At 53.2% G+C, this 117,953-nt stretch overlaps 4 protein-coding genes, 3 long non-coding RNA genes and 1 pseudogene across 7 annotated transcripts; 5 read left to right on the plus strand and 3 right to left on the minus strand.

The window, feature by feature from the left end:
* The first annotated feature begins 2,142 nt into the window (after positions 1–2,142).
* Positions 2,143–2,714, plus strand: LOC121062588. The gene is made up of 3 exons (XR_005815631.1): positions 2,143–2,280; positions 2,399–2,443; positions 2,560–2,714. It is a non-coding gene; the product is annotated as an uncharacterized LOC121062588 (long non-coding RNA).
* A 62-nt stretch (positions 2,715–2,776) lies between these two features.
* On the plus strand, positions 2,777–8,644 carry LIG1 (DNA ligase 1). The gene is made up of 20 exons (XM_040542595.1): positions 2,777–2,817; positions 4,019–4,105; positions 4,451–4,507; positions 4,622–4,781; positions 4,922–5,088; positions 5,186–5,262; positions 5,375–5,467; positions 5,599–5,698; positions 6,148–6,233; positions 6,323–6,438; positions 6,540–6,635; positions 6,744–6,854; positions 6,966–7,037; positions 7,129–7,273; positions 7,361–7,443; positions 7,519–7,671; positions 7,749–7,802; positions 7,882–8,025; positions 8,103–8,195; positions 8,303–8,644. Exons 1-20 carry the CDS (start codon positions 2,777–2,779, stop codon positions 8,381–8,383), a joined length of 2,016 nt encoding a protein of 671 aa, XP_040398529.1. The 3' UTR covers positions 8,384–8,644.
* A 4,752-nt stretch (positions 8,645–13,396) lies between these two features.
* On the minus strand, positions 13,397–18,450 carry LOC121062585. Its single transcript, XM_040542630.1, has 3 exons — positions 17,954–18,450; positions 16,475–16,880; positions 13,397–14,414 (listed from the first exon to the last, which is right to left on the minus strand). Exons 1-3 carry the CDS (start codon positions 18,094–18,096, stop codon positions 14,355–14,357), a joined length of 609 nt encoding a protein of 202 aa, XP_040398564.1. The 5' UTR covers positions 18,097–18,450; the 3' UTR covers positions 13,397–14,354.
* A 10,254-nt stretch (positions 18,451–28,704) lies between these two features.
* LOC121062586 lies at positions 28,705–32,371 on the minus strand. Its single transcript, XR_005815628.1, has 2 exons — positions 31,299–32,371; positions 28,705–29,410 (listed from the first exon to the last, which is right to left on the minus strand). It is a non-coding gene; the product is annotated as an uncharacterized LOC121062586 (long non-coding RNA).
* Positions 32,372–48,937: 16,566 nt separating this feature from the next.
* Positions 48,938–56,564, plus strand: LOC121062587. Its single transcript, XR_005815630.1, has 3 exons — positions 48,938–49,069; positions 55,478–55,659; positions 56,496–56,564. It is a non-coding gene; the product is annotated as an uncharacterized LOC121062587 (long non-coding RNA).
* A 70-nt stretch (positions 56,565–56,634) lies between these two features.
* LOC121062554 (deleted in malignant brain tumors 1 protein-like) lies at positions 56,635–81,484 on the plus strand. The gene is given in 17 exon segments (XM_040542596.1): positions 56,635–56,722; positions 56,810–57,130; positions 58,261–58,590; positions 58,994–59,320; positions 60,224–60,529; positions 60,893–61,243; positions 61,465–61,799; positions 62,349–62,652; positions 63,519–63,833; positions 75,387–75,452; positions 75,455–75,715; positions 76,471–76,474; positions 77,094–77,413; positions 78,125–78,454; positions 78,945–79,327; positions 79,372–79,729; positions 80,679–81,484. Coding segments are annotated over 17 exon segments (4,452 nt in total). The 3' UTR covers positions 80,732–81,484.
* A 1,141-nt stretch (positions 81,485–82,625) lies between these two features.
* LOC121062555 lies at positions 82,626–103,347 on the plus strand (annotated as a pseudogene).
* Positions 103,348–106,860: 3,513 nt separating this feature from the next.
* Positions 106,861–110,422, minus strand: LOC121062556 (zinc finger protein 629-like). The gene is made up of 2 exons (XM_040542597.1): positions 110,171–110,422; positions 106,861–109,987 (listed from the first exon to the last, which is right to left on the minus strand). Exons 1-2 carry the CDS (start codon positions 110,420–110,422, stop codon positions 108,668–108,670), a joined length of 1,572 nt encoding a protein of 523 aa, XP_040398531.1. The 3' UTR covers positions 106,861–108,667.
* Positions 110,423–117,953: the final 7,531 nt, after the last annotated feature.

A 117,953-nucleotide genomic window follows, 5' to 3' on the forward strand; every position in this document is an offset into this window, starting at 1 on the left:
GCGGGGGTGGGGGGCTGGCTGTTGGGGGGTAGGCTGGGCATCTGTCAGCAGTTGGTGAGCAATTGCATTGTGCATTACTTGTTTCGTACACATTATTAGTAGTAGTACTATTATCATTATTATTATTATTTTCTTTTCTTTTCTGTCCTAATAAACTGTCTCTATCTCAACCCACAGGCTTCAGTTTCCTGATTCTTTCCCCCATCGTGTGGTGCTTAGCTGCCCGCTGGGTTAAACCACAACACAAGAGTTGTGGGATTAATTAACCCTATAGTTGCCCAATGTTGCCTGGCTAAAACAATTATTTGTATTATTAATTCTACTAATCATCTTAGGAATTCTGCTTTGTCTGTTGCTAAAGTGTTTTATGTTTTGTAGTAGGAATGTCCTAACCAACTATGAATCCTGGAAAAAGCATCAACTTTGCCAGAAGACAGAATCAGGAAAATACTTTAGGAAGTTCTTAGAAAAAGCAAGTATTTTGTAGAAATAAGTAAAAGATTTTACTAATGGTTTAGAAAAAGGGGGGGGATTGAAGTAAGAAATAGGTGCTAAAGGGTTAACTGTAGAACTATAGCAGATCTAGAGAGGTCATGCAATGCTGATTTTGCAAATTTTAGCTAACACAGATGTACGTTGTAAATCAACCACAAGGACAGGACTGAAGTAGGGAGTATCAACAGGACAACCCTGAAAGATAAGGGAAGAAAAATAAACTTAAGCACCAAATAGAGACAGGGAATACTTTAAGAAAATTTTGAATAATTAGACCGTCAAAGGCGAAAGAATTTGCCTTGTATTTAGAAAAGGGGGGATTGACAGGGGGAACTGAAACTGAGGAGGAAACAGCAGCTTGAAATATATTTATAGCCTTGTGCTTACATTTTGTAACTAACCTCAGGACAGAGGATGTAGAATGTACATGAGTGGTTATGAAAGTAGGAACTCGTCTGATAAAACAGGAAGATAGCACAACCCATGCCAAACGAGCCGGTTTAGATGAGTTCTGTGGCCAAGGTGAAAAGTGCATAATGAGGAAGACGTACGGCCTTCATCCTGAAGACCCTGGCCCATAACGAGGAAGACATATGGCCTTCATCCTGAAGACCCCGGCCCATGACCACCAGAAGACGCTATGGGTGTGCAGCCGGGAGGAGTTAAAGGCGGAGACGATGGAAATGATTTCTCAGAACTCATTGTAATAATTTTCGGGGAAATGTTATGAATATGTATAGGCATTTCCTTAATCCTGTAACCCTTTCTGCATAAATACCGGACAAACCACCGCGGTGGGCGTGCACGATTGTGGTGGGGAGACCCCCCGTGCTGCCCAGCACTGAATAAACATACCTACTTTACAATCTTACAGGTTGTGGGGTCTGTTTTCTGCATGTCACGGGGGCCTGGGGTTGTTTGGGGTCCTCTTAGGACCAGGACACAGCCTCCAGCACCAGCCACATCTGGTGGCCGTGCTTGGGACAGTGACCATAGAATCATAGAACCATTAGGCTTGGAAAAGACCTCCAAGATTATCTGGGCCAGCCATCCCCCTACCACCAATATCACCCACTAAACCATGTCCCCGAGTATCACATCCAGCCTTTCCTTAAACACCTCCCCAGGGATGGTGACTCCACCACCTCCCTGGGCAACCCGTCCCAATGCCTGACTGCTCTTGCTGACAAGAAATGTCTCCCGGTTTCCAACCTGAACCTCCCCTGGTGCAACTTGAGGCCATTCCCTCTAGTCCTATCGCTAGTTATCTGCAAGAAGAGGCCGATCCCCAGCTCCCACAACTTCCTTTCAGGTAGTTGTAGAGGGCCATAAGGTCTCCCCTGAGCCTCCTCTTCTCCATATTAAACAACCCCAGTTCCCTCAGCCACTCCTCAGAAGACTTGTGTTCCAGACCCTTTTTGCGGGGACAAGAGAATATGGGGACCTGGCGATGTGGGGACAGGGGGGCCACTGGGACCTCGGAACTGGGGGACATGGGAACAAGGGGACACATGACCACGGGGACACGTGACCACGGCGACACGTGACCACGGCGACACGTGACCACGGCGACACGCCCCCCCCCCCCCCCCCCCCAGCGCTGCCCCTCGGGCGACACCGCCCGCTCCGCACAGCCCCACCCCCCACCGGCTCCCCCACCCCGGACTACATCTCCCAGCACCCCCCGCGCCGCTCGCCCCGCCCCCCGCTCCCGCCGCCGGCAGTGACGCCAGCCGCTTGGATTTTTTCCCCGCGAAAAGCGGCGGCCATGCAGCGGCGGATCACGTGAGCGGCGCGGCGCCGGACCCCCCCCCCCCCCCTTCCCTCGGGGGCTCCCCCCCCCCCATTTCTTCCCCCCCCCGGTGCCGGCCGTGACCGCCCCCCCCCCCCCCCTCCCTTCCAGGTCCTTCTTCGGGCCCCCCCGGGCCGCGGACGGCGGCGCCGCTCCGTGAGTGGGGGTCTGGGGGGGGGGATTTGAGGGGGGGCAAAATGCTGGGGGGGGGGGGTGGGTCGGGGGTGCTGCCCCTCCCCCCCACCCACGAGCTCCTCCCCCCCCCCCCCCAGGGCTCCCGCCCAGCAGCAGGGGCAGGGCCCCCCCCGCGCCCCCTCCCCCTCCTCCTCCTCGGAGCCGTCGGCGGAGCCCCCCCGGGACCCCCCCGAGGAGCCGGCGCCGCTGGAACGAGGGGACCCCGATGGGCGGGGGCCGCCCTCCCCCGGGACCCAGGTCAGAGACCCCGCGGTGACCCCCGGTACCCCCCCGGTGCCCCCCTGGTGACCCCCGATGCCCCCCGGTACCCTCCCGGTAACCCCTCGTACCCCCAGGTGACCCCCCGGTGACCCCCCCGTACCCCCCGGTATCCACCCAGTACCCCCCGGTGACCCCTGCTGCCCCCCCCCCGATGACTCCGGGTAATCCCTGGTGACCCCCGGTGACCCCCGGTGCCCCCTCCCAAATCCCGCCCCCCTCCCCGCTCCCGTCGGTCCCAGTCCCTCCCAGTCCAGCCCCAGTCCTGCTCTGGCACCCCAGTATCTCCCAGTCCTGCCCCAGTAACCCCCCAGTCCCCCCGTTACCACACCAGCCCCATCCCAGTACTCCCTACATCTTACACTGTTATTCCCAGTATCCCCCCAACATCCCACCAGTATCCTTCCAGTATCCTGCCCGGTGCCAGCCAGTGTCCCCCCAGTGTCTCCCTGGTGCCTCCCAGTAACCCCCTAGTGTGTCCCCCAGCATCCCTTCAGTGCCTTCCCAGTGTGCCCCCCAGTATCTTCCCAGCATCCACCCGGTATCCCCCCAGTGCCCCCCCAGTATCCTCCCAGCGTGCCCCCGGGGCCCCCCAGCTCCCCCAGTATCCCCCAGTGCCTCCCAGCATCCCCCAGTATCCCCCCAATACCCCCACCAGCTCCCGTAGCATCCCCCCAGTGCCTCCCAGCATCCCCCAGTGCCTCCCAGTGTCCCCCTCAGCACCTCCCAGTATCCCCCTAGTGTGTCCCCCAGCATCCCTTCAGTGCCCTCCCAGTGTGCCCCCCAGTATCCTCCCGGTATCCCCCCAGTGTCCCCCCAGTATCCTCCCAGCGTGCCCCCGGGGCCTCCCAGCTCCCCCAGTATCCCCCAGTGCCTCCCAGCATCCCCCCAGCTCCCCCAGTATCCCCCCAATACCCCCACCAGCTCCCATAGTATCCCCCCAGTGCCTCCCAGTGCACCCCCAGTGCCCCCCCAGTGCCCCCCCACGCCCCCCACCCCATAACCCCCCCCCCCCTTCCTCACAGGGCCCCGCACCCCCCCAGCCCCCCGGCTCCCCCCAGTGCCCCCCCGCCCCGGGGGTCCCAGGGGACGAGGATGGGGCCCCCCCCCCCAAGCGCTGCCGCCAGGCTCCCGGTGACCAGGACCGGGGACCTCCGGCTGCCAGCAGGTGGGTGACAGCACGGTGGGGGGGGGGGTGGCACCCATGGGTGCTGGGGGTCCCCACCGTGCTACCGCTGCCCCCCCCCCCTTCTCCCCCACCCTGTGGTCTCCCCGCAGCCCCCCGCCGCTGGACCCGTCCCAGTATGACCCTGCCAGGAGCGGGTACCACCCGCTGCGGGACGCCTGCTGGGGGCCCGGGCAAAGGTGGGGGGGGGAGGGAGGAGGGGGGGGGAAGAATTTGGGGGGGGGGGGGGAAGGGGCTGGGATGGGGTTGGGGGGGCTGGGATGGAGGGGGGGGAAGGGGGGTTGGTGGGGATGGGGATGTTGGGGTGATGGGGAGGGGGTAGAGGGGGTGCTGGGGGGGTAATGGGCTGGGAGGGGGGTTGGGGGGGTGATGGGGGTGGGGGGGTTGGGGGGGGTAGGAGGGTGTGGGGGGGGCTGTGGGGGTGGGATGGGGGATTGGAGAGACTTGGGGGGAGTGGGAGGGGGCTGTTTGGGCATTGGGGGGGGCCGGGGGTGTCACAACCCAACCCCCCCCTCCCTTTTCAGCGTCCCCTACCTGGCGGTGGCTCGCACCTTCGAGCGCATCGAGGAAGCCTCAGCCCGGTGAGACGCCGTGGGGCGGGCCTATTTTTTTTTTTTTTGGGGGGGGGGGGGTGGGTACAGGGACACGTAACCCCCTCCCCTTATCACTGACCCCCCCCCCCCCCCCCCCCCAAGGCTGAAGATCATCGAGACCCTCAGCAACTTCCTGCGCTCGGTGCTGGCCCTGTCCCCGGGGGAGCTGCTGCCCTGCCTGCGCCTCTGCCTCAACCGCCCGGGGGCCGCCTCCGAGGGGCTGGAGCTGGGCATCGGCGAGAGCCTCCTGACCCGCGCCCTCGCCCAGGCCACCGGTACGACGCCCCCCCCAAACCCTGGGGGGACACCCCCGTGACCCCCCCACCCCCATCTCCTTAGATGATATGGGGGGGGGGGGGTGTGTGTGTGTGTGTGACGGTGACGTCCCCGCCGCCCCCGCAGGCCGGCAGCTGGCGCAGATCCGCAGCGAGGCGCAGGACAAGGGGGACCTGGGGCTGGTGGCCGAGAGCAGCCGCTGCACCCAGCGCACCGTGGTGGCGCCCGCCCGCCTCAGCGCCGCGGGCGTCCTGGGCAAGCTGCGGGAGATGGCCACCATGTCGGGCAACGCCGTGAGTGTGGGGGTGGGGGGGGGGGGGGGGGGGGGTGTCACCCGTTGCGTGTCCACCCCGCGTCCCGGGGGTGCCAGCGGGGCTTTGGGTTTCGCAGTCGGCCAGCAAGAAGATCGGCATCATCAAGGGGCTCTTCGTCGCCTGCCGGCACTCGGAGGCGCGCTACCTCGTCCGGTGAGGGCCTGGAGAGGGGGGTTTATGGGGGGGGGGGGGGATCACAGCGTGTGGGGCTGCCCCGTAGCGACCCCAGAACCTCCTGGCGTGCCCCCTCTTCCCTGTCCTCCAGGTCGCTCAGCGGGAAGCTGCGCATCGGGCTGGCCGAGCAGTCGGTGCTCACCGCCCTGGCACACGCCGTCGCGCTCACCCCCCCCGGGGCAAGGTGAGGCCGTTGGGGGCACCCCGGGGACACTGGTGGTGGTGGTGGTGGTGGTGGGGCGGGGGGGTGGGGGTGGGGACACCCAGTTGGTGACGCCGTGGCTGTGTGTCCCCCCCGTCCGCCCCAAACCTCAGGGTGGCCGCCGGCCGTGCTGGACGCCGGGCAGGGCATGGCCCCCGAGGCACGCAGGGCATGGCTGGAGGAGCAGAGCCGCATCCTCAAGCAGACCTTCTGGTGAGGTCCCCCAGGGGGGCCCCGCTTTGGTTCCCCCCCACCCCCCCACCACGGGGTCCCCATTTTCTCCCCCAGGGTCCCCGTTTTGTCCCCTGGGGTCCCCTTTGCTCCCCGCTTCTCCCCAGGGTCCCCTTTTGTCCTGGGGCCCCTGTTGGGAGGGGGTCTGGTGGGTAGCAGTGCCAGGACGTTTACCCCCCCCCCCCCCCTCATTTGGCACTGTTAATTCCCCCCCCCACCACCATGGGCTCGCTAGGACCAAGGAGACACGGTGCTCCCAGTCCTGCTCTTCCTCCCTCCCTCCTCTTCCTCCTGTTGGGGCTTGGCCTGAGTCCCCAGGGATGGGGAGCAGCCCAGCGCCCCCGTTTTTGGGAACACGGGGACAGGGAGGGGACACGGGGACAGGTAAGGGACACGGGGACAGGGAGGGGACACCGGGGCTGTCCCCGCAGCGAGCTGCCTGACTACGCCGCCATCGTCCCGGTGCTGCTGGAGCACGGGCTGGAGCAGCTGCCCCAGCACTGCGGCATCACCCCAGGTACTACGGGGTGAGGGGAGGTCCGAGGGTCTTGGGAGGGGGTTTTTGGGGGGGGACCCGGCCTCATCCTGTTCCTCTCCCCTCCCTAGGTGTCCCCCTGAAGCCCATGCTGGCCCAGCCTGCCCGGGGTGTAGGGGAGCTGCTGAAGCGCTTCGAGGAGGCAGCGTTCACCTGCGAGTATAAATACGACGGCGAGCGAGCCCAGGTAAGGCCTTGGGGGGTGTTGGGGGGTCCCTGGGGTCCTGCCCCCCTTCATTCATCACCTCCATGCGTTGCGTTCCCTCCCCCCTTCCGCCCCCCCCCCAGATCCACGTCCTAGAGAACGGGGCCGTCTTCATCTACAGCCGCAACCAGGAGAACACCACCGCCAAGTACCCCGACCTCGTGGACCGCATCCCCAAGGCAGGTGGGGGGGATTTGGGGGGGAGTCCTGGGGGAATTGGGGGGCTCATTTGATGCTGAGCACCAGCCCCCCCCCCCCCCCCCCCCCCCCGTCTTCCCGTCCCCCAGGTGCTGAAGCCCGGTGTGCGCTCCTGCATCCTGGATGCAGAGGCCGTGGCGTGGGATCGGACCACGAGGCAGATCCAGCCCTTCCAGGTGCTGATGACGAGGAAGAGGAAGGTGAGATCAGGGGGCAGGGACATGGGGTGGACAGTGCCCAGCCAGTGCTGTGACACCCCCGTTCCCTTTCCCCACCCCCCCCCCCCCACAACGTGTCCCACCCCACCGCAGGACGTGGACGCCGCTGCCATCAAGGTGCAGGTCTGCCTCTATGCCTTTGACCTCCTCTACCTCAACGGGGAGGTGAGTGTGCGGCCCCGGGGGGGATGACATTGAGTCTCCCGGGGGGGTGACATGGCGCCCCCCTGGGGGGTGACACTGCGTCCCCCTGCAGCCGCTGGTGCGGCAGCCCCTGGCTGCGCGGCGCAAGCTTCTGCGGCAGTCCTTCGAGGAGGTGGAGGGCGAGTTCGTCTTCGCCACCGCCGCGGACACCCGCAGTGCCGAGGAGGTCTCGGACTTCCTCGACAAGGCCATCAAGGGTGAGCGAGGCCACCGGGGGCGCGGGGTTGGTGTCGTGTCCCCCCTTTCCCCCCACCCCTTCCCTGGGTGACGATGGGTGCCCCCAGCCTCCTGCGAGGGCCTCATGGTGAAGACCCTGGAGGTCGACGCCACCTACGAGATCGCCAAGCGGTCGCACAAGTGGTTGAAGGTGAGCGGTGGGACCCCCTCCGGGTTTGTCCCCGTGTCCCCCCCCGTGTCTCTGAGCCCCCCCCCCTCTCTCCAGCTGAAGAAGGACTACCTGGATGGGCTTGGGGACACGCTGGACCTGGTGGTCATCGGCGCCTACCTGGGCAAGGGCAAGCGTGCAGGGATCTACGGGGGCTTCCTGCTGGCCTGCTACGACGAGGAGAGCGAGGAGTACCAGAGCATCTGCAAGGTGACCCCTGGGACCACCTGTGGGCTTGGGGACGTCGCAGGGGACCGTCCCGAACCCTTCCTTGTCCTTCCATGCAGATCGGCACCGGTTTCACGGAGGAGAGCCTGGAGAAGCACTACGGCTTCCTCAAGGTGAAGCGCTGGAGAAGCGGCACCTCGGGGATGAGTGCTGGGCCGGCTCCTGATGCTGTCCCTTCGTGTCACCCTCCAGGAGCATGTGCTGGCCCAGCCACGTCCCTACTACCGCTGGGACAGCGGGGCGGCCCCCGACCGCTGGCTGGCAGCGGTGCAGGTCTGGGAGGTGAAGTGTGGGGACCTCTCCATCTCCCCCGTCTATAGGGCAGCCGTGGGGCTGGTGAGTGGGGCAGGAGGACACGGGGGGGTCCTTGTGTTCGGCCCCGGTGGCATCTCAGCCCTGTGGGTGTCCCCAAGGTGGATGAGGAGAAGGGCATCTCGCTGCGCTTCCCCCGGTTCCTTCGTGTGCGGGAGGACAAGAAGCCGGAGGAGGCCACCAGCAGCACCCAGGTGCTGGGGAGGGGATGGGGAGGGAGCCTGGGTGTCCCCATGCTGGGGGGGGGGGTGGGGGGACACAAGAAAGGGGGGTGTCATCACTTCCTCTCCCTGTCCTGCAGGTGGCTGAGCTGTACAAGAAGCAGCAGCAGATCCAGAACCAGCAGCAGGCAGAGAAAGGGGAGGACGAGGAGTTTTACTGAGATACCACGGCCCCTGTAGGGTCCCCCCAGGGCCCCCCCTACCGTGGGGGGCACGAGGTGGGGACACTGGGGCCTGACCTTGCTCTGTCCCTGAGGGCATGCGTGTGGCTACCCTGGGGACAGGGACACTGGGACTTGGTGTCACTCCAGGCAGGGCCAGGTCCCTGCCCCTTTACTCCTCCCCCCCAAGAACCCCCTGCCTTCCCCTTTTGGGGGCCCCTGCATGCTTCCCATCAGGGACAGGGATGCACAGATGTGGTCATCCTCTATCCCTGGGGTCCCCCTGCACCTCTCTTCCATAACAGGGACCCTAGGATTCCCCCTCCCCCCCCCCCCCCCCCCCCCCAATCTATGGGGTCCCAGGGTTCCCCTCCATCCCTCGGGTACCCCCTCCCTGCCTCTTCCCCAGGGTAGGGACCCCCCCATATGTAGCCCTTCTTCCCCAGGGTCCCCACGTCCCTCCCCTCCAGCCTGGCGTCCCTAGGGCCTGATCCTGCCCAAGCTACCTCTCTGCCCCCTGCCCTTGTGTCCTTGTATACCTCCCTGCTGGGACAGGGATGCTAGAACACGGCCATCCTCCGTCCCTGGTGTCCCCATATCCCTCTCCTCCAGCAAGGGGACCCCAGGACATGACCCTGCCCCATCCCCGTGTGCTTCTTCCCCACTGCGGTGGCCGGGGACTGTTGTCCACCTTCATCCCCAGGGTCCCCAGGTGCTTCCCCTCCAGCACCAGGGTCCCCATGTGGCTCTCATGGACAGCATCCCCTCACCCATCCCCTCTGCTACCGTGTCCCTAAGAAGCTGCCCCTAATAAAGCCAGGGGCTGTTTTTTTCTACTTCCTTTATTTGCTGCTGGTTCCCGGGGCTGGGGGGGCTGGCACGGGGCTGTGCTGCTTCTCGCCACCCTATAACCCGTTCCTCCACACCTCCTAGTTTTGCTGCCCCCTATTTACCCCCTGCCCCATGATTCCTGCCTAAGCTATCTCCCTGGCACTGCCCTATGCCCCCCTCCTGCCCCATATCCCCTTATCCCTTCCCTATGCCCCCCCCACCCGATGTTCCACCTCGTGCACCTGCCAGGCTCCAGAGCCCTCTGGGATCAGTGGGGACTGTCCCAGGGGGCTTCTAGCAGGGACCAGGTCCCTCTTGGGACCCAGGCTCAGTGGGGCCAGCAGGGACATGGCGGGGATGCAACAGGGTCTTGGCTCAGGAATTGAGGGGACTGTACGCTTCCATGGGAAAATGGGTGTTCTGTGGGACTATGCACCTCTATAGGGTGCTCTATAGGACCACAGCCCTCCATGGGGTGTTGGAGGGCACTGTGCACCTCTGTGGGTTGTGTGCTCTGTGGGACCAGGACCTCCCTAGGTTGCTCTATAGGATGATGCACCTGTAAGGGGTGCTGGAGGGCACCCTGTGGCTCCACGGGGTGCTCTGTAGGACCAGGGACCTCCATGGGGTGATGGAGGGCATGTAGGCACCCGATCACTAAGGGGCTTCCTGGTACCATCATCCCCTTGTCCTCCCCTCCCCAATATCGCTTTCCTTCCTCCTGCTTTCATGGAGCGTGGGATGCATGCCTTTGGGGTGCAGAAGATGGGGCACGGGGTCCCTTCTGTATTCCCCAGGACCTGGGAGGGGACAGCCTGTCCCTTTTGTGTCCCTGGGTTATGGCATGGGACATCTGGTCCGTCCTGTGTCGTCGGGATGTGGGGTGGGGATGCGTGGTCCCCCCTGTGCCTGCACCCCAGGGGATGGGGACGCACGCTTCCTCTTGCGTCCCCGTGCCACTAGATGGACACCTGGCTCTGCCCTAAAAGCTGTGCCCATCCCAAGGCCAGCCATGCGATGGTCTCTGTGGTGCCAGGACCTCTGGCCAAGCGCTTTTCTATGGGGTGCTGCTCCTCCTCGTTCCCTCTTTCTGTTTCAATTCCTTTCCTTCGTGTTCCTGATCTCCTCCAGAACCCTAAATAACGCCTGAAATCCTCCCCAGGTGCTCTCACCCCTTTTGTCTCCGCCAGCAGCCTCCCTGCAGGTTTTTTTTAGGGGTGGGGGGGAGAGGGTTTTTTTTTTTTTTTTTTTTTTTTTTTTTTCTGAGGTTTTCCCAGGTGATGGAGCAGGGCCACCACCACTGCCCTATAGTCACCAGCAGTCACCCCACCATAAGGGTTTGGGGTGGAAGGTCCAATTCAATGCGTGGCTCCGAGGCTGGTGCCACCAACACAGTTTTGGGTTTCTTAATCATGGGAAGGTCTGCGTGGCACCGAGCCTGATGGGGAGCACTTTTCTATGAGGGGGGAAAGGGTTTTTGCCCAGTAGTTAGCAGGGCTGATTCATAGGGTTTAAAACTAGATTTGAAGTGGGAGAGGGACAAAACCAGGCCCAGGGCAAAAAGTAGAATTGTGACCCTGGACTTCAGGAGAGCAAACTTTGGCCTCTTAGGGGATCTTTGTGGAAGAATCCCCCTTTGCCTCTTTTGCCCCTCATCTGGGGCCTCCTCCACCCCTTGAACCCCAAGCATCCCTTTACCCACAGCAGCCTGTGAGCACTGCAGGAGACTCTCAGAGTGCTCTGAGGATAATTTCCTGCTCCACGCATGTGGAATAATTGCTGGAGGTGACTTATTGAAAGTAAAGCTTTGTCCACGTATTAAAAGAAGGTTTAGCACCGAGGAAAATCCCAGGGTGAGACCCAGCAGATATGCAAGGAATCTGTTCATGATAGTCCCCTTGGCAACATAACCCAGAACCTTACATATTGGCAACACCAGGGGAGCTGGGTGGGCTGACTCTAAGTAGCACGGAGGGTGGAGCAAAGACACCGTGTCCAGGCTCTGTGCTATCACTGCAGAGATGGGGAACCTGGTGATACTATGGAATTGATAGGCTGATAACCGAATCATGTCCTCTGGGTGAGCTTTGCTTGTTATAATCTCATTATAATGCCGAAACCCACCTCCACTCCAAAGGCTACCCACCTCCAGAGTGTGACCACTGAGCGTGCACTCTGAATTTCTCTAAGCCTATGACTTTAAACATGAAAAAAATTTATACCAGTCATAACAAAGGTACATTTGACTAGAGTCACTCAAGCTCCACCTAAAAGTAGGAAAATAGTATAGAAATGGCTCAAGAGAGAAAAAAATGTTAGGGAAGATACCATCAAGTTGGAAGGACATCAGTGGCTTCTGGGATCAGTCAACAGGTTGAACCTCTCTTCCCACCCCAACAGGGATGCCTACTGAGTGAGATTCAAACCCTTGGGTATAACGAGTGTTTCCCCAGGAAACCTAACATTCTCTGTAGAGTTGCTTCATAAGTTAATTTATATGTAGTTGGTTGCATTGGTCATATTCTTGGTATTTGCATGTGCTTGGCGGTGTTCTTATCACCAGGAATCCAAAAGAATCTGTACTACTGTTGCTTCAATAAATGACAGCAGTCATTAACCTACTAGACTGAAGGTGTGTCATGCTATCTGTGCTCATGATAATTCAATATACTGAATGCGACTGGACTCAGTGCTGAACTGGGTGTCGCTCAGAATCTAAGCCCAGCCGCCCCCAGCCCCTCTGATACCTGAGGACAAGCTGGAACGCAAGGGGGTTTAGGTCCTACCAAACTTCTTTACCATTTAACTTAACAAGTTATTACAGAAACCAACCAGAGAAGCGTTACTGGACCTGGTGCTCACCAATGCAGACAAACTCATTAAAGAGGTTAAGATTGGAGGCCGTCTGGGCTGCAATGACCATGCCCTGGTTGAATTTCTGATCTTGAGGAATATGGGCCTGACAAAGAGCGAAGTCAGGACCCTCAGCTTTAGAAGAGAGAAATTCCAGCTGTTAAAGAACTAGTGGATGAGATCCCCTGGGACAGAGGAAATAATCAGAGCTGGCAACTTTTTAAGGACACTTGTCTTAAAGCACAAGAGCTCTCCATTCCCATCTGGAAGAAATCAAGCAGGGAAGGCAGGAAACAGGCATGGCTGAGCAAGGACCTGCTGGTCAAAGTGAGGTGCAAGAAGGAAATGCACAGGCAGTGGAAGCAGGGACACCTGGTCTGGGAAGAGTCCAGGTGTGCTGTCTGGATGTCCAGGGATGGGATCAGGAAAGGTACAGATAGAACTGAGCTTGGCAAGGGGTGCAAAAAAATCGTAAGAAGGGTTTCTATAGGTACGTTGCTCAGAAAAGAAAGACCAAGGAGAGTGTGCTCTCCCTGATAAATGTGAAGGGTGAACTGGTGGTGTGGTTTAACCTGGCTGGCAGCTCAGCACCACACAGCCATTTGCTCACCCTCCCCCCTCCCTCTCCGGGATGGGGGAGAGAAACAGGAAAATGAAGCTTGTGGGTTGAGATAGAGACAGTTTATAAAGAGAGGAAAATAATAATAATGACTATAATAGTACTACTACTAATAATGTGTATGAAACAAGTGATGCACAATGCAATTGCTCACCACCTGCTGACAGATGCCCAGCCTACCCCCCAACAGCCAGCCCCCCCACCCCCGCCAGCCACCCCTATATATTGTTTAGCATGACGTCAGATGGTATGGAATACCCCTTTGGCCAGTTTGGGTCAGCTGTCCTGGGTCTGTCCCCTCCCAGCTCCTGCTGCACCCCCAGCCTGCCCGCTGGCAGGACAGAGCGAGAAGCTGAAGAGTCCTTGGCTTGGTGTAAGCACTGCTCTGCAACAATTAAAACATCAGCATGTTATCAGCGCTCTTCTCATCCTAATCCAAAACATAGCACCCTGCCAGCTATTAGGAGGAAAATTAACTCTGTCCTAACTGAAACCAGGACAACTGGTAACAACAGACATGGAGAAGGCTGAGGTCCTCAACAACTTCTTGCACGCCTATTCAGGAGCTGCTAGAGTCTCCAGCAGTGACTTACGAATGGTGACCCATTCTGGCCCATCACCATGGCTGGCAGTGATAAGGCTTAATTCAAGGCCGTGTGCCATAGTGTTCTTCAAGGTGAGCTGTGGTTGTGTGGACAAGGGGAGCAGATAGTTTGGCAGGTGGGAAACTGGTTGATAAGGGAGTCAAAACCCAGATCTGGAGTCCCTCAGGGGATTGGTACTGGGACCACGATTGTTTGATGTCTGCTAATGGTCCCGGCTTCTCTCCTGGGCACCTGGGTGCGTATGACCTCAAAACATTTGAAACTGGTGAATTCCCCTCTCCAAAGACAAAAAGGGGCTCCAGAGAGCCCCTGATCCTGCACCCCAAGGTGCTCGGACACAGAAGGTCTCCACTTCTGTGCCTGTGCTGGGAAGGAGTGTGGTGAGGAAGAGGAAGGGAGGTGGGGATGGTTTCCCTAGTTTCCCTGCTGTAGGCGTTGGCTGCTCTGAATACCGATGGTCAAAGCTGGGGTGACCTGGGGGCACAGCTCATGTGGGGAATAGAAATGTGGGGTGCTGGTGACCACAGCGTTGGGGCAGACCCTCACCTGCACCCTCAGCATCCAGAAAACACCAGGAGACAGCCAGGGTCCTCACCAGCCTGGAGAAGAAGCCCTCAAGCAGGACATGGGACAGGACCTGTCCCTTTCCTGGCTGTTGGGGATGGGACACTGCTCTTATCCTGCCTTTGTTTATGCCGTTGGGGTTTGATGATGAAATGTGCTTGTGACATGAGGCACGGGGGCTCCACAGGCTTGGGAACTTGGGGAGTGGTGGACATGGGGGTTGCAGGACAGGGATGATCACAGGCAACCTGTGGGAGGCAGAATAGGGATGGTACCACCAGCCCCACACAGCGAGGATGGAGGTACTCTACTGCAGCACCTCCTGCAGAGATGATGCTCTTCTGGAGAGTCCTGCCACACTTGCAGGCTTCACAGAAATGGAGCCACAGCAGATCCAGAGGCTGTGATGACTTGTAGGGCTGTGCTGCATGTTGCAGGAAGCTCAGGCTGGGCTGGGGCTTTCTGTCCTGCCATCCTGGTGGCATTAGACATCAACAGGCTACCAGAAGCCACATGGTGGCTTTTCACTCTGCTCCTTGCAGGTGGGAACAGGTTTCACCTTGCCAAAGGGAAAAACCTCTCTGAAGCACTGAAAAACTCACGGGTTAAGCTAAGAACGGGGAGATCCCCCACCAGTTACTCGCATGGGCAAAACAGATGCAGCTTAGGTAAGATTGCTCTGATTTATTGCCAACGAATGACAGTAGAGTGCAGTGGGAACTAAAAACAAACAACAAACACATTCCCCCATCATCAATCTCATTTTGCCTCCTCCCCCCAAGCAGTGCACAGGGATGGGGGAATGGGGGCTGCGGTCAGTCCGTAACGCTTCGTCTCTGCCGCTCCTCCACAGTCACTCCCTGCCCCTGCTCCAATGGGGGGGTCCCTCCCCCAGGATGCCGTCCTTCCAACCTGATCCTGAGTGGGCTTCCCACAGGCAGCAGCTCTTCAAGATCTGCTCCATCACAGGTCCCCCACGAGCAGCAGCTCCCTCCAGACTCCCTGCTCCTGCGTGGGCTCCTCTCCACGGGCTGCAGCTCTGGCCCGGGGCCTGCTCCTGCGGAAGCTCTCCATGGGCCGCAGCCTCCTCTAGGCCACATCCACCTGCTCCGCTGGGGACTCCTGCACGGGGGGGCTGCAGCGTGGAGATCTGCTCCATGTGAGACCCATGGGCTGCAGGGGGACAGCCTGCTCCACCAGGGGCCTCTCCACAGGCTGCAGGGGAATTTGCGCTGCGTGCCTGGAGCACCTCCTGCCCTCCTGCTGCACTGCCCTTGGTGCCTGCAGGGTTCTTTCTCTCTCACTTTATCACTTTATCTCATTGCTGCTGCTGTCCCTTTTCTACCTGTCTAGAACTGCCTTGTCCCCAACATGGGGCACCCCCGGTCTCTTCTCACAGAGGCCACCCCCGCAGCCTCCCTGTGCTAAGGAAGCCCAATGCAAGGAGGGCTCCTTTTTTGTTGTTGTTGTTTGTTTGCTTGCTTGCTTTTTCTGAGGAGGAATTTGTGGGGGTTTTGTTGTTCGTTTCATTTCGTGCTTGTGGTTGCTTTCTAATGTCACAGCCAGTGACCATGTGAGATTTAAAGAAGGAAGGGAAAGGGTGAGGGAAGGGAAGCAGAAAACTCCCTTTTGTCCCAGTGGCTGCTGCCTGGGGAAGGGGTGGTGGAGCAGGGTGCTGGGAAAGCAGAGGGGAGGAAACGCTCAGCTGAAGCACAGAAACAATGCCCCCTTCCAGGAAACCATGACGTGCTTTCTGCTTGCCTGAGCTCCACCGCAGCAGGCCCCACCCGGCACTTCATCTTCCAGTGTGTATTTATTTATACGTTGGCCTGGATGCAGCATTTTGCAAAAGCCAGCCCCTCTCACCCTTCTATTTCTCCTGTGGTGCCTGACTTCTGGGAAGGAGGCACTGGAGATAACTGTGCGCCTCCACCCATGGGCAGTGTGGTGGGGAGTGGGAGGAGGAGATGTGCCAGAGGTGATTTTGTGCAGGCATTTCCCTACAGCGCAAGGGGCAAAGTTGAAATGGTGCCGAGGGGCTGCAGGGATGGCACAAATAGATGCCCCCTGCTGACAAGGGTCGCTCCTCCTGGCACGGGCTGAGCCACAGAACCGGAGCTGCTGTCTGTCAGCTTTTAGGCTGTCCCCAGACATCCCAAGCAGAGCCGGGATGGCTGCCTGAGCTAGGAAAAAAGCACGGGGCAGAGCAGAGGGAGGACATGGTGGCAGGGGGGTGTCACTGCATCTTGCTGTGACGCTGTCTGTAGGCATTGTTATCCACACGCTAAGCATCTCTGCAAGGAGGATATATGCAGCGTACAAGGGTAAGAGCATTGTTTATTAGTTATCACCCATAAGCGTGAGTTAGTACTTCACAAGCCGCTGTTAGCTTATTGGCAAAGTCACCGAAGCTGTAGGCCAGTTAGGAGGGACCAGGCTGCTGGTGGTGCTATCTCCCACCAGATTTATCATCAGACACCACCTGTGACCACCAAAGAGGCAGCACAGTGAAATCTCTACCTCCATCCCTGATGAAAATCTCGCGTGGGAGGCTTTTGACAGCAAAGGTGTCTTCACTCACATGCCTTTGGAATAGGGTGGGGGATCTATATCGTCTACCTGGACTTTCAGGATCGCTTTCTCACTGTTTGACATCTTGGCTCTGACACGAATATTCTCTAAGGAGACCTCCAGGGTTTCATGCTCGGACTGTAGCTTGGCTCGCTGGAAGAGTGTGGAGCTGCTGTAAGGCTTGCTTTCCATCATACGGGAGAAGACTGCATTGAGGTTTCCCATGTGGTTCTCTGATTTGAAGAGCTGCAGAGCAAACTCGATGTTGTAAAGCATGTAGTCGAAGGGGTTGGAGAACATGATGGCCAGTGAGAAAGAGCTGGCCTTGCAGACCAGGACACCCACACTCCCACGCAGGCTGTATGGAGTCTTTGCAAAAACGCATCTTCCTACGGAGTGTGGACCGATATCGAAGGGGAGAACGGTCTGGATCTTGCCACTGAAGCAGTAACTCCTGCAGGAAGAGAAGGGCCAGAACAAAAAGGGACGTGGACGTGCTGGAGAGAGTCCTATGGAGGGCCACAAAACCGACAAGGGAGGAGAGGCTGAGGGGGCTAGGACAATTTACCCAGGAGAAGACAAGGCTCGAGGGGATCTTGCCAATGTATGTAAATACCTGCAGGGAGCATGCAATGAAGACAGAGCAGAATCTATTCAGTGGTGCCCAGGAACAGAAGAAGAGGTAATGGGCACAAAATGAAACACAGGAGGTTCCCTCTGAACATCAGGAAACATCTTTACCATGAGGGTGACTGAGGACTCACACAGGCTGCCCAGAGACATGGTGGAGATATCCACTTTTTTATATATTTTGAGTATCATTGGAGATACTCAAAATCCCTCTGGACTTGGTCCTGGGTTAGTGACCAAAGGAATTCCAGAGACCCCTGCCAACCTCAAGCAGTCTGTGGTCCTGTGAACCTCCGGCCTTTGCTCTTCTGCCCCAGACTGTGGCATTATGGATACCTCTCCCTTTTCACTCCAGAATACACCGAACGACACTTGTCCCAGCAGAAATTCCCCTGATGGCACCCCCGTTCTGTTTCTTACCACCTTTACATTGTTAAGGCGTTTGGTCATGCTGTTAATAACTGCCCCTGCCCTCCCTGAAAACTTCAGTAGACCTCAAAGTGCACAAACTGAGCCTTAATGGGAAGGGAATAGGAAAAGAGAGTGGCAAAAGGCAGTGGTAGCACAGCATAAATGCGTACCGCTTTCTGCTGGTTCCCCCATCTGGAAGGCAAGAGAGCTCATCCTGATGGCCTCAGGTCATCTGGGCAAGGTGGATAAGGAAAGAAAGTCCTCCAAAGGTGGATAAGGAAAGGCTTTCTCAAAGCGCATGCATCTGAGTAGTGCAGCTGGTGCATACAGAGGAGGGGTCCAGCAGGAGCTGGAGGAACTTGCAGGAGAGAGCTCTGGCACCAGGCACTGAGCTTGCCCCCATTGTTTTCCCGACACCCAAGGCATTTTAAGGAGATCCCCCAGGGGAGGCTGGCGGAAAGCAGCAGGGGAGCAGAGGATGCACACCTGAAGTCCTCCAGCGTCACTGTTTTGGTGTTGTTGATGATCTCCAAGCCCACACTGCGGCAGACTTCTACGTTTCCCATCAGGTTTTCCAGGTCGGTCTGCAAGTTAGGACAGTTATCACGGGCCTTCTTCTGGGCTGCCATCTTCCCTATGATGATGCTGCAGGAGAGCTGCAGGGCTGTGGAGCAGCGGAGGCTCTGCACTAAGGCAAAAGTGAAGGAACAGGATGGGCAAGGCCACCTCCTCCTATGGGAGCAGAGAGCATAGCTCCTCCCCAGTGTCTGCAAGGCTTCTCAGGGCTGATAAAGGGCAGCTCCTGGGAAAGGGAATTGTGGGTGGTTCCGAGCAGAGGGCTGCGAATCTCCCGCTCCATCCACAGCCCTGGTTCTGGAAGCATCTAGCCCTAGAGACTTGCCAGGAATCCATGGCCAAAGTCCCTCGCCTTGGCCAGCCCTGCTGCTGATGCTCAGAAAACAACATGTGCACCCTCCCACATCCTGCCTGAGAGCAGCAGGAAGCTTGTGCGGGATGAAGTCCGATAGAGCTGCTAAAAACAAGGTCAGGAAATACCTGAGCTTGAAATGGCTGGAGGATGGGAAGCTGCTGGAGGATGGGAAGCTGCATGTGCAAACGCCACACACATCTGTCCTGGTTTTCCTGTTCTCTTCTCGGTGCTCAGAAGTATCCAGAGAGAGAGTTTCACATGTTAATGAGTGTGATTATGTGTGTATAAATAGCGGTGCTTCAAGTCAGAGGGGTGCTTGCTTTGAAAAAATCGCCAAGCACCTGATTCTGCAGAATTATATAATTAATTACTTAATGAAAAGACCTTCACGTGGATTCTGACTCTGTGTGCTTACTGGCCAGGCGCACTGGGCACAAACCTATGGATAACGCCTGCATGTCCAGCTATATGTCATGCACTTCATCTGTCCCTATTGTCTATCCCGATGTTGTTTGTCCTTGTTGTTGTTTGTCAGGCCACTGTCCTGACAAGCAGAAGGACAGCATCAACTAGCTGAACCCAGCTGCAGCAGGGAAATTGTGAACCACATTATTTACATATGCGGCAAAGTCAACTGCCACATGATTTATTGCTAAGCAGCATGGTTTATTTGCAATGCAACGATTTATTTGCACTGTAATGCAACATGAAATGTATTCAGAGTAATACAATGCAATTTATGGCAGGTTAGCTGAGTGCTGCTGATCTCTCTTCGTGGGAACAAGGGCATTCTTCAGTGAGCAGACACATCCTGGACTTTTAATTCAAGATCCTTCCAAACACTGCCCTGTCTCTCACGCAAGCCCTTAGCTTTGACATCCCAACTGCATGAGCGCATGGCCTCTGCTAAGGCTTCCTCCTTCACTGGGAAATGCATCAAACAGTTGCAGAGGAGCTGCGTGCCACAACTGATGAGCAAACACTCACCACAGAGCACATCCCATGGCAGAGGGTGGTCACAGCAGGGCTGGAAATACTGGCCAGGGACCGCCTAGGGTGGCCATGCCACCCTAGAGCAATGCACAGGAACCTGAAGCAGAAGTTTCCTGATGAAACCCTCTCCCATCCTTCATACTGGACTCATGAAAGAGTCAGGCTTCTTCTGTCCTGGTGCCGTGGAGACAAGGTGTTGCTCCGTGTCATCACTTTGCTGATTCTTGTTTTTTCACCAGGGCTTTCATGTTTGCTTTGGCAGTATTGGATGCGGTGGCAGTCACGTGGACTTTACCTGCGGTGACCTCCAGGTTCCCCTGGTGTTTGCTCAGGTTGGCTTTATGGAAAGATGCAGAGTTACGGGAGATGAAAGTGGGACTTGGCAAACAGGCAGATCCCCGTGGAGCCTGTGGGCATACTGGGGTGGGGGTGGAAGGACCCCCCCACCCTCCTCCCCCCACAGCAGGAACTCCTGTAGGAAGACAATGAGAGGGGATGGGGAGTTTGGTTAGAACAGCGGAGGGAATTGGCACGGCTGAGCACTGGGGGATAGTGGGGAACAAAAGTGAATGCCTTTAGGGTGATTTCTTCTATCAGATGATGGCTGGGCTGGAGGGGCAGAGCAATCATGGAGGGGGGAATGATGATGGATGAAGGATGAAGGATGACCCAGGGGGTGCTGGATCACATCTGTGGTGGTGTTGATTATCTTGATGCCTACACACCTCAAGACTTCCAGGGCTGTCACCAGGTGCTCGATGTTTTTCTCTGTGGGCAGAGGGTTGGTGTGGCAGTGGGATCGGGACCAGCCCGTGTGGGCTCACCTTCATTATGAGAACTGAAGGGAGGAGGAAGCACCCAAGGAAGAACAAAGGAACCTCCTCTGCACCATTCACAGCAGCTCAGGGCCACGCTCTTGGCTTTCTCTCCAGGTTGCCCCATATCCTGCATCCCTTGCTGCTGAGCCTGGGTCTGGGCATGTTCCGGGACTGGACACCTGCCAGGGTGTGACTGCAGGCAGCTCGTGGGTGTCCCTCAATAAGGTGTCAGAACATAACCATGAGCTCTCCCCTCAACAAGCTGGAGGCGGTGACTGACAGCTGCCAGTCATCCTCAGAGTGGATGCGAGTGTGGCCAGTATGAGAGGGAATGTGCAGCTCCCACATTTCTGTCAGCCAGGTCAGCTGGAGCCAGGCCAGAGCAAACAGCAGCCCTGTTATAGAAAGAGCTTCAGGCTCCGCTTTCTGGGCGCTGAGCCAACATCGGAGAGCTTCTGAGGGTAGAAATTTTCTCAAGTGCCTTTGGTTTCCATTTGACTCAGGGGAAATGTAAAACAGCCCCGAGTCTGTGCTGTGACAGGAGATCAAACGGCAGTGGGGCCATTTCAAACACAAACAGCCTAGGGCTCATTGCAAGCCCCTCATGTCTTTTACCTGTTAGCTCACCCTGTGGCAGAGCTTTCCTTTCCTTACCCCTTGGTCCAGAAGGAAAGCAAGGGAGAAAGCAAGGGAGGGTGAAGAGAACCTTTGAGTGCCAATGCCGAATTTGCATAGAGCACAAACCAGACCAAATAACTGGATGCGGATGGGCAGAGGCCAATGGCATGAGGTTCAACATGGCTAAGTGGTGGGTCCTGCACTTTGGTCACAACAACCCCATGCAACACTACAGGTTTTGGGGCAGAGTGGCTGGAAAGCTGTGCAGAGGAAAAGGATCTGGGGGTGCTGGTCGATGCTTTCCTGAAAATGAGCCGGCAGTGTGCCCAGGTGGCCAAGAAGGCCAACGGCATCCTGGCTTGCGTCAGCAATAGTGAAGGCAGCAAGACCAGGGAGGTGATGGTCCTCCTGTACTCAGCTCTGGTGAGGCTGCACCTCGAGTACTGTGTTCGGCTTTGGGCCCCTCACTACAAGAAGGACATCGAGGCCCTGAAACGTGTCCAGAGAAGGGCTGCGTAGCTGGTGAAGGGTCTGGAACACAAGTCTTCTGAGGAGTGGCTGAGGGAACTGGGGTTGTTTAATATGGAGAAGAGGAGGCTCAGGGGAGACCTTATGGCCCTCTACAACTACCTGAAAGGAAGTTGTGGGAGCTGGGGATCGGCCTCTTCTTGCAGATAACTAGCGATAGGACTAGAGGGAATGGCCTCAAGTTGCACCAGGGGAGGTTCAGGTTGGAAACCGGGAGACATTTCTTGTCAGCAAGAGCAGTCAGGCATTGGGACGGGTTGCCCAGGGAGGTGGTGGAGTCACCATCCCTGGGGAGGTGTTTAAGGAAAGGCTGGATGTGATACTCGGGGACATGGTTTAGTGGGTGATATTGGTGGTAGGGGGATGGTTGGCCCAGATGATCTTGGAGGTCTTTTCCAAGCCTAATGGTTCTATGATTCTGTGGTCACTGTCCCAAGCACGGCCACCAGATGTGGCTGGTGCTGGAGGCTGTGTCCTGGTCCTAAGAGGACCCCAAACAACCCCAGGCCCCTGGACACGCTGGGGGCACCCAGCTGGGTGCCAGCAGCTTGACTGAGACCCAGCTGGCCACACAGAAGTGTTGCAGAATCACAAAATATTTAACGTTGGGAGGTCTGGAGGACTTCCTCTGGAGATCATCTAGTCCATTCCTCCCCCTGCTCAAAGCAGTCAGCTGAAGCCTGGGGGCTTTTCCATTTCCATTTGAACATCTCTGTAGATAGAAACCCCACAACCTGCTCCAGCGCTTGACCACCCTCACCATAAATATTTGTTCTGATGTTTGAATGGATTTTCCTGTGTTTCACTTGGTGCCTTTTGCCTCTTACCTGTCTACCATATGGAGGTGGTTCCAGTCCTGGGGCCAAAATGCACCGTGGGGACCTGCTGTGCCTCTCTCCCTGAGTGTTTGCCATGACCAGTGCCTTTGCAGAGCCACCTGCACCTCCTGTGAACACCCAGCTCCAGGATGCATTTCTGGTTGAGGAGCGCCCGAGATCTTCAGGGCAGATCTTATCAATGTATGTAAGTACGGAGGAGCCACCTCCTGCTCTGCAAAGCTTCCCCTTCCGAAACTTTTTGCAGTATAGCCTCCCTGGCTCTCCTGCAGGAATTTTGCAGCTGAAAGCTCGTGGGTAGCAGAGGTGGGGATAGGAAACTGTTTTCCCAGGTAGCCTCTGCTGTGAGGCCAGGGGAAATGGGGTGATTGCCTCTTTCCGCATCATGTTATGGTTTAGCTCGTGTAATGACAGCCCACAAAAGGCCTGCACCTGCACTGCCCTGTAGCCGATGGAGACCCAAGCTGTGCCCTACAGCTCTATGTACAGCCGCCAGCACTGCCCTATAGTCCATTGTATGCGTATGTGTGCCCTATAGCCCTCCATACTGTCCCCCCAGCATTCCCTTATAGCTCTCCACATCCTCATCAACATCCTACACCTGCCCATGCCACCCAGCACTGCCCTATAGCTCTGGGAAATAGGGGTGACAGGTGAGGCAGGACACTCACAGCAAATCTCAATGAGCTTGTCCCACCACCTGTGGCCAAGACATCTAGGTAAATGGCATTACTGTGGATAAAAATTCATCTGCAGACAGGCCTGCTTTGGGTGAGAAACAGCCTAGATCAGTGCATTTGGGAGGCCTGCAAGCACTAAGGCCTGGGACTCTGGGGCATGACCCGGCTGGGGAAGAGCTGTGGAGAAGATCCAACTGCAGATATCTGCAATAAATCTAATTTCCTTGGAGGCTCCGGGACCTTCAGTGAAAGCAGAAGTGAAAAACACAGATCGACTGAAAGACGGCACCAGGTTCCAGGGCTCTGAAAGCCAGACAGATGGACAGAAAGGCTTGTTAGCCCTTCCCCTGGTGTTGTGCTCACCCTGCCACCGCTGCTCTTTACCTTTGGGTCTACGCAAATCTTCCATGTTGATGATGTTGATTGTTTCTTCCTTTTCCTCCTTCTTCTTCTACCCCTTCCTGTTTTTAATTTTTCCCACTGTGCTTTCACACCTCCTTCTTCTTGCTCTGGTTGGTGATGGAGGAAAAGAGTGGCAATAAACACATCCTTACCCACTCGGTGGGAGCTGCAGATGCTTCTCTCTTCACCGCACCCACCCTGACCCTGCAGCGTCAGCGCTCAGGGACCCCTTCCCCGCTGCCCAGGACATCTCAGGAGCCCAACACCAGTCACTCTCAGCATGTACACATGGCTGCAGACTGCGCTCATGGGATGCCCTGGAAGTTTGGGAGCAGGACAATAGGTTGTGGCTCGAGGTCAGGATCTGCACCTTTTCTGGGAGGAGGCTGATTTCGTTTTCCATCTGATTGTGAAAGCAACCAGAGCAGTGAAGCTGCCCCTCTCCTGGCTTCTTGGGGAAGTGAAGAAAAGGACAACATCTGAGACCTATAGTTGTGCTCTTGCATGATACGGTGTTATTCCAACCCAGAAATGAGTGTCTGCAGGAGATGGAGATCAGGAGTGGGGCAAGATTTGGTCCCTTTTGTGGTTTATATAACTATAGGGTATGCAGGTCACCTCAAAGTTGGGTGGTCACAACCTATCTGTCCCCATGTGAGCTCCCACAACAGTCAAGGAAAGGGTTCCGTAGCTTAAGCATGGGCATTTGATCACGATTTGGGGCCATCTTGGGGTGTTTTCACTGCCTACACTGAGAACTGCAGGGCAAGGCCTTGTCTGAGGGATGAGCCAGCGTGGAGGAGAAAGGTTTGGGTGGATAAAAGGAGCTAACGCGAGACCTTGGAGGTGAAAGTAGGGTGCAGAAAGCTGAGGCTCTGCAGAAGGGGAAAGGGTGGATGTCTCTGGAAGTGCACATCCAGCTCTGCTCCCTCTCCAAGGACAACTCAAACAAATGTGGAGAACCATTGAGAAATAGAGAAAACCCTCACTCCTTCATCTCACCTAGAAGAGGGGAACAGGGAATGTTTCTTGGTGCTTTCTTTGTCTCCAGTGTGTTAAAGAAGTGTAAAACACAGACTGTCCCCTCTACCAAGGCTGTATACAACACCAGAGGAAGGGTACTCGTCCTGTGAATCTCCAAACCTGGATGTCATCCTGATCTTCTCAGCAGCTCCTGAGGAGGAACACAGAGGAGGAACACATCCCTGTCCTTCAAGCTTCACCTGCTGCCTTTGAGACATTGTGTGGATGCAAACACCTACCCTGCAGGTGATGCTGGTGTGTCTCAGATGCTTGGAGACCTCCTTGCTGAGGTTCACTGTGTTACACACGGTGTTGGCTTCACCGTCTGATTCACGTGGCTAGATGAGGGGCTCTTCCCCTTCTACATTTTCTTTTGTTGCCTCCTGAGAAGGTGGTTCCCCAGCTGATCTTGCTGCTAGCGGTGACACTCTAGGCTCTTGCTGTGTCCTCCCCGTGCAAGCCAGTCTGAAGACGGGTGGGCGAGAAGCTACTGGAGAAAGGGAAGAGTAGGTTTCCGTGATGTCCGTGGCCTCTTTCTTCTGTCAAGATCATCAGGGGAAGTGTTTAATGAAATCATTGTCCACTAAGACCCTGGGGCAACCCAGTACCTCTCCCTTTCCCTTCAGCCCATCCTCTCCCTTTGCCATCATCTCGCATGCTTGCCTGATGCTCTCTCCCCTTCCTCTCTCCATCACCTACACAGCTATTGACCAAATGCCATGCTATTACTGTGCTGGAGAGCTGACAGGTGAAAGACACTGCTGCAGGGAACCAGTTTTTGTGCTGAGACCTGCATCCCATTATGCAGCATCTCACCCCCCCTTAAATTATTCTTGGATCCTTCATGACTCCCAGTGCAGTTTCCCCTGGAGCAGGAGATTTCTCTGTGCATCAGACAAACCCATTTCTTTTCCCTCAGGACATTCTCTGCCTCTGGTGGTGGCTGCTGCTCTTCACCTTCAGGGCAGTATCTGCGATGCTGTATGGATTATCTGCATGAAAAAAGTGAGAGGAGCTACAAGACCACAGCTGGTCTCCAGATAAAGGGCTGGAACCTGGAGAGTTAACAAAACTAGCAGATGAAGCCAAAACACTTTGGAGGACTGGCTTCCCTGACAAAGAGAGGCAAACTGACCTCTCTTATCATCAGGCAATCAGGCGCTCAGACAGGACTGATGCTGGAGAGCATAGGGGAGCTGCTTATATATCTCCTTCTGCAAGGAGAGAATGAACAACCCCTGCCTGTCCCATCTCACCAGGAGGGCAGTCTCATAAGGTCCTCCCCTGAAATACGGAGCACCTTTTCCTTCCCTGCACAGTGAGTGCCCTCTTCAGGAGTGACACCGCGTGGTATTTGCATGCATGGAGCGACACAAGAGCACAGTGAACAGAGGCAGCAGTTTGCACAGCAGGGCACAGGATTTTCCCGTGTTTCCAATCCTAGCAGTGTACACTTCCTCAGGTATGGCCATTAAGTTGCAGGGTGTATTCCCAGCAGCTGCTGGAGTTAACGCATGAGCTGCCAGAGGTCTCAACCCAGACAGACCCTCTGATAGCAGATGGGGCCCGGCAGGTCTCAGGCCGCAAGGAGTGCACGGGCCTGCTCCGGGAGGCCTGGGCCTAGAGTCAGCTCTCCCGCAGGAGCTGTGGTGGTGTTGATGAGTTGTGTCACCAGGTCAGGGACGAAGCCAGAAGGTTGTGAAGCATCCAGGAGGATGAACAAGAGATAGACAGGGTGTTCATGGAGACTGTACATATGCAGGAGTCCCAACCCCGTGTAGTAGGGGAGTTGTCAGAGGGCCACATGAAGTGATCCATCAGAACACTGTGGAAGAGGGCTGGAAGCTGGTCACTTCTCGTCCAAGGAGAAAGGCTCTTCCTTCTCCTGAAGACCTGGCACTGAGTGCCCTCCAGGCTGAGGAAGAGCTGGGCAAGACTTTAGGCGAGGCAGCCAGGCCGACAGGCCCTGCGCCTTGTGGGAACGCCCAGAGGAAGCGGTGGGTGATCGTTGTGGGGGACTCCATGCTTCAGGCTGTGGATATAAGGATATATATGGATATATGGGTATATCATATATGGATATATGATATATCCATGTTTGGATACGAGGTGTTTTGGAAAGACTGAGAAAGGTTGTCCACGAGTCAGACTATTACCCTCTGTTGCTGGAGTGCAGCTCTGCAGAGAGGGACCTGGGAGTCCTGATGGACAGAAGGCTGACCATGAATGTTCCCTTGTGGCCAAGAAGGCCGAGGGGATGCTGGGCTGCATTCAGAAGAGTGTTGCTAGCAGCTCAAGGGAGGTGATCCTGCCCCTCTGCTTGGCCCTGGTGAGGCCTCACCTGGAGTATTGTGCCCAGTTCTGGGCACCCCGGTACCAGAGGGACATAGAACTACCGGAGCGAGTCCAGAAGAGGGCTACAAGATGATCAGAGGACTGGAGCACCTGTCGTACGAGGACAGGCTGAGAGAACTGGGCCTGTTTAGCCTGGAAAAGAGGAGACCTAGGGGAGGCCTCATTAATGTATATAAATATCTGAGGGGAGGTTATGAAGAGGATGGAGTCAGTCCCTTTTGGTTGTGCCCAGCGACAGGATGAGAGGCAATGGGAACAAACTGAAGCACAGGAGGTTCTGGCTCAATATGAGGGGGCGCTTCTTTATTGGGAGGGTGACAGAGCACTGGGACAGGTTGCCCAGAGAGGATGTGCAGTCTCCTCCTCTGGACATACTGAAAACCCGCCTGGATGCCATCCTGTGCAATGTGCTCTAGGTGATCCTGCTCTGGGAGGGTTGGACTAGATGACCTTCAGAGGTCCCTTCCAACCTCAGCCATTCTGTGATTCTGTGATTCTGTGGCAAGTCCACCATGGTCATCATGTTCTCCAACCCTTTCAACTACCTCATATCCCACACTGAGTTTTGCCATTCTGTGATTCTGTGAACACACAAGCTCCAGACGCTGCAGGAAGCTGCATCCAAAAATATGCAGATGCACAATTCTGGGAAATTCTGTGTGAGCTCCAGAGGCTGGCTGTTTTGGTATCATGATAGCAAGAAGCCACTGGGGAGGTGCTCACACTGCTTAGGACACCAAGGAAGGAGTGGGAATGCAAGAGGATGCTGAGCAGATACCAGCTTGAAACCCAAGCAAAGTGGGCACAGCAAGTTATGGCTTAATTTCTCCATATTTTTCAGGTATGAAGAAATAATACTTAGTAACATTTTTTTTTTTTAACAGCTAGGAAACAAATATTTGGCATAAGGAACTTGTTTTGCCTTCCATCCTCCATATGAAGATATTCTCAGCCATTTGCATTCATAGAATCCTAGAATCATGATACAGCTTCTGCTTTGGCACCTGGAGCCCCTCCTGCCCTCCTTCTTCACTGCCCTTGGTGCCTGCAGGGTTCTTTCTCTCTCACTTTATCACTTTATCTCATAGCTGCTGCTGCCCCTTTTCAACCTGTCTGGAACTGGCTTGCCCCTAGCATGGGGCAGCTCCTGGTCTCTTCTCACAGGGGCCACCCCTGCAGCTCCCCTGTGCCAGCAAACCCTTGCTGTGGAAGCCCAGTACGAGGAAGATTGTTTGTTTGAGAAGATTGCTTTTGCTGAGGAGGAAGTTGCAGGACCTGCTGGTCAAAGTGAGGTGCAAGAAGGAAATGCACAGGCAGTGGAAGCAGGGACACCTGGCCTGGGAAGAGTCCAGGGATGCTGTCTGGATATGCAGGGATGGGATCAGGAAAGGTACAGGTGGAGCAGGGTGATGGGAAAGCGGAGGGGAGGAGACGCTCAGCTGAAGCACAGAAACAATGCCCCCTTCCAGGAAACCATGACGTGCTTTCCGCTTGCCTGAGCTGCGTCTCAGCAGGCTCCACCCGACACTTCATCTTCCAGTATGTATTTATTTGTACTTTGACCTGGATGCAGCATTTTGCAAAAGCCAGCAACTTATGCCCTTCTATATCTCCTGTGGTGCCTGACTTCTGAGAAGGAGGCACTGGAGATAACTGTGCGCCTCCACCCATGGGCAGTGTGGTGGGGAGTGGGAGGAGGAGACGTGCCAGAGGTGATTTTGTGCAGGCATTTCCCTACAGCGCAAGGGGCAAAGTTGAAATGGTGCCGAGGGGCTGCAGGGATGGCACAAATAGATGCCCCCTGCTGACAAGGGTCGCTCCTCCTGGCACAGGCTGAGCCACAGAACCGGAGCTGCTGTCTGTCAGCTTTTAGGCTGTCCCCAGACATCCCAAGCAGAGCCGGGATGGCTGCCTGAGCTAGGAAAAAAGCACGGGGCAGAGCAGAGGGAGGACATGGTGGCAGGGGGGTGTCACTGCCTCTTGCTGTGACGCTGTCTGTAGGCATCGTTATCCACACGCTAAGCATCTCTGCAAGGAGGATATATACAGCGTACAAGGGTAAGAGCATTGTTTATTAGTTATCACCCATAAGCGTGAGTTAGTACTTCACAAGCCGCTGTTAGCTTATTGGCAAAGTCACCGAAGCTGTAGGCCAGTTAGGAGGGACCAGGCTGCTGGTGGTGCTATCTCCCACCAGATTTATCATCAGACACCATCTGTGACCACCAAAGAGGCAGCACAGTGAAATCTCTACCTCCATCCCTGATGAAAATCTCGCGTGGGAGGCTTTTGACAGCAAAGGTGTCTTCACTCACATGCCTTTGGAATAGGGTGGGGGATCTATATCGTCTACCTGGACTTTCAGGATCGCTTTCGCACTGTTGGACATCTTGGCTCTGACACGAATATTCCCCAAGGAGACCTCCAGGGTTTCATGCTCGGACTGTAGCTTGGCTCGCTGGAAGAGTGTGGAGCTGCTGTAAGGCTTGCTTTGCATCATACGGGAGAAGACTGCATTGAGGTTTCCCATGTGGTTCTCTGATTTGAAGAGCTCCAGAGCAAACTCGATGTTGTAAAGGATGTAGTCGAAGGGGTTGGAGAACATGATGGCCAGTGAGAAAGAGCTGGCCTTGCAGACCAGGACACCCACACTCCCACGCAGGCTGTATGGAGTCTTTGCAAAAATGCATCTTCCTACGGAGTGTGGACCGATATCGAAGGGGAGAACGGTCTGGATCTTGCCACTGAAGCAGTAACTCCTGCAGGAAGAGAAGGGCCAGGACAAAAAGGGACGTGGACGTGCTGGAGAGAGTCCTATGGAGGGCCACAAAACCGACAAGGGAGGAGAGGCTGAGGGGGCTAGGACAATTTACCCAGGAGAAGACAAGGCTCGAGGGGATCTTGCCAATGTATGTAAATACCTGCAGGGAGCATGCAATGAAGACAGAGCAGAATCTATTCAGTGGTGCCCAGGAACAGAAGAAGAGGTAATGGGCACAAAATGAAACACAGGAGGTTCCCTCTGAACATCAGGAAACATCTTTACCATGAGGGTGACTGAGGACTCACACAGGCTGCCCAGAGACATGGTGGAGATATCCACTTTTTTATATATTTTGAGTATCATTGGAGATACTCAAAATCCCTCTGGACTTGGTCCTGGGTTAGTGACCAAAGGAATTCCAGAGACCCCTGCCAACCTCAGACACAGACACAGACACAGATTTCTAGGTTGGAAGAGACCTCAAGATCATCGAGTCCAACCTCCGACCTAACACTAAGTACTCCACTAAACCATATCGCTAAGCTCTACATCTAAACGTCTTTTAAAGACCTCCAGGGATGGTGACTCCACCACCTCCCTGGGCAGCCCGTTCCAATGCTTAATAACCCTTTCGGTAAAGAAGTACTTCCTAACATCCAACCTAAAACTCCCCTGTCGCAACTTTCGCCCATTCCCCCTCGTCCTGTCACCAGGCACGTGGGAGAACAGACCAACCCCCACCTCTCTATAGCCTCCTTTAAGGTAACTGTAGAGAGCGATAAGTTCACCCCTGAGCCTCCTCTTCTCCAGGCTGAACAAGCCCAGCTCCCTCAGCCGCTCCTCGTAAGACTTGTTCTCCAGACCCCTCACCAGCTTGGTCGCCCTTCTCTGGACTCTCTCGAGCATGTCCATGTCCTTCCTGTAGCGAGGGGCCCAAAACTGAACACAGTACTCAAGGTGCGGCCTCACCAGAGCTGAGTACAGGGGCACAATCACTTCCCTAGACCTGCTGGCCACACTGCTTCTTATACAGGCCAGGATGCTGTTGGCCTTCTTGGCCACCTGAGCACACTGCTGGCTCATATTCAGCCGACTATCAACCAATACTCCCAGGTCCTTCTCGGCCAGGCAGCTTTCCAGCCACTCATCTCCCAAAATATTGCAATGGTTACAGAAGACGAGAAGAACAAAGAAGAAGAAGAAGAAGAACAAAGAAGAAGAAGAACAAAGAAGAAGAACAAAGAAGAAGAACTTCAAGCAGTCTGTGGTCCTGTGAACCTCCGGCCTTTGCTCTTCTGCCCCAGACTGTGGCATTATGGATACCTCTCCCTTTTCACTCCAGAATACACCGAATGACACTTGTCCCAGCAGAAATTCCCCTGATGGCACCCCCGTTCTGTTTCTTACCACCTTTACATTGTTAAGGCGTTTGGTCATGCTGTTAATAACTGCCCCCGCCCTCCCTGAAAACTTCAGTAGACCTCAAAGTGCACAAACTGAGCCTTAATGGGAAGGGAATAGGAAAAGAGAGTGGCAAAAGGCAGTGGTAGCACAGCATAAATGCGTACCGCTTTCTGCTGGTTCCTGCATCTGGAAGGCAAGAGAGCTCATCCTGATGGCCTCAGGTCATCTGGGCAAGGTGGATAAGGAAAGAAAGTCCTCCAAAGGTGGATAAGGAAAGGCTTTCTCAAAGCGCATGCATCTGAGTAGTGCAGCTGGTGCATACAGAGGAGGGGTCCAGCAGGAGCTGGAGGAACTTGCAGGAGAGAGCTCTGGCACCAGGCACTGAGCTTGCCCCCATTGTTTTCCCGACACCCAAGGCATTTTAAGGAGATCCCCAGGGGAGGCTGGCGGAAAGCAGCAGGGGAGCAGAGGATGCGCACCTGAAGTCCTCCAGCGTCACCTTTTGGTGTTATTGATGATCTCCAAGCCCACACTGCGGCAGACTTCTACGTTTCCCATCAGGTTTTCCAGGTCGGTCTGCAAATTAGGACAGTTATCACGGGCCTTCTTCTGGGCTGCCATCTTCCCTATGATGATGCTGCAGGAGAGCTGCAGGGCTGTGGAGCAGCGGAGGCTCTGCACTAAGGTAAAAGTGAAACAAGAGGATGGGCAGGGCCACCTCCTCCTATGGGAGCAGAGAGCATAGCTCCTCCCCAGTGTCTGCAAGGCTTCTCAGGGCTGATAAAGGGCAGCTCCTGGGAAAGGGAATTGTGGGTGGTTCTGAGCAGAGGGCTGCGAATCTCCCGCTCCATCCACAGCCCTGGTTCTGGAAGCATCTAGCCCTAGAGACTTGCCAGGAATCCATGGCCAAAGTCCCTCGCCTTGGCCAGCCCTGCTGCTGATGCTCAGAAAACAACATGTGCACCCTCCCACATCCTGCCTGAGAGCAGCAGGAAGCTTGTGCGGGATGAAGTCCGATAGAGCTGCTAAAAACAAGGTCAGGAAATACCTGAGCTTGAAATGGCTGGAGGATGGGAAGCTGCTGGAGGATGGGAAGCTGCATGTGCAAACGCCACACACATCTGTCCTGGTTTTCCTGTTCTCTTCTCGGTGCTCAGAAGTATCCAGAGAGAGAGTTTCACATGTTAATGAGTGTGATTATGTGTGTATAAATAGCGGTGCTTCAAGTCAGAGGGGTGCTTGCTTTGAAAAAATCGCCAAGCACCTGATTCTGCAGAATTATATAATTAATTACTTAATGAAAAGACCTTCACGTGGATTCTGACTCTGTGTGCTTACTGGCCAGGCGCACTGGGCACAAACCTATGGATAACGCCTGCATGTCCAGCTATATGTCATGCACTTCATCTGTCCCTATTGTCTATCCCGATGTTGTTTGTCCTTGTTGTTGTTTGTCAGGCCACTGTCCTGACAAGCAGAAGGACAGCATCAACTAGCTGAACCCAGCTGCAGCAGGGAAATTGTGAACCACATTATTTACATATGCGGCAAAGTCAACTGCCACGTGATTTATTGCTAAGCAGCATGGTTTATTTGCAATGCAACGATTTATTTGCACTGTAATGCAACATGAAATGTATTCAGAGTAATACAATGCAATTTATGGCAGGTTAGCTGAGTGCTGCTGATCTCTCTTCGTGGGAACAAGGGCATTCTTCAGTGAGCAGACACATCCTGGACTTTTAATTCAAGATCCTTCCAAACACTGCCCTGTCTCTCACGCAAGCCCTTAGCTTTGACATCCCAACTGCATGAGCGCATGGCCTCTGCTAAGGCTTCCTCCTTCACTGGGAAATGCATCAAACAGTTGCAGAGGAGCTGCGTGCCACAACTGATGAGCAAACACTCACCACAGAGCACATCCCATGGCAGAGGGTGGTCACAGCAGGGCTGGAAATACTGGCCAGGGATCGCCTAGGGTGGCCATGCCACCCTAGAGCAATGCACAGGAACCTGAAGCAGAAGTTTCCTGATGAAACCCTCTCCCATCCTTCATACTGGACTCATGAAAGAGTCAGGCTTCTTCTGTCCTGGTGCCGTGGAGACAAGGTGTTGCTCCGTGTCATCACTTTGCTGATTCTTGTTTTTTCACCAGGGCTTTCATGTTTGCTTTGGCAGTATTGGATGCGGTGGCAGTCACGTGGACTTTACCTGCGGTGACCTCCAGGTTCCCCTGGTGTTTGCTCAGGTTGGCTTTATGGAAAGATGCAGAGTTACGGGAGATGAAAGTGGGACTTGGCAAACAGGCAGATCCCCGTGGAGCCTGTGGGCATACTGGGGTGGGGGTGGAAGGACCCCCCCACCCTCCTCCCCCCACAGCAGGAACCCCTGTAGGAAGACAATGAGAGGGGATGGGGAGTTTGGTTAGAACAGCGGAGGGAATTGGCACGGCTGAGCACTGGGGGATAGTGGGGAACAAAAGTGAATGCCTTTAGGGTGATTTCTTCTATCAGATGATGGCTGGGCTGGAGGGGCAGAGCAATCATGGAGGGGGGAATGATGATGGATGAAGGATGAAGGATGACCCAGGGGGTGCTGGATCACATCTGTGGTGGTGTTGATTATCTTGATGCCTACACACCTCAAGACTTCCAGGGCTGTCACCAGGTGCTCGATGTTTTTCTCTGTGGGCAGAGGGTTGGTGTGGCAGTGGGATCGGGACCAGCCCGTGTGGGCTCACCTTCATTATGAGAACTGAAGGGAGGAGGAAGCACCCAAGGAAGAACAAAGGAACCCCCTCTGCACCATTCACAGCAGCTCAGGGCCACGCTCTTGGCTTTCTCTCCAGGTTGCCCCATATCCTGCATCCCTTGCTGCTGAGCCTGGGTCTGGGCATGTTCCGGGACTGGACACCTGCCAGGGTGTGACTGCAGGCAGCTCGTGGGTGTCCCTCAATAAGGTGTCAGAACATAACCATGAGCTCTCCCCTCAACAAGCTGGAGGCGGTGACTGACAGCTGCCAGTCATCCTCAGAGTGGATGCGAGTGTGGCCAGTATGAGAGGGAATGTGCAGCTCCCACATTTCTGTCAGCCAGGTCAGCTGGAGCCAGGCCAGAGCAAACAGCAGCCCTGTTATAGAAAGAGCTTCAGGCTCCGCTTTCTGGGCGCTGAGCCAAACATCGGAGAGCTTCTGAGGGTAGAAATTTTCTCAAGTGCCTTTGGTTTCCATTTGACTCAGGGGAAATGTAAAACAGCCCCGAGTCTGTGCTGTGACAGGAGATCAAACAGCAGTGGGGCCATTTCAAACACAAACAGCCTAGGGCTCATTGCAAGCCCCTCATGTCTTTTACCTGTTAGCTCACCCTGTGGCAGAGCTTTCCTTTCCTTACCCCTTGGTCCAGAAGGAAAGCAAGGGAGAAAGCAAGGGAGGGTGAAGAGAACCTTTGAGTGCCAATGCCGAATTTGCATAGAGCACAAACCAGACCAAATAACTGGATGCGGATGGGCAGAGGCCAATGGCATGAGGTTCAACATGGCTAAGTGGTGGGTCCTGCACTTTGGTCACAACAACCCCATGCAACACTACAGGTTTTGGGGCAGAATGGCTGGAAAGCTGTGCAGAGGAAAAGGATATGGGGGTGCTGGTCGATGCTTTCCTGAAAATGAGCCGGCAGTGTGCCCAGGTGGCCAAGAAGGCCAACGGCATCCTGGCTTGCGTCAGCAATAGTGAAGGCAGCAAGACCAGGGAGGTGATGGTCCTCCTGTACTCAGCTCTGGTGAGGCTGCACCTCGAGTACTGTGTTCGGCTTTGGGCCCCTCACTACAAGAAGGACATCGAGGCCCTGAAACGTGTCCAGAGAAGGGCTGCGTAGCTGGTGAAGGGTCTGGAACACAAGTCTTCTGAGGAGTGGCTGAGGGAACTGGGGTTGTTTAATATGGAGAAGAGGAGGCTCAGGGGAGACCTTATGGCCCTCTACAACTACCTGAAAGGAAGTTGTGGGAGCTGGGGATCGGCCTCTTCTTGCAGATAACTAGCGATAGGACTAGAGGGAATGGCCTCAAGTTGCACCAGGGGAGGTTCAGGTTGGAAACCGGGAGACATTTCTTGTCAGCAAGAGCAGTCAGGCATTGGGACGGGTTGCCCAGGGAGGTGGTGGAGTCACCATCCCTGGGGAGGTGTTTAAGGAAAGGCTGGATGTGATACTCGGGGACATGGTTTAGTGGGTGATATTGGTGGTAGGGGGATGGTTGGCCCAGATGATCTTGGAGGTCTTTTCCAAGCCTAATGGTTCTATGATTCTGTGGTCACTGTCCCAAGCACGGCCACCAGATGTGGCTGGTGCTGGAGGCTGTGTCCTGGTCCTAAGAGGACCCCAAACAACCCCAGGCCCCTGGACACGCTGGGGGCACCCAGCTGGGTGCCAGCAGCTTGACTGAGACCCAGCTGGCCACACAGAAGTGTTGCAGAATCACAAAATATTTAACGTTGGGAGGTCTGGAGGACTTCCTCTGGAGATCATCTAGTCCATTCCTCCCCCTGCTCAAAGCAGTCAGCTGAAGCCTGGGGGCTTTTCCATTTCCATTTGAACATCTCTGTAGATAGAAACCCCACAACCTGCTCCAGCGCTTGACCACCCTCACCATAAATATTTGTTCTGATGTTTGAATGGATTTTCCTGTGTTTCACTTGGTGCCTTTTGCCTCTTACCTGTCTACCATATGGAGGTGGTTCCAGTCCTGGGGCCAAAATGCACCGTGGGGACCTGCTGTGCCTCTCTCCCTGAGTGTTTGCCATGACCAGTGCCTTTGCAGAGCCACCTGCACCTCCTGTGAACACCCAGCTCCAGGATGCATTTCTGGTTGAGGAGCGCCCGAGATCTTCAGGGCAGATCTTATCAATGTATGTAAGTACGGAGGAGCCACCTCCTGCTCTGCAAAGCTTCCCCTTCCGAAACTTTTTGCAGTATAGCCTCCCTGGCTCTCCTGCAGGAATTTTGCAGCTGAAAGCTCGTGGGTAGCAGAGGTGGGGATAGGAAACTGTTTTCCCAGGTAGCCTCTGCTGTGAGGCCAGGGGAAATGGGGTGATTGCCTCTTTCCGCATCATGTTATGGTTTAGCTCGTGTAATGACAGCCCACAAAAGGCCTGCACCTGCACTGCCCTGTAGCCGATGGAGACCCAAGCTGTGCCCTACAGCTCTATGTACAGCCGCCAGCACTGCCCTATAGTCCATTGTATGCGTATGTGTGCCCTATAGCCCTCCATACTGTCCCCCCAGCATTCCCTTATAGCTCTCCACATCCTCATCAACATCCTACACCTGCCCATGCCACCCAGCACTGCCCTATAGCTCTGGGAAATAGGGGTGACAGGTGAGGCAGGACACTCACAGCAAATCTCAATGAGCTTGTCCCACCACCTGTGGCCAAGACATCTAGGTAAATGGCATTACTGTGGATAAAAATTCATCTGCAGACAGGCCTGCTTTGGGTGAGAAACAGCCTAGATCAGTGCATTTGGGAGGCCTGCAAGCACTAAGGCCTGGGACTCTGGGGCATGACCCGGCTGGGGAAGAGCTGTGGAGAAGATCCAACTGCAGATATCTGCAATAAATCTAATTTCCTTGGAGGCTCCGGGACCTTCAGTGAAAGCAGAAGTGAAAAACACAGATCGACTGAAAGACGGCACCAGGTTCCAGGGCTCTGAAAGCCAGACAGATGGACAGAAAGGCTTGTTAGCCCTTCCCCTGGTGTTGTGCTCACCCTGCCACCGCTGCTCTTTACCTTTGGGTCTACGCAAATCTTCCATGTTGATGATGTTGATTGTTTCTTCCTTTTCCTCCTTCTTCTTCTACCCCTTCCTGTTTTTAATTTTTCCCACTGTGCTTTCACACCTCCTTCTTCTTGCTCTGGTTGGTGATGGAGGAAAAGAGTGGCAATAAACACATCCTTACCCACTCGGTGGGAGCTGCAGATGCTTCTCTCTTCACCGCACCCACCCTGACCCTGCAGCGTCAGCGCTCAGGGACCCCTTCCCCGCTGCCCAGGACATCTCAGGAGCCCAACACCAGTCACTCTCAGCATGTACACATGGCTGCAGACTGCGCTCATGGGATGCCCTGGAAGTTGGGAGCAGGACAATAGGTTGTGGCTCGAGGTCAGGATCTGCACCTTTTCTGGGAGGAGGCTGATTTCGTTTTCCATCTGATTGTGAAAGCAACCAGAGCAGTGAAGCTGCCCCTCTCCTGGCGTCTTGGGGAAGTGAAGAAAAGGACAACATCTGAGACCTATAGTTGTGCTCTTGCATGATACGGTGTTATTCCAACCCAGAAATGAGTGTCTGCAGGAGATGGAGATCAGGAGTGGGGCAAGATTTGGTCCCTTTTGTGGTTTATATAACTATAGGGTATGCAGGTCACCTCAAAGTTGGGTGGTCACAACCTATCTGTCCCCATGTGAGCTCCCACAACAGTCAAGGAAAGGGTTCCGTAGCTTAAGCATGGGCATTTGATCACGATTTGGGGCCATCTTGGGGTGTTTTCACTGCCTACACTGAGAACTGCAGGGCAAGGCCTTGTCTGAGGGATGAGCCAGCGTGGAGGAGAAAGGTTTGGGTGGATAAAAGGAGCTAACGCGAGACCTTGGAGGTGAAAGTAGGGTGCAGAAAGCTGAGGCTCTGCAGAAGGGGAAAGGGTGGATGTCTCTGGAAGTGCACATCCAGCTCTGCTCCCTCTCCAAGGACAACTCAAACAAATGTGGAGAACCATTGAGAAATAGAGAAAACCCTCACTCCTTCATCTCACCTAGAAGAGGGGAACAGGGAATGTTTCTTGGTGCTTTCTTTGTCTCCAGTGTGTTAAAGAAGTGTAAAACACAGACTGTCCCCTCTACCAAGGCTGTATACAACACCAGAGGAAGGGTACTCGTCCTGTGAATCTCCAAACCTGGATGTCATCCTGATCTTCTCAGCAGCTCCTGAGGAGGAACACAGAGGAGGAACACATCCCTGTCCTTCAAGCTTCACCTGCTGCCTTTGAGACATTGTGTGGATGCAAAACACCTACCCTGCAGGTGATGCTGGTGTGTCTCAGATGCTTGGAGACCTCCTTGCTGAGGTTCACTGTGTTACACACGGTGTTGGCTTCACCGTCTGATTCACGTGGCTAGATGAGGGGCTCTTCCCCTTCTACATTTTCTTTTGTTGCCTCCTGAGAAGGTGGTTCCCCAGCTGATCTTGCTGCTAGCGGTGACACTCTAGGCTCTTGCTGTGTCCTCCCCGTGCAAGCCAGTCTGAAGACGGGTGGGCGAGAAGCTACTGGAGAAAGGGAAGAGTAGGTTTCCGTGATGTCCGTGGCCTCTTTCTTCTGTCAAGATCATCAGGGGAAGTGTTTAATGAAATCATTGTCCACTAAGACCCTGGGGCAACCCAGTACCTCTCCCTTTCCCTTCAGCCCATCCTCTCCCTTTGCCATCATCTCGCATGCTTGCCTGATGCTCTCTCCCCTTCCTCTCTCCATCACCTACACAGCTATTGACCAAATGCCATGCTATTACTGTGCTGGAGAGCTGACAGGTGAAAGACACTGCTGCAGGGAACCAGTTTTTGTGCTGAGACCTGCATCCCATTATGCAGCATCTCACCCCCCCTTAAATTATTCTTGGATCCTTCATGACTCCCAGTGCAGTTTCCCCTGGAGCAGGAGATTTCTCTGTGCATCAGACAAACCCATTTCTTTTCCCTCAGGACATTCTCTGCCTCTGGTGGTGGCTGCTGCTCTTCACCTTCAGGGCAGTATCTGCGATGCTGTATGGATTATCTGCATGAAAAAGTGAGAGGAGCTACAAGACCACAGCTGGTCTCCAGATAAAGGGCTGGAACCTGGAGAGTTAACAAAACTAGCAGATGAAGCCAAAACACTTTGGAGGACTGGCTTCCCTGACAAAGAGAGGCAAACTGACCTCTCTTATCATCAGGCAATCAGGCGCTCAGACAGGACTGATGCTGGAGAGCATAGGGGAGCTGCTTATATATCTCCTTCTGCAAGGAGAGAATGAACAACCCCTGCCTGTCCCATCTCACCAGGAGGGCAGTCTCATAAGGTCCTCCCCTGAAATACGGAGCACCTTTTCCTTCCCTGCACAGTGAGTGCCCTCTTCAGGAGTGACACCGCGTGGTATTTGCATGCATGGAGCGACACAAGAGCACAGTGAACAGAGGCAGCAGTTTGCACAGCAGGGCACAGGATTTTCCCGTGTTTCCAATCCTAGCAGTGTACACTTCCTCAGGTATGGCCATTAAGTTGCAGGGTGTATTCCCAGCAGCTGCTGGAGTTAACGCATGAGCTGCCAGAGGTCTCAACCCAGACAGACCCTCTGATAGCAGATGGGGCCCGGCAGGTCTCAGGCCGCAAGGAGTGCACGGGCCTGCTCCGGGAGGCCTGGGCCTAGAGTCAGCTCTCCCGCAGGAGCTGTGGTGGTGTTGATGAGTTGTGTCACCAGGTCAGGGACGAAGCCAGAAGGTTGTGAAGCATCCAGGAGGATGAACAAGAGATAGACAGGGTGTTCATGGAGACTGTACATATGCAGGAGTCCCAACCCCGTGTAGTAGGGGAGTTGTCAGAGGGCCACATGAAGTGATCCATCAGAACACTGTGGAAGAGGGCTGGAAGCTGGTCACTTCTCGTCCAAGGAGAAAGGCTCTTCCTTCTCCTGAAGACCTGGCACTGAGTGCCCTCCAGGCTGAGGAAGAGCTGGGCAAGACTTTAGGCGAGGCAGCCAGGCCGACAGGCCCTGCGCCTTGTGGGAACGCCCAGAAGAAGCGGTGGGTGATCGTTGTGGGGGACTCCATGCTTCAGGCTGTGGATATAAGGATATATATGGATATATGGGTATATCATATATGGATATATGATATATCCATGTTTGGATACGAGGTGTTTTGGAAAGACTGAGAAAGGTTGTCCACGAGTCAGACTATTACCCTCTGTTGCTGGAGTGCAGCTCTGCAGAGAGGGACCTGGGAGTCCTGATGGACAGAAGGCTGACCATGAATGTTCCCTTGTGGCCAAGAAGGCCGAGGGGATGCTGGGCTGCATTCAGGAGAGTGTTGCTAGCAGCTCAAGGGAGGTGATCCTGCCCCTCTGCTTGGCCCTGGTGAGGCCTCACCTGGAGTATTGTGCCCAGTTCTGGGCACCCCGGTACCAGAGGGACATAGAACTACCGGAGCGAGTCCAGAAGAGGGCTACAAGATGATCAGAGGACTGGAGCACCTGTCGTACGAGGACAGGCTGAGAGAACTGGGCCTGTTTAGCCTGGAAAAGAGGAGACCTAGGGGAGGCCTCATTAATGTATATAAATATCTGAGGGGAGGTTATGAAGAGGATGGAGTCAGTCCCTTTTGGTTGTGCCCAGCGACAGGATGAGAGGCAATGGGAACAAACTGAAGCACAGGAGGTTCTGGCTCAATATGAGGGGGCGCTTCTTTATTGGGAGGGTGACAGAGCACTGGGACAGGTTGCCCAGAGAGGATGTGCAGTCTCCTCCTCTGGACATACTGAAAACCCGCCTGGATGCCATCCTGTGCAATGTGCTCTAGGTGATCCTGCTCTGGGAGGGTTGGACTAGATGACCTTCAGAGGTCCCTTCCAACCTCAGCCATTCTGTGATTCTGTGATTCTGTGGCAAGTCCACCATGGTCATCATGTTCTCCAACCCTTTCAACTACCTCATATCCCACACTGAGTTTTGCCATTCTGTGATTCTGTGAACACACAAGCTCCAGACGCTGCAGGAAGCTGCATCCAAAAATATGCAGATGCACAATTCTGGGAAATTCTGTGTGAGCTCCAGAGGCTGGCTGTTTTGGTATCATGATAGCAAGAAGCCACTGGGGAGGTGCTCACACTGCTTAGGACACCAAGGAAGGAGTGGGAATGCAAGAGGATGCTGAGCAGATACCAGCTTGAAACCCAAGCAAAGTGGGCACAGCAAGTTATGGCTTAATTTCTCCATATTTTTCAGGTATGAAGAAATAATACTTAGTAACATTTTTTTTTTTTTTAACAGCTAGGAAACAAATATTTGGCATAAGGAACTTGTTTTGCCTTCCATCCTCCATATGAAGATATTCTCAGCCATTTGCATTCATAGAATCCTAGAATCATGATACAGCTTCTGCTTTGGCACCTGGAGCCCCTCCTGCCCTCCTTCTTCACTGCCCTTGGTGCCTGCAGGGTTCTTTCTCTCTCACTTTATCACTTTATCTCATAGCTGCTGCTGCCCCTTTTCAACCTGTCTGGAACTGGCTTGCCCCTAGCATGGGGCAGCTCCTGGTCTCTTCTCACAGGGGCCACCCCTGCAGCTCCCCTGTGCCAGCAAACCCTTGCTGTGGAAGCCCAGTACGAGGAAGATTGTTTGTTTGAGAAGATTGCTTTTGCTGAGGAGGAAGTTGCAGGACCTGCTGGTCAAAGTGAGGTGCAAGAAGGAAATGCACAGGCAGTGGAAGCAGGGACACCTGGCCTGGGAAGAGTCCAGGGATGCTGTCTGGATATGCAGGGATGGGATCAGGAAAGGTACAGGTGGAGCAGGGTGATGGGAAAGCGGAGGGGAGGAGACGCTCAGCTGAAGCACAGAAACAATGCCCCCCTTCCAGGAAACCATGACGTGCTTTCCGCTTGCCTGAGCTGCGTCTCAGCAGGCTCCACCCGACACTTCATCTTCCAGTATGTATTTATTTGTACTTTGACCTGGATGCAGCATTTTGCAAAAGCCAGCAACTTATGCCCTTCTATATCTCCTGTGGTGCCTGACTTCTGAGAAGGAGGCACTGGAGATAACTGTGCGCCTCCACCCATGGGCAGTGTGGTGGGGAGTGGGAGGAGGAGACGTGCCAGAGGTGATTTTGTGCAGGCATTTCCCTACAGCGCAAGGGGCAAAGTTGAAATGGTGCCGAGGGGCTGCAGGGATGGCACAAATAGATGCCCCCTGCTGACAAGGGTCGCTCCTCCTGGCACAGGCTGAGCCACAGAACCGGAGCTGCTGTCTGTCAGCTTTTAGGCTGTCCCCAGACATCCCAAGCAGAGCCGGGATGGCTGCCTGAGCTAGGAAAAAAGCACGGGGCAGAGCAGAGGGAGGACATGGTGGCAGGGGGGTGTCACTGCATCTTGCTGTGACGCTGTCTGTAGGCATCGTTATCCACACGCTAAGCATCTCTGCAAGGAGGATATATACAGCGTACAAGGGTAAGAGCATTGTTTATTAGTTATCACCCATAAGCGTGAGTTAGTACTTCACAAGCCGCTGTTAGCTTATTGGCAAAGTCACCGAAGCTGTAGGCCAGTTAGGAGGGACCAGGCTGCTGGTGGTGCTATCTCCCACCAGATTTATCATCAGACACCATCTGTGACCACCAAAGAGGCAGCACAGTGAAATCTCTACCTCCATCCCTGATGAAAATCTCGCGTGGGAGGCTTTTGACAGCAAAGGTGTCTTCACTCACATGCCTTTGGAATAGGGTGGGGGATCTATATCGTCTACCTGGACTTTCAGGATCGCTTTCGCACTGTTGGACATCTTGGCTCTGACACGAATATTCCCCAAGGAGACCTCCAGGGTTTCATGCTCGGACTGTAGCTTGGCTCGCTGGAAGAGTGTGGAGCTGCTGTAAGGCTTGCTTTGCATCATACGGGAGAAGACTGCATTGAGGTTTCCCATGTGGTTCTCTGATTTGAAGAGCTCCAGAGCAAACTCGATGTTGTAAAGGATGTAGTCGAAGGGGTTGGAGAACATGATGGCCAGTGAGAAAGAGCTGGCCTTGCAGACCAGGACACCCACACTCCCACGCAGGCTGTATGGAGTCTTTGCAAAAATGCATCTTCCTACGGAGTGTGGACCGATATCGAAGGGGAGAACGGTCTGGATCTTGCCACTGAAGCAGTAACTCCTGCAGGAAGAGAAGGGCCAGGACAAAAAGGGACGTGGACGTGCTGGAGAGAGTCCTATGGAGGGCCACAAAACCGACAAGGGAGGAGAGGCTGAGGGGGCTAGGACAATTACCCAGGAGAAGACAAGGCTCGAGGGGATCTTGCCAATGTATGTAAACACCTGCAGGGAGCATGCAATGAAGACAGAGCAGAATCTATTCAGTGGTGCCCAGGAACAGAAGAAGAGGTAATGGGCACAAAATGAAACACAGGAGGTTCCCTCTGAACATCAGGAAACATCTTTACCATGAGGGTGACTGAGGACTCACACAGGCTGCCCAGAGACATGGTGGAGATATCCACTTTTTTATATATTTTGAGTATCATTGGAGATACTCAAAATCCCTCTGGACTTGGTCCTGGGTTAGTGACCAAAGGAATTCCAGAGACCCCTGCCAACCTCAGACACAGACACAGACACAGATTTCTAGGTTGGAAGAGACCTCAAGATCATCGAGTCCAACCTCCGACCTAACACTAAGTACTCCACTAAACCATATCGCTAAGCTCTACATCTAAACGTCTTTTAAAGACCTCCAGGGATGGTGACTCCACCACCTCCCTGGGCAGCCCGTTCCAATGCTTAATAACCCTTTCGGTAAAGAAGTACTTCCTAACATCCAACCTAAAACTCCCCTGTCGCAACTTTCGCCCATTCCCCCTCGTCCTGTCACCAGGCACGTGGGAGAACAGACCAACCCCCACCTCTCTATAGCCTCCTTTAAGGTAACTGTAGAGAGCGATAAGTTCACCCCTGAGCCTCCTCTTCTCCAGGCTGAACAAGCCCAGCTCCCTCAGCCGCTCCTCGTAAGACTTGTTCTCCAGACCCCTCACCAGCTTGGTCGCCCTTCTCTGGACTCTCTCGAGCATGTCCATGTCCTTCCTGTAGCGAGGGGCCCAAAACTGAACACAGTACACAAGGTGCGGCCTCACCAGAGCTGAGTACAGGGGCACAATCACTTCCCTAGACCTGCTGGCCACACTGCTTCTTATACAGGCCAGGATGCTGTTGGCCTTCTTGGCCACCTGAGCACACTGCTGGCTCATATTCAGCCGACTATCAACCAATACTCCCAGGTCCTTCTTGGCCAGGCAGCTTTCCAGCCACTCATCTCCCAAAATATTGCAATGGTTACAGAAGACGAGAAGAACAAAGAAGAAGAAGAAGAAGAAAACAAAGAAGAAGAAGAACAAAGAAGAAGAACAAAGAAGAAGAACTTCAAGCAGTCTGTGGTCCTGTGAACCTCCGGCCTTTGCTCTTCTGCCCCAGACTGTGGCATTATGGATACCTCTCCCTTTTCACTCCAGAATACACCGGACGACACTTGTCCCAGCAGAAATTCCCCTGATGGCACCCCCGTTCTGTTTCTTACCACCTTTACATTGTTAAGGCGTTTGGTCATGCTGTTAATAACTGCCCCCGCCCTCCCTGAAAACTTCAGTAGACCTCAAAGTGCACAAACTGAGCCTTAATGGGAAGGGAATAGGAAAAGAGAGTGGCAAAAGGCAGTGGTAGCACAGCATAAATGCGTACCGCTTTCTGCTGGTTCCTGCATCTGGAAGGCAAGAGAGCTCATCCTGATGGCCTCAGGTCATCTGGGCAAGGTGGATAAGGAAAGAAAGTCCTCCAAAGGTGGATAAGGAAAGGCTTTCTCAAAGCGCATGCATCTGAGTAGTGCAGCTGGTGCATACAGAGGAGGGGTCCAGCAGGAGCTGGAGGAACTTGCAGGAGAGAGCTCTGGCACCAGGCACTGAGCTTGCCCCCATTGTTTTCCCGACACCCAAGGCATTTTAAGGAGATCCCCAGGGGAGGCTGGCGGAAAGCAGCAGGGGAGCAGAGGATGCGCACCTGAAGTCCTCCAGCGTCACCTTTTTGGTGTTATTGATGATCTCCAAGCCCACACTGCGGCAGACTTCTACGTTTCCCATCAGGTTTTCCAGGTCGGTCTGCAAATTAGGACAGTTATCACGGGCCTTCTTCTGGGCTGCCATCTTCCCTATGATGATGCTGCAGGAGAGCTGCAGGGCTGTGGAGCAGCGGAGGCTCTGCACTAAGGTAAAAGTGAAACAAGAGGATGGGCAGGGCCACCTCCTCCTATGGGAGCAGAGAGCATAGCTCCTCCCCAGTGTCTGCAAGGCTTCTCAGGGCTGATAAAGGGCAGCTCCTGGGAAAGGGAATTGTGGGTGGTTCTGAGCAGAGGGCTGCGAATCTCCCGCTCCATCCACAGCCCTGGTTCTGGAAGCATCTAGCCCTAGAGACTTGCCAGGAATCCATGGCCAAAGTCCCTCGCCTTGGCCAGCCCTGCTGCTGATGCTCAGAAAACAACATGTGCACCCTCCCACATCCTGCCTGAGAGCAGCAGGAAGCTTGTGCGGGATGAAGTCCGATAGAGCTGCTAAAAACAAGGTCAGGAAATACCTGAGCTTGAAATGGCTGGAGGATGGGAAGCTGCTGGAGGATGGGAAGCTGCATGTGCAAACGCCACACACATCTGTCCTGGTTTTCCTGTTCTCTTCTCGGTGCTCAGAAGTATCCAGAGAGAGAGTTTCACATGTTAATGAGTGTGATTATGTGTGTATAAATAGCGGTGCTTCAAGTCAGAGGGGTGCTTGCTTTGAAAAAATCGCCAAGCACCTGATTCTGCAGAATTATATAATTAATTACTTAATGAAAAGACCTTCACGTGGATTCTGACTCTGTGTGCTTACTGGCCAGGCGCACTGGGCACAAACCTATGGATAACGCCTGCATGTCCAGCTATATGTCATGCACTTCATCTGTCCCTATTGTCTATCCCGATGTTGTTTGTCCTTGTTGTTGTTTGTCAGGCCACTGTCCTGACAAGCAGAAGGACAGCATCAACTAGCTGAACCCAGCTGCAGCAGGGAAATTGTGAACCACATTATTTACATATGCGGCAAAGTCAACTGCCACGTGATTTATTGCTAAGCAGCATGGTTTATTTGCAATGCAACGATTTATTTGCACTGTAATGCAACATGAAATGTATTCAGAGTAATACAATGCAATTTATGGCAGGTTAGCTGAGTGCTGCTGATCTCTCTTCGTGGGAACAAGGGCATTCTTCAGTGAGCAGACACATCCTGGACTTTTAATTCAAGATCCTTCCAAACACTGCCCTGCCTCTCACGCAAGCCCTTAGCTTTGACATCCCAACTGCATGAGTGCATGGCCTCTGCTAAGGCTTCCTCCTTCACTGGGAAATGCATCAAACAGTTGCAGAGGAGCTGCGTGCCACAACTGATGAGCAAACACTCACCACAGAGCACATCCCATGGCAGAGGGTGGTCACAGCAGGGCTGGAAATACTGGCCAGGGACCGCCTAGGGTGGCCATGCCACCCTAGAGCAATGCACAGGAACCTGAAGCAGAAGTTTCCTGATGAAACCCTCTCCCATCCTTCATACTGGACTCACGAAAGAGTCAGGCTTCTTCTGTCCTGGTGCCGTGGAGACAAGGTGTTGCTCCGTGTCATCACTTTGCTGATTCTTGTTTTTTTCACCAGGGCTTTCATGTTTGCTTTGGCAGTATTGGATGTGGTGGCAGTCACGTGGACTTTACCTGCGGTGACCTCCAGGTTCCCCTGGTGTTTGCTCAGGTTGGCTTTATGGAAAGATGCAGAGTTACGGGAGATGAAAGTGGGACTTGGCAAACAGGCAGATCCCCGTGGAGCCTGTGGGCATACTGGGGTGGGGGTGGAAGGACCCCCCCACCCTCCTCCCCCCACAGCAGGAACCCCTGTAGGAAGACAATGAGAGGGGATGGGGAGTTTGGTTAGAACAGCGGAGGGAATTGGCACGGCTGAGCACTGGGGGATAGTGGGGAACAAAAGTGAATGCCTTTAGGGTGATTTCTTCTATCAGATGATGGCTGGGCTGGAGGGGCAGAGCAATCATGGAGGGGGGAATGATGATGGATGAAGGATGAAGGATGACCCAGGGGGTGCTGGATCACATCTGTGGTGGTGTTGATTATCTTGATGCCTACACACCTCAAGACTTCCAGGGCTGTCACCAGGTGCTCGATGTTTTTCTCTGTGGGCAGAGGGTTGGTGTGGCAGTGGGATCGGGACCAGCCCGTGTGGGCTCACCTTCATTATGAGAACTGAAGGGAGGAGGAAGCACCCAAGGAAGAACAAAGGAACCCCCTCTGCACCATTCACAGCAGCTCAGGGCCACGCTCTTGGCTTTCTCTCCAGGTTGCCCCATATCCTGCATCCCTTGCTGCTGAGCCTGGGTCTGGGCATGTTCCGGGACTGGACACCTGCCAGGGTGTGACTGCAGGCAGCTCGTGGGTGTCCCTCAATAAGGTGTCAGAACATAACCATGAGCTCTCCCCTCAACAAGCTGGAGGCGGTGACTGACAGCTGCCAGTCATCCTCAGAGTGGATGCGAGTGTGGCCAGTATGAGAGGGAATGTGCAGCTCCCACATTTCTGTCAGCCAGGTCAGCTGGAGCCAGGCCAGAGCAAACAGCAGCCCTGTTATAGAAAGAGCTTCAGGCTCCGCTTTCTGGGCGCTGAGCCAAACATCGGAGAGCTTCTGAGGGTAGAAATTTTCTCAAGTGCCTTTGGTTTCCATTTGACTCAGGGGAAATGTAAAACAGCCCCGAGTCTGTGCTGTGACAGGAGATCAAACAGCAGTGGGGCCATTTCAAACACAAACAGCCTAGGGCTCATTGCAAGCCCCTCATGTCTTTTACCTGTTAGCTCACCCTGTGGCAGAGCTTTCCTTTCCTTACCCCTTGGTCCAGAAGGAAAGCAAGGGAGAAAGCAAGGGAGGGTGAAGAGAACCTTTGAGTGCCAATGCCGAATTTGCATAGAGCACAAACCAGACCAAATAACTGGATGCGGATGGGCAGAGGCCAATGGCATGAGGTTCAACATGGCTAAGTGGTGGGTCCTGCACTTTGGTCACAACAACCCCATGCAACACTACAGGTTTTGGGGCAGAATGGCTGGAAAGCTGTGCAGAGGAAAAGGATCTGGGGGTGCTGGTCGATGCTTTCCTGAAAATGAGCCGGCAGTGTGCCCAGGTGGCCAAGAAGGCCAACGGCATCCTGGCTTGCGTCAGCAATAGTGAAGGCAGCAAGACCAGGGAGGTGATGGTCCTCCTGTACTCAGCTCTGGTGAGGCTGCACCTCGAGTACTGTGTTCGGCTTTGGGCCCCTCACTACAAGAAGGACATCGAGGCCCTGAAACGTGTCCAGAGAAGGGCTGCGTAGCTGGTGAAGGGTCTGGAACACAAGTCTTCTGAGGAGTGGCTGAGGGAACTGGGGTTGTTTAATATGGAGAAGAGGAGGCTCAGGGGAGACCTTATGGCCCTCTACAACTACCTGAAAGGAAGTTGTGGGAGCTGGGGATCGGCCTCTTCTTGCAGATAACTAGCGATAGGACTAGAGGGAATGGCCTCAAGTTGCACCAGGGGAGGTTCAGGTTGGAAACCGGGAGACATTTCTTGTCAGCAAGAGCAGTCAGGCATTGGGACGGGTTGCCCAGGGAGGTGGTGGAGTCACCATCCCTGGGGAGGTGTTTAAGGAAAGGCTGGATGTGATACTCGGGGACATGGTTTAGTGGGTGATATTGGTGGTAGGGGGATGGTTGGCCCAGATGATCTTGGAGGTCTTTTCCAAGCCTAATGGTTCTATGATTCTGTGGTCACTGTCCCAAGCACGGCCACCAGATGTGGCTGGTGCTGGAGGCTGTGTCCTGGTCCTAAGAGGACCCCAAACAACCCCAGGCCCCTGGACACGCTGGGGGCACCCAGCTGGGTGCCAGCAGCTTGACTGAGACCCAGCTGGCCACACAGAAGTGTTGCAGAATCACAAAATATTTAACGTTGGGAGGTCTGGAGGACTTCCTCTGGAGATCATCTAGTCCATTCCTCCCCCTGCTCAAAGCAGTCAGCTGAAGCCTGGGGGCTTTTCCATTTCCATTTGAACATCTCTGTAGATAGAAACCCCACAACCTGCTCCAGCGCTTGACCACCCTCACCATAAATATTTGTTCTGATGTTTGAATGGATTTTCCTGTGTTTCACTTGGTGCCTTTTGCCTCTTACCTGTCTACCATATGGAGGTGGTTCCAGTCCTGGGGCCAAAATGCACCGTGGGGACCTGCTGTGCCTCTCTCCCTGAGTGTTTGCCATGACCAGTGCCTTTGCAGAGCCACCTGCACCTCCTGTGAACACCCAGCTCCAGGATGCATTTCTGGTTGAGGAGCGCCCGAGATCTTCAGGGCAGATCTTATCAATGTATGTAAGTACGGAGGAGCCACCTCCTGCTCTGCAAAGCTTCCCCTTCCGAAACTTTTTGCAGTATAGCCTCCCTGGCTCTCCTGCAGGAATTTTGCAGCTGAAAGCTCGTGGGTAGCAGAGGTGGGGATAGGAAACTGTTTTCCCAGGTAGCCTCTGCTGTGAGGCCAGGGGAAATGGGGTGATTGCCTCTTTCCGCATCATGTTATGGTTTAGCTCGTGTAATGACAGCCCACAAAAGGCCTGCACCTGCACTGCCCTGTAGCCGATGGAGACCCAAGCTGTGCCCTACAGCTCTATGTACAGCCGCCAGCACTGCCCTATAGTCCATTGTATGCGTATGTGTGCCCTATAGCCCTCCATACTGTCCCCCCAGCATTCCCTTATAGCTCTCCACATCCTCATCAACATCCTACACCTGCCCATGCCACCCAGCACTGCCCTATAGCTCTGGGAAATAGGGGTGACAGGTGAGGCAGGACACTCACAGCAAATCTCAATGAGCTTGTCCCACCACCTGTGGCCAAGACATCTAGGTAAATGGCATTACTGTGGATAAAAATTCATCTGCAGACAGGCCTGCTTTGGGTGAGAAACAGCCTAGATCAGTGCATTTGGGAGGCCTGCAAGCACTAAGGCCTGGGACTCTGGGGCATGACCCGGCTGGGGAAGAGCTGTGGAGAAGATCCAACTGCAGATATCTGCAATAAATCTAATTTCCTTGGAGGCTCCGGGACCTTCAGTGAAAGCAGAAGTGAAAAACACAGATCGACTGAAAGACGGCACCAGGTTCCAGGGCTCTGAAAGCCAGACAGATGGACAGAAAGGCTTGTTAGCCCTTCCCCTGGTGTTGTGCTCACCCTGCCACCGCTGCTCTTTACCTTTGGGTCTACGCAAATCTTCCATGTTGATGATGTTGATTGTTTCTTCCTTTTCCTCCTTCTTCTTCTACCCCTTCCTGTTTTAATTTTTCCCACTGTGCTTTCACACCTCCTTCTTCTTGCTCTGGTTGGTGATGGAGGAAAAGAGTGGCAATAAACACATCCTTACCCACTCGGTGGGAGCTGCAGATGCTTCTCTCTTCACCGCACCCACCCTGACCCTGCAGCGTCAGCGCTCAGGGACCCCTTCCCCGCTGCCCAGGACATCTCAGGAGCCCAACACCAGTCACTCTCAGCATGTACACATGGCTGCAGACTGCGCTCATGGGATGCCCTGGAAGTTTGGGAGCAGGACAATAGGTTGTGGCTCGAGGTCAGGATCTGCACCTTTTCTGGGAGGAGGCTGATTTCGTTTTCCATCTGATTGTGAAAGCAACCAGAGCAGTGAAGCTGCCCCTCTCCTGGCTTCTTGGGGAAGTGAAGAAAAGGACAACATCTGAGACCTATAGTTGTGCTCTTGCATGATACGGTGTTATTCCAACCCAGAAATGAGTGTCTGCAGGAGATGGAGATCAGGAGTGGGGCAAGATTTGGTCCCTTTTGTGGTTTATATAACTATAGGGTATGCAGGTCACCTCAAAGTTGGGTGGTCACAACCTATCTGTCCCCATGTGAGCTCCCACAACAGTCAAGGAAAGGGTTCCGTAGCTTAAGCATGGGCATTTGATCACGATTTGGGGCCATCTTGGGGTGTTTTCACTGCCTACACTGAGAACTGCAGGGCAAGGCCTTGTCTGAGGGATGAGCCAGCGTGGAGGAGAAAGGTTTGGGTGGATAAAAGGAGCTAACGCGAGACCTTGGAGGTGAAAGTAGGGTGCAGAAAGCTGAGGCTCTGCAGAAGGGGAAAGGGTGGATGTCTCTGGAAGTGCACATCCAGCTCTGCTCCCTCTCCAAGGACAACTCAAACAAATGTGGAGAACCATTGAGAAATAGAGAAAACCCTCACTCCTTCATCTCACCTAGAAGAGGGGAACAGGGAATGTTTCTTGGTGCTTTCTTTGTCTCCAGTGTGTTAAAGAAGTGTAAAACACAGACTGTCCCCTCTACCAAGGCTGTATACAACACCAGAGGAAGGGTACTCGTCCTGTGAATCTCCAAACCTGGATGTCATCCTGATCTTCTCAGCAGCTCCTGAGGAGGAACACAGAGGAGGAACACATCCCTGTCCTTCAAGCTTCACCTGCTGCCTTTGAGACATTGTGTGGATGCAAAACACCTACCCTGCAGGTGATGCTGGTGTGTCTCAGATGCTTGGAGACCTCCTTGCTGAGGTTCACTGTGTTACACACGGTGTTGGCTTCACCGTCTGATTCACGTGGCTAGATGAGGGGCTCTTCCCCTTCTACATTTTCTTTTGTTGCCTCCTGAGAAGGTGGTTCCCCAGCTGATCTTGCTGCTAGCGGTGACACTCTAGGCTCTTGCTGTGTCCTCCCCGTGCAAGCCAGTCTGAAGACGGGTGGGCGAGAAGCTACTGGAGAAAGGGAAGAGTAGGTTTCCGTGATGTCCGTGGCCTCTTTCTTCTGTCAAGATCATCAGGGGAAGTGTTTAATGAAATCATTGTCCACTAAGACCCTGGGGCAACCCAGTACCTCTCCCTTTCCCTTCAGCCCATCCTCTCCCTTTGCCATCATCTCGCATGCTTGCCTGATGCTCTCTCCCCTTCCTCTCTCCATCACCTACACAGCTATTGACCAAATGCCATGCTATTACTGTGCTGGAGAGCTGACAGGTGAAAGACACTGCTGCAGGGAACCAGTTTTTGTGCTGAGACCTGCATCCCATTATGCAGCATCTCACCCCCCCTTAAATTATTCTTGGATCCTTCATGACTCCCAGTGCAGTTTCCCCTGGAGCAGGAGATTTCTCTGTGCATCAGACAAACCCATTTCTTTTCCCTCAGGACATTCTCTGCCTCTGGTGGTGGCTGCTGCTCTTCACCTTCAGGGCAGTATCTGCGATGCTGTATGGATTATCTGCATGAAAAAAGTGAGAGGAGCTACAAGACCACAGCTGGTCTCCAGATAAAGGGCTGGAACCTGGAGAGTTAACAAAACTAGCAGATGAAGCCAAAACACTTTGGAGGACTGGCTTCCCTGACAAAGAGAGGCAAACTGACCTCTCTTATCATCAGGCAATCAGGCGCTCAGACAGGACTGATGCTGGAGAGCATAGGGGAGCTGCTTATATATCTCCTTCTGCAAGGAGAGAATGAACAACCCCTGCCTGTCCCATCTCACCAGGAGGGCAGTCTCATAAGGTCCTCCCCTGAAATACGGAGCACCTTTTCCTTCCCTGCACAGTGAGTGCCCTCTTCAGGAGTGACACCGCGTGGTATTTGCATGCATGGAGCGACACAAGAGCACAGTGAACAGAGGCAGCAGTTTGCACAGCAGGGCACAGGATTTTCCCGTGTTTCCAATCCTAGCAGTGTACACTTCCTCAGGTATGGCCATTAAGTTGCAGGGTGTATTCCCAGCAGCTGCTGGAGTTAACGCATTAGCTGCCAGAGGTCTCAACCCAGACAGACCCTCTGATAGCAGATGGGGCCCGGCAGGTCTCAGGCCGCAAGGAGTGCACGGGCCTGCTCCGGGAGGCCTGGGCCTAGAGTCAGCTCTCCCGCAGGAGCTGTGGTGGTGTTGATGAGTTGTGTCACCAGGTCAGGGACGAAGCCAGAAGGTTGTGAAGCATCCAGGAGGATGAACAAGAGAGAGACAGGGTGTTCATGGAGACTGTACATATGCAGGAGTCCCAACCCCGTGTAGTAGGGGAGTTGTCAGAGGGCCACATGAAGTGATCCATCAGAACACTGTGGAAGAGGGCTGGAAGCTGGTCACTTCTCGTCCAAGGAGAAAGGCTCTTCCTTCTCCTGAAGACCTGGCACTGAGTGCCCTCCAGGCTGAGGAAGAGCTGGGCAAGACTTTAGGCGAGGCAGCCAGGCCGACAGGCCCTGCGCCTTGTGGGAACGCCCAGAGGAAGCGGTGGGTGATCGTTGTGGGGGACTCCATGCTTCAGGCTGTGGATATAAGGATATATATGGATATATGGGTATATCATATATGGATATATGATATATCCATGTTTGGATACGAGGTGTTTTGGAAAGACTGAGAAAGGTTGTCCACGAGTCAGACTATTACCCTCTGTTGCTGGAGTGCAGCTCTGCAGAGAGGGACCTGGGAGTCCTGATGGACAGAAGGCTGACCATGAATGTTCCCTTGTGGCCAAGAAGGCCGAGGGGATGCTGGGCTGCATTCAGAAGAGTGTTGCTAGCAGCTCAAGGGAGGTGATCCTGCCCCTCTGCTTGGCCCTGGTGAGGCCTCACCTGGAGTATTGTGCCCAGTTCTGGGCACCCCGGTACCAGAGGGACATAGAACTACCGGAGCGAGTCCAGAAGAGGGCTACAAGATGATCAGAGGACTGGAGCACCTGTCGTACGAGGACAGGCTGAGAGAACTGGGCCTGTTTAGCCTGGAAAAGAGGAGACCTAGGGGAGGCCTCATTAATGTATATAAATATCTGAGGGGAGGTTATGAAGAGGATGGAGTCAGTCCCTTTTGGTTGTGCCCAGCGACAGGATGAGAGGCAATGGGAACAAACTGAAGCACAGGAGGTTCTGGCTCAATATGAGGGGGCGCTTCTTTATTGGGAGGGTGACAGAGCACTGGGACAGGTTGCCCAGAGAGGATGTGCAGTCTCCTCCTCTGGACATACTGAAAACCCGCCTGGATGCCATCCTGTGCAATGTGCTCTAGGTGATCCTGCTCTGGGAGGGTTGGACTAGATGACCTTCAGAGGTCCCTTCCAACCTCAGCCATTCTGTGATTCTGTGATTCTGTGGCAAGTCCACCATGGTCATCATGTTCTCCAACCCTTTCAACTACCTCATATCCCACACTGAGTTTTGCCATTCTGTGATTCTGTGAACACACAAGCTCCAGACGCTGCAGGAAGCTGCATCCAAAAATATGCAGATGCACAATTCTGGGAAATTCTGTGTGAGCTCCAGAGGCTGGCTGTTTTGGTATCATGATAGCAAGAAGCCACTGGGGAGGTGCTCACACTGCTTAGGACACCAAGGAAGGAGTGGGAATGCAAGAGGATGCTGAGCAGATACCAGCTTGAAACCCAAGCAAAGTGGGCACAGCAAGTTATGGCTTAATTTCTCCATATTTTTCAGGTATGAAGAAATAATACTTAGTAACATTTTTTTTTTTTTAACAGCTAGGAAACAAATATTTGGCATAAGGAACTTGTTTTGCCTTCCATCCTCCATATGAAGATATTCTCAGCCATTTGCATTCATAGAATCCTAGAATCATGATACAGCTTCTGCTTTGGCACCTGGAGCCCCTCCTGCCCTCCTTCTTCACTGCCCTTGGTGCCTGCAGGGTTCTTTCTCTCTCACTTTATCACTTTATCTCATAGCTGCTGCTGCCCCTTTTCAACCTGTCTGGAACTGGCTTGCCCCTAACATGGGGCAGCTCCTGGTTTCTTCTCACAGAAGCCACCCCTGCAGCTCCCCTGTGCTACCAAACCCCTGATGTGGAAGCCCAATACAAGGGTTTTTATATATTTATTCATTTGTTTGTTTATTTTGTCGAAGTTTTTTTTTTTTTGTTTTTTTTTTTTTTTTTTTAAATGTCATGGTCAGTGAGCATATGAGATTTAAAGAGGGGAGGGAGAGGAAGCTGAAATCTCCCCTTTGGCTCAGTAGTTGCTGCATTGAGGAGGGACAGGACGGCAGGGTACTGGGAAAGCAGAGGGGAGGAGGAGGTCAGCTGAAGCATGGGAATGATGGCAGGACCACAGGAGGGTGGTGGCTGCAGGTCCAGGGCATGGACATGGGTACGTCTGCAGGCCAGGAGGAGCCTCACAACCCACATTTAGAATCATATAAGCATTTAGTTTGGAAAAAAAACTCTAAGTCCAACCGTTAGCCTAGCACTGCCAAGTCTACCACCAAACCAGGTCCGCAGGCACCACCTCTACACGTCTTTTGAATACCTCCAGGGATAGTGACTCAACCACTTCCCTGGGCAGCCAGTTCCAAAGGTCTATAACCCTTTAAGTGAAGAAAGGTCTCCCACTGTCCAACCTAAACATCCCCTTGTGCAACATCATATGTTACAGAGGGGGTAGGTTGTTATGATGGACCTCAGCTAAGACTGTAACCAAGCGCTGCAACTCTGCCAGTCCTTCCTATCCCCTCTCTATTGTCCTCTTGTGAAATGTACCCGTAGGACATCTTCGAAGTGCCCACAGTGTCTGCTCCCAGAGCAAGTTTGCTCATCACCAAGGGTCAAGCTGAAAGCAGAAGATTCAGTTCCCCCTCAGAAACTTGGCTCCATGTCCTGCAAGTGCAAGCAAGGATGGGAGGAACAAGCACTGGGGAGGAGCCGTGTGGGAAGCATCCTCCTGTAGGAGGAAGCATCCTCCTCTATCGATCTTTGCTATATTTCCTCCCCAGCTGGTAATGGTGGACCTGAGCTCAGCCTCTGCCGAGCCACCTCCTTCTGCATTCCTGCTGGACTGGGAACAACTTCTCCAAAAGTTTTCTGATGCTGGCTGAAGCACCCATGGGTGAGGGGCTGTCTGCTCGTGCTGGGCTTGGGACTGCAGAGGTCCTCCTCATCCTAGCAGGGCTGTGTGGTGAGTGCCTTGCATAGTCTCCTCCCTGTGCTGGCTGCATTCTGTGTTTTCAGAAACACCATGTTGGGTTGCTGATTCTCTTCATTTCTGTGCAGCTTAATTATCGTTATAAGGTACATGTCTAGAGCAACCTGCATGGGCTTCATGGACACTGCTGGAAGTGGCATAGATGCAGAACTACCAAGGCCACCTGCAAAGGGCAGTTCTCTTCCAGCTGGTTGCTGCAGAAGGCTTGAGTCTCCCTCAGAAGTGCTAATACCTTCTAGAAGGTGGATGCCACAAAGTGGGAGAAATTTTTATAGTGGTAGAGTCACGTGGCAAATTAGGAATGAGAAAACAACCTACAGGAAATGGAGAGGATTGCTGCCCAGCTGTCCAAATCATACATTGATGATCAGAAGAAAACAGAGTGAATTGCAAAGGGAAGACAGAGGCAGCCAAGTAAAAATTGGGAAAGGTGTAGAAATCAAGTGTGCTGAGTGAATGTGGTGCTGCCTTCTCAGTAGTGTCAACTATGTGTTGCAGAGCTTGAATGGCTGAAAAAAGAGGGGGAATTGGAAATGCCAGCCCTCTGATGGGGTAGTAAATGCTGTGGGGTTGATATGCTTGGGCCAGACTGATCTGAGGAAGCAGGATAGAATTTTGCAGAAATAAAGGAAAATAAAGGAACTCATGTTCCTTATGCTGTGGTAAGGCTATTAATTCAATAAAGCCAACCGAGATTTGTGAGTGCAACATTTCTGGCACATGGTGCTCTGAGTGTACAGCCTTGCTCAAAATTGCTCCAACAAAGAGCCTGCAATTCAAATATTCATTGCTTTTTTTTTTTTTTTCAGTCATGTAAGTTCATCCTGAAGCCTGTTCACTTGAAAAACAGTTGGTCTTAATGTATTTTGGTTTTCCTTGTTTTGAGAGACCGTATTCTCATCTATCAGTAGGTGGAAAAGCCTGGGGTTTGCTCAATGGCTATCTGCCATGTGTCCTTGTCAAAATTATGATAATAAAATTATAACTGCTTGTGTCCTCCTCTTGCTGGTTCTTCCCTATTCCTTTCAGCCAACAGGTAGAGACTGTCAAGATGCTCCTTAGCGTTTTCTTTTCCAAGATTTCCTGCTAACTTTTCCTTCCCTTTGCTCTCCCTCATTGCCAGCATCACGTCCTGCCCAAATAAGACTCGTGAACGGCCCTGACCCCTGCACAGGGCGACTGGAGGTGTTTTACAATGGCGCCTGGGGGACGGTGTGTGACGACCACTGGAGCCTTGCAGGAGCCCGTGTGGTGTGCCGGCAGCTGGGCTGTGGGATGGGTCTGTCTGCTGTTGGTGGGGCTCGGTATGGGCGAGGAGAAGACCCCATCTGGCTGGACAACGTGCAGTGCACCGGCACAGAAGCTGCTCTTTCTGAGTGCCAGGCACGGCCCTGGGGAGCTCACAACTGTGGGCATGGGGAAGACGTCAGTATTGTGTGCTCGGGTGAGTCTCTCTCCTACCGCATCTTGGACCAGATGACTTCCAGAGGTCCCTTCCAACCTAAACCATTCTGTTATTTTGTTCTGCAACAACTGCTGGGGACAGCTGAAGGATGAAATTGTGGGCAGGACAACTACTGATCATCCTAGGAAGATGTTCTGCTGATGTCAGGTGGTCCTGATCACAAAGCAGCCCCATGGAACATACAATATTAGTCTTAGAAGACAGGTTTCTGTCTCACACCATTGCTTCCAGTGGGTGCCAGATCAGAATCATAGAGTGGTTTGGGTTGGAAGGGACTTTTAAAGACCACCTAGTCCAACCCTCCTGACATGGGAAGGGTAACCCTTCACTACATCAGATTTCTCAAGGCTCCAGCCAATCTGACCTTAAACATTTCCAGGGAGGGGGCATCCACCTCCTCTTCAGGCAACCTGCTCCAGTGTTTCACCAGCCTCATAGTACAGAATTTCTTCCTTATATCTAAAGCTTAAGTTCACCTCTTTGAATATCCCTGTCTGCAGTCATCTCCTTTGGAACAGTGCAGTGCACTGTTATAATGAGGTCTGATCAATATGGTTAAGTGTTGGGACATAAGTCATGCCATCCTAAAGCAGCATTTGCTGGAGCACTCAGTTCTCCATCAGCATCTATTTTAGGAAGAGATGGACCTCTTGTCACCCACAGATGATGTTGTTGACTGGGTGTCCTCTGATTGTGCTGTGAGTGTTGGCACCTGGCTCACAGATTTTGAGCTGAATCCTGCCCCTACAGGTAGGCAGAATTACTTCCCTCACATGATTTTGCAAAGAATTCACACTTTTCACACTCTTATTCCAGATAATTTCCAAATGTTGTTCTTGGATTCAAGACCTCTTCACATCTGTCATGGAGGCTGCATTTCCCTGACCATTTCTCAGCTTCACCGCCTCCTGACTTCACAGGGATTAAACCCTTCACGGGTATATCCTGACTGTGAGAGACTGTCCAGAATCGCCTGTGAGAATAAACTGATCCTAAGCATTGTAGGCAACTGCATGCTCAGCAAAGTTACTGATCATTTGCTCCTAAGCACTGTAAGCAGCTGCTTTTCCAGCAGTCTCTGACTGTTTGCTCCTTGGTGGTGTTTGCAGGGGCACCCACTCCAAGTCTGACCCGTGCCAGGCTGGTGAATGGCCCTGGCCCCTGCTCTGGCAGAGTGGAAGTCTTCCATGACAGCAGATGGGGCACCGTGTGTGATGACGGCTGGAACCTGACAGATGCTGAGGTGGTGTGCAGGGAGGTGGGCTGTGGCTCAGCTCTGTCAGCTCCACCTGACGCTGCCTTTGGGCAAGGGGAAGGACCCATCTGGCTGGATGATGTGACCTGTGCTGGGACAGAGACTTCCCTTTCTCTGTGTCAGGCCAGTTCCTGGGGAAGTCATAATTGCAAGCATGATGAGGATGCTGGTGTTGAATGCTCAGGTAACTGGCTCCCCCCCCCCCCCCCCCCCCTTTTTTATTTTATTTTTTTAAGGGATTGGTGGAGAAAAAAGAAGAGTTTGAAATGATCCTAGGTGTAGACATCTACATTGTAGCCCTGCAAATGGAAGTGGGAGGAAACCCGTGATGAGCTAATGTGAGCTAATGTGTGCTAGGGAAAGGAACAGGGAGCTTCAGAGGTGGTGTTCATCCAGATGTTACACTTGTGGGATGAATGGGGAGGAGATGAGTCCCCTAGGGGAGCCTGCTCTTCTCAGTTTGTCTGCAACCTCCTCACCCTCCAGCTGTGAGATTCTGTGATAATTTAAGCACTGGGCTCCCTGCTCTGAGGGCAGCTCCAGTCCTGGCCTGGATATCCAGATGTTTGGCTCTTGTCTCTTTCCAGAACCAACTCAAGTACGTTTGGTGAATGGCTCCAGCCATTGCTCAGGGAGAGTTGAGGTCCACCACAACCAGCGGTGGGGGACAATTTGTGATGATGGCTGGGACCTGAGAGATGCAGAGGTGGTGTGCCGGCAGCTGGGCTGTGGGACAGCTGTGTCAGTCCCTGGCAAGGCTCACTTTGGGCAAGGACACGATCCCATCTGGCTGGATGAGGTGAACTGCACAGGGACAGAAGGCGCCATCACAGAATGTAGTTTGGAGCCCTGGGAGGAACACAACTGCAATCACAACGAAGATGCTAGTGTTGTGTGTTCAGGTAAGTGACCAGGTCATGGTTTCAGAAAGGAAATTTAAAATAATTTTAGTTTGTTCCCTGCATACATGTTGTTTTCCTTTGTGTATGATGCCATTGCAAGCAGCAATGCTTGGGAGGTGAGGTAACTCCATTCCTGTAGGCATCACAACAGCAGATTATCTGGATGCACCCTTGTGTGTCTGTGCTAATCCTCTACCTGACACCGTAAAATGTCCCTTCTCAAGTGGCTTGCCATGTCCATCATGTCATCATCCTCTCTGGATGTTTAAATGTATGTACTCAGACGAGTCATTTGGCCTTTGACACTTGCCATACGTGGCTGCAGGCTATTCCACTTCTACGTGCCAAGTTTCTTTTGGATCTTTAGAGGCGGTGCAAGATTGGAAGATATTCCCCCATCACTCCATCTTGCAATGATATGTCAGCCCTTTGTCACCAGAAAAGCAAGTCTGGATGATCTCAGGCAATATTTGCAAGGAGCTTTAGTAGAGGAGAGCAAATAGAAAAACAGCATGGAAGGACTCTCCTCAACACAGCTTCAGTCAAACATTTTTGCTAGAGTAAATTAATTTCATCAAAAAAAAATATTTCCTCATTACATGTGCCCTCTGAGGGAGATGTGGTCACCCTAGGAGACCTTTGAAGCTCATTCTTATGTTTATGGTTTGAATATGGATGTCCATATTACCCACAGGAAACACTTCCTGGGAGGCATCCTGTTTTTACCTTCTTCTGAATATGACCAGGTCTTTCTCTTACTCAGTTGCTTCCAAATGAAGATGCTGATGCAGATGGGGGAAGCACAGTTACATGCTTGTACGTGGCATGGTTGCATGTAGCTGCAAACATCTGCTTCAGAGGACTGAACTGTGCAATGTTTATTCATTTCTCTCATTCCCCCTTTAGAGCCCACAGAACTGCGGCTAGTGAATGGCCCGAATCGCTGCGCTGGGCGCGTTGAGGTGCTTCACCACCAGCAGTGGGGCACTGTGTGTGACAATCACTGGGACATGGAGGATGCCAAAGTGGTGTGTCGGCAGCTGGGCTGCGGTGCTCCAATCTCTGCTCCAGGCTGGGCCAGGTTTGGCAGAGGCTACGACCCCATCTGGCTGGAGAAAGTGACTTGCTCGGGGACTGAGGCTGCCCTTAGTGAGTGTGAAGCCCAGACATGGGGAGTCCACAGCTGCCACCATGGGGAAGACGCCAGCGTGGTGTGCTCAGGTAACCCTCTGCCACATTTCTCCTGCCTGTCTGCAGGGAGACCTCTGCTGCCGCTTAGACACGGACGTGTCTTCTTCAGAAGGCAAGGGGATAATAAGGTTCCTGCTGCCAAGAAGCGTTGCGAGGAGGATCCCATCACTGCTGCTTCTCCCATTTTTCCCGGCTCATTTTCAGCTCGAGTGAATAGTCATTGAGCTTCTCACGGAGCTCCCATAGTGCAAAAAGCTGTGCTGAGTCTCATGGGAATCCCTGTCTAGTAAAGGCATGATATCAGGGAGCCCAGAGTACAGAGTCACCATCTTTTGCAAGATCCCATGCCCAGGCTTGTCTCCACCAACTCTTCCTGAAGGTTTTTTTGTGTGTATTCCTTTGTTTCAGAACCAGAGGTGGTTCGGCTGGTGAACGGCCCAAGCCGCTGTGCTGGGAGAGTTGAAGTCCTTCAACAGCACCAATGGGGGACGGTGTGTGACAATGCCTGGGACCTGAGTGACGCAGAAGTGGTGTGCTGGCAGCTGGGCTGTGGGACAGCAGCTGCAGCTCCGGGCTTGGCTCACTTTGGCCAGGGACACGGTCCCATCTGGCTGGCCGAGGTGAACTGCACGGGAACAGAAACTGCCCTCTCCAAATGTGGGGCCAGGCCCGAAGGAGTCCACCTCTGCCACCATGGAGAAGACGCTGGTGTGGTGTGCTCAGGTAGCTGCTGATCATCTGCCGATGAGCTTTTGGGTTCCAACACTGCAGGAGCTCAGTGGGTTGCTTTTCCTTTCTTATCTATGTCAATGCTCATCCTACACGTGAATCTTTAACTCCAAGGCAAGATCAATGCTGAACAAGTGGGGATTCACCCTCAGTGTCATATCAACCACTCAGTCTCTCCCTCACCAGCTCTGCCACCAAGTGATGACACGCTCTGCCTCTTTCCATTTCAGACCCTACTGAGGTCCGGCTGGTGAATGGCTCAAACCGCTGCTCTGGGAGAGTCGAGGTGCTGCATAACCAGCGATGGGGAAGTGTGTGTGATGACGGCTGGGGCCTGGATGATGCAGAAGTGGTATGCCAGCAACTGGGCTGTGGTACAGCTATCTGGGCTCTGCCTGCAGCTCGGTTTGGGCTGGGGTACGACCCCATCTGGCTCGACGATGTGAATTGCACAGGCTCAGAGGCTGCCCTCTCCGAGTGCAGAGCCAGGCCATGGGGAGACAACAACTGTAATCACAAAGAAGATGCCGGTGTGGTGTGTGCAGGTAAGCTACTTTCATTCCTTCATGGTGCAGCTCTGGAAGGAGCAATATTGGCAGCCCTGGTGGATTCAGTATGTTGCTATGCCTCTTAAGGGAAACATATGGATAGCTCTATTTTGCTCATGTCTCCTGCCTCTGTATAGATACCTATTTTCAGGTCCCTTTACACATTGACCCTTCTTACTACCTTCAGTCCATGTAGTATTGTTGGACTGCCAGACTCTCAATCTATGTTTCCATAGCACAAAATTTAGGTCTACGTTCAGGTTTCTCCATGTGAACTAGGTGGCCAAGCCTTCCCCCTCCCGTTAAAGTCCAGGGTGGCCTTGTCGATACAGCTAATGAATGTTGAATGAACTCCAGACAGGCGTGGGTCTCCCATTCATCCCTGTATCATGTCTGTTCCCTCCTCATGGTTTATTTGGTTGCCTGTGAACACCTAAGATAAGATTAGATGCCTGTGTTTATGCCAATGGGAGCCTTCACACCACATTGCATCTGGCCACCACTTGAGGTCCTGTCTTCTACTTTTACGTGTCTGACCTGCATGTGTCTTTTTAATTCCAGGACCACCTCAGCTCCGGCTGGTGAATGGCTCCAGCCGCTGCTCTGGGAGGGTCGAGGTCCTTCGTAACCAGCGGTGGGGGACTGTGTGTGATGACAGCTGGGACCTGAGTGATGCAGAGGTGGTGTGCCGGCAGCTGGGCTGTGGGACGGCTGTGTCAGCTCCAGGCTCAGCTCACTTTGGGCAAGGCTCCAGCCACATCTGGCTGCAGGGTGTTGAGTGCACAGGGACAGAAGCTGCCCTCTCTGAATGCAGGTCCAGGACGGGGCAACAGAGTTATTGCAGCCATGGTAAAGATGCTGGTGTTGTGTGCTCAGGTAAGTTTTTTCTTGAATATCGTTATTCAGGAGAGCACTGGGCTGTGCTAGAGGAAGGAAGAGCATGACTTTGCTGGAGACTCAATCTCCTCTGAGTCTGGGTAATGCCAAGCCACACAGAAGAGCTCAGATTGCTGTTCTGCGGAGGTTTGGTCACTGCTTGCCAGTGAAACCTTAGGGAAGTGGGAGATCCCGAGAGAGGCTGAGCTGGTGATGGGAACGAGAATCTGAGCAAAGCAAGGAGAGACACAACCAAGCCTCCGAGGGATGGGAAGAACGAGGCTTTGTTTAGGGACCTAGAGGATGAATTTTAAAGTTTGATGTGATCAAGAAAACAAGTAAAAACTGTCAGATTAAGAGCAGGGTACGAAGAAAGGCCCATTTTCCAAAGATCAGAAAGGGAGATTTTTACAAATTGCACTGTTTTTATTCTTTTCCAGCAAGCATGCCCAAATTTTCTCTGTCACAGAAGTTTTCTTATTCTAGTTGGTACTAATTACAACTTAGCTTTAAATATTCAAAGTCCCTCCGGAGTTTGGGGATGTTCAGTATAATAACGGGATCAGACACCTCCTTCACAAAGGTCCAGGTGATTTAACATCTCTGAACACCATGAGAGCAGCAGCATGTCTGCTTGCAGTTTGATGCTAAAGGAGTCCAAATTGCAAGGTTGTTGGCCACTGCAGAAGCTTTTTGGCATGTCATTTTCAATGGCTGGAAATGCATACAGAATTTCCTCAGTTACAAATGTCATAAAACGTACAAAAATCAATGACATGCATTAGCTACATGATCTCTGTGAGCAGTGCAGACATGGATGGAGGCTTCCAAAAAGTGCATGCATCTTTTTTTTTTTTTTTTTCCAGATCCTGTAGCACTACGACTGGTGAATGGCTCGAGTTTCTGTGCTGGGAGAGTCGAAGTGCTCCACAAGCAACTGTGGGGAACAGTGTGTGATGACGGCTGGGACATGGAGGATGCTGCAGTTGTGTGCCGGCAGCTGGGCTGTGGGGTGGTGGTCTCAGCCCCTGGCAGAGCTTTGTTTGGGCGAGGGCATAATGCCATCTGGATGGATGACGTGAACTGCACAGGGGGGGAAGACACCCTCTTGGAGTGCCTGGCCAGGCCATGGGGGGAACACAACTGTGACCATGGGGAAGATGCTGGCGTGGTGTGCTCAGGTAAGGTGGCCCTGTTGGTATGGGAAAGCCTTTGGGCATGCAGGTGTCATCTCCTTGCTGAATTAATGCTGCCCTAAGAGTGCATGCTTGCTGGTGGCTGAGGAGGCAGAGACAAATGGAAAATGAAGATGGAATTTCCTTCAACACAAGCTGAGTCTTACATTTCTAGAACCCACCTGACCCACAGGATTAGTGGGTCCATGGTCTCTGTGGTCAACACCATGGTCACCATAGGTCACCATGCACCATGGTCAAGAGTGTCATCCCAGGATGTGGATAACTTGAGTATGTGCTCAACACAAGTTGCAGGGAATGATCACGACAATAGGGAAAAAAATGATGAAAACCTTTCAGAAAGGATGGAGGAAAGGGAGGAAAGACTACACCATGGGGAATATCCTTACAGCTGAGCTGGGAAGTTGAGAGTCATGGTTGGCAAGACTTGCCCTGGCATCCACACTTGCTCCACTCTTTCCAACCACTTTTGGACAAATCTCAAAATGTGTTCTCCTCATGATCAGTAAAATAGAAAGTTGTCTCTAGGACATCTGTACCCAGTGAATTATCCTGGAACGGATGCACTTGCTTGGGAACCACCCAGACTCAGAAGTACTCTCCTTTATGCATCTGGTACCTCCTGCAGAACGCTCCATTTTAACTGGTCACCCAGGCTTCTTTAAGGAAAGAAACCTGTGGTTGTAGGATGTGGTTTGCAGAAAGGACCATTTTGCAGTCATCCAGCCCTGCCAATGCCCACTGCAAATAAGTTGCTCTACAGAATGAGCAGTCAGACTGATGGCACCTTGAGTGGCCTTGACTTCCCCTTGAGTGGTCCACCAAAGTGGTCCACCTCTGAGGCAAAGGCAGCTGTGATGCACTGGATGGTGCATGGATGTGGGCAGTGAACGGCCAGCACCAGTGCAGAGGACAGCTGGAGGTGCTACAGCACCTGGGGGACTGTGCTTGATGGTGACAGGGACCTACCAGAAGCTCTTTGTGTCTCCTCTTCGGAATCATATGATCACAGAATAATACAGATTGGAAGGGATCTCTGGAGAACTCTGATCTAGTCCTCTCACCATGAGACCAACTAAACCTTGTTCATGGCCTTGACCAGTGAAAATGTAAAAGTCCCCAGGAATGAAGGTCCAAGTGCCTTTCTGGTCTCTGTTACAATATTTAACCATCCTTATGTGGAAAAAGAATATTTTCCACTATCTAATGTGAATTTCTATCGGTGCACATTGTGCCTGTTTCTTCTTGTCCTTGTGTGCTGCTGAGATGTCTAATTATCTCCTGGATTAGCTCTGGATGAAGGAAAATTTACTTTCTCCCCACAGGCTATGTTTCAACCACCCCACCACAGCCTCTGCCACTGCTCCCATTGCTGGTCTCAGTCATCTTTCCAGTGTTGATGCTGGTCTGTGGGGCTGCTCTGTGCCTGAAGAGGAGACAAGTGCGAAACAGGGCTTTTAGTCCCCCTCCAGGTGAGCTCTGTCGTGGATGAAGAGGGAAATGAAGTTTCCAGAAGGGTATGGTTGGAAGTAGGCTTGCTGAAATGTTGATGTCAGCATACTTTGGGCAGATTTCTTTCCTGTGGCTCATACTGAAAGGGACTTCCTATTCTGGTTTGAGTCCTTCGGTTCCTTTCTCTTTTCTCTTTCTATCCACTGCTCCCCTTTCACATTAACATCATATTTCCAGCTGGGTTACTGATGCTCTTGGTGGTGGGATGGTCTTTCAAGTGGGAGCACCTCCTCAAATGCTCCTCTTCTCTCTGTTGCCTGCTCCACTTGTTCATTAAGCAGGAGCTCTGAGCTCTGCTCTGTGGGTTCCCAGCTCCCCCTTGGGAAGGACACTGGGGATATTTCATCTTTATCCAGCAGCTGAGAAAGGATCAGGAAGTGTGTCTGTGCCTGAGTTTTTAAGGATGTCGTGGAGACTCTTGGAAACCAGGGTTGAGAGGTTGGAGACACCTGTGTTGAACACCTGCATGTTTTCTTTTCAGAAATGAGGGATGGGGTTGGGTACGATGCTGCTAGTTTTACCAGTGCTGTCCTCTACCTTTTTCACCTCAGGAAAAAGACAGGACAGTGGGAAGGCACCAAGACTGACGAGCTTCAAAGGGTTGGGTTGGCCAGAGGTGTTCTTATGAGTGGTGTGTTGGAGTCCAAAAGAACATGCCCATCTATCTCACTCATGGGAGGGTCACTCCTAGGCCCATGTGTGACCCAACCAAGGAGACATCTTTTCCAGGTTGCATCCTGTTTCTTTGCCAAATGCTGAAACCATGTGTTGAAAAGAATGCCATCTGTAGGCTCTTTGCATGTAGGTGGCAGCTTGGGTGGGTGGATCAGTGTGTAGTTTTGGGGGTGGGAAAGAAGAACTTTGGGATGAAGGGTGCTGTGTGTGGACCATTGTGTTTGATCAAGGGTGGTTTCTTCAAAGTAGGCTTCATGTCTGAGTACTGGCAGTCAATAGTGTATATCCCATGCTGCTGGCATTAGTCAAGCCAACTTGATTTGTGCTGTCTCCAAAGCAGTGAGCATCCTCAGTGGTCTTCTAAAAGAGGAGGAAAACTCAGGCAGCACTGCCTGGGATGCCTGGATCAACCCACTGACTGAATCCTTGTGGTCTGCAGGCTTTGTACACATGGACGAGCTGGTTGTCTCTGACATGTCCACCTTGATGCCTGGAGCAGAGCAAGTGGAGGCAAAGGAGGCTCACGCTGACGATGCCAGCAACAAGTGAGCTCAGTTCCTGTGACCATCCCAGACACAAGACTCCAGCTGATGCAGCTCCATCCCAGTGCACAGCCTGGTCACCATTAAGGGCCCTTGACCATCCCTTCTCTACAGAGTGAGATCACCAGAGATTGACCCATTGTCAGCTCCATGCCCACCTCAGCCAGCCACCTGAAGCGATACAGGGCATGAAACACCAGCTGACAGAAATGGTCTGTGTGCAAAAGAGAATTGATGCATAGAAATATTTCAGGTTCCTGCTTTCATTTTTTTTTTTTCTTGGTGCATTTGTGAAAATAATAATAAAAAATAATTCTGTAACACATAAGCAATGTCTTACTTTTTCCTTTTTTTTTTTTTTTTTTTTTTTTTTTTTTTTTTTTTAAGCCAATCAGTAGTCAGTGGAGGCTGCAAAGCTTATCCCTGCGTATATGCAAGGGCTTGTTTCCGTTCACCAGTGAAGCTGAGTAGCTTTGCTAACTCCACCAACTGAAAGCTCAGGTGAGGCATCACATAGACATTTAGAGCCACCTGAGATGTCCTAGGTCTCAGACTCTGGCATGGGACTGTCAAATAGGACAAAGGACCTACAGGTAACTAGATGTGAATCCATGTGGGCAACTAGGCCATGCTGATCTCTTCCTTCTGCTGTATTCCCAAACATTTCTGTATGTTGTCCTTGGAGAGTGGTCTTCTGGGGCCCCTGAGAGCACAGTGCTCTGACACAAGAAGGGCTTGGAAGGTGTGGAGATGGGAGCTAGCCATGCGGAGGGATGCTGGGTGGGGATTTAGGCAGCACAGGTCATAAAAGGAAGTGCTGGGTTCTCCAGTGGCTAGTGATGCAGCCCTTCTCACACAACTCAAAACAGCTGCTTGGAAGCATCAGAGAAAGCCTCAGCATGGGGACTCAGGCTGTGATGGCTGTGATGGCTGTGATGAGTTAAAAGCACAAACACCTGGAAGGCAGGGGAGGAGAGGAGGTGAGCAGGAAACAGGATGCCTGCTGAGTCATAGGGACTTAGAAGATGAAGGCTTGGAATGCCCAGAGATGATTTAATCTAAAAAACAGAAGATGACTTTTGTTACAGGTAGGAACACACCTTATTGCAGGCACTTTGAGATGATGGATACATTGGTCCTGCTGTCTGCTAATGAGCAGGATAATGGTCATTACCCTTGTGACCTAGTGACCCTAAAGAGGTCAGGGTAATGGAGAGGTCCCTCTCCAGAATGCAGGCAGTCTTTGCAGAATTAGCTTTCCTTTGTTCTTGTTCCTGAAGCTGCAGTTCTCACCCACTTTGACACGGGGTTATCTTCTTCCTAGGAAGCACAGTTCCCTTTTCAGCATTTTCCTGGCATGGTTTAGAAGAGTTCAGCTGCAGGGTCCCCACCCGTGGCTGACTAGTGACCTTGTGCTGCTGCAAAGCTTCCAGTCCTTCATTTGCTCAGCAAAAGAATGATTCTGGAAACTTCCCTGGGTTGCTCCAGTTTAATGTGAGCTGGATACATGACCAGGGTGGTTCAGCTGGCTCTTTGCAGGGGGTTGGGAAGTGAGATAAGGGAGCCCACCAGTGTGGTGGGATTAGTAGTCCATCCACCACCCAGCAGCTCCTCAGGTTTTAAGTTTGAATCTACAATCAGCCCATCATACAATTTACATACTTTTGTTTAAAGGGTGGCAAGTGAGGGTTAAAAGTGGAATAATGTTCTCTTAATGGTAGAAATGGGATCTAGGCACCTTAGTCTATGAATCTAGAAACACCAAGGCAAGTAAGGGTACCTTGCGAAAAGAAATTCACACACATGCATAGGTCCCCGAAATGTCTGAGCTTGGAGTGTTCAGTTTAGACACATGCACTTTATAGCCTGTCCCCGAAGTCTTTTAGTGTCATCTGCAAATGGGCCTCGGAGTAATCCCAGAACATGCCCTGCTGTCCCAAGATGCTGTCACTTCTCCATAACATTGCCTTCTCTGTGGGGTGATAAATGAGGGAATTGCCCTTTCTAACAGACACACATCTCTGTGGGAGTTTCATTTTTGTGTCTCTTGAGTATCACTGCAGCACGGACCCATGGGAGGCAGCTTCTTCAGGAGGCCCTCTGGGGAGGTTCAGTATGGGGGACACCAAAGGATGATCAGATAAAGGGGAGTTAGTGTCTGGGCAGGCTCAGAATGGGGAGAGTTTTTCTTCATGACCTGCTCCCACATTCCCTGTCCTCTCTCAATTAACCATTTCTGAAGCCATGCAATTGCCAGTATTGGGGCATTTGAACTAAAAAATTAGAGCTGTGAGCTTCCTCTGTCCTTGTTATGGCTGATGGACTTACTCTGGCTCAAACCGTTCCCTGAGATCTCTTCTTTACCTTTATTATTTATACCAGTTTTCAGTAGATTAATTCATTGTTGAAAAGGAGAATGAGAGAATTTGTGTGCTGCAGGTTAGCAAAAGACACCGAGATGCAAAAGCTGGGAAGTACAAGATGAGTCTGTGTTAAAAGCCTTGCAGCAGCTGGGGAGGGCTAACCCTGGAGATGCTGGCACATGCAGAGCTCAACCATATGGAAAGGCTCCATGTGCTCAAGTGCAGATGTCTGTGCTGGACTGCTGCTGGAGTCACTGAGAGTGTCAGCAGAGAAAAATGAACCACATGAGAAGTCCCTGACGGTTCCCTCATCTCACATTCCAGCCTCTCAGAAAACCATACACACTGCAGTCACGGGGTAATGCTTCTGAGATTGCTTGCTCTTGAATAATGAAGTGATTTCCTGCCATCTAGCTATACATCAATGAAATGCAACAAAAAGGAATTGATAGTACAATATGTCTGGCCTTGAATGTTTTATTTTTCTGGTACACAGCTGCTAACATATTGCCTGAAATCATTGCCTCTGTATGTCATAGCAGCTAAGGAATCCAAAGAAATGTTGCATACTTTAAGAAAGGTGTCAAGATGAAGACAAGGAGTTTAATTTTGCCGTGATACACAACTCTGGATCTACCATGTCTTCTGTTATGCAAGTACTTCTGGTCGCTACGTCCCAGGAAGGATGTACTGGAACTAGAGCAGGTCCAGAGACTGCACAAAGGTCTGTGACTTTCTGGAAGGTAGCGGTGTTGGGGTTGGTCTCTTCTCCCAAGCAACAAGCAATAGGACAAGAGGTAATGGCTTCAAGTTGCACCAGGAGAGATATGGGTTGAATATTAGGAGAAATTTCTTTACTAAAAGGGTCGTGAGGCATTGCAATAGGCTGCCCAGGGAAGTGGCTGAGTCACCATCCCTGGAGGTATTCAAGAAACGTGTAGATTTAGAACATAGTAGACTTAGAACATGGTTTAGTAGTGGACTTTAGGACTAGGTTAAAGGTTGAACTAGATGATCTTAGAGGTATTTTCTAACCTGAATGATTCTACGATTCTGTGAAGTTCATCCATAATCCAGGTGCCCCAGGACACCCTGTCCTTCTGCTTGCAATCCCCAAAATTAATGCTGGATCCAGGCAGATGACCACCTCACAGCAGTAGCAGAAGTTGCAAAGGATCCTGGCAATGAGATGGTCTGGCTGGTGGAAGCCAAGCGGATGGCACTGCCGCAGAAGAAGCCCCATGTAGGACAGGGGGGGCAGGAGGATTCTGCTGATCATAGAATCATGGAATCATAGAATGGTTTGGATTGGAAAGATTTTAAGATCACCTAGTCCAAACCCCATACAACGGGGAGGGACATTAGATCAGGTTGACCAAAGCCCCATCCAACCTGGCCTTGAACACTTCCAGGGAAGGGGCAAGATGTTGACCTGTGTGCAGGGCCTTGCAAGGTCACACCCCTCTGGGGGCAAAAGGGCAGAAAGAATGGCTCCAGATCATAGAATCATAGAATGGCTTGTGTTGGAAGAGACCTTAAAGATCATCTAATTTCGACTCCCCTGCCACAGGTGGGGACACCTTCCTCTAGACCACATTGCTCAAAGCCCCATTCAACCTGGCCTTAAACACCTCCAGGGATGGGGCATCTACATCTTCTCTGAGCAGCCTGTTCCAGTGCTTCACCATTTACATAATAAAGAATTCCTTCCTAAAATCTAATCTAAACCTACCCTCTCTTAGTTCAAAACCTTTGCCCCTTGTCCTATCACTCCACCCCCTGACAAAGAGTCCCTCCCCAGCTTTTCTGCAGGCCCCCTTTAGGTACTGGAAGGCTGCTCTAAGGTCTCCAGAGCCTTCTCTTCTCCAGGCTGAACAACCCCAACTCTCTTAGCTTGTCTTCACAGGAGAGGTGCTCCAGCCCCTTGGTCATCTCTGTGGGCCTCCTCTGGACTCGTTCTAATAGGTCCATGTCTTTCTTGTGCTGGGGGCCCCAGAACTGGCACATTACTCCAGGTGGGGTCTCACGAGAGCTGAGTAGAGGAGGAGAATCCCCTCCCTTGCCCCTCTGGCCGTGCTTCTTTAGATGTATCCCAGGATACAGTTGGCTTTCTGGGCTGCAAGCTCACATTCCCAGCTCATGTTGAGCTTCTTGTCAACCAAAAACCCCAGGTTGTTTTCCTCAGGGGTGCTTTCAATCCATCCTCTGCCTGTAGTTGTGCTTAGGATTGCTCCAGAACAGATGCAGGACCTTGCCCTTGGCCTTGTTGAACCTCATGAGGTTTGCACAGGACCACCTCTCAAGCCTGTCCAGGACCCTCTGGATGGCATCCCTTCCCTTCAGCATGTTGACTGCAACACACAGCTTGGTGTCACTGGCAAACTTGCTCAGTCCCACTGTCCATGCCACGGCCAAAGGTGTTAAAAATCCCAGATGTTTTTAGCATTTGGTATATTTGTAAAAAACAAAACAAACAAACAAACAAAACAACAACAAAAAAAACACCCTAGCTCTCTGTGACATGCTTAGAATTCATGTGTGTCTCCCTGAGAAGGGCTGAAGGCTCTCAGAGGGCAGGAGCTGAATGGATGCAGACCTGGGGGCACTAAGAGGAGGAAGGGCTCTGGTGGGTGCATATGAAGGCATCTGGATGCAGAAAAAGGTTGCAGAGCATCCCACCAAAGAGCACAAGATGCCAGCATTTAGTCACTTAGTATTCAACAAGGAACATCTCCCCTCACAAGGGGCTGCCTGTTTCTAGGAACCACTTTTTCACAAGCAGAATAATATAAGAGATAAACAAGAGGTTCACAGGAGATTTTTCTTCTGGGACAGTTTCAACTATGTCTTGGGGCTTGGCAGCAAACAGGGACTGCAGAAGGAGCTGGTGTGGGCGCTGCAACAAGGAAGCTTTTTCTTGGCTGTAAAGTGGGACATACGTGTGCAATGAGTCTTGCATGTGTGCAAGATTGCATGAGATCTTGGAAACCCTGCTGCAAAGGCTTAATTATGGACAGACTTGTTTATTGGGTTTCTGTTAGGATGTGAAATTTATGAGCTGCAATATTCACGGGCTGTGATGCAGCGATAGGAAGTGTGGGAAATGTGTGGCTCTGTGTCATGAAAGAAAAACGTCTTGGCAGGGACAGCTCTGTTCATTTGCCAGACAGGAGCTTTTCCAAAAGACATGATGGATAAATGGGGCAAGAGACATCCTTTCATTTCCTTTCAGACAAGCTGCTGCACCTTATATGTTTTAGTCAGGCTAAATTGAGGAGGCAGGGGGAAGGATGGGGTGGGTTATTATACTATTTGCTGAAAGTCTGAAGTGTAAGCACAGGGAAAGGCTCATGGTGTTGTGCCAAAGCATCCCATGGTTCAGATATAAGTCAGTAAATTCTCTGAATTCACTTAAACTGAGGGTCAGAATCAATGCAGTGGGGCACCCATAACCTGGGCATGTTTATAACTAAACCTCAGCAGTTCATTCGTGATTTCTGGAACACCCTTATTCTCTATATGATGCTCCCAGAATACAGACTGTATTTTATGTGTCTCTTAGTGTGAGGGGTCAGGTTTTATCAACACAATTTCTGATTGTCTGCCTTGGGGACAGACAGACTTCAGCTGGAGCAATCTCTTCAATGTATGTAAAGGATCTGCCCCTCAGAATTCCTTATTTTGGCAGGGGAAAGGAGACTTGTCCTCCATAAGCACTGTGGGATTTGTCAGGATGGGGTTTACCTTTGGATATCTATACAGTGAGGCAGATCTTACCTTCAGCCCTGAAGAAAGAGATCTGGAGGTGCTGGTCAACAACAAGTTGAATGTAAGCCAGCAGGGTGCCTGGCAGCCAAGAGGGCAAACATCATTTTGGGATGCTTTTAATACAGCATAGCCAGTTGGTAAAAAAAAAAAAAAAAAAAAAAAAAAAAAAAAGACGTGATTCTCCTGCTATATTTAGCATTACTGCAAGCTCACTTTGAATATTGTGTGCAGTTTTGGTCTCCACATCAAAAGGATGTGAAGACTGTGTCCAGAGGAGGGCAACAAAGCTGGTAAAAGGGCTGGATGGCATGTCCTGTGAGGAGAGGTTGAGGACACATTTTTTTGGAGAAAATTCTATTCTATTCGATTCTAATTCTACTCTACTCTACTCTACTCTACTCTACTCTACTCTACTCTACTCTAATTCTACTCTACCCCACCCCATCCCACCCCATCCCATCCTATCCCATCCTATCCTATCCTCTGGTTTTCTGAGGGTCTCAGTGAGAAATGAACTCTCCTAGGACATACTTCTCCCCACCTTAGCATCCAGGGCTCCAGGTGAACCACCCACTTTTCCCCCAGCTAGCTTTAATGGGGACCTCAGGGTATGAGCCTAAATGAAGCCCCAGCTTCAAAGACATTTAAATTAAGGGAAATGATTCTCACTCCTTTTCGACAGACCAACATATATGCTTATCCGGACAATGCTGGTTGTTTATTGGAATTCCCTGAACAGCAGGAAGGTTTGGCTTTTCCCAAGGCTTCAAACCTCCACAAGTGAGAGTTGCAAACCCTCCTGCTGCAGGATGAGAGCTGGCTGGAGGGTCAGGGAGGTGGGGATGAAAGGGGGAATCTCTGAGCAGGTAATGCTGCAGTGGAGAGGCCACTTAAACCACTTTGAACTGGAGGGCTCGATCCCAGGGACAGCAGGGAGGAGGGATCAGTGCAGGAGGAGGGATGAGCATGGGACAAACACAGGTCAGAGGAGGGGACTGACCATAACCTTTCTGGCAGTGGCATCGTCCAGCTCAGCTTGCAGCTCTCACTAGGAAGATAACCTGCCCTAAAACTACTGGCATGGGGTGCTCAGGACATTTTCTGCCCCTGCAGATCACGCTGGCTAGTTATGCTGGAGCAGGGCTCCTCATCTACTTGGCATGCCTCTGTGGTGAGTAGCTCATGCACGGGGGAAAGGTGCATTGTAGTAGACCATGTGCATGGGACAAGAGAGGTCTGTGATATGTAGGAATGGGGGGTCTGGGCTTGCAGACAGACAGGGCAAAGACTCCTTTGACCTGCCAGGCTTTAAAAGGAATGGAAAATGGCAGATGGGGAAGGAGACCTTATTGGCTGGGTAATTATTTTGGCCTCTGTGCTGTTGCCCTCATGCAGAGTGGTTGGGAAATGTTTGGAGCCTTACCAGCCTGTGACAGTTAAGACCAGAAATTGCATATTTGTGTTGGCCACTTCTTCAGGGCCAGCCTGTATGTTTACAAAGATGGGGCCCAAAGTCCTCTTTCCTCCAGAGCAAACAGGAACAGGCACTTCCACTCCTCTCCACCCCACAGAAAGGAGGTGAGTGGTTGTGCTGCAGGTCCTCTAGCAGGTGGGATGCCGAGTTGCTGTTATTTTTTCCTGCTTCTGCCTACTTCATTTTATGCTCCTTTTTTTCCAAATAACATCCCTTGGCTTTCCAGTCCACCAAAATTCATTATTTCTGTGCACAAAAGGAGAGCTTGCTCTTGCGCATGATGGGCAAAAAAAAATGATGATCTGTTGTCAGCTCCATATCACAATATATGTACAAATATAATTAAAATACAAGGCTGCACACAGACAGCTCCCTTTTCTGTCTTAGCACAGAAACACAGAATCACAGAATGGTTGAGGTTGGAAGGGACCTCATTTGATCCAGTTCCTCTGCTCCAGCAGGCACACCTCTGGACAACCTGTGCCTGGGCTCCATCACCTGCACACCACAGATGTTTCCTGATGTTTAGACAGAACCACTTGTCTTCCAGTTTGTGCCCATTGCCTCTTGTCCTGGCACTGGGCACCCCTGAAAAGAGCCCAGCTCCATCTTCTTTGCACCCTTCCGTCAGGGATTTATGGGCATTGATAAGATCCCCTCTGAGCCTTCTCTTCTCCAGGCTCTCAGCCTCTCCTCGTAGGAGAGGTGCTCCCTTGATCAGCTTGGTGGCCCTCCGTTGGACTCTCGCCAGCATGTCCACGTCTGTCTTGGACTGGGGGCCCAGCACTGGACCCAGCACTCGAGGTGCAGCCTCCCCAGTGCTGAGCAGAGGGGAAGGATCGCCTCTCTTGACCTGTTGGTGATGCTTTGCCTAATGCAACAGCCAGATGACAGGCAATCCCTACGTCCAGAGTTTTCAATCCAGACTGCAGTGTGGTCTTTTTTTGTTCCTGAATTTGTTTGGGAATATCCAGTAAAAATATCCAAAGTCCCTTTGAAGATTAATGTCTTTTATTAGGAAGATGGGATTTGCAGAGCATTTTTTTCTCCTAGATTTGGATTTTTTGGGGTTTGCCTACCAAAGGAGAAGCATGTCGGTGGTGCACATAAACCATAGCTATTTGCAAAGGCCATGTGAAGCTAGCACAGGTAGTGTAGGCTTTCTCAGCTCTTCTGCATAGCACTGTTTCTACATCCCATGCAGAACCAGTTGCATCCCAGAGGGTTCCCCTCCGCTTGCTGGATGGACCGCACCGCTGCGCTGGCCGAGTTGGGTATACTACAGCAACAGGTGGGGCACGGTGTGCGATGACCACTGGGACCTGAACGATGCCAACGTGGTGTGCCATCAGCTGCACTGTGGCATCGCCTTGTCCACCAGCAGACCTGGCCAGTTCAGGGCGGGGTCTGGCCCCATCTGGCTGGACGATGTCAACTGCACGGGGACGGAGGTGGCGCTTTCCTACTGCAGAGCGAATGACTGGGGGAAGAACAATTGCCACCATGGTGAAGATGCTGGTGTGGTTTGTGCAGGTAACACCCTGAAGAAATTATGGGATGGGAGGACATGGTTAGATGTTTTGTGGTTTATCCCATACAGCACAAGGGCTTGCAGGTTTGGAAACCAGGTTTGGAAACATTATCAGCCGAGGAAATCAGTGTTAATTACACCTTGCAAGGGTCCTGAGATGATGAATCTCCTCTGGGGGATGTGTAGGGGCCTCTTGCACATCCCACCTCTCCAAGACCCTTGTTTTGGCTGAATTTCTGGGGGAAGTGGGCACAGATAGAGATACAGCCACCCATTCTGTTTTGCAGACAGGATCCATGAAACGCATCCCTAGGCAGGGGAAAGGGGCCAGAAGGAGACATCAACTCCTCCTTGCCGCCACCAGTATAATGGATACCAGATCGTTTCCATGCTTTTGCCTCTGGCAATCTGAAATCAGCTTGGGGTGCTGGAGAATGTCCAAAGAAGAGCAACAAAGCTGGTGAAGGGTCTAGAGAGCAAGTATTATGAGGAGCAGCTGAGGGAGCTGGGGTTGTTGAGCTTGGAGAAAAGGAGGCTCAGGGGACACCTTACCTTTCCACAACTACCTCAAAGGAGGTTGTAGTGGGGTGGGAGTCAGTCTCTTCTTCCAAGCAACAAGCAATAGGACAAGTGGAAATAGCCTCAAGTTGCACCACAGGAAGTATAGATTTTCTAATAAGAAAAAAATATATTTTTATTAGGAAAAAAAAAGAAACAACACTAAAAGGGTTGTGAGGCATTGGAATAGACTGCCCAGGGAAGTGGTTGTCACTATCCCTGGAGGTATTCCAAAAATGTGTAAATGTGGTGGGACCTGGTTTAGTGGTAGACTTGGCAGTGCTAGGTTAACAGTTGGACTCGATGATCTTAGAGGTCTTTTCCAACCTGAATCATTTTGTGATTCTATGATTCTATGTTCAGATGGAACCTGTCGAGTTCCAGTTTGTGTCCATTGCTTCTTTTCTCAGTCCAGAGGTAGCTGCATGTTAGCGATTACTGGGTGCAGCCAGCAAATGTGGTAGAGTGCAGAATGGTCATGCTGTATCTTGCAGTGCCCCAAGGAGGGGCAGGAGAGGTTTAGGTTGGATATTAGGAAGAACTTCTTTACTGAAAGGGTTGTTAGGCATTGGAATGGGCTGCCCAGGGAAGTGGTTGAGTCACCATCCCTGAAGGTCTTTAAAAGACATTTAGATGTAGAGCTTAGTGATATGGTTTAGTGGAGGACCTGTTGGTGTTAGGTCAGAGGTTGGACTAGGTGATTTTGGAGGTCTTTTCCAACCTAGATGATTCTGTGATTCTGAGAAATGAGGGACAAGGGGGTTTTCAAGATACATCTCCTGTGCTTCTTGTAGAGTCAGCCAGCCACCACCAGGACTCCAGCGCTGGTTCCGCAGAGCTGCGCTTGGTGAACGGCCCGAACCGCTGTGCTGGGAGAGTGGAGCTGCTGTATGATCATGAGTGGGGAACCGTGTGCGATGATGACTGGAGCTTCACAGATGCCAAAGTCGTGTGTCGGCAGCTGGGCTGTGGGACGGCGGTCTCAGCTTATAGCTCAGCATACTTTGGCCAGGGAACAGGCCCCATTTGGCTAGACAACGTTCAGTGCAGTGGGACAGAAGCTGCTCTGTCTGAATGCCAGGCCAGGCCATGGGGAGTCAATAACTGTGACCACGGAGAAGATGCTGGAGTTGTGTGTGCAGGTAACCACTGATAGATAATATCAAGCTTGGTACCAGGAGAAGTTCAGTGGAGGATGCCTTGCTCCAAGGACTAATACCACTTTGACAGCTTTAGCCAAGGGTGAAAGGGTGACCTCGTCCCCTCTCTTTTCTTCTGTAATGCACTCCTTAGAATACTGGTTGTCTTCTGCAAAGTAAGGAGCAGTAGTGATGACGAGGGGTAGGTAGCACACAAAAAGCATGCTAGTGTGGGCAACAAAAGCATGCACCAAGGACAGAGGGAGAGCACAGGACTGGGTGGCAGAGTTGCTCCCCAGCAAGTTCCCAAGCCACTGTGCTATAGGGACCAGCAGCTTACAACCTCATGGGCAAAAGTGAGGAGTCCTGGGGCCTTTTTGAAGAAAGGAAAGTAGCAAGAGAGTCTTCAGGAAGCTTTGGAGGTTGCTGGAGTCACCAAGCCAATACTATGGGTTCCTGGACCCATGAAAACCAGATTGCAGCAGCTTACGAGGGCGGTTTGCTTGTACTCACATTGAACATTCATGGGCTTTGAGGTCACACAGTTGGTTCATCTACATACCTCAGCAGATTTGCATGGACATGAGAGCCCTCCTGAGCAAAACACCGGGGAGTACCACCTCGGGAAGGTGCTGAGGGCACGGGTGGCATGCGGACGTGCTTGTAGATCAGGTCTGATGCTCCTTTTCTCTCTCACCCCTCTGCCACCAGAAGGCATGGCTGTCAATATGCCGGCTCAGCTGCGCCTGCAGAACGGCCCCAGCCGCTGTGCAGGAAGAGTGGAGGTGCTCCATGACCATCAGTGGGGGACAGTGTGTGATGACGGCTGGAGCCTAAGCGAGGCCACAGTGGTGTGCCGACAGCTGAGTTGCGGGACGGCAGTCTCAGCTCCGGTTCTAGCTCACTTTGGGCCGGGGTCTGGCCGTGTCTGGCTGGATAACGTGAACTGCACCGGGGCTGAAGCCGCCCTCTCTGAGTGCCACGCCAGGCCTTGGGGATCCAACGACTGTGACCATGGGGAGGATGCTGGTGTGGTTTGCTCAGGTGAGCTGTGTTCATAAGTACTGTGCAGTTCGGGTGCAACCTGATCATGTCCTCAAAAGCCAGAAATGGGGGCCTTTTCCACACCCTGTTGAAAAAAAATAATAATAAAAAAATAATCAGAGAACGGTGTGAATGCCACACCAGGTGATGCTATTCCCTGTACAAGACCTTAGGAAGGTTTTTGGCGGAAAGAAGCACAGCTAGAGAGCCATTCTCCTACCCCTTTCTGATTGCTCTAGCTGCATAAACTCATCTGTCAGTGCCTCCTACCACTTTTTATAGTGACTATTGTTCCCAGTACCCTTTGTTGGGCACTGAATCCCAAGCTCTGTAGCTGCGGTCCCTTTTTTTCTGAGCTTAGAATCTGTCAATGTAGCACATTTCCCAGACCTCTTGAAAGGATGTTCTAGTTTTTCCATGGCTTAATACATTTCAAAGCCTGTCTGGAGCTGATGGTCAGGTATGAATGTGCACCTTGCTCCCTCCTCAGACATGGACACGTCGAGGCACCGTCTGCTGCGGCTGGTGAATGGATCGAACAGCTGCATTGGGAGAGTTGAGGTTCTTCACGACCAGAAGTGGGGAACTGTGTGTGATGACACGTGGGACATAAACGATGCTGCAGTTGTGTGCAGGGAGCTGGGCTGCGGGACGGCAATGTCAGCACCAGGCTCAGCTCATTTTGGGCAAGGGTCGGACCCCATCTGGCTGGACAATGTGCACTGCGTAGGGACAGAGTCCACCTTTGCGGAGTGTCGGCTGAAAAGCTGGGGAGAGCACAACTGTGGCCACAGTGAGGATGCCGGTGTGGTGTGCTCAGGTAAATCCACAAGGACCAGGGTGGGCCATCCAGGACAGGCTGAGTTAATTCCTGTCCACTCGATGTGGGGTTGGATGCCAAAGCTGCCCTGCCCAAGACCTCATCCCCTCTGCTCTCCGCTGCAGGCACCAACCCCTTGCAGCTGCGGGTTAAGGATGGTCCGGGTCCCTGCTCAGGGCACGTGGAGGTGCTGTACAACGCCACCTGGTACGGTGTCTGTGACAGTGACTGGAGCTTGCTGGAGGCGCACGTGGTCTGCAAGCAGCTGGGCTGTGGACCGGCACAGTCTGCGCCCATCGGAGGCCAGTTCAGCCCAGAGCGTGGCCACACCTTACTGGAAGGGCTTAGCTGCCGGGGCTCAGAGACTCTGCTCCTGGAGTGCCAGCAGAGAAATATGGGTCCGGGGCAGTGCAAGCACGGCTTTGCAGCTGGGGTGGTGTGTACAGAGATGGAAGGTGAGTGCCAGGATCCTCTGTTGTCCTACTGCAGATGGCACCACTCTGCCTGCACTAGTGGCCAACCTGGTGTCTAGGACAGGCAGAGCCATGTAGACACTGCAGTGAAAACACACCATGGGGTAACGCTCCTGTCTCTGTGCCAGTCTTAGCAGAAGTGCTGCCAGAAACCTCCCTGACAGAAACCATTAGATGAACAGGATGGAGGCACCTGGAGGAAAAAAGCTGTAGGCGATGGAGTGGGATTAATTAGGAGAAGGTGTGGATATCATGCTCCTTCAGAAAGTCTCCCTCTGTGGGCAAGGAGAGACAACTCCTAGTGCACAGGGATTTCTGTTAAGGTGCAGCCTCTTTTATCTAACCTAGTTCTGCCGTGCCTTGCTGTCTCCCACGTGGCACAGGTGTTTGGGGATGCCAAGGGTTCCCCTCGTGGATATGTTCTCTTGGCATTAATCCAAGTTGGGGGGGTCCTTGCACCCATCCTACAAAAGTGGAGGGCAAGACAAGAGGGGTAAGCCCCAGCCCCATGGAGTGCTGTGATGGAAGATGCTGAGAGTCCCCCAAAAAAGTGCAGCAGAAAGGAAGGGTGAGCAGGAACCCTGAGGGATGGAGCAGGTCTGACCATCCAACCAAACTGCTCTGAGCTTAACTCTTTCCACAGATCTCACCCAGGCCTGCTCAGTGCTGTCGGGTCTGGTTGGTGTGGGGGCAACTCTCTGTGGGATCCTGCTGGTCCTGTACCTGGTGAGGTGTGGAAGACAGGCTGGACACTCCCAGGGTAAGAGCAGGACCTCTGTGCATGGTACACCTGGTGTCCCTGCAGGGCTCATGGTGCTTTTGGCCTCACTTCTTGGGTTGGGGCTGGGGTTTGTGCATTGTTGGCCTGTGCATCACTTTTTGGGTTGGGGTTTGTACCCTCTGTGCGTCACCCTGCTCCTTTGTTTTGCAGACAAATCACATGTAAAGAAGGTGGATGATGCCAGGACATCACCTGAGGCTTAGGTGGCCACACTCCTGGTGATGAAGGCAAGGCTTCCCAGGACCCCAGGAGGCAGCAAAGACACTGTTTCGTGGAGCCAGAGCAGAGCAGCCCTGCGAGGATCAGCAGAGACGATCTCCTCTGGCAGAGCGGAAAGTCCTGTCTTGTGTGCCCAATAGCCCCTTGCCCACTGCACTGAGCTTCTGGGGGTCCCACTTGCCCCCATGGTCACACACAGCATCATAAATCCCTCGGTCTCCAAGACAGGTCTTCTCAGAGTGATAACCCCTACCTGGTCCTCCAGGTAGGCTTCAGCATCCCAGCTCCATCTGCTTGCACAGATGCCTCATTCCCACCACTGCAATCCTGTGCCTTCACCCAACAGTCACCCCTTGCCATCACCCCAACAGTCGTCATACTTTTTCCTCTAATCTCCCGTGGAAATGACTTCATGATCCAAGAATAAGAGAGCAGGATGCTCTACTGCACTGTACATAGCTAACTTTGCAAAAATAGCAATGCACTTCAGAGTCTGTCCAGGATGGGCTGGGAAGTACCTCATCCGTTGTATTTATTCAATATAGTTTTGAATACCAGTAAAGAATCCTGAAACCTGAAAGAACAAGAATGAAATATTGTATGCATGGTCAGGGTTATGTAGTGACTTGGCCTGAAGTTTAGGCAAAGTGTATGTGATGAAAGAACGGGTTCTTTGGCTATAGAGGGACGACTGGGTCACATATTGGAGACTGAAGATTGCTATCTCTGGGTGAGATATGGTCCTGGCCAAAACCAAGGAAGGGTCTGTGGGTGGTCACGGTCTTAATAGAGCAACCCATGAGTCAGGTCGGAGCCCCAAACCACCCACCACTTTGGTGAAGCCAGAGGGTCCCACAGTCAGGATTGAGGAACATCCCAGTGCCACAGGGAGGGAACAAATGACCACAAGCTTCATCAGATTATGGTGAAGCCACAGGGAAAGAAGCATTGGCTTAGGGACCAAAGAGCCTACTTGACATGGGAACATCTCAAATTAGCTGCTGGAAGAGGTAGAAAAAGCTGGCTAGGATCTCACATGGTAGAAGACAAAGCAGGAGCAAGGACTGGAGACAAGAAGAGAGGGGCCATTAGGTGCATGCAGAAGAAGATGAGTATTTAGAGCACTGTGAGGTGCAGCTGAGGACATGACAATGAAGTATAGAAGGTAGGAAATGGCATTGCAGGTTCTTTTCAGCAGTGGAGAGGGCTTGGGGAATTAAGCTAGCCCTCCCATGCTCTCCGTTCAATGACAACGTTGCAGGATCGGTTCAGTCCTTCCAACAGCAAGGTTGCCTTTAAGAACTGGTGGGGCAGCAGGGTCTTGTTATCCTGCTCTCCTGGTTTTGGCTAGGATAGAGTTAATTTTCCTCCTAGTAGCTGGTAGGGTGCTATGTTTCGGATTTAGGATGGGAATAACGTTGATAACACACTGATGTTTTAATTGTTGCAGAGCAGTGCTTACTGAGCCAAGGGCTTTTCAGCTTCTCACACTGCCCTGCCAGCGGGCAGGCGGGGGGTGCAGCAGGAGCTGGGAGGGGACAGACCCAGGACAGCTGACCCAAACTGGCCAAAGGGGTATTCTGTACCATATGGGGTCATGCTGAACAATTAATATGGGGTGCTGGCCACGGTGGGGGGACCGGCTGCTTGGGGACAGGCTGGGCATCGGTCAGCGGGTGGTGAGCAATTGCATTGTGCATCATTTCTTTGTACACATTAGTATTATTATCATTATTATTATTATTATTATCCTTTCTTTTCTGTCCTAATAAACTGTCTTTATCTCAACCCACAGGCTTGCATTTCTTTCTAATTCTCTCCCTCATCCCAGAGAGGGAATGGGAGTGAGTGGCTGTGTTAAACACAGCTGCCAGCCAGGTTAAACCACACCACCTACCACCTCTCAGTCCCTTCCAGCCAGCAGTTGAAGCTGTCATCAGTTTGCATCTTGCTACCTGTCCTAAGCCTCAGGCATGCAGTCCCTGGCCCCTTCTGTCAACGTGTGGTTGCAAGGCCGTCTTCTGGTCCTCCCTGGACATCCTAGGACTTTGGGATTTCTTATCCTCCTGCTGGCACTCGAATCTTTTAATTTTCCTTCTGGCTGCCCCAGCAGACCCAGTTCTCCAGTCTTGCTTGTCCCAGAGTTTACACCAAAGACTCAGCACTCCTGAGCTCTTCTAGCTCTGTGTGTCTGCACATGAGTGCCTCAGAATAGGGGAAAATGGGAACTTGGACCCAATTGTCTGGGGTGTTTTCACTGCCTCAGGAAAGGAGGAAAAGACTGGAGCCTGAGTATCAGAAAGTACCAACTGTCTGCATCATTGTGTGTGTGTTTAATCACAGTTTAGAGAAGGCCTTTAAAACTGAAAAAGATCTAAGTTTGGGCTGTGGACTACTCTGCAGAGATACTGCAATATCTCAGGAAGGGGTTTCAGCCTTCCCAAGGGGACACAGCACACAAATGCAAAAGGAACAGAACAGACATAGGAGCATGACGCATTTCCAGAGCACCTATTTGTACAAACTACTGAAAACTAACAGCAAAAGCACCCCTGCTCACAGCTGCATTGGGCAGGTCAGGCTTTGACAGTTCATAGCATTTCTGTGATGGTGTCGGGAATTTCTTTGTTGCTGGCCTCTTTGTTTACAAAAGAGAGGCACAAAGTCCTTGGGCTCACTGAGCCTCAGGGCAAATGAAAACACCTTTCCCAACTGCTCTACTTTTTATTAGCTTTGAATCATTTCCAGCTGATTTTTTCACCCACTCATTCTTGTACCAGTATTTCACTGTTTTTTAATACACATCTTTTTCCTTTTGGTCTGCAGCCCCAGCTCTGCTCACTCTCAGCATTCCTCTGCAGTTTGGACTTCTCTTCTTTTCTCTTCCTATAGGTAGTGACCTACTCTTTACTACCCCTCTTGGGTTTTGCCAGGCTGAAGAGTTCAGTTCAGCCCAAGACCACCTTGGCCATGCTAGGTCCTCCTCCCATAACATGCTCCAGTTTCATTTCTTATTTTTGCACAGACATGCACTTTCTAGGGCCATATCCTTTCTCATCCCTATCTTCAGTGCACCACTAGTGCAGCACCCACCACAGTCTTAACATTCCCATTCAGAGCAACAAGTGATATTTATCTAATGACTTTGCAAATTCATTTTTCCAGTGCCATGCTTACTCTGGCTTCAGGCCCTCTTCTTGCAAAACGTCAACATGCCACAAGGATGTGCACTCTGCAAGGGATGAGAGAGAGGGGACAGCAGATCCTGCAGCTCACCTTCTTCCTCTGTTGAGCGAGAAAATAATGTTGTAAATTTTCCCTCCACCTACGAATGGCCTGAACTGCTCTGCACTACCCATCCAAATGGTTTATCCATGCCCTGTTGCTTATTCTAGTGGAAACCCACACTGGGTTGGGGAAAGTTCTGGAGCACAGACTCTGCAAGTTTTCTTCATGTGTATGAGGAATTTTCTTTCCCTCTCTCCTGGCTGGAGAGGGGTTTCCTGGCCAGCTCAGCATCATGTTATCTCCAGCCTCCACAATAAAGGCATTCCCAACATTTAGTAGCATATTCACTTGTAGAAGGTGGTCCCTTACACCTGCAACCCCAATCAGATACTTTTTAACAAAGCTAAAGTAGCTAATTTTCCCCAATTCTGTGCAAAAAGGCTGGATTTATGTTGTCAGAGGAAGGTTTCCCGCGCTATCCCCAGGACACTGCTGGACAGCCGAGGTCTCGCCTTCGGGGCTGTCACGTAGAACACGGGGCCTGGGTGCAGAGGCAGTTTTGTTTGCTCTGCCTTTTCCTGGAACAGCTCTCCATTTCACAACCTGGTGACAGGATCAGACGGCGGCACGGAGCAGAGGGTCACCTTCTGGCATGGATTCACACAAAGCCCAAGCCAATGCCCTGTGGCCTAGGGGCAGAGGAAGAGGAGGGTTAGCCAGGCAGGGAAAAGCACAGGGTGAGGGAGGGAGCAGGAGGAGGGTTTGTTGCTGAAATGCACATCACTCCCATCCCTGGGCATCTGCCTCGATTCCTCTCCATCCCTCCCAGTTGGCCAGCAGGACACGGAGCTCGGCTGCTGTCTCTCACCAGAACTTTCCGCTCCAGCTTCCAGCCCATGGCCAACCTGTGAAGACAGGGATGCCAGGTGGTCTCCATCCCTCCCCCAGGTACCCCTGGGGCAGAAACCAACCCACCTGCTCCGGAGCCAAGAGCGTGGGGATCCTCCTCCTGATGGTGTGCCTTTGGGGTGAGTGGTGTTTGCCTTTGCTTCTGGTCCCAGGGGACCCGTCTGCTACGTGTGCTCCTCCAGTGTATTCATTTGCTGCTTTGTGGAGGACACCATGGTCTGGCCAAGGGTCCTGGGTTTCATTCATCAGTCTGGGGCAGGGAGGAATGATTTGTGATGGTTTTGGAGGCAGAAGAAAAGTCTTTATGTGCAGCTATCCCTGCAGACTCTGCTCTCAAAGTCATGTATCACCTATTTACTTCTACACACGTGATTTTGCCACATAAATGAAGACTTAGGACTTAAGAGTGGAGAGAAACATGCCAAGTTTTGCCTCCTGAAGCTGTACCATAACCATCCATACTCTTCTGCTCTGCTTAACCTTGGTTTATTACGGACCTTGTGTGGCAAATTTATGGTATTGCAGGGTGGAGGGGGCCTGGACAAACTCAACACCCCTGTTCATAGCAAAGAGGGGCAGCTCCTTGTAAGATGAGGGGGTGACAGGTAAGGACCATAGACCTCAATTGCCAGGACAAGGCTGAATACACTCTGTCAAACTGTGGTTTGTCCACCCAGGCACAGGCAGTCAATGCACCTAAGACTGCCCACGTTAACCGCGGGCAGTCTCAGCTATGGGGTTGATTTGGTATTGCTTATCAATGGGTAACTCCTAGTAAAATGAAGAAAATGAGCAAAAGGCCTTTAAGACTGCTTTTAGCCTTGGGTAGGAGAGCTTGCAAACTGAGAAGTGAATGCCTGCCATGCACCTGGTTCAAACTCATCTCAAATTTTAATAATATAATAATCTTAATTTTTAGGGTTGTCTTTGCAAAGATATTTTCATGCTCCACAGGGCACATCCCTTATAAATAAGAGAGCTGAGCTACTGAAGCCTGCATGCAGAGTGCCAGCTTGTCCCCTTTGGCAATGCTACAGCTCCCCAGACCTTGCTTGTACCTGGGGATGACTCAGGGATTTGATCTGTAAACTGTTTCTTCCTCTTTCTGGCCTCGGTGACTTCCCGAGTGCTGTATCTGACCCCTTGCTTATCACCTGGGGAAATCCTTGCAGCTTACAGACCAAGGGTATCAGGCCATCACTGAAGGTCCTAACTCAGGCTCGTGATATATCTTTTGGAGAGTGACAGGCCCCCACAGAAGACAGGTCCCATTTTGGGTGGGCAGTGTTGCCTATTGCTCTGCACTGGTATTAAAAGGAGAAAAGGAGGAAGAAGTGTTTAGCTGCTCAGATTTAAGTAGCTTTGGAGCATGGGGCACCTGGCTTAGGGAGCACATAGACACCAGCTCCTGACACAGCTTATGGGAGCAGCAAAACTGTGCTGGACCTGAGCACAGATCAGTGCCTGAGCACTTTAGAAATCATTATCTGCAGTCAAAAAAGGTATTTACAGAACGCAACCATATTCCTCTTGAGCATTTTTTATGTTGACCCAGTTAGGAACTTGCAGTTAACTTATGGCTCCTTTCTGCACAGTCTCCATTTTGCTGGTGCTCTTACTAAGCGTGCAGAAGGGGCTGGAGGCAATCTTATGCTGCAGATCTTGTACACTGTGAAGACCTTCCCATAGTTCAAGCACTTTTCCACTTCTCCCAACTCTCTGTGTAGTTATACCACACAAAGTTACTCTATGGTGAAACTATATCTTTGTTACTGACAAACAAAGCATTTGCCTGTCTTTTTACATGAGTGAGAAAAAGCCTCCTAGGGCATGGGATCCACACTGACATTAAGATGATTAAATCCAGGCATTTAGATACAAACATGAGACTCAGCTGCCTAAAAACAGACACCCAGGACCATCTGAGATGCCTCAGGGCATGTAGAATTGTAGGGTATACCAAGTTGTAAGGGACCCACAAGGATTGTCAAGTCCAACTCCTGACTCCACACAGGGCAACCTGAGAATTTAAACCATATACCTAAGAGTGTTGTTAAAAGGCTTCCTGACCTCCAGCAGGCTTAGGGATCTCCCTGGGGAGCTGGTTCCAGTGCCCGATGAGGCTTTCAGTGAAGATCTGATCTAGCTGAACCTAGGAGTTCATGGAGGCAGCTCCATGCCATTCCCTTGGGTCCTATTGCTGGGCACCAGCAAGAGATCGGTGCCTGCCCTTCTCCTCTCCCCCATGAGGAAGCTGTAGGCTGCAGTGGGGGTCTCCTCTCAGCTGAAGCTAAGTGTAAGATGTTCAGCTACTTCTCTGAAACCCTTTCTGAACAGCAAATGGGAGACAGGAGGCATCTCAAACACATGAAGAGTTGAACCCCATCCACCCCTAGGATGTCACCTCCTTCTCCTCCTTCTCCTCCTGGCTCAGCAGGTGCAGCCTCCCCGGACCCAGAGGGGCTTCGTCTGGTGGACGGCCCCGGCCGCTGTGCTGGGCGAGTGGAGGTGCTCCACAACGGGACGTGGGGGACGGTGTGCGATGACAACTGGAGCGTCCGCGAGGGCAGGGTCGTGTGCCGCCAGCTGGGCTGCGGGACGGTGCTGTCCGTCTCACAGGGGGCTCGGCACGGCGAAGGCACGGGCCAGATCTGGCTGGATGAAGTGAACTGCACGGGACGGAAGCTGCCCTCTCTGAATGCCAGGCCAGGCCGTGGGGGCAGCACAACTGCCACCATGTGGAAGATGCCAGCGTTGAGTGCTCAGGTAGTCCCAGTGCCCCGCCGTGCAGCACCTCCGTGCCTGTTCCCTGTGCACAGCCACCCTACAACTGATCCTCTCGGGGTGTTCGCAGACTCCAGAGCCTCAGAGTTGGGCCGGCTCCAGCTGCTCAATGGCCCCAACCGCTGTGCGGGGAGAGTGGAGGTGCTGCATGACCACATGTGGGGCACCATCTGCGATGATGGCTGGGACCTCATGGATGCCACTGTGGTGTGCCGGCAGCTGGGCTGCGGGACGGCGCTGATGGCCACCAAGGGGGCTCACTATGGGAGAGGCCAGGACCCCATTTGGTTGGACGAGGTGAACTGCACAGGCACAGAGGCCACCATCTTCGACTGTAAGGCCAGCGCGTGGGGGGTCAACAACTGCTACCATGGCGAGGATGCTGGTGTGGTGTGTTCAGGTAACTCTCGCTTAGACCTTCCAACACGGAAGGCTAAAAGTCAGCACCCTAAAATATTTCTAGGGGTTTTGAAAGGGGTCTCTGGAATGCTCAGCAGCACTGGGGGCATGGGGTACATCTTGGAGTGCTCTCCTGCAGCGTCCCTTTGCAGAGCTGGGGAGCACTTGCAGCATGCAGGCAGGCAAGTTGCAATGAAAAGACTTCTCCCACCTCTGCAGCCATGAGTCCAGTGCTGAGCTGCAAGACAAGTGAGCTGTCTGGGCTTCCCCTCTCACTGGATTCAAATGGCCATTTGCAGTCACATGCATGAGTTACCAAGCACCTGCACCAAGCTCTGTTGGTCTTGGGGACTATAGGCCAGTTAGCCAATACCATGCAAAGCTTTCTGCAGGTATAACTCACCCCAGCAAATCACAGAATCAGAGAATGGTTTGGGCTGGAAGGGACCCTTAAACATCACCTAGTCCAACGTCCTTGTCATGGGTAGGGACATTTTTCAATGGATCAGCCTGCTCAAAGCCCCATCCAACCTGACTTTGAACACTTCCAATGATGGGATATCCCATCTGTTGGCTTTTCTGGGCCGCCTGTGCACATAGCTGGCTCATATCCACTTTTCTTCCACCACTGTCCTAAAGTCCTTCTCTACAGAGCTTGCACTTGGCCTTGTTGAACTTCATGAGGTTTACAGTTCCTGCCCATCCAGGTCTGTCTCACCCATTACCTGAGTGTCAGAGGTGTTGAAGGAGTTTTAAGTGCACATGCACTAGAGGATGCCCAGCTCTGTCAGGGAGGAGCAGCAGCAGCTATGGCTCTGCCCTGTTGTTTGCAGCCTCAGGAGTGTCCATCTCAGCGGAGCTCCGCCTGGCCAATGGTACAACGCGCTGCAATGGAAGGGTTGAGGTCTTCCACAATGACACCTGGGCAGCCCTGTGTGACGATGGCTGGGGGCTGGCTGAGGCTCGAGTGGTGTGTAGGCAGCTGGGCTGCGGGACAGCGCTGTTGGCTCCTGGCGGGTCTCATTTTGGGCAAGGATCAGGACAGATGTGGCCGGGCGGCGTGAACTGCACAGGAGCAGAAACTGCCCTCTTTGCTTGCAAGACGAGACCCTGGAGCAACAGCACGCATCATCCTCGGACATCAGCTGGCGTGGTGTGTGCAGGTAACCACCTTGGGAATGGCATGGGGGGAGAGATGTTTGGCTCATCACCTTAATTCCTGCAGCAAGCCCGGATAATATGGCCTCTTTGTGGCTGCCCTGTTGCCAAGGGGCATGTGGGGTTGGACATACTTTGGCTGTTCACCTTGAAGGTTGGTGGGAACGGTAGAGTTGCAATGGGATGTTTCAAGTTTCAGTCCCTCTGCCGTAAGTTTCTGGGGGCCATGGGTCTCAAACAGCTGGCCGGGCAGACCCTTTCATGGTCATTAAATGAGCCTAAGGCCATGAGCTTGAGGTCATTAAATGAAACGTTCAGCTCCAGTGGCAGGACAGACTTCTCATGCTGCAGAAAGAGAACACTTGTGGGTAGGGCTTTGCCTTCTCTGCTTTTTGCTCTTTTATTTAACTCAGAGGGCGATCAGGTCCGGCTGGTGAACTACGGGAGCCGCTGCGCTGGAAGGGTTGAGATCTTTCACAACAAGCAGTGGGGAACCGTGTGCGACGACAGCTGGGATTTGCTGGATGCCAACGTGGTGTGCAGGCAGCTGGGCTGTGGGAGAGCCCTCTCAGCCCCTGGATGGGCTCAGTTTGGGCAAGGGGCTGGTGTCATCTGGCTGGATGAGACAAATTGCACGGGGTTTGAGTACGCCCTGTCTACCTGCTGGGCCAGGTCATGGGGCATCAATAATTGCTATCACGGGGAAGACGCTGGTGTGGTGTGCTCAGGTGAGCACTGTTCCTTCTACGTCTCTCTACATGTGTCCCCTGGAGCAAGGAGGATTGGTGGGAGGTGCCAGGATGGTCAGTCTATGCCCCTTGTAGGGCTGAACTGGGACCCAGAGTCAGCATCAGCAGTCAGTGTGGTTTGCCTGGACTTGCCCTATAGCTGGTGAATGGAACAGGTCCCTTCCGAAGTGTTTATTTAGGATGGTGGGAGGAATTCCTGCAGGGAACCCTATTTCTCCCCATAAACTCCCCATGCTGACCAACTCCAACAGCAGGAAGACCGATATCTTGGGGGCAAAGCTGGTGAAAGCAGCAAAGCTCTTCTTGCACGAAGTGGGTCTGGGGTCTTGCACAGTGCAGGAGCAGTGCAGGCCATGGGAGGGGTTTTGGGTTGCAGTGAGAAGCACTCCAGTTCCCACCTCCCCCATGCCTTTTGGTGGCTTAATTCTGACAGGTTGAGCATGGAAGAAAATCTGTAGCCATTAGAAGGGATTTATAACTCCCTTGGATGTTTGCAGACGCGATCATCCCGGAGCCCGCTCATCTCCGACTGGTGAACGGCTCTCACCGCTGTGCTGGCCGAGTGGAGGTGTTTCAGAATGAGGAGTGGGGAGCTGTGTGTGACCATGGCTGGGATAAGAAGGATGCTGAGGTCGTGTGCCGGCAGCTGGGCTGTGGGACAGCGCTGTCAGCCTCAGGGGAAATTCACCTGGGTTCTGGATCTCTCCGCATGTGGCTGGACAATGTGAGCTGCGAGGGGACTGAACAATCCCTTACGAAATGCAGGGCGAGCCCATTGGGAAAAAGCAGTTGCAGCCATGGGAAGTATGCCAGCGTGGTGTGCTCAGGTGGGTTTCAGTGTGCGGCAGCACTTCTTCCACTGGGAGTGGGTTGGGATATTGGGAAGCTCTGCTATAGCCAGGTCCTCTCCCCACTGACCCAGTGGGAGCAAGATGCCTGCTTTATCCCATGCTGTTGGACCAAATGCTCTCAGATCCTTTGAGAGGTGTCTCCAAAGGAATATGGTGTGGGTTCAGAGGCAACATAACCACGATGCTCTGTGCAGCAACTGCATGTGAAAATGAAGGGTCCTTCATCCTCCTGCACAGACACTGGATGGATTTGCAAGGTCTGCTCTGAGTTTCTTGTCTCCTCGCAGGCTCTGCTGTTTCCAGCTTTGCCCCAGTCCGGCTGGTGGATGGCCCAGGACGTTGTGCTGGGAGAGTGGAAGTGTTTCACCGTGAGCAATGGGGAACTGTGTGTGATGACAGCTGGGAGTTCCCAGACGCTAGCGGTGGTGTGCCGGCAGCTGGACTGCGGGGTGGTTATTTCAGCCCCACGGAGGGCTTACTTTGGCCAGGGACGGGGCCCCATCTGGCTGGATGACGTGAACTGCACAGGGACGGAGGCTGCCCTTTCCGAATGCAAGCTCAAGGGATGGGGTGTCCATGGCTGTGATCACGATGAAGATGCCAGCGTGGTTTGCTCAGGTAACCGCCACCGTCACAGCGCTGGGAGCACCACAGCAAACATTACTGAGGCTTGACTTGACTTGGTATTTCCTTGTGTCTGTAAGGGGTTGGGGTACAGGAACAGTTTGCAGCCAGCCTGGAGACCCTTGCCTTTGAAACCAGACGCTCATGGTCCATCTTGGTGGAAGAGAATAGCACCTAGACATTAAAGCCCAGGAAAAATAAATGGCTTGCTCGTTTGCACTATTGTCCCAATAAAAAGGTCTCTGGCATGCTTTTAACTGATGTTATTCACAAATCCTGGCAGTTAGCATGGGCCAGAGACCATTCCTAATAGTCTGGACTATGTTGGACTATAGTTCTTTCTAATCAAGCCTTGGGTAACAATCCCTTCATTTATTTTTTACTTTTTATTATTATTTTTTATCCCCAGCCATTGTGCATCACATCTGAAAATCCTGCACTGTCTCTTGCTGTGAGAGCATCCTCGACCCTCAAAGCTGCTCAGCCTCATGTGTAAAGCCATTGCTGTCAGCCCAAGGCTTCGGTGAGCAGAAGGTGCCTCCTTACATATTTATGCCTTCTGGTGTTGCAGGATCGGGTATTTCTGACCTCGGAGACCTCCGTCTTGTGAATGGCTCAGACAAATGCTCAGGGAGACTTGAGGTTTTTCATGACCAGCGCTGGGGAACTGTCTGTGCCGACGGCTGGGACCTGGCCGAAGCCCTTGTGGTGTGCAGGCAGCTGGGCTGTGGGGCAGCGCGCTCAGCCACGGACTCGTCCCAGTTTGGGAATGGACCTGACCTGCTCTGGGTGGATGCTGTGGAGTGCACCGGGACGGAGCGAGCCCTCTTCGAATGCAAGGTCAAGCTCTGGGGAGCCCAGAGCTGCAAGTCTAGGGGATATGCAAGTGTCGTGTGCTCTGTGGCCGTAGGTCAGTGTGGGTGAGTCAGGTACCAGTCCTCCCCCGGGGAGGTTGTGCCACCTCTTGTCTGCAAATTCACTCTTTCCAGTTCCTTCTTGTCCTGGCTTAACCACTGTTTGTTTCTGTGGTCCCTCCAGGGAGCACAAAACCTTTTCCTTTTAGCGGTCTGCCAGCGCTTGGCTTATGGCAGGCAAAGTGCTTGGAAATCCCAAACCAAGGATCCCCTGAAACCCCAAGCCTGTAAGAGCCCGATTCTATGATGTAGGCATTCTCTAACGGACCTTCACACACCAAGAGACCTGACACTGTAGGGCAGGCAGTTATTCTGCCTATGTTTTGTTAATCACTGCTCTTCAGCCATGCTGCCTTACAGCCACTAGTCCCTGGGGAATCCCTTCCCTTTGCCTTCTTCAAGGTATGTGTGCAATGAGTGCCTTGTTGCCTGGTCATCCCCGTGAGAATAATCACATCATAGACCCCCCTAGTAATTAATGCCTTCACCTCCTCTCCCAGGCAGCGTGCTCACTCCTGAGAAAAAATGAGGCATCAGAAGTGAATGCTGCAGGGAGAGGGATGCTCTTAGGCCAGATAGCACCATTATTTGAGTGGTTCTTGGGGTCCTGTGTTGCAGGGAGCAGAAAAGGGTCTCTCTCCTTCAGGCTTGGCCCTAAAGGCTGTGCAGCTGTGTTTCCCTCTGCACTGCCTGCTCCAGCTTAAGCTGCATGAAGACATGGGGCCCCATCTGGCTGGATGGAGCAAGCTGCAGAGGGGCAGGAATTACCTTCGCTGAACACAGTGTCAGGGTTACAGGAAACCACGCACATTTCCATCAGGGTTGTACCCTCAGGTAACTCATACCCAGGCTTCCCCACTAGCAGATTCAGGAGAAGAAAGGGGGGCTCATCCTGAACACAGCCATGTGCCAGATTGCACCTTGCACATGGATCCTGCATAAAGGGTGGTGGAGAATTAGCTGGAGCTGCCAGTGAAACTGACTGTGAGTGTGGAATAACTGTGACATTTTGCTAGAGTCCTCGCCTGTCTGCTGGGATGGATGTTAATATCTCAGTGTGTGTGCTGAGGAGGAGGTGAGCATCCTCTGCCATGCTGCCAGGACTACAAGAGCTGATGGTATATGTGATAAAATGTCCGTGCTGCCCTCCCCGGGATCTCAGTGCCTGTGTACCTGTAGTCTGGAGACTCCAGAGTTATCCCTTTCCCATAAAGCAGGACTTTGGTCTCGAATGAGTGGCAAAGACTTGGCCAGGCTCACAGGCTGAGGTCAAGGCACGGTCCTAACACTTCTGATCCAAAAAGTGCTCATGCATGCATATCCTTAGTGAGGCAAATGAGAAATGTGCTGGTGGAGAGCTTGAAAGACCCCTGGACAGGGAAGTCCACCACGTTGCTGGTAACAAGACAGGCAGGAATTTCTGGGATTTATTCTCACCCCGATTCTCTTTCCAGACTCAGACCTGGGGAGCCCAGAAGCCCTGCGGCTGGTGAACGGTCCCCACCGCTGCTCAGGGCGGGTGGAGGTGTTCCACAGCTGGCAGTGGGGCACCATCTGTGACGATGGCTGGGACCTGAACGATGCCGAAGTGGTGTGCCGGCAGCTGGGGCTGTGGGACAGCGGTGTCAGCCCAAGGGTTATCTTCCTTTGGACAAGGGTCTGGCCCCATCTGGCTAGAGGGGGTGAGATGTCTTGGGACAGAAGCAACCCTTGCTGAATGCCCCATCAAGCCTTTGGGACTCCATGCATGTAGCCATATGGAAGATGCCAGCGTTGTGTGCTCAGGTAATCCTCATCGCATGCTTTTTCTGCAGAGGGATCCAGTTGGATCAGCCCTGTCCTGCAAGCTGCAGGCTGGGAACAGTTTGGGAACAAGCTGGCAGTAATTCCAGTGTCCAGAATTTTCCATTTTGGTAGAAACCACGTTAAAGAACAGAGTTATCAGACACATAGACAAATATGGACTGGACATGGGGGAAAAATAGCATGGCTTAAGACACACCTCCGTGTCTGGAGATGTCCAAGGTTGTCCAAGGCATTTTCATGGGGCAAAGCCCTGTAGCCTTCTTGGAGTGGAAGCTGAGGGGTACAAGGACGCTGCCTGAGTGGCAGCAGATGCAACTGCACCATGCCCAGGGTTAGAACAGGCAAAGTGGTTTGTGCTGCCAATGCTGCTAAATGCTAGGTCATGCAGATAAATATGGAAAGATGCACCAGAATAAGCCTTTGCAATGCAGTACACACACTGGCAGCTTTGAGCTAGCTACTACCCATCTAGCTTTTGTCTTGGAAGAGAAACTTCCAGAGACAGATCAATGTGGTGATCAGCAGTCAGGAAAGCACAGGCTCAAACAGAAAAAAAAACATCCTTTGCCATGTGCAAGCAGGCTGCAGCAACACCATCTACACCCATCGCTGGGATGTTCATCCTTCTCCAGCCCTGCAGATGCTGAAGACATACAAGTGTATCCCTAATAATGCCATTTCTCTGCATTTTTTCAGGCTCAGGGATCTCCAGAATCACCGTGCTTCGGCTGGTGGGTGGTTTGAACACGTGCATCGGGGAGGGTTGAGATGTTTTATAACAACGAGTGGGGGGACAGTCTGCGATGACAACTGGGGACATGAGCGATGCCACGGTGGTGTGCCGGCAGCTGGGCTGTGGGACGGCTCTTCAGCCCCAGGATCGGCTCGGTTTGGGTGGGGATCCGGCCGCATCTGGCTGGATGAAGTCAACTGCACGGGGGAAGAAAATGACATACTTCCCAGTGCAAAGCAAAGACGTGGGTGTCCACAAACTGCCACCACGGGGAAGATGCTGGCGTGGTGTGCTCAGGTGAGACTTGGTTAGGGTGGGCAGGAGGCAGGCTCACAGCCGGCCTCGTGACCAGAGCTCCTGCACACTTGGGACAGGGAGCACGGCTTATAAGAAAGACGGAGAAAGATATTTCACCAGGGCCTTTGAGCGACCTGCTCCAGTGAAAGACCTCCCTGCCCACGTCAGGGCGTTGCAGTAGATGATGTTTAAGGTCTCCTCTAACCCAAACCATTCTATGGGTCTGTGACTCTCCCCAGAGGAGATGCGGGGGGTGCAGCGGAGGAAGGTTTAGGCTCCTTTGGCAGATCTCTCTCCATTTGCATCTCTTGGATCCTGTGTGCAGCACCCCTAAGCCAAATTTCACACCTGGTGTTTATTCCTTTGGTATTCATCAGTGCCTAGCCATAGAAATAGTTTTTATATCCTGAATGTTATTTGTGTCCTAATGGAGGTCCTACCCTGCTCTTTATGTAGGATGCAGTCGGTGGATGAGATGGGGTGGGACAGAGGGAGGTGCTCTGCAATTATGCTTGCATGAGTTTCCCTGGCATCTCTACAAATGCAGGAAACTCGAGCTCAGCTGAACTGCGGCTCGTGAATGGCCCCAGCCGCTGCACCGGGAGAGTGGAGGTGCTGCACGACGGGCAGTGGGGGGACGGTGTGTGACGACGGCTGGGACCTGAACGACGGCAAAGTGTTGTGCCGGCAGCTGGCTGCGGGGCGGTGCTGTCAGTCCCCGGCAGGGCTCGCTTCGGGCAAGGCACCGGGCGCATCTGGCTGGATGACGTGAGCTGTGCCGGGTCTGAGGACACCCTTCCCCCTGCCGAGCCAGCCCATGGGGACGGACTAACTGCAACCATAGAGAAGACGCCAGCGTGGTGTGCTCAGGTAAGTTGCAGTCCTGCAACGTGGCGCATCGTGGGGGCCAGTGCCACGTTTGGGTGTCCTGGAGTTGATCCATGAACTCTGCGCTCTTGGAGTCACGTAAGGGCGTTCTCCTTCTGAGCTCACTCCACTGGATTCCTGGCAATGGATTTGAACTGAGAGGGGTAGATGTAAATGCCATAAAAGAAAGAAATTTTTCATGATGGGGTTAATAAGAAACGGGAACAGGTTGCCCAGAGGAGTTGCGGATGCTCCATTGTTGGAAGTGTTCAAAGCCAGGTTGGATGGGGCTTTAAGCAACCTGCTCCCGAAACATGCTCCTGTCTACAGCAGGGAGGGGTGGACCAGATGATGTTTAAGGGTCCCTTCCAACCCAAACCATTCTACAATTCTATGATCCCACATCTATGACTGTGACCAGCTCTAAGCCTGGGGAGTAACTAGCCCAAAGCAGAACGTCCCTGTTCCTAAAGGAGAGATCCATCCTAAAGGACGGGTCGTATTATTCCCAGCTGAGCAGCACTGACTGCAGCCCAGAGATAGCTTCATTGGCTGTTCTGGAGCAAACTGCACAACAAGAGAAACTTTATCTGTCTGAAAAAAAAAACAATTAGGGTAGGAATAACGGAGGTACAAACTGGCATGAATTTCTCCAAGGGCTTACCCCTGATTTTGTTTTCAGAGCCGGACACCTCAAAATCCTCCTTACTGCGTCTGGTGAACGGCCCCAACCGCTGCACCGGGAGAGTGGATGTTTCACGACGGGCAGTGGGGGACGGTGTGTGATGACGGCTGGGACCTGCGGGCTGCCACCGTGGTGTGCCGGCAGCTGGGCTGTGGCAGGGCTGAGTCTGCCCCCAGCGGGGCTCGCTTTGGGCAAGGCACCGGGCACATCTGGCTGGATGATGTGAACTGTGCCGGGACTGAGGACACCCTTGCCCACTGCCGAGCCAGACCCTGGGGACAGAATAATTGCAACCATGCAGAAGATGCCAGCGTGGTGTGCTCAGGTCAGTAAAATTCTGCAACGAGAGGCATTGCCAGGGCCAGGGTGGGGGTAGGGGGGTCTGTTCTGCATCTTATTGCCATTATGGTGATGCTGCAGTGGGCTGGCACTGGATTTCTCTGGTTTTGGGCTTACTTCAGCCGAGGGGCTGATTCCATCCAGCTGAGCAGAGTGGCCTGCACCAGGACAGAAAATGTCCTTGTCCGAATCTCTGGTGAATGATTCCATTTGGAATCGCCAGGTGCAGCCACCTGCATGATGCTGGTGTGGTGTGCTCGGGCGAGCTGTGGCTGCCCTGTTGCTGGAGGCCAGAGGGTGTGGGACTTGCTCGGGGAGGGCTGGAGCAGGATGGTGTCGGGAGGGTGCAGTTCATTTGCAGTAGGAAGGGCTCTTTCCCCTCTGATACCCATAATAATGGAAAAAGGGAGTGTCTAAGAGAATTCCCCCTCTAAGTGGTCCTCGCACACCCTACAAGACAGCAGGATCTCAGGGGTCACTGAATCACAGAATCACACAAAATAGCTAGGGTTGCATGGGACCTGTGGAGGTCATCTGGTCCAACCTGCCCACCCAAACCGAGCCCCTCAGAACAGGCTGCCCAGGACCAAGTCAGAAGTCTTCTGAAGATCTCCAAGGTGGGAGGCTCCACAGCCTCTCTGGGAAACCTGCTCCAGTGCATGTGATCCCCAAGGATCACCCTTTTAATATGAGGGCACCTGGATCCTACAGACCTTGGTCCTGCGGGTGCAGATGTCAGTAAAACCCTTCCTAGGAGATCCTTCCAGCCCTCAGCACTGCTGACACACAGTCTCCCCACCACGTTTTGCAGTGTTGTCAAATGCTGGCACTGCCAACAAGTCAACCGTTCGGCTGGTGGACGGCCCTCACCACTGTGCCGGGAGAGTCGAGGTGTTTCACAGCCAGCAGTGGGGCACCGTGTGTGATGATGGCTGGGACCTGAATGATGCTGCGGTGGTGTGCCGGCAGCTGGGCTGCGGGGCGGCTGTGTCGGCCACAGCACATGCTTCCTTTGGACGAGGGATGGACCCCATCTGGCTGGACAGAGTTTCTTGCTCCGGAAGAGAAAACGCCCTCACTGAATGCAAGGCCAGGCCCTGGGGAATCAATAGCTGCACTCATGAAGAAGATGCCGGTGTGTGTGCTCAGGTGATTCATACCCCCAAACACAGGGATCCGGAAAAGCACGGGTTGGAGTCCCGCTGCCCAAAAGCCTTCTCCTCTCCAAACTGACCCCTTTACTCAGTGGGAGGCAGATTTGCTGGGCATGGGGGTTCTTCCCTTTGCAGATACCCCTGACCCCTTCATCCCCACATCCCAGTAGCCCAGGGCTACCTGATCTCATACAATCACAGAATATTCTGAGTTGGAAGGGACCCATGAGGACCATCAATTCCAGCTTCTGGCTCCACACAAGGAGCTGACCAAATGCTTCTTGGATAGAATCTCAGGGCCGTGGTCACTTCCCTGAGGAGCCTATTCCAGTGCCTGACCACCATCCAAATGAAGAACCTTCTCCTCATATCCAACCTGAACTTTCCCTGATGCAGCCTTAAGCCATCCCAATGAGTCCTATTGCTAATCACCAGAGGGAAGAGATCACCTCCCCTCCGCTTCCCATGTGGGCCACACTGAGGTCACCACTCAGCCTTCTGTCCTCTAAGTTGAACAAACCAAGCGACCCCAGCCGCTCATAAATCAGGCCCTCTAGTCCTTTCCCCTTCTTTGTTGCCCTGCTTTGATCACATTCTAATATTTTTATATCTGTCCTGATTCAATTTCACTTTACATGGCTGAATGGGATGTTGAAGCTCATTTGTGATTTGGGCTGCACTGAGACTGTGTAAGACCTGTAGGGGGTCTACCAGGGGAAGAGTAAGGCACCAAGAAAGGGATTTCTTCACCTTCCTACAAGGCACTGAGCCAGGAGGCTAAATATAGGGATCTTGTGGTGTTTAAGAAGCCCCCAAGTACGATGTTGGCATGCAGGTCCCTGCAGGCATGCCAGGCGAGGGTCTGCTTGCATGTCTCACCATGGCCAGGCATCTCTCCTAGGTTTATGCCCTGGCCACTGCTCACCAAGTCCTTACCTGCTAGAAATTTCCCCATGGGACACATTCCTCTAAATACTGCATCACCCACCTCTGCTTGCAGACACGAGCACCGCAGTGGAGGCACAGGTCCGCCTGGTGGACGGCCCCAACCACTGCACCGGGAAGTGGAGGTGCTGCACGACGGGCAGTGGGGGACGGTGTGTGACGACAACTGGGACATGAGGGCTGCCACCGTGGTGTGCCGGGAGCTGGGCTGTGGTAGGGCTGAGTCGGCCCCTGGCAGGGCTCACTTTGGGCAAGGCACTGGGCGCATCTGGATGGATGACGTGAACTGTGCTGGGACGGAGGACACCCTTGCCCACTGCCGAGCCAGACCCTGGGGACAGAATAATTGCAACCACGTGGAAGATGCCAGCGTGGTGTGCTCAGGTCAGTAAAATTCTGCAACGAGAGGCATCGCGGGGGTCAGGGGGTGTGGGTCTGTCTGACAGGAGTGAGGTGCAAGGCAGAAGCTGAGCCCTGTGCCAGGCTGAAGAAGCCGAGCACCAGCAGATGCTCTGCTCATAACCAAAACCCATAGGAATCCCCCACGGCACCAAGTGGAAGCAAGCCTGAGTGTGGCCATTCCTCTCAATGTGCTCCCTGGAGGGACACACTCACCCTTCTGAACGGCCAGGTCTGCATTGAAAGGGCTGGGACTTCTGCCTGGTTCACATACACTCCTGGAAAAACCACCAACATTTTAGGGTCTGACTCTGAAACTGAGTCACCTCCACAGGCAGGAGAAATGAATTCCTCAGTAAGAGTTAGGAGTTGCACCTCCTGCCAAGGGAGCTTTAGCAACTCTGCATTTGCTCTCTCCTTTCCTTTTTCCTTTTCCTCTTCTTCTTCCTTTTCCTTCCCTTCCCTTCCATTCCCTTTCCCTTTCCCTTTCCCTTTTTTCTTTCATTCCCTTTCCCTTTCCCTTTCCCTTTCCCTCTTTTCCTTTCTTTTTTTTCTTTTTCTTCTTTTCTTTTCTTTTCCTTTTTTTTTTTTCTTTTCTCTTTTTTCTTTTTTTTTTTTTTTTTTTTTTTTTTTTTTTTTTTTTTTTTTTTCTTTTCTTTTTCTTTTTCTGTTGCTGTTTTTTGTAATGTCATGAGATGACGGTTCCCCCATTCTCTCCTAAACAATGGGCCACATATTTCTCCTTGCAGACTCCAACACCACAGAGGGAGTGCAGGTCCGGCTGGTGAACGGACCCAGCCGCTGCGCCGGGAGAGTGGGGTGTTTCACACAACGCAGTGGGGAACCGTATGTGACGATGGCTGGGACCTGAGTGATGCCAAGGTGGTGTGCCAGCAGCTGGGCTGCGGGACAGCAGTGTCGGCCCCGGGCAAGGCTCACTTTGGGCAAGGGGCTGACCCCATCTGGCTGGATGATGAATGCACGGGCACCGAAGCCAACTTCTCCCATTGCAACCTGAACGGCTGGGGGCTCCACAACTGCAACCACGAGGAAGATGCGGGAGTCGTGTGCTCAGGTGATCCCGGGGGTGATAAAAAATGCTCAGAAATCCCTAGCGTCATTCTCCTGCACTGGGATGGAGTCAGCTCTGACTCGGTTTCACAGCACACGTGCAAAAGTGTGAGATGATGGGGATGTTCTTGTAAGGGGGCGTTCATGCAGGGGAAAGGTACAGTGGGCACGGGTAGCATATTGCACATACACCTGGAGCACGTGGGCATGCGCAGTCCATGTCTCTGTGGCTCTCTGTCCCTGCGCTGCGTGTAACGAAGTGAAGGAGCCCACCTCACCCCCTCTGCTCTCCGCCGCAGGCACCAACCCCTTGCAGCTGCGGGTTAAGGATGGTCGGAGTCCCTGCGCCGGGCGCGTGGAGGTGCAGTACAACGCCACCTGGTACAGCATCTGCAGCAATGGATGGAGCTTTCCGGAGGCAGAGGTGGTCTGCAAGCAGCTGGGCTGTGGGGCAGCACAGTCCGTGCCCACGGGAGCCCATTTCAGCCGGGAGCACCACCGTGCCTTCCTGGAGGGGCTGAGCTGCCGGGGCACGGAGTCGCTCCTCCTGGAGTGCCAGCAGATCAGCCCAGGGCTGTGCAGGAACGGTGCGGCAGCTGGCGTGGTGTGCTCAGTGCCTAAAGGTGAGTGCCCAGAACTTCCTACAGCAACTGGCAGCACACTGCCTGCACTGGGGTGAGGGGCAGGGCTCACGGTGAGGATAAAGTGGAAAGGCAGAGTGCCCCTCACACCGCATCTCGTGAGGCTGAGCTGCTTCTGCACAGAGGTCTGCCTACAAGGAGGGAGAGTTTGATGGGAGGGGAAGGGTTTGGGCCCAAGAATGGTGTATGCAACCCTGGCATGGCTATTTCACTGCAGAAGGGGAGATATAAAAGTTGGGGCATGTATTTGTTGGGGCAAGCTCTCAAAGGCCTTCCTTGGTGGATATTGCTTGTTATCTGCAAGCAGTGAGCTCAGTATCACTGTCAGGCATATCAGAGACGTTTGTACGATCTTAGAATAAGCCAGCATCTGCCATTTCCTCTTGAAGCTCAAATGTCTTAACTCTCAAAGACTCTCTGTGCTCTCTTCAGGACCTGCCCCCTCTCCATGAAATAGGTTATAATAGAGGTAGGACATTTATGAAGGATGGATGAGGGCCAGAAGTATGCCTTTCTTTTCCATGCAGTATTGGATTCCAAACGCTAAGGAGGACAACACACCAGGGAGGTGATGGCACTCTTGTAAGAGCAGGAGTGCGGCAGGGATGAGGAACATGAAAGGTTTCTCAAACCCTGCAGCTTATCACATACCTATGGACGTGATCATTGGTGGGGTATAAACCCCATTAAGGATTGCAGCATCTCGCCGTCCTCACACAGCACTGCAGAGACCACAGCACTGTGGGGCAGTGCAAACTGGTTCAGAAAGGGAACAGTTGCACTCTTGGTGGGAAGGAGAGAACACTTAGCTCTGGCCATTAAACACAGGTTTTAATATTAAACATAATTAAGGAAAGCCCTGCTCTGTCACCAGCTGAGACGCTGGAGGGGTTGGGTCAAGTTTGGTTTGATTTTCTTCTCTCTGTTACTGGCTGGAAGCAGGATCCTGATCTGGGGGTGCTCTCCCCACAGGCTCTCCATCATCCTGCTCCGCGCTGGTGGCACTGCTTGCCCTGGTGATGGCGGCGAGTGGAGTCCTGCTGTGGCTCTACCTGAAAAGGAGGTGCATCGGCGCAGACCTAGCTGCAGGTGGGTCCCCGCACCTCATTTCAAGGTCCCTATCCCCATACATCAGCCTTGAGACATAGAGAGCTGAGATGATGCAGCACCCGGAGATGGGGTCACCTTAGCTGAGCTTAGGGGATTCCATCACCCCCAGGCCAGTAAACGTTGCGTGTACTTGTCCCCATCTGCTTTGCAGACCGTGGGCGCCCCAGGGAGCAAGGTGTCTCCGCAACCCTTTCCAGGCTGCAGGAGCCATCTACTACCCGGCCAAGGGAGAGTCTCCCGAGGATGCCGACACGGAGATGACTCAGCTAATGAAGGAAGATGCTGCCCTGTGATGCTGGCACGATTCCTGGTGCAGGAGTGGCCCCTGTGGCACCATCAGCCAAGCTCTCCAGAGATGGCACAGGCTTCCCCCTCTCCCCTTTTCCTCATGTACCTCGTTCTTCAGTGCAGGACCTTTCTCCCCCGAGCTCCTGCAGACCTGCAGGAAGCCCTACCATGCTTTCCAGGAGACTGCAAAGCAGCCGCTGATGGGCTGGATATTTATAAGTTATCCTTTACCAATGACTTATATAGCCCTAAAACAGCTGCCCAAAGGGATGCCAGTCTTCTGAAGGTTATTTAATCCATCTTGGCACTCTCCAGTCAGCCTAAGGGGTTCTCTGGTGGCAGGAGCCAGACAGAGCAGGACAGTCTGGTGGCCTTGCAGCCTGGCACAGTAGCACAGAACCTAAAACAGGAGGAAAACTGCTAACGAATTAAAGGAGAAGTGTCCCCATCCATCCCAGGTGTGATGAGTGTGAATGCTATGAGGGATACGTGATGCTTTGTGCTCATCTGCCACGGAGCCAGCAAGGGCTGCCCGGTGCTTCCTGCACTGGGGGGCTTCCCCAGACCTTGCAGATACAGGCAACCCCCCCCCTTTATTGCCCATCCCAGGTGCAAGAGCTACAAAGCTAACTATTCTTGGCTGCATTAGGCAAAGCATCACCAGCAGGTCAAGGGAGGTGATCCTTCCCCTCTGCCCAGCACTAGGGAGGCTGCACCTCGAGTGCTGGGTCCAGTGCTGGGCCCCCAGTCCAAGACAGACGTGGACATGCTGGCGAGAGTCCAACGGAGGGCCACCAAGCTGATCAAGGGAGCACCTCTCCTACGAGGAGAGGCTGAGAGCCTGGAGAAGAGAAGGCTCAGAGGGGATCTTATCAATGCCCATAAATCCCTGACGGAAGGGTGCAAAGAAGATGGAGCCGGGCTCTTTTCAAGGGTGCCCAGACACAGAGTGGCAAATGGGACAAAATTCACCTTCAGAGACCATTTGGGAAAACAATCTGAGAAATGAATTAACTCAAGGTTAAGCCCAGAATAGATCATATAAGTACTTCCAAGCAATGGTCTACTGGCTGAGTAGACCAGAGCACTGTCACAGGTGCAGACAGCCTCCAATGCAGACATTTATAGTACAAATATAAATATATAGTACAAATATAGTACTTGAACTAATGCAGACAGAGCCTTTTGTGCAGTCCTTAGTGACTTCTGCACCTCTTGAGATGTTCAGTGGGGTGGAGATATCAAGTGGAACTGGGCACAGAGAAGCAGAACGCATGGCAATACCCTGCCTTTTTCAGTCTTGCCAGTTCATGGGTTTGTTGTGCCAGAACACGTCCAGTCCTGCCTCCAACTTCCTGGGGTGAATGACATCCCAAAACTGGGAAACGCATAAAATTGAATCAATGGAAGGTGAAAATTCTGTTTTGCTTCCCGAGTTCCCCATGTTTCTCCTTTTTCTCTTGCCACTTCAGAGGGGCTGTTTTCTTTCCTTTCAAATGTTCATCTGTGCTAGTCTGCCTAGCAGCTCTGTTCGTTATTTGCAACAGGTTACAAAACATTTGTAGCAAAATAAATATCCACTGCCTTCATTACTTGGCCATCTGATGAAAAACAGTGATGATACATGATATCATCATATATGAATATATTTCATATATACTCAAAAATATATGAATATGAAATAGATGAAAAACATATGATGAATATATATGCCGTATATGAAAAACATGATGAAAACCAGTTTGCACCAGTGTGCAAATGCCAGCCAGCTACACAGACACGCTATAGGTGCTGCACCTCCAAACACAGTGATCTGTCAAGGAACTGAGTCATGTCAATCAACTACATCATGAAACAAACTCCATGTCCTCCTTAGACCAAAGTCCTGAAATTAGGAGCAATAAGAAAAAATAAACTGAAAAGACTCCATGCAAGCCTTCTGACCCTCAGCCCAGGTAACCTGTCCTCTAGGTCTTACCTGAGAAACTACAGCTCACTGGATATTGGAACAAACCTGAGATCATCCTTTGGGCCACAGCTGAGAGGGCAGTAGGGGGTCTGCAGGACACCCAAGTAGCACAAAACCAGAAGTAATTTCCTCCAGCAGCGAGGCCATACTTTCCCCTAATAATGTCATTGCTTGGTAACACATGACTCCAGCTCATGAGAACACCTTTAATTTGGAGATAGGTGTCTGGTAACAGCCATTCTGTGGACTGAACCACCAGAGAAGGTCCTTTCCGGCTACCACGACAGCACAGTCCAGCTAGCATCAACTACTGCCACTTGAGATGCCCTCAGTCACCCCAGACAGGGGTGTTGGCATATAGGATATAGGGTCTATAAGAGATGCATGCTCTCTTGGAAAAAAACAGCTAAAGGCCAGCTGGATACCCCAGGTCATCTCTGATGGCCTCAGGAGTTGAATTCGACTCCAAGGTCTCCGTCAAGTGCTTGTAGCTGGGACTTGAAGTGCTCAATTCAGCTGCTTCTACACAGGCAACAATTGCCGCTGGAGATACCTTCAGGCGTGTGACACATCTGCAGACATAAAACGTGACACAGAGGAGACCTGGAGTGACACAAATGACACCGTATCTTCTACACCTCCTGCCCATGTCATCATCTGTCCTCCAAATCCCAGCCCTCAAGTTCTTGTTCATCCAGAATTCCTCCATTTCTCTAAGGTTAGGGGCAAAGGGCCAACGTTGCTATAATATGCATCAAGCAGGTGCTTTGTGGCTAATGCAACAGCTTCAGTGTCCCACCAAGCTTTAAACGGTGAAGGACGTTCTCTCCCTGCTGAGTCAAGGAGTGCCATTTCTGCCACCCCTCCTAACCCCAGCCATCACATTCAGCCTGCTCCCACAGCCACACCATCCATCCAACCTCCTGAGGGCTGCTTGGGCAGTACCTTCTCCAAGCTTTGCAGAAAGCAAAGGACAGAGTTATGACCTTGCTTTCAATCAGCTCTCAGCAAAATACCTGGGAAGCCCGCAGTCAGCTGCAGGGCTGAGGAAAGGGCCGACCTAGCACGCGCTGCGGTGACAGATGCCCTGCACACACACCTGCACAAACATTACAGGCAGTCCCACAGCACGCAGCACCCTGGCAATAAGCCTGCGACAAGAAGGGACTGCAATGGGACAACCTGACAGCCCAGCTGGATCCCGGAGACAGAGAAATGTGGATTCAGCAAGAGGATTCGGGCTGTGCTGGCACTTTGTGGACATCTATTCCTAGGAACACGTATTGCTGCTTTTAAGCAGTGTCTCCATCCTCTGATCTCCTAACTACTGTGAAAACGTGCAGGTGATCTGGGTAGTAAATGAGTAAAACAGCCCAAATAAACCATGTTCTTAGATAGTGACATTGAGGTTCTCTCACCAGCTAGAGGCTGAAACAATCCCAGACTCAGCAAAGGGACAGCTAGCCTGACAGCACCAGGCACGTCTGCCTCATCCACTACCAGAGCAGAACGGCACAGCTGAGCCAGGCAAGATGAGGATACGGCCCTGACACCACCAAGTCCTTCACTTTCCTCACTGGCAGAGCTACTGTTACCTTTCCCCTTCCCCAGAGACCCGCAGGCTTCAAATCCCAGGCTGGGAGCCTGTTAAGACAAGGACTTGTCCACCACCGACTGGGGACAGTTTGCCCACCAAACAGAGGAGTTGCCAAGATCAGGCAGGTTGCACCTCAGACACAACCCTGAGGGCAAGTCACAACCCTGTGACCTGGCTGGGAGCTCTACAGCTGGTAACAGCACTGCAAAGATGCCAGAGCCCCTCCAGTACCTGTCTCCAGAGCTGAAATGGGAGGAAGCTGGGAAGCCCTGGGTGAGGGAGACGCCAGCCTGAGCAGGAGGCCCATAACCCTCCTTACAGTGCATCCTCAAAAGTGCAAATCCAAAACAGAGCTTGCTGGAAAGTTTTTGCATTGAGTATCTGTGGGCCACGGGCTTTGAAGTGGTGAAATCCAGACCTGAGCCGTATGCTAGTAGTGAGGACTGTGAGTTAGATACACCAGCTCCTGAGACAGTTAATCCCCCCAAAAAACCCTCCCATCCACAAGGTCGCCAGGCTCACGCCAAAAGCCCAGAGGCAAGCAGGGATTCAGCCAGATGCAGCAGTGGGCTCGAAGAAGCAACGAGGCAAAGACATCGTTAAATAACTGTCCTGTAATTAGTGTGCAGAGTGCTGAGGAGCACGCCTCCCCCCCGCCCCAGTGCTACAGGAACCATACAAAAGGGGGACGGGGTAGGACCAGGATCACCAGGAGTCCGGGGGTTGGCACCTCCAGTCCCACAGCCCCGGCATCCAGGAAGGTGCCCGTGACACCAGGCCCCTCCAAGGCGGCTCAGATTGGAGGACAGGGCTTGCCTTCGCAAGGAAAGGTCCGCACGCCACCCTCCGCCCAGCAGCAGGAGCAGCCATCAGTCAAAGAGAACAAATCCACTTCGGTGGCAGCAGCAGCGTGGGTGGCTCTAGACCTGGTGCTGCCGTTGGACCTGCTGGGCACGCACAGCATGGGAACAAGGAGGATCCAGTGCTGGTTGAGTGTGCTCACCCCTTCCTCGTCCAGGTCCCACAAGCAGCTAGAAACAGCTTACAGCACGGGTTGTCCCTTGACAAGGCTCCCAAAGCAGATCACAGCATGTGCACCCCCCTCTTCTGCTCCCTACCTGCCTTACCGGCACCCTGGGGCAGAAGATAGGGTTAGTGTTTCCAATCCATGACGGGCTCCTTCCTCCAGATGGGCTGGGAGAGGCAAGACGGTGGCTCCTGTGTGGCTCCGCACCTCTCCTCCGACATCTCCCCAAAAGATACTCCACCACCAGCACCAACTGGGCTGCGCCTTCTCCTCCTTGCTCCGGCTCTCCCAGGGTCACCCTTCCACTCCCACCCCTTCCCCTGTGCCAAGTTTTAAGTGAGAACACACGATCTGCAGCCAACACCGCCGCCTCTGCTCCCTGCCCGGGGGGAGAACCGGGCTGCTGAACAGAGGCAGCCTGTGTGGTGCTGTACCAGCAAAGCGCCCGCGTGGCCCCTGCACAGCAGGGCGAAGGGCACTGCTTTCTTATTAACCTGATCATCAGTAGCAGCGTGAAATATGGACGGGACGCTTAAAATTCATTAGAAGGAAAGGGAGGTGCCTGCACACTGCTGTTCCCCACCATACTTTTCACTGGTATACACCCCCAAAAAACGGGCAGGGCTCCTGCTGCAGGGCTCAGTCAGAGGCAGCAGCACACCCCTACTTCAAGGGGCTCCCCAGGAGCACCCAGCTTACACCTTGCACTCAAGGAAGGCAGCAGCATGGCCCCAGGGCACCAGGCAGACATGCTGATGGAGCCCGTTGCATGGCCAGGCTGAGCTATGCTTACTGGGGTGACTAAATAAGTCCTCCTTGCAGCACTGGGGGGAGAAGCATCCCTTAGCATCAGCCAAACAAAGGGCTTGCCACGGCCTGGCTGATGCTGCTCTTCAGAGCTCTGGACACTGGCTCTCGGCCGCACCGCAGCCTTGGCCAGCCCAGCTCACCTCTGGAAACCACCACGGCCTCCCAGCAGGACTCGCAACTGCCCATCGGCGGCGTGCCACAAGCTACAGCTCGCTGCCACCGGCCAGCCTGCGGCCAGCAGCGCTCATGGACGGCACGCCCCTCCCGCAGGCAGCACCGGCTGGGAGACAGGAGCCCCAGCCTCAGAGCTCAGTTAGGACCCCTGTGGGATCACCTCTCGGGAGGAGTAGGGAGAGAACGGCACGCGTCAGGGTTTGGCAGAGAAAAGCCAAGCAGCAGAAGCCCTGCTGGGTTCAGGCTCAGGAGAAGAGCTGCAGCAGCACCCACTTCTCGGGCTCCTCTCCAGGGACGCTGCAGCAGTCCCCTGCACACCTATGGGAACACGCGCTGCGGCGGGCTGGCCTGGGGCTCGTCTGTTGCTGCAGGCATGCTTGCAGCACGCTCGCTTATGGCTGTGGGCTTCTTGGCCTCAAAACGCTCGCACCGCGCACGCCGCTCCGGGGCTCAGCCGTCGCGGTGCACGCGCTGGTGCTGCAGCAGGTTGGACGGGTGAGCGAAGCCTTTGTCGCAGACGCTGCACTTGTAGGGGGTCTCGCCTGTGTGCACCTTCTCGTGCACAGCCAGGTAGGCCAGGTCCTTGAAGAACTTGTGGCAGAAGCTGCATTTGTAGGCCGCTCCTGGCTGTGCACGCGGTGGTGCTGCAGCAGCAAGGAGGGCCGGGCGAAGGCTTTACCGCACGCCTCGCATTTGTAGGGTCGCTCCCCAGTGTGCGCCCGCTCGTGGATCACCAGGTAGGACGACTGCTTGAAGGCCTTCCCACAGGTTTTGCAGACAAAGGGGCGCTCGCCCGTGTGCACGCGTTCGTGGGAGGAGAGGGCGTTGGACTGCTTGAAGCCCTTGCCGCAGAGCGGGCAGACGAAGGGGCGGTCGCCCGTGTGCACGCGCTCGTGCACCTTGAGGCTGTGCCCGTAGGTGAACTTCTTGCCGCAGACGCCGCAGACGTGGGGCTTGTCGTCGCAGTGCTGCCGCTGGTGCAGGAGGAGGGCGTTGGAGGTGGGGAAGTCCTTCCCGCAGTCCGCGCACTTGAAGGGCTTCTCGGTGCAGTGGGTGAGCGTGTGGCGCTGCAGCTCATAGGGCGTCTTGAAGCTCTTGTCGCAGCAGGCGCAGTGGAAGGGCCGCTCGCCCGTGTGGATGCGCCGGTGCTCCTGGAGGTTGGAGGAGCGCTTGAAGCGCTTGCCGCAGAGCTCGCAGCGGAAGGGCCGCTCCTCCGTGTGCACCAGCCGGTGGCTCTTGAAGTCCGAGTGGCGCTTGAAGGAGGCCTCGCAGAGGTCGCAGCGGAACGGGCGCTCCTCGTTGTGCACCACCTCGTGGCTGAAGAGCTCCCAGGCCCGCTTGAAGGCCTTCTCGCACACGCCGCACTGGAAGGGCTTCTCGTCCACGATCACCTCGCGGATCTCAAACTCGGCCCCGCTGCTGGCCACGCTCGCGCCCCGCTTCAGGTGGGGCGGCAGCACCACCGCCGCCTCCTCCAGCTCGCCCGCCGCGCCGCCCAGCACGAGTTTGGCGGTGGAGTAGATGCCGTGCTCGTCAATCAGCTGCACAAAGTCCGGCTTGGGACGGGCATCTCCGGGAAGAGGCGGCTCGGGGAGCAGGATCGGGAACCTTTCCCCTCCTCCTCTTCTTCGCTGCTCTGGGGCACAAGGGGGCCTCCTCCAGTCCGTTCTCCAAACGGTTTTTCTTCCGTCGGAAGTCGCCGGGCTGTCCCCAGATCAAGCGCAGCCTCTTTCCCCGGGAGGGCCCTGGCTCTTCAGCTCTCTCCCCGGGTCCTGGAGATGCCGGGGCCGGGCTCGACTTGGGCTTCAGGTAGAGCCGGTGCTTCCGCCGGAACGGCCTGCGTGGCTGCAGCTCCCCCGGTGCCTTGGGCTCAGGGCACGGGGCACCCCCCTCACCCTCTCCTGCCTTCTGGCCAGGGCTGTCCACGTCCCGAGGGGCGAGGGAACCATGCCTTTGCCAGCAGCGTCCTGAACGGCGAGGAGAACCTGCCTGTGCCGCTCCGGGGAGTCTCCCACCAGCTGTGCCCGGGTGGCGTCCTTCTCTGGAGTCTCCTCCTGCTCTTCACCTTCAGGCCCATCTTCGGAAACGCAGACACGCCGCAGGGAAAAGGGGGACTCGCAGGCTGGAGAACCTGGCTGCTCTTCCATGGCTCCAGGCACCGGCTGCCAAGCCAGACAGGACCCTCTGCAAAAATCAGGAAGGGGAGAACATGAGAGAGGCGACCCATCGCTGGGCAGGACTGTAAGACAAGAGGCATGAAGACAAAGACACGGGCTGAACAGCGTGCAGGGAGGTGTGCCACATGAGCAGGGATTGCAGAGCTTGCAAAACCTGCTGTCAGCAATTCCTCTTTACCTTAGGGAAATCGAGTTGGCTGGGTGGTGCTGGAGAAACAACACGGATCGATACTTCTTCAAAATCTTTTTACTGATTAACCTGTTATTAGCAACTGAATCAAACTGCCGGCAGTTATCCACTTGCACAGCCTACTGCTTGCTCATCCACAGCTACCCGGCTGGAGCAGTGGTTTAGCCAGCCTCAGCCCTCTACCCAGGAGCTGGGGGTCGTACCAGCTCGCCAGCAGCTCCCGGGCAGGGGTTTGGGAAGCTCTACGCAGCCCCGCAGTCTGTCTGCCACGTTTATCAGCTCCTGTGGACTCACCAGCACAGCCTGTCTCCTTATTGGGCAGTTTCCTGACTGCCTTTTCAGCAAGAACACTTCCTTTTTCTTTTTGCCACTGTTTCTCTGGGCTCCACTCAAACCCGTGGGTATCCCCAGAGCCTGTTCATAGAACTCATGCAGAAAAGGCCTTGTGACACTGCTGCATGGCCTGTACGGAGAGAGACGGTGCTCCTGGCCAGGGCAGAGCGACCTTCAGCCTCCGCAACGGCCAACAAGCCAGCCTTCAGCCTTGAAGTCATTGCCCCAAAGGCCCTGTGGGGAGGAAAGCCTGGGGACAGCGGTCGCAGGAACGCTGGCCAGCTCTGCCCTGCCCCGTAGAGGCACCAGGATCTGCCTCACGCATCTCCTGAGCTGGATCTGCTGTCCAAACTCAGACACCACGCATAGATCAGCTCAGGCCCGACTGGTAACAAGGGAGGAAAACAAGGCGGAAGCGTGATCTACCTCCTGGTACAGTGCAATCCTGAAACGCCCCATCAAATCACGCTTCAAAGTGCCTGATGCACAGCAAGAGCGATCAGCTGAGATGAGGAGCTGTTCCTTGCAGCTTTGAAACACCCAGCTTCACCCCTGAACTCCGAGGCAGGTGGCAGCAGTGGGCAGGTCTTCAGGAGCAGTGTTTGGGCTTTAAGAGCATCTGAGCTGCACATCACGCAGAGGAGAGCATTTCCGCTGACCGAACACCAACACAGAGCGGAAGCTGCCGCAAAACTAAACATGAAACCGTCCTACAGGTCCCTTCCACTTGAGAATAGGCTCTACAGGCTTGAACAGAGAAATAGCTGCCAGGAAGTAACAAGCAGAAGAGGAGCTGAAGAGGGGAAAGACGGACGCTGGGAAGGCACTTGGTTAAAGTTTCCCCAGGCCTGATTAAGTTGCAGAGACAGCTGGTGCTGTTGAACTTGCAAGAACCGATATACTCCGGACACACAGACTCTGCTGAATCTGTCCCAAGGCCACCAACAAGCACTGGAACCAACAGCAGGTTGTAAAACTCAGGCCACATCCCAGAGGGATGAGACCCCGAGCCCCCAGTGCCCCTAACACTGCTGGGGACGGGGCTTCAGCCAGGCAACTGTAAGGGAAGGCAAAGGGCTGAGACGTTAGCAGGCAGGCTATGCACTGTGTGAGGTTAAACGCTATTAATAACAGCTCGATTCCATTAATAGCAAGAGCTTAATGAATAAAAGGTGTTCCAAGAACCGTTGCTTATTATCTGCGCCTCCCGCCCCCACTCAATCTCAAGTTACAAAAAAAAAAATCACAACAAAACTGAGTGGGTTTCAGTGCAAGATTTGGTTTCATTGCCATAGAGAAAATATGATCACACCAAAGCTCTGTTAGTCCCTCGTTCACAGCTGCAAACAAGGGTGGGCCTCAAAAGGGCAACTTGTGCTGGTTCAAGAAGGTAGCAAGTTGAAAAGAGGGGCAAAGAAGGTAGTCGTTAAACATATCACAAGCAGCAAAGGGTGAAAGGGACGGCAATTTGAATGAATCAGAAGGTTAGAACCAAAGAAAGCCAGTGAAGGATGAAACCTGCAGAAATCTGTACCTAAGTGACCACTTTTCGTCTCCTGATGAGATGGGTACGTACTAGTTGCTTCCCTCATCACCCAGGCGGTCCATCCCTCAATCTGTCATGCACAAATAAGGCTGGAAGCAGGGATAAGGGCTCAGGGTTGCCCTGTTCCCGAGCACGCTCACCTGCCGGGATGGATCCGGACCTCCCTTTCAAGCCCACAACTCCTGCTCTTGCATTAAGGCTTCAGAGCCCTCACACAAGATTTGGGTTGAGTCCTCAGGATGACCAGAAATCCCCCACACAGACTCTGAGCCCCATAACCAACACCTACACTCACCTCCAGGTATTTAAAAAACAACAAAAAAAAAGAAGGAATCGCTTGCTTGTGGGAGAAGAGGTGGTGCAGAGGCAGCTGATGCAAGCCTGGCCGCTGCTAAGGATGTGGTGCAGGAGGATGATGACAGGTCCCAAAGCCTATGGAAACTTGCTCTAGGGAAAGCCCAAAATTAGGGCTGCCTTTGCTGCCTCTCAGGGAAAAGGCAGCAGGCTGGACAGAGACACCCAGCTGCCGGCTCGTCCAGGCTGATCCAACACCATAAACTCACGTAAGACAACAAACCACCGCTGCTGTGCCTCAGATTTTCTTGCCCAGCACGGGTGGGACGTGAAGCACAGAGCCCTAACGGGGAAAGGAACTCAGCAAGACACCGACTTACCCCGTGCTGCGAGGGATCCGCCACCAGCGGTCGGGTTAAACCACGCGGTGTTGGAGAGGTCCGCTCTTGGTGACACATGCGCATGGTCACAGCAGGAAACCTAGGGGTCCGCACCAGGCAAGAGGTCACACACGGGCGTTTTGCGCGCGGAGACAACTGAATTTGCCCCAGTTTTATTGCCTGCCCCAAGCCCTGCCATCCCGGAGCCCGCAGGGGTGTGGGGAAAGGACCGAGGGGCTGCACCAGGGCTCAGCTCGGCAGCGCGGGAACAACTGCCGTGAAAATGACGGTTTGTGACCAACAGATTTCTGCAGCCTTGGCCCAGAACTGGGGGGAGAGCTGAGGAAACCACTCGCAATGCAGGAAAGGATGAAAATACCTGCTGCCCTTGAGAGCTGAAGAGACAGGAAGGGGTGAAAGAGAAAGGGCAAGGTGAAAAACAGGAGTCTGCTGAGAGAGAGCTTCTGTGTGCCAAAGCAGAGAAGATCTGGGGGTTAAAAGTGACTAAAAGCATCAAAATGCTGCGAGAGAGGTGTTCCCAGTGCAGGCAGCACCGACACCAAGCACAGTCCTGGTGAAAAGCACTCGGGAGAAGATGGTGCGAAGCTGGTTTTCCACTTAAGAGCTGGAGAAGTAGCAGAGAGAGTCCTGGGACTGGTCAGGGGAACCTGTCCTACCCACGGCTACCTAACATCATCAAGCTGATGCTGAGAAGGAAGAGCTAACTGCAGCCTATAAATGTAATCAGAGATAAGTCAGAGAACAGATACGTGTCAGAGAGGAAAAAGGGTAACTTAAGTTGAAGGATGGTGCTGGCGTAAGAGCAAAGAGGCACAACGCAGCGACGGGTGAGATAATTAGGATGAATTAGCTCCAGCTTGGTAGGTAACGGCTGAGCAAAAAAAAAAAATATTCATTTTTTCCCCCTGCCCCAAGGCAGCTGGAGCATTTCACTGCTCTGGCTGGAACCGAGATGCGCTGCCAGGCCCACGGCACCACCTCAGGGAAGGGGCAGGGTTAATTATGGTAGAGAGAGGACGGTTTTTTCCATCTCACAGAGCCAGGAGAAGCGCATGGAGCGCTTTGGCTTGCCCTGGGCGAGCTTGGCAGCCCCTGTGGTGGTCTTTCCTCAGGACCTCCCCCCTCCCCAGCCCAGCCCCTCACCCTTTTCCCACCCCCAGACCACCACAAACTCTGCTGCTGTGTCCCCCTTTCCCCCTTGTACCCGTGAGGATCCTCTCACCTTCCCCACCATTACAGCCAGGCCCTCCCAGCACCCCCCAATCACTCCCACGACAACCAGACCCCTCCCCAGCACACCCCAACCCCTGATCTCATCCCCGTCCACACCCCCATTACAGCCAGACACCCCAGCATGCAGCCGCCATCCCTCTGTATCGACGTGGGCCCTCCCCACCCTGCTCCACATCCCCTGCCATCCCCCCCCCCCAGCTGTCCCAGTCCCTCCCAGTCCCCCCCCAGTTTCAGCATGGGCCCTGTCAGCTCGCTGCCTGACCCCCTGGCATTACAATCAGACCCTCCCTCTTATCACCCCCTGCCCCCAGCGCCAACGCAGCCCCACAGGATGCTTTGGGAGGGAAGGGACCTTAAAGATCATTTAATTTCACCCCCCTACCATGGGCACGCTGCTCACAGCCCCACCCAGCCTGGCCTTGAACACCTCCAGGGATGGGGCAGCCACAAATCTCCGGGCAGCCTCTTCCAGTGCCCCGCCACCCTCTGAGGGAAGTCTTTTTTTTCCTTATACCTAACCTAAACCTAGTTTTTTTATTATTTGTTTTTAAGCTTAAAGCCATTCCCCCTGTCCTGTCACCACACCCCTGACAACGAACACCCCCCGTTCCCGCCAGCTTCCCCACAGCCCCCTCAGGCACGCTCCCAGCTCTCCCCGGAGCCTTCCCCTCTCCAGGCTCAACGCCCCCAGCTTCGGCGGAGCGGGGCCGCGACCCCCTGCCCACCACCGTGGGTCCCCCCGGTACTTCATAATCCCTCCGGTACACCCCAATCCCCCCCGGTACTCCCTCATCCCCCCGGTACACCCCCAGCCCCCCCCGGTTCCCACACGGGCCCCGTCAGCCCAGTCCCCCCCCCTCCTCCGGCGGGGAAGGCCCCCCTCGGCCCCTCCGCCGCCGCCACCCCCGCGCTCGGCGGCTGCTGCTCGGCCCGTTCCCCGCCCCCCCCGGGCTCACCCCGGGGCCGCCCCCGCCGGGCCCCGCCGCCGTCCCCTCACATCCGGCCGGTGCCGCCGCCGCCGCCGCCTCGCGGCGCCTCCCCCGCCGCCGCTTCCGGCCGCGCGCCGCGCCGCGGGTAACGTCACTTCCGGCGGCGGCGGCGGCGGCGCGGGGGCGGGAACGGAGGGGAAGGGGGAGGTGGGAGGGGGGCAGGGAGGGGGGAGCATGCGCAGAACGCGCAGCAGAAAGGGGAGAGGCAGCGCATGCGCAGAGCGCAGAGCGGAGCGGGGGGGAGCAGGGGAGGCGCATGCGCAGTTAGCGGGGCGCGTAGTAGGGCGGTGCGCGTGGAACCACAGAGTCACAGAGCCGTCTAGGTTGGAGGAGACCTCCAAGATCACCGAGTCCAACCTTTGACCTAACACCAACAAGTCCTCCACTAAACCATATCACTGAGCTCTACACCTAAACGCCTTTTGAAGACCTCCAGGGATGGTGACTCGACCACTTCCCTGGGCAGCCCCATCCCAATGCCTAACAGCCCTTTCAGTAAAGAAGTTCTTCCTAATATCCAACCTAAACCTCCCCTGGTGCAACTTTAGCCCATTCCCCCTCGTCCTATCCTTGGGCATGTGGGAGAATAGACGAACCCCCACCTCACTACAGCCTCCTTTAACATATCTATTGAAGTCAGGGATAAAGAATGGGGGCTTGCTTAATCAGATTAATGATTTCTAAATAAAACAATCGTAATTATTAAAGCCAGGAATGAAAAAATGGGGGCTTGCTTAATTGCATTAAGATAGTTATTGCTGAGTGTCTTTGGTTACCACTGTGCAAATTAACCGAAACAAGGAGTCTCGGGGCCCCTCACAGAGGATGTTTCCTGACAAAAATGGGGAACCTGTCTCAAAAAACAGCTGAGACTGGCCTTGTGGTTTGGACAAGAGCCAAGGAGCAGCTGAGTCTGTACAAAGGCAGGGGGTCAACTACTGGTGATGAAGAAGTTATCAGCCTTCATCCCCACAACCCCCCCAACAACCACCACCAGAAGGCACTGCGCAAGCGCAGATGGGAGGAGTTTATGGAAATGACTTCTTGGAGCTAATTTTAATACAAAGCAGGGATAGGTTATGAATATGTATAGGTGTATTGGGAAACTTCATGCATATGTAACTTTTAACTGCATATAACCAAAGCAAGTTGCCGCATTAGGGTGCACATGCCTTTGGGAGCTATCCCGCATGCGCCCAGCGCCGAAATAAACCACGTACCTACTTTATATCTCATTTGCTTTGAGTTGTAGAGTTCTTCCACGAATCACTGTCACCAGGCACGTGGGAGAATAGACCAACCCCCACCTTGCTACAGCCTCCTTTAAGGTACCTGTAGAGAGCGATAAGGTCACCCCATATCCTCCTCTTCTCCAGGATGAACAACCCCAGCTCCCTCAGCTGCTCCTCGTAAGACTTGTTCTCCAGACCCCTCACCAGCTTCGTTGCCCTTCTCTGGACTCGCTCGAGCACCTCCATGTCCTTCCTGTAGCGAGGGGCCCAAAACTGAAGAGAGTTCTCGAGGTGCGGCCTCACCAGAGCCAAGTACAGGGGCACAATCACTTCCCTAGTCCTGCTGGCCACACTGTTTCTGATACAAGCCAGGATGCTGTTGGCCTTCTTGGCCACCTGAGCACACTGCTGGCTCATATTCAGCCGACTATCAACCAATACTCCCAGGCATGCGCTGTCAGACATGGGGGGGGGGCAGTGGGGACACGCGTGGGGGTGGGACATACATGTGGGGGGGATATTGCGTGTGGGACGTGTGTATGTGGGACACGTGTGGGTGGGACACGCATCTGTGTGGGACGCGTGTGTGTGGGACACGCGTGGGGCACATGTGTGTGGGACATGTGTGTGGGGGATGTGTTTGTGGGATGTGTGTGGGTCACGCGTGTGTGGGACATGTGTGGGACATGTTTGGGACACGTGTGTATGTGCGGGACACGTGTGTGGGACATGTTTGTGGGGCACACATGTGTGAGATGTGTATGTGGGGCGTGTGTGTGCAGGACACGTGTGGGACATATGTGGGGGGGACACGTGTGTGTGGGATGTGTGGGATGTGTGAGTGTGGAACACGCATCTGTGGGACACGTGTGTGGGACACATGTATGTAGGGGACGTGTGGGACACGTGTGTGTGGGACGCATGTGTGTGGGACGTGTCTGGGAAACAGGGGGACACGCATGTTTGGGACACGTGTGTGTGGGATGTGTATGGGTGAGTAACACGTGCGTGACAGGGATGTTCAGGAGGATGCATGTGTGGGAGACGTGTTGGACATGCATGTATGGGACACGTGTGCATGGCAGGGATCTGCAGGAGGATGTGTGTGTAGGACATGGGTGTGTGGGGGACATGCGTGTGTGTGAGACACGCATGTGCATGGCAGGGATGTGCAGGACCACACACATGTGTAGAATATACGTGTGTGTGGTAGAGACATGCCTGGGGCACACGTGTGTGTGTGGAACATGCGTGTGCATGGCAGGGACATGCTTGGAGCACGT

This window comes from Cygnus olor, chromosome 32 (genome assembly GCF_009769625.2).
Source record: "Cygnus olor isolate bCygOlo1 chromosome 32, bCygOlo1.pri.v2, whole genome shotgun sequence".
NCBI lineage: Eukaryota > Metazoa > Chordata > Aves > Anseriformes > Anatidae > Cygnus > Cygnus olor.

Excerpts from the sequence above, each read along its gene's own strand:
- LOC121062556 (XM_040542597.1), bottom strand. The coding sequence starts at position 110,422 with ATGGAAGAGCAGCCAGGTTCTCCAGCCTGCGAGTCCCCCTTTTCCCTG. Across the intron at positions 109,988-110,170 it reads TGGCCAGAAGGCAGGAGAGG|GGGGACAGCCCGGCGACTTC; the intron begins GTGAGGGGGGTG and ends TGCGCTTGATCT.
- LOC121062585 (XM_040542630.1), bottom strand. The coding sequence starts at position 18,096 with ATGGCAGCCCAGAAGAAGGCCCGTGATAACTGTCCTAACTTGCAGACC. Across the intron at positions 16,881-17,953 it reads GTGACGCTGGAGGACTTCAG|GAGTTACTGCTTCAGTGGCA; the intron begins GTGTGCATCCTC and ends CTCTTCCTGCAG. Across the intron at positions 14,415-16,474 it reads AAGCGATCCTGAAAGTCCAG|GTGAAACCTGTTCCCACCTG; the intron begins GTAGACGATATA and ends CCCTTTGGCAAG.
- LIG1 (XM_040542595.1), top strand. The coding sequence starts at position 2,777 with ATGCCCCCCGGTACCCTCCCGGTAACCCCTCGTACCCCCAG. Across the intron at positions 6,636-6,743 it reads TCGTGGACCGCATCCCCAAG|GTGCTGAAGCCCGGTGTGCG; the intron begins GCAGGTGGGGGG and ends CCCGTCCCCCAG. Across the intron at positions 7,803-7,881 it reads AGCACTACGGCTTCCTCAAG|GAGCATGTGCTGGCCCAGCC; the intron begins GTGAAGCGCTGG and ends GTCACCCTCCAG.